The sequence below is a fragment of the Tenrec ecaudatus genome, chromosome 6, assembly GCF_050624435.1.
Source record: "Tenrec ecaudatus isolate mTenEca1 chromosome 6, mTenEca1.hap1, whole genome shotgun sequence".
Taxonomy (NCBI): Eukaryota; Metazoa; Chordata; class Mammalia; order Afrosoricida; family Tenrecidae; genus Tenrec; species Tenrec ecaudatus.
Genome location: NC_134535.1, coordinates 163,804,223 through 163,929,896, shown reverse-complemented (window position 1 = coordinate 163,929,896; position 125,674 = coordinate 163,804,223). Strand labels below are relative to the sequence as shown.

Here is a 125,674-nt window from a genome sequence, read left to right as displayed (position 1 = left end):
GGAAAATCAAAGTAAAGTCATCAAAGAAGGACTCTCTGAGGAGGTAAATTTAAATTGGACTCACGTGTTAGCTGACTCCCATCAGCAGCTATCTGTTTCTACAGCGATCTCTTCTGTAAAGCAAAACAATATTTCCTTTGAAAGCAGTTGTAAGAACTTGCATGAAGGAGCGAGCTGGAGAAGAGCGTTGGCATGAGACTAAGTGTGTGAGTCTGGGTGGCCTAGAGAGACAAAACCATGGACACACATGTGTAGAAGAAAGACATTTATAGACAAGAGCAACTGAACATGGAGAAAACAGTCCAGATTAAGTGCATAAGTCCCGTACTAGCCCACATGTCCTATAGCAATCTATAAAGTCCTCTTCAGCCTCATGAAACACATGCAATGACGCCGAATGTAGAAGATCACAGGCCAGTGGGTAGAAAGTTTTTGGATCCAGTGTCATTGGAAATATCTCAGCACTGCAGGGGTCTCTGTATCAGGGTGGGTCCATGTGTCTTGTCAGCTGCCACCCTGTTTCCCCGAAAAAAAGAGTGTCTTATATTAATGTTTGCTCCCAAAGATGCACTAGGTCTTATTTTCAGGGGATGTCATATTTTTCCATGAAGAAGAATGCGGTACACATTTATTGTTGGACAACATGTATACAGGTAATTCATTACCTGTATACGGTACGGCGGTAGTTGTCATCACAAACCAGCATAACCAGAAAAACTGTGAATCTTACAGTATCAAGAATTTCTTGTTACTCCTGCCCCGTGCGACTCACAGTCTGATTATGAGTCAGCCAGACTCCGTCAGGGCAGAGTGAGCAGAAGGCAGCAGCTTGTCCTGGCATCGGTGTAGGCTTTCTAATTAAAAGAGACCTCACACTTCCTGTCTGCTCCGGCTGCGCTGTGGCCAACAGTGATTTGCGCAGAGGCACCCTCCTCTATGGTTCAGAGTTCAGAGTTACGGTAGCTTCAGGGGGGGCTTATTATCAGGGAGGTCTTATTTTGGGGGGAATGCCTTATATTTTAGCAAGAGGCAAAATTGTAAGTAGGTCTTATTTTGGGGGGATGTCTTACTTTCAGGGAAACACGGTATCTCTCCCAGGGTGTGAGCAGAGAGAGAGAAGTGTTTCCTGCCTCCAAGAAGGAAGTACCAGATTTCCCTGAATTCTCAGAAGGCCACGCCCACACAGAGGCCTCATTGACTACGATCTGATTGACAAGCTAGACTCCACGCCTACACTCTTAATCCTCAAATTGAAAAACGATTATATATCTACCATAATATGTAAGGTGCTATGTGAATGGCATGATCCCATTTGTTTTCCACCATTACATTGTTGTTATTGGTGGATGATATTGAGTCCATTTTTTGACTCTTATCTACCATAGGCAAAAATGCACCACAGGGTATTCTCAGCTATATGAGGGTCAAGTTAAAAAAAATATTGCACCTGGGTTCCAGTTCACAGGTGGCCAGGATTATGCCAAACAAAACACATTTCAACATCTCTCTGTAATCAGGGGATGACTGCAGACACGTTCTTTCAGTAACGTGACTGTACCTGTCTTCGTCTCATTAAGATACCCTCCCCAAACCCAATCATACTTTTTGTGCCATAGAAACAGATCATTTTGAGGTCAGGGCTAAGGGTAAGTTTTTAACAAAAAGAAAGTGACCATCTTCCCTAATGACTGAAACTTTGCAACAAGGTTAGGTGAATGCCGGCCCACATAAAACAACAGCGTTTAAGTGGATCGAGCATCTTAAAGAAGGCCAGGAAGACCTCAAGTCAGAACCACAAGAGGAAAGACAATCAGCCTGGATGAATGGAGAAATAGAGGCAGAAGCCCAGAAACTGATGAGAGAAAACCACAGAATCCCCACTGATGGATTAGTTACTGCAGTTACGATCTCTCATGGTGCAGTGCTTTCCAATTTAAGTGACATCTTAGCCTGGGCAGCTGCTTGATAAGAGCCAAAAGCATTGCGTGAAAAAATAGCTAGATCAAAGAGCCGATCCCCTCTCTCTCCCTTTGAAACAAGACCACCGAAGCTAACAAAGATGATTGTATGGAAGAATTGTAACCAGGATCTACCAATAGCATCCAGAGAGCAAGATTCAATCAAAACCGTAGCTTCTGAAGAGATCTCCTGAGCCCTTTCATTCAAGGCAGAAAGGCCAGCTTGGGAGGTTATAATGACAGCTTTGGGGGATGTGCAGGTGGTCGTTTTTGACAGATTTTCTTGAAGGAAATGACCATATGTGCTAATTGGAAGGAAGTTTGAAGAAATTTAAGAATTTTACGGTGAGAAAAAGCCGAGGAAATTTTGGCAGAGGAACTTCTCCCCATCGTGGCAATGCACTTGCTTCTGCTACAAGGGCATGTCCTAGGACAGCAGTTCTCAACCTGTGGGTCATGACCCCTTTGGGGGGGTCAAATGACCCTTTCACAGGGGTCACCCGATTCATAACAGTAGCAAAAGGACAGTGATGAAATTGCAATGAGAATAATCTGATGGTTGAGGGGGTCACCGCAACATGAGGAACTGTGTTGAAGAGTAGCGCATGAGGAAGGTTGAGAACCACGGTCCTAGGAGAGCATCAATAGAAAGCCTTACCTCATCTACACTACAGCCCTGTTTCTTCCGGCTTGATGTGGCTCCCCAGACTCTAAGAACATCTAAAAAGAGCACATTTTGAGTCTGTCAAGGATGCTGTTTCACACAGAGATTAAACAGGTCAGAATTCTTTGAGTTAGAGAGATTGAAATTCTACCTTGATTGATGATCTTTGGAGAAAGAATGGCTTCATATCTTGGTGTTTTTGTTCAATAAAGGCTTTTATGATTTTGTAGCAATGCTTCCTGATTTACCTCATAATCTTTATGGGAGGCAATTACCAACTAGATCTTACACTTTGCTCTGGGTAGGTTTGAACCACCAACCTTTTGGCTGATAGCTTAGAATATTGTACTTGTAGGGATGTGAGTAAAACTTTAAATCCAGAAAGACACTCACCAAACTGATCACAGAGAGTTCCCTTGGGAAGAAGTGGGGTGATGTGGAGGCGATTTTCACTTTTCCTTTATCAATATTTACATCATGGAAATATTTCACAGGCATAAAAATTAGAAAATAATTTTAGAGTACTGAAAACAATGTTTTGAGGGTAATAAGAATTTAATAAGATAAGCTGTGCTCCGAGCTGTCGAAGGGATCAGGTATCAAGCATCAAGGAACATAAAATCATATCATTGAAAATGTGGGTGAGTGCAGAGTGGAGACTCAAAGCCCATTGGTAGCCAACCGGACACCCCTTGTTGAGGGGCTGTGGGGAGGAGATGAACCAGGCAGGGTGTAGGGTACCAACGATGAGACATATAACTTTCCTCTAGTTCTTAAATACTTCCTCCCCCCTGCCCCCCCATCATGATCCCAATACTACCTTGCAAATCTGGCTAGACCAGAGGATGTACATTGGTACAGATAGCAACTGGAAACACAGGGAAGCCAGGACAGATGACTCCTCCAGAACCAGTGATGAGAGCAGCGATGCCTGGAGGGTGGAGAGAATGTGGGCTAGAAAGGGGGAATTGATTACAGGAATCTACGTATAGCCTCCTCCCTTGGGGGGGGCAGCAGAGAAGAGGGCAAGGGGAGACGTGAGACAGTGTAATATATGACAAAATAATAATAATATATGAATGATGAAGGGTTCTTGAGGTAGGGGGAAGTGAGGAGGGAGGGGGGAAATGAGCAACAGATATTAAGGGATCAAGTAGAAGGCAAATGTTTTGAGAATGATGATGGCAACAAATGTACATATGTTTTTGACACAATGGATGTATGGATGGATTGTGATAAGAATTGTATGAGCCCTTTAAAAAAAGAAAAGAAAAGCTGTGCTCTATATTTTGAGTCTATTTCTGATCAATTTATTTATCCTCACTTCTAAGAAGCAGCCAACTAAACACATTTATCTTTAACTATCCATCTAGTTCCTGTACTGAACAACAAAACAAGCAGAAGACAGGAGAAGCCATGAAAAAACAGTTCCCTGGTTGGACATTTGGAGTTGAATTTGATTAGCTTTATATAATACACTCATGTATAAGCCGAGTTTTTTGGTACATTTTAAATACAGTTTTTGTGATAAAATTAGGTGCCTCGGCTAATATTTGGGTCAACTTACACTCGAGTATATAGGTACATATTTCAGAATTTATTCATGTCATTGTCCAAGAAAAGACTATGACTCTATGTAGACTTTCATAGAGACTTTACACCTTTCCCAATCTATGTGACATGAGAAATTTATATTCCATCCTGGATTTGAACTATTAACAAAAGAGGCTGGAGCACCTTGTTGGCGGTATTGGTCTGAAGAACAGCTTTGAGTTAATTCAATGTCCTCGGCCTTTAGCAATATCATTCCCCTAAATCTTATATCCAAGACTTGGCGGATGGACAGTTCCTTAGTGAAGACGCTACTAGCTAGCTGGGCTAAAGAAGAGGAAGGCCATTATCATACAGTCACCCTAAGCTACCAAGAGTTAATAATCCAGATCCCTGACTTGAGAAGATGGAGGAGATGCAAAAGGGTTTAAACTCACCTACCCTTCACACTGGGCCCAGCTTATTCCATTCTTGTTCCTGTCCCTTCTAAATCCCTTGGAGAGTCATGCCAGTAACTGGAAGGACAAGGAGAGAGGCATTTGTCAAAACCACCCAAATTCTTTCCTGGGCTTAGCCCCGAGCTGATTCTAAGAACCCCGCTCCTGTAGCTGGTCTTGAATGCTAGGTTTAACAACTTCCTGCTAGGAAGCAGATTTGGTTTTCTGAAGCGGAAAGACTGACTCTGGTGGTTAGAATTCACTTCCATGTAGGAGTGTTGATACAGGGCTTTTTATTTTAGCAAGCAGAAGATATCGCCCTCTCCAGGGTAACACCTGTTCGCCACGTGTCCAACTGTCATTTCCTTCCAGCACACAGGAAGTCAAAACATTTCAAGTCTCTTGGATTATTAGAGAAATCATTTTATCTCAAGGTTTGCTCATTGTTTTCCATCTGGGTTCTGGGACACAGAATGTACAGCGTTCCAGGAATGTTCTGGCAGATCCGGGGTTTGTTTCCTGTGACTGCATGTTGTTGATGTGCAAAAAAGGCAAGACCTAGTGGCAGTGTGACTGCTCTTGGGATCAAGCCGGATGGACAAAGAGCCCAGGAAGGAAGCTCAAGGTCGCCCACGGACCTAATCTACTGATTAGAGACAATGTCCACAGTTTCAGATCCCCATGAGCAGGGCTCACCAAATAAATCTCTCCATGTGAATTCAGCGAGATTACCATCCGATATATACGCCCCGCTCTTACCAAGGTAGTTGGGAGCACTGGTGGTGAACTGGGTTAAGCACCGGCTGCTGACTGCGGGCAGTTAGCCAGCAGTTGAAACTCACCAGCCACTATCTGGGAGAAAGATGAGGCAGTCGGTCCTCTTCTGTAAAGATGTACAGCTTCAGGAACACTATGGTGAAAAGTCTATCCTATGGGAGTTAAATAATCTGGTGTCAATTTGGAACTTGAGAGGATTAAGAGTGAAGGGGTGGAGTCTAACCTGTCAATCAGGATACGGCCAATGTGGCCTCGGTGAGGGCATGGCCTTCTCCTGAGGATTTGGGGAACTCCAGTATTCCTCCTTGGAGGCAAGAGACACATCTCTCTCGGTTGATTCTCTTGGAGACTGTCTACTGACAAGACTCACTCCCTTGGAGATGCTCTACTGACAAGACACATGGCGCGACGTCCTGGGAGCTGGAGAAGCCACATGGACCTACCCTGATGCAACCAGACTTCTGGAGCTGGAGAAGCCACATAGAGACGCCTGCCAGCGCTGAGATACTTACAACGGCACTGGATCCATATGACTCCCAACCCACTGACCTATGATCCTCCTGCACTGGGCATCATTGCATGTATTTTGTGAGTCTGAAGAGGACTTTATAGATTGGTATTGGACAAATGGGCTAATATCGGATTAATGACTTGATCTGGACTGGGCTGGGATGTTTTCTCAATGTTTCACTTTTGCTCTTGTATATATGGTAAACCTTTTCCTTATACCCATATGTGTATATGAATTTGATTCTCTAGTCAACCCAGACTACCACAGTCCTATAGGGCCGAAATGAGTTGAAATCAATTTGACAATGATAGGTTTCCTTTGTGCTTTTTTAGTGTTTCTGTTTTCATGTTTCTTTTAAACTAATAGTATGCTCTGATAGTTTAGTCTGTACTAAATTTCCCCTCCCTGACTACAAAATACATGCAGCTTTGTAGGGGCAAAAAGTATAGTAATTCACATCTATAGCCTTCTGTAATATAGTATTTATCTAATAGTATATAAAATATTTATCTAGCATATAGATTTCTGACTTTAAAAATAATTATATTCCCTTTAAGTAAGTTCTTCTATCATCATTGTCTAGTTCTAAAACCAAACATCCACACACAAATTATGTGAGTAATTGTGGACAAACAGGAGCTAAACATGAGGGAAAAGGTACTGAAGCAAAAGAAAGACACTATTCTTCACAATGATTTTCAAATCTTACTCTTCAGGGAAACACAAAATCTGAGTTAACCATTCAGTATTCCAAAGCAACAAATTGGAGACAAGTAGTATTTAAATGTGGATGCATCCCTAATCTCTTCGTGTAAATTCATCCCAAAGCTTCACACAAATCAGCTAGCCTAATTTCCCCAAATCTTTGCTTTTGAAAACTTGGTGATTCTGTTTACAACTCAATTTTTCCTTTAAAAACGAAACCCACCAGCTACCCTGCAGGAGAAATAAGAGGTTGTCAGCTCCAAGAAAAATGTACAGCTTCACAAACCCTATAACTACGAGTCAGAATTGACTCTGTGGCGTTGGTTTTTATTATGAAAGGAAGGAGAGACCTTAAACAGTCTCGGTTCCCTTGGGGCTGATAGGATAATGGTACCTCAGGGGTCATCAGTCACGGTTCATATTTGCCTCATAAGATGGAGATGCCCAAGAGTGTGCTACAGAATTCCTTGTAAATCTCCTACTTTTTCTCCCAGGAATAAAATTAACCACCACCACTACCTTTTTTTTTTATTATCTTGAAGCACATAATATCCATTGCTTTTATCTGTAATAGGAAATCGGGATGGGAAGGCCCCGAGAACAACACATTGGAACATTGGGTCTCTCACGCACCCCTACTTCAGATTCTACAAAGATACATTAGTTGCCGCTCCTGATATTGCTAGAAAAATGCAGACTAGTCCACATATTAAACAAATCACAACTCTAAAACGCAAGGTTTCACAGATTACATTAAAAAAAACCCTGTCGACAAGGGAAAAACATGGGACCCCAAAGGGTAGAGAAGGGGGAGTGGCAGGCCTGATGGGAAATGATCGAGGGTAAGGTTGCTTAGAGAAGAGGTATACTCTAGCCCAGGTGGCGATGAAGCATGGTAGTAGGGCAGGAGGAAGGTCAAGGGAGATGGAGGAAAGAGCTAGGAGTCAAAGGGCATTCATGGAGGTCTAGACAAAGACATGTACATGCAAATATATATAGGAGGTTGGGGAAATAGATCTTTGTGTCGATATTTATAGGTCAAGTATTAAGGTGGCGGAAGGACCTTGGGCCTCTACTCAAACACTCCCTCTATGCATGAATACCTTCTTTTATTAAATTGGAACTCTATGATGCTCACTCTCCCGACACAACGGCTGGAGCCAAAGTGGGTGAATAAGTAAATGTGGTGAAGAAAGCTGATGGTGCCCGGCTATCAAAAGAGATAGTGACTGGGGTCTTAAAGGCTTGAAGATAAACAAGCGGCCATCTAGCTCAGAAGCAACAAAGTCCACATGGAAGAACACACCAGCCTGTGTGATCGAGTGGTCCCAAAGGGATCAGTTACCAGGCATCAAAGAACAAAAAATCATATCAGTGACTGCACACCTCCATGATAGGATCGCTGAAGACAAATGGGTGCACAAGCAAATGTGGTGAAGAAAGCTGATGGTGCCCGGCTATCAAAAGAGATAGTGTCTGGGGTCTTAAAGGCTTGAAGGTGAACAAGCGGCCATCTCGCTCAGAAACAAATAAGCCCACATGGAAGAAGCACACCGGCCAGTGCGATCACGAGGTGCCCAAGGGACCAGATATAAGGCATCATGCAAAAAAAAAAAAAAATAAGTGTGTGAATGTATGTGTATATATGTGTATATGTATATATGTATGTGTATATATATATATTATATTAAATGAAGGGGGAAGTGCAGAGTGGAGACCCAAGGCCCAAGTGTCGACCAATGGAGATCCCCTCATAGAGGGGCCTAGGAGAGGAGATGGGTTAATTAGGGTGTGAGGTAGTATCGATGAAGAACACAGCTTTCCCCCAGATCCTGGATGCTTCCTCCCCCCAACTACCATGATCCGAATTCTACCTTGCAGGGCTGGATAGGACAGAGGCTGTACACTGGTACATATGAGGGTTGGAGGTACAGGGAATCCAGGGTGGATGATACCTTCAGGACCAAGGGCGTGAGGGACGATGCTGGGAGAGTGGAGGGTGAGTGGGTTGGAAAGGGGGAACTGATTACAAGGAGCCACATGTGACCTCTTCCCTGGGAGAGGGACAGCAGAGAAGGGGGGAAGGTAGACCCCGAATAGGGCAAGATATGACAAAATAACGAGGTATAAATTACCAAGGGCATATGAGGGAGGGGGGAAAGGGGAGGGAGGGGGGGGGAAAAAAAGAGGACCTGATGCAAGGGGCTTAAGTGGAGAGCAAATGCCTTGAGAATGATTGGGGCAGGGAATGTATGGATGTGCTTTATACAATTGATGTATGTATATGTATGGATTGTGGTAAGAGTTGTTGGAGTCCCTAATAAAATGTAAAAGAAGAAAAGAGAAAAAAAATGATTAGGGCAAAGACTGTACAGATGTGCTTTATACAATTGATGTATGTATATGTATGAACTGTGAAAAGAATTGTATCAGCCCCAATAGATTGTTAAAAAAAAAAAAAAAACCTGTCACATTATGGTTATTTTTTCCTCCAAATAACCTCTTTGAAGCGTCAGCAGCACCACCTACTGATAATTTAAATTCAGGACTTTATGTAAATGCTTAGCAATGGAAACCTCAAACATTCAACTGGAACTCACCTAATACGGGGCTTGCTTTCTATAAAGTAATGATTATATCATTGTTAGAAGATTGTAATATTCTTTCAGGTGGCAAATTAAATTGCATTATGTGGCACAGCATGCTTCAACTGTATTGGACAGGGTTCTCTAGAGAGACAAACCAGATTGCTAGTAATTATATATATAAATATATTTATAAAGATAGATATATAATTCAAGAAATAAACCATTAAATAATATACAGATAGATAATACAATAAATTAACAGTTAAATTATAAAGCAGTGAGACACTAGCAGTCCTTCAAGTTTTGAGAGCTGCCAGGTGCCAGTCCCCTTCTGTAGAGAGAGCTGGGCTATATATACTCAGGCAGCAAACAGCAAGGCAGGTCCCCATCTGTCATCAACTGTCAGTCCCCAGCTCCAAAGATGAACATTCCAATCGTGATCGTGTGGGCTTAAAGGGACCTCAACTTACAGCGACACAGTCCACAGGCTAGGCATCCCACAGGTAGTGTACCCCTTTAAACTGAGGCACAGAACAACCAAGGTGAGGCTCACTGAGCAATTTATCCCTCTGCCCTTCAGTTAATCCTACTTGTGTTTATCGGCCAGGCTGGCACAATAAACTATAGCAATCCACCCCTTGCCAGCCTGGCACCTGTACACAATTCTTTACCAATACATACTTATATAATTTCCAGATATTATTGAAATCACACTTATACTTATCATCAATCATCTATCATACATATAAATGAAAACACACTGAGTCAAATTATATCTGATATAACATACTTGAACAAAGGAAATATACACAATAATCACATACAAAGAAAATACACTGACAATTACAAGCCTCGCTTTTGCAATTGATCACATGGTCCTAATTGATAGGTAGAACTTCCTTCTACTGCTACCCATTCTGTATTACCTTTGCCCTCAGCAAGCACCTCAGCTGGCTGTGGTTTTTGGCCTGGCGGGGCGACCCAGACCTTCATTCCTGAGGGGTCTGGGTCATTATAAGTCCTGTCAGGATTGGGTTGCTGCAACTTACCATTTACTTTAATCACAGGGCATGGTAACACTAAGAGTCGGCCTATGGGATCTCCTGGATTCCAGACATATTCTGGGGGAGATAAAAAGAGGACCAAATGACAGGGGCACGTGCAAATGTAGAACAAAAAACCTTGAGCAGAGGGAGCCCAGACCTTTTCTACTCAAAAATCAGCTTGCCAGGCCCTTGCCCTGATAAATCTTCGAAGGCAGTAAACAAACTTGCTCTTTGTGCCAGAGGAAGACTGTTTTTTCAAGGGAGTAAAACAAAGCAATCCTTTCCTGTGGAGTGAGAAAATATATCTCCCAGAGCTTTTTGCTATAAAACACTTTTAAAGAGATAGTCCAGGGGGAAAAGATGCTATTAGTGCGTTTCTCTTCTCACAACATGTGAAGAAACACAAACAAATCATGGAGAATTGCCTCCCAATAATTTCCACTTCTTGTTTCTACACCACCGTGTTCTTAAATTTCTTTTCTCGTGAGTCTTCCCTTTTTACTGGTTATTGGGATTAATCTGTCTGACAGAGGTGTGGGCTAATCCTTTCCAGTCCCTCATACAGATTTTAACTAAAGAGACAAGCTGAACAACTCCAAGCAGGAGGAGGGCAACTTGTCCTACTAAGTTCAACTGTGTCCAGGTTCTGGACTCAGACAGTAGAGCAAATCCCACAAACCAACAGAGTTTACCTTCAAAAGAAAGATGAACTTGAACTTCTCCTGTTCGTAGAACAACCGACACAAGAAGCTAAGCCAGGGGAGTTAGGCTAATCAGCACCAAGGCCTTAGACACCACCACCTGGAAATCTAACTCAAGAGACCAAAATGGAAGAAGCACACCAGCCTGTGTGATCAACACAAGGTATCGAGAGTTCAAAAATAAGCAACCAAATCAATGTGAAGGGGCGTGGAGGTAGTGGAGACCCAAAACCCACCTGTAAGATAATTGAACTGTCCCTTTCAGAAGGGTACTGATGAACCATATTACTATCATCTAGTTATTTAATATCACCTCCCCTTACTGTTATGGCTGTGTTAGACTGAGGCCATTAGAGAAACAAATCCACAGAGGGAAAGTGCACATCAAGAAAACATCCCAACCCAGTGCTGCCCAGGCCCACAAGTCCGACATTAACCCATTAACCCATATGTTCAACACCAATCCACAAAGTCCTCCTCCATCTCACAAAACACACTCAATGATGCCGACTGCAGGAGGAAAGCCGAATCAGTGAACGTGTAAGCATCTCAGCGCTGGCAGGGGGTCTCTACACGGCTGCTCCAGCACCCGGGCTGCATTGGGGTAAGTCTATGTGGCTTCTCCTCAGGGATGTCTTGCAGGAAGTGAGCCTTACCAGCTGAAGCAGGCTAAGGCAGCTGCACCTTGGTCTGACCATCAGAAAGCAAGAGACTGAGAGGCTCACCGAGCTATTTATCTCTCTGCTCTTCAATGAACCCTACATGTATTTTCCAGCCAGGTTGGCACAATAAACGTTAACTATCTCAATGGTTTTATTTTCTTTACTTCATTAATCATGTTAGGTTTGCATATGTTCACTTGTATATTTAATATCATTCGGTACATGAAAGCCAAGATAGATAACCCTTCAGAAACAGTAACAGGAGTAATGGTTGCCTGAAGGTCTGGGAGGGGGAGGTGGATGGGGAGCGGATAGCAGTGGTGACTGTATAGCCCCACTCCATGGGATCGAACAACAGAATTGTATGTGAACGGATATATTGGATAGTGTAACATATGGCAAAAAAACACAAACTCCAAACAAAACGATTACAGGAAAAATAAAAATAAGGTTTCCTGGGAGGGCGGGCAGGGAGGGAGGGGATAAAGCTGACATCAAGGAGCTCAAGAAGGAAGAAAGTATTTTGAAACTGATGGTGATAGCAACTGCACAATACTGCTTGATGTGTTTGAACTATGGAATGCTATGATATTTTTAAGAGCTCCCAATAAAATGATTGAAAAAAGAAGAAGAAATTAGACCACATGTACTGGCCGAGATTCATTTACACAAGATTCTTCTCTTGATAAAATCCATAATTCCACACTGCTCCACCCCTCAGAATGGACTCAGTGTAGTATGTTTGGCTTTGGTTTGCATGACAAATTAATGGCATATATATATATATATATATATATATATATCCTAATCTTTTGTGGGGGTAAGGTATCTGAGAACAGCCTCTCCCCATGCCATCCAGTTGATTGTGACTTATAGGAGAGGGAAACTCCAGAAGGTAAGGTATTGCAAAGTGAAATGTGCAAAGACCTAGAGTTAGGAAACCTAAAAGGAAGCACACACTCAGAATATCATAATGTTAAAGAACTGAAGAAAAACTCAGGTCTTAAGTTTCGTTATGAAAAGAGTCTATGGGCAAAATACTGAACGATGCAAATACCAAAAGAAGATGAAAGAATGCAAAGAGTCAGAGTAAACAAACAAAACTTTCAAGTTGGGGACCCAATGCCCATGTGTAGACAACTGGACATCCCCTTACAGAAGGGTCACGGGGAGGAGATGAGCCAGTCAGGGTGCAGGGTAGCAACAATGAAACATACAACTTTCCTCTAGTTCTTAAATGCTTCCCCCCCACACTATCATGATCCCAATTCTATCTTACAAATCCAGATAGACCAGAGGACATACAGTGGTACAGATAGGACTGGAAACACAGGGAATCCAGGACAGATGATCCCTTCAGGACCAGTGGTAAGAGTGGTGATACCAGGAGGATGAAGGGAGGGTAGGTTGGAAAGGGGAAATGAATTACAAGGATCTACATATAACCCCCTCACTGGGGGATGGACAACAAAAAAATGGGTGAAGGGAGATGTCGGTCAGTGTAAGACATGATAAAATAATAATTTATAAATTATCAAGGGTTCATGAGGGATGGGGGAGCAGAGAGGGAGGGGAGAAAATGAGGAGCTGATACCAAGGAGTCAGGTAGAAAGCAAATGTTTTGAGAATGATGATGGCAACAAATGTACAAATGTGCATGACACAATGGATGAATGGATGGATGGTTTGTGATAGGAGTTGTATGAGCCCCCAGTAAAATGATTTATTTTAATTTAAAGAAATAGAATATGATCCAGAACCACTGATGCTGAAGGAAGAAGTCCAAGTGTGCTGAAGGCATTAGCAAAAAATAAGGCTCCAGATATTCACAGAATTCCAACTGAAATACTTCAACAGGCTGATGAAGCACAGTAAGCACTCACCTATGCCAAGAAATTTGGAAGTACAGCTACCTGGCCAACAGACTGTAAGAGATCCATATCTATACACCCATTCCACGAGCCAATAGAAAGCACAAATTATGGAATATCATTCATGTCACACATAAGTAAAATTTCACTAAAGACTGAACCACTGTTGTAGCAGTACATTGACAAGAAGATGCCAGAAATGCGGTACTATGACCCAGCCATGATATTTTCAATCACCGCTTATGGATTCACAAGAGGACATGGAACAAGGGATATCAGTTCAAACAACAGATGGATCTTCACTGAAAGCAGATAATACCAGAAATATGATCACTTGTATTTTATTGACTGTGTGAAGACATTCAACTATGTGGAACATAACAAACTATGTATAACATTGAGAAAATGGGAATTCCAGAACACTTAACGAATTCGTGTGGAACCTGTGCATGGACCAAAAGGCAGTGATGTAAACAAATCAAGGGAATACTGCATAGTTTAAAATCAGGAAAGGTGTGTGCAAGAGTTATATCCTCTCTCCATAGTTTTTCTATCTATGTGCAAATAATCCAACAGGAACAATATAAAGAAATGGGCATCAGAACTGGAGGAAGGCTTCATAACAATCTTTGATATGCAGATGACAAAACCTAACTTGCTGATGGTGAGGGGTGTTCTGGTAGACAAGAGGAACAAATCCGTAGACAATCATATGTGTATAAGAAAGAGCTGTATATACAAGAGCAATTGAATACTGAGAAAACATCTCAGCCCAGTTCAGATCAAGTCCCTAAGTCCAATATTAGCCCATATGTCTGACACCAATTTATAAATTCCTCTTCAGACTCACAAAATACATGCAATGATGCCGAATGCAGGAAGATCACAGGCCAGTGGGTGGAGAGTCTTGTGGATCTAGTGGTGGTAGAAGCATCTCAGAGCTGGCAGGGGTCTCCACATGGCTCCCTCAGCTACAGGACTCTAGTTCCATGTGTCTTGTCTGCAGGAATGTCTTTTAGGGAGTCTGTGTGTCCCACCTCCAGCGAGCTATATATTTCCTTAGTGCCTCCAAATGAGGTCATCAAACTGCAACCTGATTGGCAGGCTCCACCCCTTCATCATTAAGTCTCAAATTGACAATGGATTATGTAACTGCCCCAGTGGGGGACTTGAAACACTCGATGAAGATCAAAGAAGGCAGCTTTGGGTATGGATTACAACTGAATGTAAAGAAGACCAAAACTGGACCAAGTAAAGATGACGACAAAAATACTTTATGAGGTACAATAGTTGCGCTCAAATATCTAGCTCTACGAAAACAACAGTTATGCTTAATGGGGAAAATATGTCCCAATTGCTTCCGTCCTTAAATTGAAATTCAATACAATTTTAAAATGAGTTCTATGATCCCACTCGCCAATTTAAAACACGCAATCGCTCCCGTGGAGAGCACAGCTTGAGCTCCACCTCTCGTTAAAGCAGCAATCAGACTCCACTATCTATAAAGGTCAAAGCAAAACTGAGTCAAGTGGGGCATATGAAACGTTACAAATGAAAGGCTCAATGGCAAACTGGAGATGGCATGGACACTTGGCGTGAGTGTGTGTGAGGGGGTTGTTATGGCTCCCCTGTCAGATTATTGGATTTTTTTTACCCAAGTGAAGGCAAATTTTCCAAACTTTACATTTTTCATGAGTCACCTAGATATAAGATACTCTCTTTTAAAAATGTTATCTCCGTGCAAGCCAAATTAAATGTGTCAGACTAAATCTAACTGAGCCACTAAATTTTTAACCTGTTTTAAGGTACCTGTTTTTCTACGGTGTCATTTATTTCTCAGTTTATTATACTGTGGTGGCTTACATGTTGCTGTGATACTGGAAGCTATGTTACTGGCATTTCAACTACCAGCCAGGTCGCCCACAGTAGACAAATTTCAGTGGAGCTTCCAGATTAAAATGTACTGGAAAGAAGCACCTGGTGACCTGTTACTAAATGAGTGGCCAGTGAAACCCTGTGCATAGCAAAGGGCCATGGTGTGACATGGTACCAGAAGACGAGCCCTTCATGTTCTCAACGTACAGCTAAGGAAAAGCTGCCACTTCAAACACAGATGTTAATGATGTGAATGGTGCAAAGCTTTGGGGAGATTCATTTGCTGTTTCCAAATGAGCCACAAACATCCATTAGAAATTAGAATGTGGAATACAAAAAATATAATCAAAAGCAAAAGGAAATAGAACGAAGATCAATATCCTAGGCACGAGTCAGCTAAAAGGAACTCATACGAGTCATTGAAAATCAGACAATCACAGGGCTATTTCAAATGAACATTTTGAGGTTCTGAAGTACATGTCGATAACAAGATAATATCGATAGGCCTAGAAGGATAATCAGTTAATACAACTATTTTGCAAATTTACATACCAATCATGAAGGCTCAAACTCCAAAAACAAACCCACTGCTCCGCTATGGTGTCAATTCCAAACTATCGTGACTGGATAGGATAGAGTAGATCTGCTCCTGTGGGTTCCTGAGGCTGTAAATCTCTACCGGAGCAGAAAGCTTCCTCTTTCTCCTGGTGGGGTCAAACTGCTGACCTTGTAGTTATCACCCCTGCACAACCCTCTCTTCTACCAGGACTCCTACCACTCATATGAAAGATGAAAAATATGAAGATTTTTTTTGCCAATTACATTGGTCTGAATGGAATCAAACATGCATTCATGATGCATTGATAATTATTAACGATGGGAATGTAAAGGTCGAGAATAAAGAAAATATGTCCTCATGATAGAAACAACACCAGAGATCTCATGACAGAGTTTTTCAAGACCAATGATTCTTCGCTGCAAATATCATTTTCCCGGCAACTTAATGACAACCATACACGTGTCCCTCATCAGAGGGCACAAGCATGAATCAAATCAATTACATCTGTGGAAAGAGAGGATGGAGAAATTCAATATCATCAACGGAACCAAGACCAGGACCTGATTTTGGAACAGATCAATTGCTCAGAGGTATGTTCGGGTTGAAGCTACAGAAAATTAAAGCTAGTCCATGAGTGCTAACCTATGACCTTGAGCATATCCCTCAAGCATTTAGAGGTTACATCAGTAGTGGGTCTGACACTTCCAGCACTAATGACCAAAGACAGACATTGTGTGGGATGACATCAAGGGTATCATACATGATGAAAGCAACAGGTCACTAAAAATAAGAAAGAAATCAAAGATACAAAAGTAAAAATGAATGAAAAATAGTGAAAATTGATGGAAGGAATGGTAAAGTAAAAGAGCTAAACAGATTGTTGAGGCCTAAGGTGAAGCTGACTCACATCATACTATTTTTAGTCTCTTTCTATGCATTTTAATATGGAAGACCAAGGAGGCGCTAATGCCTTTGAATTATGGTATTGGTAACGAATTTGACTACACCATGAACTGAAGAAAAGGCTGATCTGTTTTGGAAGAAATACAGCCAATGTGGTTCTTTGAAGCAATGATCGTGAGACTTTTGCTCACATGCTCTGGACATGTTATTAAGATGTACTATGGTTTGTCGCTTAAACCAAATTCACTGCCATAAAGTCAGTGCCAACTCATAGCAACCCTACTGGACAGTCTAGAACAGCCCCTGGGGGTCTATGGTTCTGTAACTCTTTGCAGTGTTGAAAGCCCATCGTGTAAGCCACTACATCACCAGGGCTCCTTCATCCTTGATAAAGGCAGGGAAAGGGGGAAGGCCCTCAAGAAGATGCAGAAGCACAGTGGCTGCAACAATGGGTTCAAGTGAAAGGCCGTCCCAAGACTAGGCAGTGCTTCATTCTGTTTTACATAGGGTCACTAGGAGGTGGAACCAACTCAATGGCACCTATCAAAAACTGCATACTCTCTCTCAACAGTGACAAAAATCTTTTATTTAAATTCTAACATTTCAAACTTCAAAATTAGTTTGTACCCATTATCTCAGCTTGCTGATACCAAGGATGTCATTGTTTAATGCAACATTCCATTGGAGCCGCTTCCTCTGACATAGTCCATGTGGTCACTGGGTAGGATGGAGTCCTCTCCCACTGCTGTGCAGTGGCACTTGTGTGCATGCATCTTGTTGCAGATATGCTCATGTAATGATTATGTCTACTCCTTTAGGAAACAGCACATTAAACATGGCAGAAAACTCATGATTGTTTGCAGGTTTTCTTGATACTGACCAAAAAAGTTGCTTGAATCTATGCAGTTATATCCAAATTTTAACGAATCTTAGCACTTATTAACAATGCTACTAGGTGTTCATAGACATTCACTATATGTCCTCAAAGAAAATCGTGAGAGGATGCTGTTGCATTGCCAAAGTTAGGAGTTGTATAAGCACGGCATTCAGAGGTGTGTTGGTCTTTGTAAGCAGTTAGCATCCTGCGAACCACTTACTGGGGGTTGTAGATGCAGCAGCAGGCATATCACTAGGAGGTTGCTTTGATTCCAGTGGGGTAAATGGCATAGGGGTAGGAGTGTATGAGGCCAAGGAGGTGACATCAGTCAGTAGCTTATTCAACTTCTCATTCAAAGGTTTTAAGACAATTAAGACTGGTGATCATTGCTTCCAGGTTGGAAACGTCTTCTTTAAGATCATTTTAAGTTTTGTAATGACTTCGGAGACTTCAGAATACTTTGGTTCTGACTCCTCCTCATTTTCATGGGTCCTTCACTGGGCTCCTTTTGTGGCTCTGTTACTAGAGTTGGTGTCGCAGGCATGGCCTCTGGGCTCGCCAGTGATAGAGGTTTCTCCTCAGCCATATCAGATGCTGTGTATTCTGAGGCTTGAAATGAGGTTAAGTCTCATTGCTTACACAGGAGATGGAGACATCTCAGAAGCCACTGGTCAGGACCAGAATATATATGCTCCTGGCCCAACTCAAGTTTGGACTCCTTAATGTGTCTTCCTATTGCTTATTTGTATACAGATTCAACACACTGTTGACAAAACGGACACAGAGGTTCCACTGTGGATGAGGTTTAGATCTGGGCTTAGCATCCTAATGACCAGGCTCAGCACTGTTCTTTAAAGGGCTTCTCAGCAATAGGCTATGTATGAGCAGGGGAAGACAGGAGTAGAGGTGACTTAAAGTTTGACACTCAGGGCATTTCTTATGTCACTTTTATGGGGCTAGTAAATTTGTTGACCTCAGAGTGAACTTGTGAGTAACATGGTATTCTCCACTGCCTCATCTGCATGTGAAAGTTAAGACCCGGACTAAGAAAGAGTGAAGAAGAATCAACGCACGCGGATCGCGGTGTTGGAGAATACGAAAAGTACCAGGGACTGCTGAAAGTACAGACAAACCTGGACTGGAAGAAGTAAGGCCAGAGTGCTCCTCAGGGGCCAGAATGACAAGACTTCATCTGACATACTTTGGACCTACTGTCAGGAGAGACCAGTCTCCGAAGGACATCATCCTTGGTAAAGTGGAGCAACAGTGAAGAAGACGGCGGCTCTCGACAAGATGGAGCGACCCAGTGGCTGCGTCAACGGGCTCAGGCCTGGGCACAATTGTGAGGATGGTGCAGGCTGCGCAGGGTTTGGAGTTGTGCACAGGGTCACTGTGTCTACACGCACTAGATGGCTCTTAGGAAGTCTTAATGTGCCATCAATGATGTTTTTGACTACTGTGCCTCAATCTTATTTTCCTCATGAATCCTAAGGTGCTTAATTTTATTGCAAACTTGCACAGCACCTTCATTTTTAGGACAGAAACAGGCATTAAAACAGAATCCACTCTGAGTTCCAGGCCATAGATACTGTAACAAAGTCCAATATTCAAGTGTTCTCTGCTGAGATCACTGCCACTGTTCTGCTTTCACATAAGTTCATTTTAAGCAGTCTGTACAGCATTTAAAAAAAATCATTTTATTGGGGACTCATACAACTCATCACAATCCATACATACATCAATTGTGTAAAGCACATTTGTACATCCTTTGCCCTCATCATTCTCAAAATATTTGCTCTCTACTTAAACCCTTGGTATCAGTTCATTTTTCCCCTCCCTCCCCGTTCCCACCTCCCTCATGAAACCTTGATAATTTAGCAATTATTTTGTCATATCTTACACTCTCCCACATTTCCCTTCACCCACTTTTCTGTTGTCCATCCCCCAGGGAGGAGGTTATATATAGATCCTTGTCATTGGTTTCCCCTTTCCATGCACCCCCCCCTCCCTCCACCATCCCGGTATCGCCACTCTCAGCACTGGTCCTAAAGGGATCATCTGTCCTGGATTCCCTGTGTTTCCAGTTCCTATCTGTACCTGCTGTACAGAATTTTTTTATTTCTCAAACCAGAGCTCTTGGAATACCTAGGAACAAATAAATCATACACAACAAATGGTTTACAGTCATGAATTGATGAACAAAGAAAAGAAATGCCAATTAAAAATATTAAACTTAGTAATTTAGGTCACGCTAATCAATTTTAATTTGGTGATGCTTACCTCTTGACCAGAAATGGGAAACACTGCATCAAAGTTTTTCTTTATTTTTTTTTTACATCAAAGTTTTTCATGTCATTTCATTTACTTTTGACAAAAGTAATAAAACACTACCTAAACACAGCTCCTTTGGATATTAAATCCTTTCTTATTTAAATTATGGAAGATAATTCTATTTTGAATGTCAGTACACATAATGCTACATAAACTGGGTCTCCATTGAGTCTTACTACCTCTCATTGGGAGTATAAACAGATTGTTTCATGAATTATTCTCTAACAAATAAAAAAGATTTTCTTGCCTTTCATATACACAAAGAAGCACAGCTGAACATATAAATGCTGGATGAAACAAATGTACAAATGTGCTTGGCACAATGGATGGATGGAAGGATTGTGTTAAGCATTGTATGAGCCCCCAAAAAATGATTTAAAAAAAAAAGAAGTGAAAATAAAAACTTAATTAAGCTCTTGTCATACCAAAAACCTTAAAACTACATGCATTCATTCAAATACATGAAAGGCAGGATATGAAGTAAAAATACTCCTTAACGCAGTGAATAATCCCTAGTTGAAGCTCAATGTAACGTTACATAAGGAACAAGACTTCTCATTCCAAATGCTTACTTTAACTTAACTTAAAAAGAATCCTTTGGACTGCCTGCCTCCCCATGTATATTAAGATCAATGAAATGAGATGTACTGCTTGAACATTAAAACATTCCAGTAAGATCTGTGAAAATCAAATTTTCCTAAAAAAGGAACAAGCAATAATGATATAAACATAAACTTGCTCTTAATGTACATATTGCCTTTTTGGAAACATCCAACCAGCATTTATTGCTCCTAGAACTATTTTATTTAAAAATTAGCATGAAGCAGCAAAAATCACACACACACACACACACACACACACACACACACACACACACACGAGTTATTATCCTCACAGAAAAACAAAGCAAGCTTACCACGACCAAGTCAATTCTGACTCACAGCGACTCTATGGGCAGACGTGGCCCTATGAGGGTCAGCCTTTAGGAGACCAGGAAGGGGCCTCTTTCTCGAGAGGCTTGTGGCAGGTTTAAATTGCTGAGCTTACAGTGAGCAGCTCAACATAAGCCTCTCTAATGCACCAGTAATTAGAAAAATCAGTAATGAAACGGAGAAACCTGTCTTCTCTTCTAAAAAATAAAAACTATAATGAAAGCCTATCTATTCCAAATTTTAAAACAACATTTCTTTACATGATTCCATTAGATCATTTTAAATTTAGGGGAAATTTATTTTTAGGGGAGAAATTTAATGTCAGCAAAGTATCTAATAATTTAAAGTACAAGCAGCAAAACCTTAAGCAAATACTTTATCATTGGAATTGCTCTACATAACGAAATAAAATAATGGATACCCAGTTTCAAACATAAGAAAAGTTGATTAAAAAAATCAACCTTTTCTTGAACTTAATAGCTAAGGAACTATCTATATTAGTAACTTGTTACTTAACCACAAATAAAGGGCATTTCTCTAAACCAAAATTTTCTTATGTCAAAGGGAGGAAAACACTACTGCTGAGTAAAATGTCGTATTTGGAATCTTGGGGGCAGCGGGGGGAAGACTTCCTTAGTTGGCACCAAAAATAATAGAAACAGCATTTCCCTAGAGTGTTCTAATATCTCAGGCAAACTGCCTACCGAGTCAACGGAACGGCGAAGGAATGACCCGTGTAGTACGTTGCCTTGATCATTATTTCCGGGTCCGTAAGACCAAGGATACAACCTGGTCTGTATCAAAAACAATAAAACTTCATATAGTCCAGTGCTACCGACTTTTCTTTAGAATGTGCAAATATAAGCACCAGAAACTACAATTTACTATAACAGCCAAATATCCCTCCAGGCCCCAGCCCCCGCCCCAGTCAGCACCTATTATAGCAGTAGCGAGCGCACCTTGAGCACCGAGGTTCAAGTGCTTGGTGGGGCTGCTCAGACAGACACAAAAGCCTCAAGAGTTTGCCACTGGAAACAAAGCACTCCCAGATTACTCTCAGGTAGCAAGTAAACGGTTGTAAGTTATGCGAGAACTCATGCCCCCTTTCCAGTACTCAGTACTCAAGCCTTCTCCACCCTTGACCACCTTCTGTGCTCCAGAAGATAAGGTCAATGCTACAGAGGAAAGTCAGGTTGAATTTAAGGCAGGGATGTAGGCAGAGGTAGAAGATGTGAAGCAGAGTTTCTGAAAAGCATCAGATTACACCAATTCTCAAATTTATGTAGACCAGATATTTAAGGAACTGCCTAAGATCACATAGCTGGTAAGATCTTCTTCTGACCAGGCATATCTGTAGGAATATAGCAGTTGGTACAGATTGCAACTCCATGTAAAGAAAACCCAAATCCTCACAATTAGACCAATAAACATCATCAGGATAAACAGAGACAAGCTGGAAGTCGCCAAGGACTTTGCTTTACTTGGGTCTACAATCGCATGATCATGAGCTCAGTCCCGGGAAAAGGAGTCGAGGCCCGCGAGAGGGTCAGTGGAAAAGAGGGAGCGCTTCAGCAGGCTGGGGGACCCTGCGGCTGCCACCATGGGCTCAGCATTAATGGTGCTGCTGTGGGGACATGCGAGTCGGAATGGGCTCAACAGCACCGAAAAACGTCTGTATTCCAGAACCAGAGCCTTCCTGTGGCAAAAATAGCCAAAGCTTAATGGGCAGGGCCCAGACATCCAGAAACTTGTTTTCTTCGGCACTTTTCACCGCAGCCAGAGGAATGAGTCAACAAAACAGGAGGTGGACATGCAGTACAAAGAGAATGCTTGGCCCATGCCGTCACATGGATGAATGCTGAAAACAGGGAAATTGAAATGTGACATGCCAAAGGCTAAACGTGGTGTAGCCAATTTATATAAAACAGACAAATGGGCAGAGACCGAATTGGGGGGAGGGGGGTCTCTGCTGACTGCGGTGGAGAGATTTGGAAACAAAGAGTGAGGACAGTCGGCAACACGATGAGTGTCATCCAAGCACTGAATAGTTTACGTAAAACACGTTGAACTTAATGCCATTTCTGTATAGAGACGGCTACCGCAAAACAAACAGAAAGTTAACAATAAGAACCTTTAAATGATAAAGAGCTTTCCTCTTCATTGATTTCAGTACCTTAATAAAAAATGACTATAAGTAACAGTCTTTTAAAACAAATATCAAGAAATTTATGCATCTGAAAATAGAGAGCTTTAATTACTGATCAGATTTCTAAAACCACCTAAGAGCCATTCCGAGTGAATTGAGTGGACAAGCTGATCAAACCGGGCTTGGGTTTGAAGGGGCTATTGTTTTAAATGCACAGATTGTTTGCGGACGAAGTGCCATTGGAAATGAACACCACACTGTGCCGTACTAGCACTGATGACTTCAGTGTACGCCTCTCCTGAATCTCAGAACACCCACAATATCGGGTTCTCCTTGTATGTCGACATACAAGGGAGGGGCTAAAAGTTCATGGAAAACCCATGTTTCCCAAGCACTCCGATGCCTTGTTGGGTGTACAGCTTTGTACAAGCCTTAACCTTTTTGTCCCCTGTGGTTCCTTTAAACATAAATTATATGGTGCTGAGTGTAATTTCAAGTACCTTCAGTGACCATCAAGTTGAATGACACCATAAAGACACAATCAGATACATCCAGGAGGGGCATTCTGTCAACTAGCTTTTGAAAAACAATGCCAGGGTGGCCACAGACCAAGATGACTGGTCCAGGGCAATAAAGACATAAAATAGTAGGCACACACACACATGAACACAACTGTGTGTGTCTGTTGTGTTGTGCATAAGGACACAAAGAGTTTTAACTAATTTGATGGCGCCTAGCAGTAAGATTAAACTCACTGCCATTGAGGCAAAGCTGACTCATAGTGACCCAATGGGACAGGGTAAGAACTGCCCCTGTGAGTTCTGGGACTATAACTGTTCACAGGAGTAGAAAGCCCCATCTTTTTTCTAAGATTGCAATGGATAAGTTGAAACAAAATGTGTAGCAAATGTCAAATTAAAACTGTTCTGTGAACTCGCTCAGTTCACAATAATTTTTTTTAATCAGAAGCAAATCAGATCCATAAATTCAAATCATTTTTATAAAGGACGGGGATGTTTGGTTTCAAAATAAAATTTAGTAAGAAAAAAAAAGTTAGTGTGGTTACAATCTATAACAGAAATATAGCCAAAGACGACATGTATTTCCTTTTAAAAAATTATCTTAGAAAAGACCACTATTAATTGAGGAAAGAAAAATGCTCAGATAGTAATAATAGCAAAACACTGTACTAAAAAGAGCCAGTTCCAAAAGCATTTTTTTTCACAAGCTTTTAAAAATGAGTAAGTACATTTCTTCTTGATGTGATGGAAATATTGAATTATATATGTGAACTGTCAATTAAACTGTTAAAAATTAAAGATACACAAAATAAAAGAATATGTACTAAAAGTAACTAACAGCTGACTCCTCCGTCCCTGTTTAATGCTTAAACAAGTGGTTTCCAAATTGACTACAATCACTGTAGGCTTTTGACAAAATCATCTACGAATATACCAAAAGAAGCCCATTTTTTTCTCTTACCACTTTACAGTTTCTATTTCTAGTGTTAGTACAAGACTTTGTACAATCCATATACATTTTGAATCTATATGATTATAGATTTCCATTTCTACATGTCTAAGTTGAATTTGCAGATGAGCTGGACAATTTAGGTCAGCTCATATCTAATATCAGTTAATCAGATGTTTGTCTCATGAATACAAGGGGCTTGAAAAACTCATGAAATTTTAACACAAACGGTTTCAAGTCTCCTTAAACAAGTTTAACATAATACACTAAAAATAATTATGCTTTGGTGTATGTTGCAAAGTATGTACCATAGACTTTTTAATGTAAAAGGTTTTATGAAGTCTGTTTCTGAGCTGTACACAAACCAGACTTTCATAATGCAGGGATTGCCTAAATTAAAAAATGTGTCACTAATCAGGCATCTAACCAAAAAGTTTGTTACCACTGTTGTATGAAACAACTGTTTCTTAAAATATCAATAACCACCAAGACAGTTGACTTAAAACCTCTTTAGCTCTGATGTAGTCGCTTCCGGACTCTCTCCGTAGTTGAGCATGTAACGTCCAAGGAGTTCCCGTCGGTCCGCAAGCAGTAGGAAGCACAGTGACAGCAGTAGGAAGTATGATCAGAAGCCAGGGAGTTGGAAAACAAGCAAAGCGCAATGATTAATTTACCACCAATAAAATGGGAAACTTTGTTGAGTGAGAAATCAAAGATTTTAAAATGAGATTGAAAATGCTTTGTGAGGAAGAAGTATTTTGAAGCTAGCAAAACATCAGGAAAAAAACCCACACTAGTGTTAAAATTTCAAAAATAAGGCATACTGGAAAGAATGCACAAATATCAAACAACTTTGCTTACAGGTCAGAGGGACATTATTATTATAAACTCTACAGAAGCCCGAGACTTGACAAGAACACTTAACTATCATAATACTAAGAGAATCACAGTCTTAGAAATAGTTAGGTATGATCCATCTACATATATTATATTAAGGAAGTACCAAAAATATTAATCCACCAAAAACATAAAAATAAAAAAAATTCTAAATGAAACTAGAGTGAAAATTTTAACTATATTTTTGTTAGCATATATATTTTAAAAGTTATAATTATAAGTTATCATTATTAATCAAACTGGCAAGTACACAAAGAAAATAAATGAGGGCAAAAATATGATTTCAACATATTAAACGGAAAAAAACTGACCAGTTATGCTAATGGATCTCATTTTAGAGAAATGAACTACATAATTTTTATAGTTGCAAAGATACTCATGTACCTATAACCCCCTCCCAGGGGGATGAACAACAGGAAAGTAGGTGAAGGGAGACCATGTAAGATATAAAAATAACTTATCAAGGGTTCATGAGGAAGAGTGGGGGAGGGATGGAAAAAAATGAGGAGCTGATACCAAGGGCTCCAGTAGAAAGAAAACACTTTGAAAATGATGGTGGCAACATATGTACAAAAGTGCTTGACACAATAGATGAATGTATGAATTGTGATGAGCTGTAAGATCCCCCAATAAAAGTATTTAATTTAAAAAAGAAAAAGAATCCTTCAGGTTTAGAGATGAAAAAAAACCAAAAACAACCTGCCAATTGTTCACACAAGAATCTGTGCCCTCCTGTCCATTCTTGGTACAGGGACATGCTCAATGTTTTAATGTTTAATCTAGCTGTTTCTACTGTAATTAATTATACCTGGAGTTTTTAAGAGTAAGGAAACATTTATAATAAAACTGGATCTGATTGGGAAAAAAAGATAGTCATGTGGGGAAATTAATTTATCTTATGTAAACTTGAAGCTCTGGACTAAAGATATTTTCAAAGTGAATTATACATGCATGAAAGCTGCATCCATGACATTGATCTATTAAGCATGCAAACATAAAAATTAAGACATGTAAAATCAATGTTGCAAATATTTTAATATGGACACAGTTAAAAGGGGAGATGCTAACAGTGAAGAAGGATCACCGATTCAGAAAAGACAACAAAATGTTACTAAGTAGATACTACAGAGCACACGACACTCAACTGGCCATTGAGTCTGTATGTTAGAGAGAATTGGACCAAATTTTTTCCATTTCAATGTCACCGTGTTTATAGAAACAACCCCCAGCCTTTGTGAAGGAAATGACGTTGAAAGTAAAATGTGCTTTATAAAAATCTGCATTAGAGTCAATGTTATAAATATGAGGGGCTGTGGAAAAACTAGAAGACAATGGACATTTCCTACAACTCTTTTGAAACCCGCTCACGCGGCGCCCTGGCTTGCAGCTGCGATTCGGTTCCTGTGTACGAGTCAGCTGCAATGGGAAGGAGGAACGCGCGTAGCAGGCGCAGGCCTTGCTTTACTGCAAGGAAAGGCTCGACGCTTTTTCAGTAATTTAAAAACAACACAAGCAGCAAGTGAAGGAGACTGGGATGAAGAATTTGTTCCAAGTCAAGGTTGGACCAATCTCTAAAAAGTGAGGGCCAATTTACCTAATGTTAAAGGGCAAGTGTGAAAGTCCGTGAACAGAGAAAAAATTCACACACAAACAAATTTCAGAAGGACACTCCTCAATGATCCTTTCTTTTGTCCAACCTTGCAGTGTCATTTAGGGGACTTCATTAGACTTTCCCCCCTGCTATTTTTCCTCTCAGTAAATGAAAGGTAAAAGCTACCATAGCGTCAGTTCTAACTATACAATATCTAAACATTTATAGGCTGAATAATGTAATGAGTTAAAAATGCATATGCTTTGGACTCAGGGTAATTTTTTCCTCCATTTTATCATAGTGTAACTTTCCTAGGCCAAAAGAGATACTTAAAAATTTGTAAATGATTTTACAGCACAAACGGTATCAAAATTTAAATGGGGAACTGATACATTCTGTCATCAGTAACTTGGAAATGATATCAAAACAACTAGGAAGATATTCAAATTGTAAAGAAATAGATTACAATGCTTGCTAGAGTTTATCTAAAAACAAATTACTAAAAATATGAAGTTTGGTTCAAATTTTAAAACAACTATTCATGGCCGACACTTTACAAAATAAAGAATACACAACACTAGATTAAAATAATTAAATTGATGGCGCTTGGCATGTGAACCTATGAAATTAGTCCTCCCAGACGAGCCAGTCAGGGTACAGGGTAGCAACGATGAAACATGTAACTTTCCTCAGGTTCTTAAAATGCTTCCCCCCACCCACTATCCTGATCCCCATTCTACCTTATAAATCTGGCTAGACCAGAGGATGTACACTGGTACAGATAGGAACTGGAAACACAGGGACTCCAGGACAGATGACTCCTTCAGGACCAGTGGTGAGAGTGGAGATACCTGGAGGGTGGAGGGAAGGTGGGGTAGAAAGGGGGAACCAATTACAAGAATCTACGTATCGTCTTCTCCCTTCGGGGAAGGATAGCAGAGAAGGCGGGGGGAGACATCAGACACTGTAACATATGAAAAAATAATAACTTATGAACTATGAAGGGTTCATGAGGGAGGGGGTAGTAGGGAGGGAGAGAGAAAACAAGCAGCCCATATTAAGGGCTCAAGTAGAAGGCAAATGTTTTGAGAATGATGATGGCAACATATGTACATATGTTCTTGACACAATGGATGTATGTATGGATTGTGATAAGAGTTATACGAGCCCCCAATAAAAGGACTTAAAAACAAACAAACAAAAAGAAATGAGTCCTCCCTTAAAAGGATTTCTTGCTGAAGGCGAAGTTATTAAAAAGTAAAAAATATAAAAGGCCCAAAGACAACAGTCTTAAAGGAACCAATAAAATATTCATTTATGGCAGGAAATGTGTTAAATCAATTAACCAAGTCATTTACTATACTGCTCACCTCAATTTTTCATTTGGTTAAATAATAGTATGGCATAACCAGGACATTATAACTATTGAAGAGGAAAAGTTTAACATGTTGGTGGGATACATGTTTCATGTGAATTAAAAGAAGCACAATCAAGTTCAAAACCAACAACTTCTGAAGGGGAAGCAATAGAAATTCCATTAGGTCAACTTTAAATATAAAGAGCCACCCCGAAATCCAGTTTGAGAGACTGAGTACAGAAACCACTAAGTAAAGCCAGAAATATAGGTTACTTTGAAACATCTACTTATATCAATTTTAATGACAATTTAAAGGATACATTGGATTAAAGACACAAATTGAAAAGACTAGCATGGGGTAAGACAGAAGGATCAAATTTTGTTTATATCCTAAATAACAACACGAGACTTTTGAGAATGTAGTGTAAAATCTCCTATCCATTGCCTCTATCTTTGGTGTCACTGCCACCAATTAACAGTCTACAGCTTAACAACCTCATTACTATGGTCAACTAGGAAAAAGCAGATTTGACATAATTTCCCTTAGGAGACTAAAGAATGTAATCTACTTAATTTTTCATGTGGTCCCACAATATTTTGAAGTAACATACCAAGATGTGAAATTTTAATAGGGCAAGTTACCCTTTGCTATAGAACTGCACCAAAAATTCAGCTACTGTACGCTGGACTGATGACAGCTAGTAGTGTGCAGAGGCTACAGGAAGTCTTAGTATACATCTGTTTCGCTGACAGTTAGTGAAAGGAGGTTCAGTTTAATGTGAAACCACAGAATGCCTTCCTGTAAATACGGGACAGCTTTCTTCGTTTGCAGTTTAAAAGGATACTGTAAATCCACAACAGAACATTATGAAACATGGTAGTTGTTCATGATTAATAGAGTAATGCAAATTAATTTAACAGTGTTAAATATATTCACATGATCACGACTGTGATTCAAAATGGCCGCTAATGAAGTTACATATCAATATATGTACATAACATTTGTCACAACAGCGTTTTGTAAGTTTGACTTTTTTCAGACCAAGTAATTTTACAAGACAATCGCGTATCAATTCTTTCATATTATGAAAGGAATACAATGTTTTAAGTAGCTTCTTTCCGCTGGGTGGGAGGTTGGGAGGTAGGAGAACTCTTAAAAAGTCAGTGCAAATTGAAGAGAGTTCTACCTTCTTGAATGCTTAAATTTGCTGACCAGGATAGATTCCTGTAAGCTGGGAATAAACAAATCTTAAGACATGAAAGAATCTCCTAAGGTTGTCAGCCGCAGTCACAGGTGTCTGCCACAACGAGGAAGCCCGCGTCCTATAGCAGGGCCTTCTGAGAGTACGGCTGCTGGGGCTGAGGTGGCTGCTGAGGGCCCACGGGCTGAGGCAGAGGTGACGATGTCAAGTTGTAGTTTGGCACCTGGGACATGTTAGTTCCTGCATTCTGGTAGACGGCGACGTCAGGAGCAGCGGCAACAGCAGCAGCAGGAGGTGGACTATACACTGAAGCCTGGTTTGGATATGTACTTCCTTGGACAGAACTGACCATTGTGCTGTGGAGGGAGAGAAACACTAAATCACGTAAATATTGACTTACACAGACACTGAAAGACAAAAAAGGGACATTCATTCATTCAATCATTCATACATTTAGTAAATACTTATTAAAAACCTTTATGTCCTCAAAACCATTACTTTGGGACAAAGAGACCATTAAGTGTGTGGGAAAAACGTCTTTGGCACCATGGGGCTTCAAGAAAGCCAAGGCTCTCTCCCCACAGGGGCATCTGACCCGGCCCCACTGGGTCCCTGTGCATCGCGGGGCTCACGTTCTGTAACACTGCCTTGCAAGGCACCAACACAGTGGGCGCAGAGGGGCTCCAAAAAAGCACAGACCGCCATTTCATCCTGGATTATGCGCTGACGTACAAGGAGAGGATGGTGATGGACAAGTGAAGAAGGAAGTTCTGAAAAATGGCCAAAGAGGAAGATAGACCAGAGCATAACACAGGTACAGATGAGATGGGAGCTCACGACACACGGAACCCAAGAACTGGCGTGGGAATAGTGAGACCAGAAGGGTCGGGGGAAAGTGGGGAGAGGAGGGGAGGAAAGGGAAACCAATCGCAATGATCGACACATAACCACACACACACCGCCAGGGGGAAGAACAGCGGTCAGTGTGAAATAGGAAAATAATAATAATTTATAATCTATCAAAGGGTCATGAAGGGTGGGGCGGAGGGAAAAAGAGGAGCTGATACAAAGGGCTCAATGAAAAGTAACTGTCTACAAAAGCATGATGGCAACATATGTACAAATATGCCAGATGCAATCAAAGTATGGACTGTAAAAAGAGTTGTAAGAGCCCCCAATAAAATGACCTTCTAATAAAATGAAAAAAGAAAGAAATGACCAATGGGTCAGACAAATATGGAATTCACCGGTATCCCTGGTGAAAGCAATTGTGATGGGCTAGTTAAGAAGAAAGCCTGATAATGTCACTGCTCTTATTTCCCTAGAAATACAGAAGCAAATTAAGTGGTCTTCCACAGATGCCTAACACACGTCCCGGCTTCCTAGCCCTCCCCTTCCTGCGACAATGGCCTGTGAGAGCGCCCCCCGCAGGCCCCTCTCCTTGTGTGCGACTCCCCTTTGTAGAGAACGCTTCCAAGCAGCAGACTTCACCGGCTGCCGCTGATTCTCTCTTCTCATTCCCAATCTGGTTTTCTAATACGCGCACGAAACTAGCTTGGCTTTATGAAGAGAAATACTGGGATAATTTCATATTGAGATTATTTTCCCTATATTTCTAGCAAACAATAAGCAACGTAATGGACACTTGCCCCCACATCTCAAAATAATGTCCACTACCATTTATTTCTGGACTTCTTTTAGCCCCAAATGCTAGATCATTGGTATGCCAACTGCGGATAAACCCAATGCTTTTGTACTTTGTGATTCATTATCAAAACAGATGGTCATTTACTACCATATTCTATCAAATAATATGAAACTTCACATGCTGCTTCGAAGCATCATACACTCGCTATAATTCCATATGCACCGCCTTGTGAAATGTAAAGTTGAGTGACAAGATGTTGAAGTTCTTGTACAACAATAAACACCACAATATTGCTGTAAGGGTGTAGAAACTAAGCGCTCAACTCTACATGCAGAACGCCCAGATTTGAATCCTCGCTCAATAGGGCCTTCATCACTTTGTGACTCAGTTTCTCCAGCTAAAAGGTGGCTACATGAGTTTCTGGGTGATAGACATGCCTGTTTATACACTCAGCTTCTAACGGAGAGACTGAAGGGTGTTCTGGCTCACCCAGAGACACCTCAGAGGGAGCTGGCAACCTACTTCAGACACCTGGTGCTGGCATTTGGCAGGCTACCCATGTGGAATAAAGGAGTGCACGCGTGTAAGACCCACAGCACCGTGCCTGACAACACAGAGGCACAGTGCCTTACATTGTGGGCAGCGAACCACAAGGTTAGCAATTCTAAAACTCCTCAGTAAGACGATGGGGCTTTCTACTCCCACACTTTCCATCTGGAAAGCCCCCGGGAGCAGTTTACCCTGTCCTACAGGGTCGCCCAGGGTCGGACTCAACCCGATGGAAGCAAGTTTGGTATTTTGGTATTACGCCCTAGAGCCGCTAGGAGTCATAATCAACTCAAGGGCAACTGTAATTCCTACCTTGTTCTTCTTTAATTTATAACCCATATGTTAATCTCCTAAAGAACCTTTCCCCCATCACGGCGATCATTATGTACAAGGAGCCCTGGCGGCATTATGGGTTAAGGCTCAAGCCCGTCAGTCACTCTGCAGGAAAAAGTCGAGGCTGCCTTCTAGAACAGGAGTTCTCACCCTTCCTAATGCAGTGACCCTCTCACACAGTTCCTCGTGTGGTGGTGACCCCCCCACCCATAACATTATTTTCATAGCTACTTCATAACTGTCATTTTGCTACTGGTATGAAATGGGTAAGTCAACCCCCCCAAAGGGGTCACGACCCACAGGTTGAGAACCGCTGTCCGATAAAGACTTAGTCTTGATGCCAGAATCAACTAGACGGCAGTGGGTTTGGTTCTGATTTTCATTACACACAGAATTCGTTGGTGGTATGAACAGTTACGTGCTTGTCTGCAAACTGAAAGGCTGGTGGCTGAAGCCCACCCAGAGACACATCAGAAGAAATGCTTGGTAATTTGCTCCTGAGAGGTCACGGCCATGAAGACCCTGGGGGTCAGTTCTACTGTGCAACAAACAGGGTCACCATGAATTAGCACGAATTCAGCAGCAATTGGGACATTCCATCAGAATGTTAGAAACCCATCGTTACTCGCCAATATACTCATCTCCCTAATTCTCAGTTAGTGCTTATGTTCCCAGACATTCTACTGCTTTCGTGGGCTTTCTCACTATTCTTCAGCTGAAGAGCCAGCTCCGTGGTGGGATATATCGGGCCACTCGTTACTTGATCTTTGTCGACATTTCAAACTCCCCCTTCCCACTGTATATTTTAATACTGCGACACCAGAGCTTGCTCCGCCACACATGACGCTACTGCATACCTGTCTTCACTCACTCACACTGTCATGTCTTCACTTGTATGGAATACTTTTCATCACACTTTGAGCATATTTTATTGGAAACCCTCTCTGATCCCGGAGGCCTCCAAAGTACCTTGTATTTGTAATTAAAATACTTCATAAATTATATCTTCTTTCGGTGTTTTCCCCTCCCTGCCCAGTAAGCTCCTTGAGAGTAAGAAACTCTAAATCGTGCTGCTTTGTCAGACACCTAGCACAGTGTCTGGCACAGGCTAAATGTTCACTCACATTGACAGATGGGGTCGCTATGGGCCCAAAGTTAACTGGGCAGCTTCTCGCAGCCCTGGAGAGGTCTACGCCTTGGTGGCCTGCTAGCACTGTCATTACTAACACTAGCAGGTGGAAGAACTGCACCAGTAAGTAGTACACCCCCACGTATCAAAGACTGTCCTGGGGTGAGAGGAGTCTGAAAAAGGGTTAACTCTCAAACTCACTGCCAGTGAATTGATTCTGACTCAGAGGGACCATAAAGGACAGAGCAGAACTGCCCCTTTGGGTTTCTGAGAAACCAGTTTTACCAGGTATAAGACAACAAGCTACATAGTGTGACTATAAAAGTGAAAGAGACTATTAAGATAGGGCACTTTAGTGACAATACAGAGAAGTAAAAAGGCAATTTTATAACACAGTGTTCAGAAAGAAATATATCCTCAATTACTATCCTGTTATCCAACATTTCACATATACAACAGTGAAAACTCCATTATCTGACTCTTGCACAACAACAACAACCTGTGTCCTGGCAGTAAGGAATGCCAAGGTAGGAGAAGGTAGGAGTAGCAGTGACTGTGATGGTTAAGGCCGTGTGTCAATTTGACAGTTATATGCTAGGTAATGATGGAACCTGGCAGTTATGTAGGAAGAGTTCAGTCCGTCACCTCCCTCCTGCATTTTGTGTTCTGATATGGTCACCCTCCACTTCCACACAGTGCTGACGCTCACTTAATGACCGGGTCCTTGGCGCCTAACCATGTCAGTAAATGCAGAGCACAGGGTTCTATGACAGCACACAGGAGGAAACGTGTGAAGATGCGGGAAGCTAGTAAAGGCTGCTCATACAGACATCAGCTAACCTGAGAACTACAACACAGGAATTGGCAAAAGGGTTAAATCTTTTAAGGAAATGCTTTCCAAAAGCATCTATTGAAATGAACATGTATTTCTTGAGCAGTGAGACATTGTCAGGCCCCAGAATATAGTGCAGGCTCTGCACAACCGTTTGTACATACTGAGTACCGCAGAAGTGCAGACAACCCCCCGGCTAGAGTAACGGGGGAGAGGGGGGTACAGCTCTACAACACATCATGTTTACATTCCTACCAATATAGTAGCTCATTTATAAGGATAATGTCAGAAGAACCTGAATTTTAGGAATGAAACCCAAGTAACTTCTCTCCAGAAACAAGATAGTTGAGGCAGTATATGACACAAAAAAACTGTCTCCTTTTATCTAGTCAACAAGCAACCCTTCCCGCTTCCTTGTTGCCCATGAAAATGCATTTTCACGTGATCTCAACATGATGAAAAAATAGTAACAAAAACATCATAAAATATGATGAATAGATAGTGAAGTCAGTTTGGACTTTCTGGGCAACTCAACACCAATGAAAAGGTGCTAGAGAGTGTGCCTTTGCCCCTAGAAACCTGTGTTCCAAGTCAGAGTCCTCTAACTCCTAGACACATCTAGTGAACTCTTAAAGCCTACTCTTTCTTTGTTTCACGGGCAGAGTTCAGTTCAGACTTCCACGGGAGCAGAAAAGGTACATTCACATAATGAACAAGAATTGAACGACATGAAAAACCTAAACCAAACCTGTTACGGTGATTCCAACTCATAGCGACCCTATCAGATAAAAGCTGGACTGCCCCACGGGTTTTCTAATGTGGCAACCTCTGTGGGAGAACACTGTCCCCGCTTTCTCCCACGGAGCAGCTGGTGAGTCATAGCCCCAGTGACCACCAAGCCTCCATCACTGCTCTGACCGGGCTCCGTGAATGACGTGAGGGGAGCAGTCTCAGAGATGATGAGAAAGGGACACGATATTCACCTCCCACCAAGCTACTTGCCTCAGGAGCCACAGGGACAAAAACGGGCTTGTACTGTTCTTCTACTTCGGGACCTTCCTGCATATTAATTAAATTCCAACAAAGGGCAAAAGGGAGGAAATATCTGTCTTTAGAGATAGCCCCAAAGTGTAAATTCCAAAACAGTAAACAAAAACTTTCAATTTTCATGATCTATTTTGTGAGAAAATAGTTATCAAATTTAAGCTTCATTAATATCTTTATCAAACATCATCATAAATTCAAATAAGAGCACAACCACAGAAACTTGCGGTAAGAATATAAAAACTACCGTGCTCAAGACAAATGTGAGCTGCTTTGGTGAGTCAGCAGAACAGAGGGGTGGCTCACTGGCGAGTCGGAAATGCCTCAGGAGTTCCTGAAACCCCACTCAGCACATCACACCTCTGTGCGATAACCATCTGTCGTTTCTTAACCCATTCTTAGGGTGACAGCTGAGCAGGGAGCACAGAGTTTCAACAAAATAGCTCTAGTAATAGCCAACAGTCAATATTTACTTAGGATAGGAAGTCTGAGCCTGCTGACTCGGCAGGGCTCCTTGGCTGAGAGAGGACAGTGGCTCAGGGGGAAGGCTGTAGCTCTGGAGATGGCTCATCTGTGCGCTCCCTGCGACCAGATAAGCACCACTTGGAGGAGGACCTGGGTACACCTAAAACAGTTCAAAATAAAACACATTAGAGGAGAGACTATTTTCTTCCAAGCCAATGCTATTTAAATATTAATAGGCATATCAAACTTTCTTTAGAGAAATAACCCATTACAAAAAGAGCAATTACATCTCTGGAATTGTGGTTTAAAAATAATCTTCCTGCTACTACACTCACTCCAGTGGGCTTCTGACTTTTCCCTTAGGTCCGTTTAGCCAGATTCAAATTTCCACATAGAAGTAATAAAGGATCGTCTCACTTTTAGGCTAACAGCATTCCTATTTTGATGTTAAAATTTTACATGACTCCCAAAAAGAAATCCTATAATTACAGTTAGGAAGTATATTAAATTCATTTTAGATCAACTGGCTACATCTACCTGTAGATATTACTTACACTTAAAGTGACATTTTTAGAACATAAAAGCAAGCTCATTTTCTAAAGCTGAGTTTAGCAAACATCGGTTGGTAAGGGCCAGTAGTAACTATTTTAGGCTTTGGAGCTATATTGTCTCTGGCATAACTATTTAACTTTAGTAATACAGAAGGCAGGCACAGGCAGTGTGCTTAAAAAATTAATGTGGTTAAATTCCAATAAAATCTTATCTATACTTTATCACACTGGGGGATAGTTAGCCGAATCCTATGTCAAAAACAAGCAAACAAACACCCAAAGAATGTGGTGGGTGGGGGGGAGGGATAGGGGGTTGTTTTCGTTTTAATCTAAAGAGACTGTAGTCTTTAGTGCCCCAAATCTAAACAGACATTAACATTCAAACTTTCCATTAGAGCCTTTGATTCTACACGTTTAAAGGAGAAAACCCCAATGTCCCAGTAGGGAGCCCTTAGTGTGTGTGGAGAGAGTAACATCATCACCAGCAAGCAAAGGCCGCAATGACCCTAGCACTTGTGTTAAACCGTGTGACACACCAGGCATCAGATCCCAAAGGTCTTCACCCAAACATATCCAAATCAGTGCTCTCCACTCTTAACTGGACTTTTCTAATTAAACACAGTTATTCTTAATTTGTCTGATCTTTGCATGAACTGGTAAGACCATTGAGCAGGTGTCCCATACTGGTCCCAGGTGCTGCAAGCCTGGCTAGTCATCTCCAGAGTGCTGGAGGAGAGGAATCAACTAAAAATATATATGTGCTGAATACTGTCTACACCCATATTGTACATGGGTAAAACAGAAAGATAAATATTCCCTGTATTTTTGAGTTCATGGGAAAGTGTTTAGAATAGCTAGAGGCAAAAAGAGGAAAATGTCTCTCTGTTGTATTATATACAGTCTCATATACAAGGAAAAATGTCCAGATTAATAAAGCTCACTAAAAAACTACAGAGACTAAAAAAACTTTAGTAGGAATTAGAAATTCTACTGAGAGGTGACTCTTAAAATATATAGATATCAGGGATGCAGTCCTGAAGAACCAGTCAGTAGGTCTAGAGCGAAGCCAAAATTATCCAACCTTAAAAAAAAAAGGAGGGGGTGGAACCAATTATTGAGTTTGTCAGGGTAAATAATGTTTCACACTTTATTTACAATCTAAACATCACTTCTAGGAAGTCTCACATTTCACAAAAACAAAGTTATACTAAATAATTTAAAATATAAAGGATGCACTTGAGTTTTTAAAAGCTCACCTGAGAACCAGAAACACCAGATGACTGCATGTAATACTGCTGATTCTGTAGCTTTGCATACATGGAGTACATTGGATCGTCATTCATTAACTTGGTGTACAATGACAGTGCTTCCATGATTTTCACATTAAGTTCTGAGAGTTCCGAATGTTTTCTGAAACATTACACAGTAATGTGACGCATAGTATTTGTTTACATTATACAATATATTAGAGCAACAAGACACAATACTTTTTTCCCCCCACTGATAGTGTAAGAGGCAATATCAAACATTATTAAAACATGTGACAGAAAACACCTGTGTTTCAGACCTAAGACACCAAACATCTTTAAAGGGGTTTAGGTGCTGTGCTGGGAAAACTGAAGCTAATTACAATTCATTGTACTTTGAAATGTCAAGGTTTCTATAGTTATCAACAGATGGGAGCATCTGTGGGTATTAGAATGTCAACTCACTCAAAGTGATTACATTAGTTAAGCCTAAGTCAAGGCACAAACGGAAAACAAGTGAAGTAGCAGGCGTGCCCTAGGGCTACCATCAAGCGGTGGGGAAAGCAGCAGCTCAGAGCGAACGTCAGCGAAGGAAATAGACAGCGTGTGCAGCTCATGGTCCTTTACCTGTCGATGTCTTCCAGCTTTTCATCAATGAGAGGCCCCATCTGGTGACACATTGCTGAGTGGACAAGAGTTGGACATAGGAAAACACAGCAAAAGAAAGCAAGCCTTTGAGATTCAAGTATTTAAGAACTATAGGCTTTTGTTTAGAGTGATATGTTAAATCCCAATTCACAGGACCGATGATAGATTTTCTTAATATAACTGGCAACAACTAAATCTAAAATGTTTATCTCAACATCTACTCTAAGATGTTGAATGAAATATTTTATTTGGAAAAAATATATAGAAGCACTCAAATTCTATGTTTAAAGTACATATAAAAATGAAACGATCTAAGAAAATGTACTTATTCTTTACCTGTTTCTCTATTTTATGTAAATATAAAACCAGTCTATAACAGAACACTAGCTAGAATCCCTATTTTTTTGCAAGCTATAGGGAAAATAAGATCTACCTTCTAGATGAACTAGCTCTGGTAAATCTGGTTGATCGTCAGTGGGGTCTGTGCTTTGCAACATCTGTAACAATTGGTCCATTTTTTCCTATGGAAACAATAGCATCAATATACAAATCAACAAACCTTTAAGTAACAGTATGTTCACACTACCTTACTAAGGTAATGGGTAGAGAAATCCTGTAATTCTTAGTTGTACAGAGTAAATATTTGCTTTCATATAAATAATAAACATCCCATGTTCTCTTTTTAGTACCATTTGAGGTATAGGTTTGAAAGCTCTTTCTTATTTTTGAAAATTCTAATAAATCCTATAACATAATAAAAACACAGAGACACATTTTAACACATTTCAGACTTTTAACACGTGAATTCTTCAACCTCTTGTGTCGTGCTAGTGAATCCGGTGAAACTTAGGCTACAGCTGTCCCCTGGTCACACAGACATGGGTGATATCCCCCTTGAGGTGTCATACTTATTTATGACTAACAACTCAGTCATTCCTTCTTCACCACAGTGACGGGAACAGCTGTTTCAGAAGCCATAACTCAGCTACACTGCAGTTGTTCGCCTTCTAAGTAGGGCCATAAAGATCTTTTGCACACGTTTTCCCTACCAGTTTGTCAAAAGGAAAGGAGGAAAATGTGTGGTTTCTCTTTTCTCCTGTGTGAGAAAGGCTAAATGGCATTTCAAAACAATGATCCACATCTATTTCAGAAAATCGTTTATTGCAAAGATCAGTGGAACTAATGAAGCCATATTTATTTATATGTAGTTATAAAAATCAAAATACAAATCTAGTATGCCAAAACATCTTAGCAAATTAAATGCAAACGTAACCTCACCTGCTGCCTTGAGCAGGGCCTGTGCTCTAGTCTTGGAGCACGTTCCTTCCCTCCCCCCCCCCCCCCCCCCCCCCCCCCCCCGTCTCCCACAGACCTCCCCCAGCACAGCTGTGCCTTCCTACGGGTGCCCCCCACAAGCGCATTTCCTCTGTCACTGTCCTGCCCTGTCACGGTCAAACTGAGACACTGCGGATGAACAGAAGGCAGCCTGTGGCCAGCCGGTTTCTGTCCTGCTCATGACCGCTCATCAACAAGGCCTCTGGTACACTACTCAGGTGGCCCATGGAGGCTGCCCTCGGCTTGGCAGCAGCACCACAAGGGGCCCAGACCATCACAGTCATGGTCCAAGAATTTTTATTAAGTTGTTGTAAATGCAAAATTTCAGATCATCACAAGTGAGAAATTGGTGTGCTTGTAAAAAGTGAAGGTGCCTGTCAGTTACTGTACAGCTTGTCTGAAACCACAAGTGATAGATAGAATGAAAGTCATCCAGCGTGTGGATATTTTTATTTAATTTGTTTGTGAAATACTACACTCCAATTCAAATTATTACTGACAGAACTAGAGTTTCCAGATAGACCACTTGTGTGACTCTATGCATTCTTCTTATGCAATACAATAAGGCAAACACAGCTTTTCCTGACCCAGTGTAACTCGTGTGTTTGCAGTTCAAGCAGTCTTCACATTGTCTATTACTGTCTCCTCCTCAAGAATAATGATATAAACCTATGGATTCCTCTATTTTAAAAATTAACATCACATTTCTCATTAATAAGGTAGAAATCTTACTAAGGATATAATTTAAAAGCACATTTTAAAATAAAAGTCTTCAAACAAACTTTTAAATACATCCAAAGAAACTCAAACACCCTATCAATTTGTATCTATTATTTTAAAAACACAATGAGCAATCTGTCAGGAATTTCATATGGTTTCATATTTCTCCATGCCATATTTCTATCCAATTTCCCTTATAAAAGAGAATCTTAATGAAATATACTTGAAGGTCTTCTAGAAAGTACCTTATCAAATTTTTTCATAAAAAATTGTAGATAAAAATTGATGATGATGCTCTAAATGTTAGAAAATTTCGTCTAGATGAGTTAAGAATGACTAAGAAGTCAAAAAACCTGAGGCAGGATTCTGCATCAATTCTTTTTCTATTTGGTTTTATAGATGAACTTAATGAGAAATCATGTTTACAAACTTAAGAGCTGCTATAGGAAAATCCTTCAATATTTGAATAATTCAATTATTTTATGCCAGAAATCAATATCTTGTCATTAACCCTTACTCTGAGAGATCTATTAGCTGACAACTCATTTTAATCCTCTATCTTGTTGTTAACAAAAATACATAACTTGCCTGAGTTGAGCTACCCAGTGATAGAGCATTTATTTTCTTAAGACAAAACACCAACATTTGGAATTATCCATGGAAATTTACTCAATGGCAATATACCACAGTAAAATTCAGCATCGTAGAACTAAGGCTTTCTTCTGTAAAGTGAGAGAGGAAAAATGTAATGGGAAAGGTGAAAGAGAAAATGACAAGAGGTGTTAAGAAGTGCTCTCTAGGAGGTCAGTTTAGAAGAGTACTTATGCATTTGTGGGTTACACATGAGGATGCTAACTGCAAGATCAGCAGTTCAAATGCTCTTTGGAAGAAAGATGAGGCTGTCTGCTCCCATAAAGATGTATCGTCTCAAAAATCTAAAGGACAAATTCCAATCTGTCCTATAGAGTCGCTATGAACCAGAATCAATTTGATTGCAGTGGATTTGGTTTCTGTTACTTAAATCCTAAAAACATTTTCTTAAAACAATCTACACTCCAGGTCAGTAAAACTGTTCTGTAAGGGCAGATAGCAAATGCTCTAGACCTTGAGTTCTATAGTCTCTGTCACAACTACTCAGGGCTGGCTATGTACCACGAGCAATAGAACAAATACGCATGGTTGTGCTCCAATAACACAGGTGCACAGATGGACTGTATGTTCCCACTGAGCTGAACAAATCAGCCATTACCCACTAAAGCAGAGGAGACAGCGTCCCTTCTACTTCTCGGTGCGTTCCCAGATAGCTCCTGGGCAAAAACACAGAAAGCGCTGCTGCCAAGCACTCCACTCCATCACTTTCCACACGCGTGGAAAGTACTGGAAAAAACTTAATCATGTAGCACAAGAATAACTGAACATGATAAAACCATTTGTGAAGTATTAAGTAGGCCGTTACTGTAGTAACGAGACAGAATTAAACATTCTAGAAAGATTGGGGCTGGAGGGGAGCTTTCAAGAAGCACCTTGCTCAATCTGTAGTATTTAAACTTATGTAACAAAAAGGACGCACTCTTCAAGTAATCAATTTACTTTAACAAAACAAGACAAACAATTCCACGTCAATGTATGTACAAAACAAAAACAGCTATCACCAAGGGAGCACTTACTTCATCAATAAAGGCTGGTTCCGGCTCTGGTTCTATTGTCTCAACCTGAACTTCATCACTGAACTGCACCGTCTTCTTCTCCGTTTTAACTGTAAAACATGTAACATTTACCTTTTCCTTATAAAAAGTTTAGAACTCAATTTTAAAAACAAAAGTCCCAAGTGGGAAACTCGAATTTTCTTCTATCACTGCTAAGTTCACTCAATTTAGCTCTAGGTTCTGAACTTAGAGCATAATGACATGAAACTCCATCAAGATTTCTTGATTTTTTCTTCTGAAAACTTATTTTTCTCTTAATAGATAATTCACTAAAAATAAAAGTAAAATTCCTGAAAGCACGATTAATCATCTACCATAAATGTATGAAAATTTAGTGAATTAGAAGACAAAAAGAAAATTAGATTTATAATGAAAATATTAAACTGTACGATATAAATTAAACTGTTAAAAGTACCAGTTCTTTCTTTCAAAGAAAAATCTCATTTGATCAAGAAATCATGTACTTTAATGTAACAAGGTATAAAATTAGTTATACATTTCCTGACATATCACTCGAAGACATTTTACTACTGGATTGACATCCAATTCTGTGGAGAATTTTTCAAGTGGCTTTGGCAGATCTGAATTTTCCATTAAATCAACCTGTATTCTCTAGACAGTGTACCTTGCAATGAAAAGGTGTTTATTAAAGGATGAACTACTGACCTTCTCAATTACTCACCATATTATTTTTTATATATTATTTTATTCATTCAATTAGCTTTCTCCAAATAGTACTGAGGCATACAGAGTTTAAAGGAATAAGCTCACTTATTTGGTAAAAAAAAAACAAACTTTTTATCCTTGTATTAATGAAGTCATTATTCATAAAAATATTATTTAAAATTAAGATAGAAAGGAAATGGGGAAAAGGCACAATTCACGAAGGGAAATAATATTCACTGAACTGTTAAACATGCCTGATGGACTTCTGTATTTCCCCAGTGATTCACAAAGCAACCCATGAGGTATGTCCATAGTACAGGTGAGGCATTAACAATGCCTTAGGTAGATTAAAAATGCTTATACGAGAGAGAACTAATACACAGCCAAGCCTTGATTTGAATGCTTACCAATCTGGCACTGGTGGCCCACACTACTGGAATCTCGCCTACGATTCTACTCTGAGAATAAGAGGTCAAATTGGTTACGCAGTCTGTGTTGTATGCTTTCCTATTACATGACAACACTTTAATTTCTAATATAAGAAATATGGTTACCCAATTCATGTGCTGAGAAAACAATACAGGACCAAACAAGTTTCAGCTTTTTAGCTGATTTCATTTGCTCTGAAGAAAAAGAACCATCTGCAACAGATCTCTTGGCTCTGTCTTGAGCTATGAACAAGTATAAAGACAGCACACCACTGTGCTGGCTGCTACTCACAGAACACATGACCTATGTGTAATTCAGACCGCTGAGTGTGCACAAGCTTGCAATCCTTTTTATAGGACTAAAATTATCAGCATGAATCATTATACACGTAACATTTTTATGTTAATATAAAATACATTTATATTTTTATTTATCATCTATAGATTGGTTATGGAGCCCTTGTGGAGTAGCAGTTACAAATTAAATTGCAAGGTGAGCAGTTCAAAACCAGCAAATATGAGGGAGTATCCCCAAAATAACCCACAATTTTTTTAAGCTATGTATTCAAATTTCTTTATAAAACCACCACCATATCACCTTCAACGTACTCTCTATTACACTTAATACATTTGTCAAATCTATGATTGCACTCTTGGAAACATTTTTCAAACTCCTCTGTTTGGATGGCTGACAGCACCTCCCTCGTTTCTTCTTGATCTCTCCTACGTCACTGTGAAATCGCTGTCCTTCTATGCCCCTCTCCATTCGCAGAAACAAAAAGAAGTCACATGGAGCGAGGTCAGGTGAGTAAGAGAGGCCTGCAGCTATTTGCCCAAACCTGGCACATTGAGATGGCTGTGTGAGCAGGTGCATTGTCATGGTGGCAGATGGTCCCCATTGTCATCCAGTCTTTTCAGAACCTCTAAATAGAAAGCTTGATTTAACAGTCTGACCTAGTGGAACAAACTTCAAATGCACTATCCCCTCTCATCAAAAAAACAAATGAGCATTATCTTCTTCTTTAATTTCACTTGAGGTGACGAGGTGACGATGGCATCTTCCACTGGCTTCAATGGCGTTTGCTTGCAGGGTCATCGCCAGTAATGACCTTGAGGACAATAACTCTGGGTCACTTTGGAGCTGTTCTTCCAAAGCAGGGCACGTTTCCACTAGACCTCTTTGTCCTCGTCAGTCAGAACCCGAGGCACAAATTTCGCAGCAACCCTTCTCAGTCTAAAATATTCCATTAAAATCCACTGAACCTCACGAGCTCCAAGACAGCCCAGGTTACTTCCCCATCTTTTCAGTGGTCCACTGTCAGTCTTCGAGCACAAGTACACAAATGCTGTCGACATTTTTGTGCGTTCAGGAAATTGATGGACAGCCAGAAAGAGGTTTGTCATCAATCAACAGTTCACCTTTTTTGAAATGAGAGAACCACTCGTACTTGAGTTTTTCCCATAGTGCTGTCCTTATAAGCTGTGTTCTACACAACTGTTTCTGTGTCATTCCCACCCCACCCCCGCACCAAGCAGGAAACAAAATGTCATAGCCACACTCATAAATCTCTTAAATAGGCCATCATAAAAATGAGGTTGGAGTGAAATTGCCTTTATGAAAAAATTTAGTGACCAGAGAAAACCTTCCCGAGCGATTCCACTGGGTACACTAACTCCGAGCAAGTTGCTCGATGCTTGCTTAACAGGAAAAATGCTTACTATGACAGCTCCACTCAGCAGAGCTTTTGTCCAGTTTTTTGGGGGAGATATTCTCTCACATTCCTTGAGAGAAAGATGGAGCTTTCTCGGAAAGTTAGCCTTGGAAACTCACAGGGGCAGTTCTACTCTGTCCCATAGAGTTGCTGTGAACCACCATCATACTGAAGGCAGTGAGTTTATCTTAACTTAATTGTGTCTTGTGTTTCAGTTTTTCATCCATACACAAACGTAAAAATCAACCTAAGTTTCAACTTTGACAAACTCAGAAAAATAAGAAAAAAATCAACACAAACCTGAAGAAATACATGTGCATGTATGTACTGTATAATGCAAAGCCCTTTAATATCGTACCGCATCTACCGAACCAAACAATACTAAGGAGGGCAAATATTTCTATTTGGCAGGTTATATGAAGTGGACCTCCATTCTCATTAAAACAAAAATGTTATGGGGCTAATAGTAGCATTTTTCTAAATCATGAGAACTATAATCCCATCACATAAATCTGTGCTCATTTTTCTCCTTTAGATGACTGAGAATGAAATATCTGAAAGAGCTAGGACATTGAGATTGAGGCTGAACTGCAATATGATCTACATGTGGCCTCCTCCCTGGGGGACGGACAACAGAAAAGGGGGTGAAGGGAGACGCCGGATAGGGCAAGATATGACAAAATAATAATCTATAAATTATCAAGGGCTCATGAGGGAAGGGGGAGCAGGGAGGGAGGGGGAAAAAAGAAGACCTGATGCAAAGGGCTTAAGTGGAGAGCAAATGCTTTGAGAATGATTAGGGCAAAGAATGTACAGATGTGCTTTATACAATTGATGCATGTATATGTATGGATTGTGATAAGAGCTGTATGAGCCCCCTAACAAAATGTTTTAAAAAAATTATTAAAATGAGAGTGCAATGTGACCATTGCAACCTTTACAATTGTCGACTTAGGACTGAGAAAAAAGAAGGAAACGAAACAACACTACCATTTCAAAACAAGGTGACATGATGTGTACCACTACTGCTCATGCAGGGTGCTACCAGGTGGGTTGTGATTAGAATTTCATTAAGAGACACGGTGTCAGGAATACCTCTACGAAAGGGATGCACAAGCACAGTGACAATAACTAGGAGAGTTTGATGACAGATCTGGAACCTCTGGTCTGCTAGCCTTCTCTTACAAGGGAGGTGCCCTTACCCTTTTACAGAAACGTTACCTTTTGGCAATTATAGAGATATTTAGATGTTAGGCATTCAGGCTAACAAGAAGTAGTACTAGAGGCTAGATACAAACATGACTAAAACAAAGGCCGTTCCCTAAAACTTTTAAAAACTAAGGCCCAGAGATCTTCTGGTGTAAAACTTCTATCGAAAATGTCTATATGATATGATAGAAAGCTGAGCTATTTTCCCAGATTAGTTTATCAATTCACATGCAAATCTCTCAGAAATTCTAAATATTTCAACTGCTGATAAATATTTTTCTACATTTAAGCTGGTTTCTGTTTTACTCAACAGGAGAGTTTTAAAAATATGTCCTGATTACTCCTGATCATTACGAAGATTCTCTACAGCCATCGGGCGATCTGCCGGATCCTTACAGACGATGCACACAGCTGAAGCTCCTGTAACTGTGATGCCCGTCATCAATGCCACTTTCCCTCAAGGACCTCTGAGGTAGTGAGTTTATTTTGCCAACCTGGCTGATAAACACATGTGGGAATAATTGAGGAGCGGAGAGATAAATGGCTCGGTGAGCCTCGCTTTTCTAGTTCTTGGGTCTCTTGCTTTGTGATGGTTACACTAGGGTGTAGCTGCCATAGCAGTTCCCTGCTTTAGCTGGCAAGGCTCATTTCCTGTAAGATATCCCCAAGGAGAAGCAGCATGGACCTACCCCCATGCAGCTCTGGGTGTTGGAGCAGCCGCGTGGAGACCCCTGCCAGCTGAGATGCTTACATGCTCACTGACTCAGCTTTCCTCCTGCAGTCAGCATTGTTCTGTCTGTTTTGTGAGATGGAGGAGGACTGTGTGGATTGGTGTCAGACATATGGGTTAATGTTGGACTTGTGGGCTTGGGCAGCACTGGGTTGGGATGTTTTCTTGATTTGCACTTACCCTTTATATAAAACTCTCTATATACATGAGTTTCTGTGGATTTGTTTCTCTAAAGTACCCAGACTAACGCACCTCTCTTTGCAGTTCTTTTCTCCTAGCTGGCAAAAAATTAGATATGAAACCAAAACATAACTTACACATCATAAATTAAATATCAATTAGCATGGTTCCTTGACATAGAGGTTCTGAAAGCTACTTTGTTGTCTAGGGGCTGCTGCTTCCAAGTTTGGGGCCAGTTCTACAGAAATAGCCCCAATCTTTGAAGACGAAGTGTTCTCCTGGAGGTTTCACTCCATTTATCAGCTTATGATAAGGAAATTACAAATGTCTGAAGTCCATAACAGTTCTTAATAGATTTGTGATGCATCTATACCCACTTGATTTTTCAGTAATCCAGTCTCCCTAAACAGAATTCAGGTAGGCAGATAATGTAAGGCCCGGGGAGCCCCAGCTATAACAGAAACCTTGGAGGCACGAAAGGAGCCCTGGTGATGTCACAGGGTAAACGCTTACATAACCATAGGGTCAGTGGTTCAAACCCACCAGCTCCACAGAATAAGGGTGCTCTGATCTCATAATAATGGATATTCTTGGAAACCACAAACAAGGTTGCTATGAGTCAGACTAGACTTGATGGCAGTGGGTTTGGTGCGTTTTGGAGACCCTAATATGCATCGGTCAGTCCTTTAGAAAGTTGCTCTTTGGCAACTTTCAGTAAGAAGATGGTTATGGATTATTATCCACTGGCATATTAAAAACTACTTACTCATTTCTGGTTCAGCAGTGAGATCTGCAGTCACAAAATTGGAGGGAAACAACCCCATGCCTTGATGTGTTTCACCTTTCCACCAGTTGGGGTCGCTATAATGAATTTTAAAAGAATAATGATTTTAACTCTATAAATCCTTCTTTGGTCTACTGTTTAACTTACATCATTAACAGATTTAAACACCACAATAATACAATCAAGGGGGTCCTGAATGAGTCCTAACTACAAAGAAAAACAGACCTCAAGGAAGGTAAGGTACTACTAAACACACAGTGCTTTATCTTTATGAAGTGGGTGAACACTGAGATTAATAAAAAGCTATGGGCTCTCTCCCAGAAAAGGGGGCCCACACTTAGCAAGCCACCTCAATAGAGCACATGCGACAGATTAACACCAGAGACAGAAAAAGAAGTTCATGAGGAATAAATACACTTTTCAGGGGTGTGCCTGTACTCACGACTGGATGCCTAGCACCTGGTACATGGAGGGCTAGCGGCATGCAGTAATTCTTTCAGAATGAATGGGTTTCTGTAGCACTTTCAGCTAACATGCTCAAACTTTATCACATTTTTAATTCCTCAAGAAACCTTAAATCTGGCTTAATTTCTTTTTTGAAATCACTTGCAAATATTATTACTGTGTTCTTTGTAATGTTTTATTTTCAGTAGCTAACATCATAAATCTATAGTAAAAATAACAATGAGAATTATTCTCTTAAAAATATTTTATGTCTTACAAATTCCATAAATGAATACATATATTCCTTATACTTTCTAAAATTTTTAATTCTTTGACTAATATAACAACCACTATTATTTTTACTTGTATGGAAACAAAAATGAATGGACTAAAGTAGGGTCTTCGGAACAAAAACCACCATTTCATAGGAACAAAAAAAATTAAACTTGAAAGATAAGAATCTAGGCAATGAAGTACCGGCAAAGCCATCAACTCTCATAAACAAAATATTTGGGTCAATTTTCTTTTTTGCTACATCTGGTAACTACATTCATTAGGAATAATAGGAAAAGTATTAAAATTATAAAGGTTTCATATTTTCACATGAATATTCAATTTTCACACGAGTACCAATTTTAACCTTTACCTGTCATCAAGAACTGTAATAATTTCTCCAGCTTTAAAAGTAAGTTCATTATCTTCAGCAGCTTCAAAGTCATATATAGCACGTACTTTCCGACCTTCATGCTGATGGTTAGGTAAGAGATTGGATGTACTTGGATACAAACTGGAAAGTGTAGTTGGCTGCTGCCGTTGTTCTTTCAGGGACAACTCAATCGCTGAAAAGCATAGATTTTAAAAGACCCAAAGTATTAATATAGCAAACAATCCAAAGGCATAAAAAAGGATGTTGGAAGATAATGTGAAATAATTTAAAAGTATTTTTTCAATAACCTTGCTGGAAACTAAGGCATTTGTATTGATATAATGTACTGACTAAAAATTATGTTGCTAATTTTTACACACTCATAAATAAAAGTAAAAAATAAGTGAACAAAATTTTACAGTTTGATTAATTTTTAAGGAAAGGCTATATCTAAAAATTATTCTATCTTAGGTAATACAAAGATGCAAGGACTTAGATACTTTTGTATTGTTGTTAATTTTGCTGCTTCCACCCTTTTCATGTATCCCTAAATGATCATCAGTCACCAGGGGAGTCACTGTTCCAAGCCTCACAGGCAGTCCTTGGAAACCTGCATTTGATTTCTACCAAAGACTTCTGATGCAATTAATCTAAGAACTGAAATTTGAAAATTGTACTCAAGATTCACCTAAGGAATCACTCAGAATAAATCCTAAATATGTCTATTCTTTTGATCTTGACCACCCCCCCAAGACAGCCTATTACATGTGTCCCTCTGGCTGCTGAATTACAAACTTAACATACTTCCATTCCTCTGCGTCCTGCCAATCTCTAGCATTATCATATTATGGTCTATTTGTCTCTTCCATCCTTTAAGCTTAGAATGTATTTTCATGGTTTTTCACTGGGTGCACAGATGTTTATTACGGTTGTATCTTCCTATTCATTTGTGGCGTTCTTCTTATGTAATAGCCTTCTTTGTCTCATGATAGTTGTTTCTTTGATGTCCTTTATCAGAAATTAATATTGCTACTCCTGCTTTCTTCTGACTACCATTAGCTTGATATTTTTAGTCTATCTGTATATCTGAGACATTTCTTGCAAGCAGCATATTATTGGCCCATGTTTTCTTATCCATTGTTACTGTCACTTACCTGGTAAATTTCATCCAATGACATTCAATGTTGTCACTGATAGGTATGGTTTTATTGCTGTCATTTTATTATTTTTGTATTCTGTTTCATTGTTTATGTTAATTTTCGGTGCTGCTTCCTGTTTGTAGATTTTATCAATTTTTGTTTTACTAATTGACAGGATTCTATGGCTTCCTTTTTGTTTTGTTTAGGCTTTAACATTTTCTTTAAGATTTGTTCATTTTTATTTTTTTCTTTCCAAGTTTATGATACTTTCCTGTCTTTTGTGAAGGACTAAGTATCTTCCATTTGACTGTTTATTATCTACTCTGCTCCTTCTATTTTTTTTGTTGTCTTTACTATGGAAATGCTCCTTATTTTGATTTGTATGGTTTTGTTTCACTTTGTGTGTTATTTAAGTAGGATGAATTCTCAATAATAACGCCTTAGAAGATGATTTCAGTTTGCTGTCTGTTTTTAGTTCTCTATCCAAAAAATTCCCCATTAGTATTTTTTGTAAGACCAGTCTTGTTTTTACAAATGCCTTTAGTTTTAAGAGTTGTAAGATTTTTTTTGTTTTAAGTTTTTATTCATTTATGATAAAAAGAAAAATCAGTTAGCAAGGTTGAAGATATACTTAGCCTGTGATCTAACAAATCTACCTTTATTCACACATAATGTCATATATGTATATAAAGGAACATGTACAAGAAGACTCACTGTAGCATTATTTATTAATAATATGAAATTAGTAAATAAGTCTGTCCATCAGGAGAATAAAGTCTATTTCTTAACGTGCTGCAATATTATACAACTGTTAAAATAAATTATCTTGATTTACGTTTCATCATCTCGATCACATCAAGTGAAAACACCCTACAGAATGTAATACTGTTCATGAAAATAATGTGATAAATGAAAAGTAGAGCTCTGAACTGCTTATAAACATAAATGTGTAGTAAAATATATCAAAACAGACTGAAAGTATACATATGATGGTGGCTGTCTCTGAGGAAGAGAAGAAGAAAATGACTGAGAAGGAGAACAAAGTAGATTTTGGCTTTGGCTGTAGAGTTCCACTTTATTTCTGAATGTCAGAAGAAATAAAAATTAAACGACGGAGGCTAACTGATTCTCACCATTAGGAACTTAATATACAAACCTTTTGCTAAGTCTTCTTCTTCCTTTTTGTTAGCCACGGTGCCCGGGTCCTTGGCTACCAGAGCAGGGCTCGCTTTTGCTTGTTCCGCAGCCTGGCACAAAGAAAGGACGATAACCCTTGAACACTCATGCTCAGTTTTCCTGCACTCGACTGATACAAGAACTTGCAAGAGCCTTTGCATCAAGCTACCACACTTCTGAAGAGAGAATTCAAAGTGGAAGAATGGTGAGAAGTGGGAAAATTACAAAAAAGACCGGGGGCAGTGTGTGACTTAAAGATAGGACTTCTAGGCCATAGGTCCCCACATTTATTTGGTCTACTGCCCCTTTTCTGGGGGTGGGGGAATACTCATTGCCCTCTGGCAATTGAAATTTTTGTTTCCAGGATAAAGTTTTGGTATCTGCACTTGCAACCCCTCCTAACTTTCAGCCTCCTCAGGGGGTAGTATTGTCCATTTTGGGGAAACACTGGTCTAGGTTCGCCTTCCCAGTTCTCTACTAAGAGATTAAGCATGCAACGTGGAGATGGAAAATTAAACAGAGGCGACTTTTATATTTGTAAAAAATTCAAAGGAGTTGAAAGTTAAGGAAGTTGGAATCGGGAAAAGGAGGTGGAAGAGGGACAAAGATAACTATTATAAAAACAAATAGTTAAAGAAATATTTATATTTTATTTTATTGATTCAATATATCTTTAATTTAATGGTCCTTTTCAGATAAAAAACTAGTATGCTATCTTTAGAGGCTCAGTTGTTTTTAATAATACATAACAATATAAATGCTCAAAAAATGATCCTATTTGTAAACTAAAATATAAGTAGTTTGGCAATATGTGAATTTACTGGCCTATCTTAAACATATTTTAGAAATATGATAGTACACAAATAAACAACCAGACTCCGCCTAGCTTCTTAGCCTCATTTCTAACCATTCTACCAATTAGCAGAAAGTGATAGTAGACCATGAGCAGCAGGACTTCCACACCCCTGGCATGCCTTTGTTTCTGGTTAAAAACACCCCCACTGCTTGATCTTCATTTGTCCCTGATGAGTTTCAACATGCTAGTCAATAAACACAGAGGTAGCTATAACAACACTTTCTCTATAAAAATCCCCTGGTTGCCTTACTCAGACATTTCTTCCTCTTTGTTCCTCTGACAGCCTTTTAAACAAGGCGCTATCATATGATTTAAGAGTGCAAACTTGAAGTCTCATAGATATGGGTTCATATCCACTGCTACTGTTGTCGGGAATTCATGATCAATTAACCTACATCATTTTACACAAAACGACACCCCCTACTTACTGCACGTTTCAGAAACTATTCTGAGTAGTAAGAGTAACTATCAAATGTGAGTATTTCTCAAAATTAGGATTTATCATTCTATAAAACGATTCAAACGTCACACATTCCCAAGGGTAAAATAAAGTGATCCATCCCCTCCTTTCCGCCCGTATCTTGCCGAATAGTCCCATCTTTAAAGCGCTCAGATGGACTAGACATGCCTTGAGAACAAACTACACTAAGTTTGTCAAAACTTCTCAGTTGAGCTCGTCCACAGTGGAGAAGTTTCTGTTTATGGTTTCACACCACTCACTACATTTGGTCCCCACCCACAGTAAGGGGCATGTAGGTGAATTAGCGTATATTATAGGAACCTGGACTCCCTCAGCATTCTAACGGGGAGTTACCCAAAACAGCAAAGAAATAGGAGAAAGCTACCCCTGGCTTTTTTCCTATCATAAAAGCCGTACACTGATTCTAGTAGCTACACGGAAGGAAAAGCAAGATTTTCAGGCAATCACGACAGTTGGAAGAAAAGGCAGTCAGCTGCTTTTAAAGAGTTTTGTTTCTCTTCCCTTGAGTCTTGCTGGCATCTCCTTCTCTACAGGTTATTTGCAAATTTTCAAGAAAAGTGATCATCTGACTTATGCCTATCCGTTACAAATCTCCTTATTTTTGAGCTGCAATTCTTTGTATTTGAAATTATATCATTAAGAACATTTCATAAGGCTGTCATATACTAAAGTAATTACTACCTCTATTTTTTAATGGACATACAAAATTGTTAAGTGTAATGTCAAGGTAAATAAAGCAAAGGCTAGGCCAATTCATTTATAGAGGGAGAAGCAGTGGAAAAGTAGTTGTTTATAGTGCACGAATTATACTGGGAGAACTCAAATGAGCAGTTCTGACAAAACACATTCATATTTTTCTAGTCCTTTCCAATGCAAGACTACAGTTATTAACAAAATGTCCTCAGCAATAGTCAAAACTCCCTGGGTCTGAAGCAACAAGAGGAAAGACAACTAACTATCACTCTTTTGGAGAAAAGGAGACCTGGGGGAACAAATCAGGGGTTCAACCTCCCTTGCTGCTCCAAGAGAACAAGAGGGAACAGTCTGCTTCTGCGAGGAGGAGTCAGAATCACCTTGACAGCAACAAACGGCAACACACACATATTGTTCTTCCAAAATACCTGTGAGCCAACAGCTGGGAAGGTAACTCCTTGTTCCTTAAGGTTTTTAATCATCGCTGATATTAAACTAAGTTGTGGGTCATTCTTAAATTCATCTGTCCATTCAACCATCAGAGCTTTCAATTTTTCACATACTTTAGGATGACCCTAAGGAATTTTAAAAAGTTAATAAAAATAATAGCGTTATCTCTTTTTCGACCACAAATTACCCCTAGTGACAGACTAGACGCGTGAGAATAAGCAGGCCTGGTTGGCTACAACCAAGGCACTGCAATTATGTTTGTGCTGTAACAGCAGTTGCCGCACTTCAAAATCAATACGTTACATGACTTATTTTGATAAACATAACATAGAACCTTTCAGAATATTATGCACTTAACGCTTGAAAATCAGGAAGGGTCCCCCACCCAACCCCACAAAAAATGGTTTTTTGGACCAATTAAAAATATACATTCACTGGAAAGAGAAATTCAATGATATAGTTTTCCTTTACACTTAATCCCTATCTTTTAATATGTAATAAATTTAAAGAGTGTGTTTTCCCGTGCAGCTTATATATCTGAGGTCTAATGTTTCTAGGTAGCTGAGTTGGAATCGACCCAACAGTGGTGGGTTGTTGGTGTTAATCAACCTGGGACTTTCAATTCTTCAAAGTAACATTCCCACCCTCAAGTGTAAAGTCAAAAATATCATTGGGAAAGTATTATATATATAAACATACTCATATAATTTCTTGTTTTAAAAAACAACTGTGCAGACCACTATATAACCAAGTTTGCATATTATATCTTCTCAACTTATAGTAAAAAGGACATTAGAATCTCTTTATACATACTTGCACATTTTGCTGGACATTCTGGATGTTAAAAAATGTTTTAAATTAGTAGAAATTATGTTTAAGTGTAACTGAATATTCAGTTATTCTAGGAAAAGAGGAAAAGATTATTATGTAATCGTATTTGAAAAGAAGTAGACACATTGAAAAGAAGGACTGAATTTCTTAACAGTTATTTTCTACTGAAAATACTTCTTTTCCAGGAAAATAAGAGGCATTTTCTCTTTTTCTATTTTATAATATTTTCTTGACATGACACACAAAAGTCTGAAGTAATTACCTTTACAATGCATAAAATTTTTACTATGGAAGTGTACATACTATCTACTACTTTAAAGATCTACATTATTTTTCTACATGTAATTACCTGGATGGTACAAATACATGTACAAAAACTGTTTCTAAAGTATACTGGCATTATTTAACCTGGTAAGAGACATGCATGTTTCCTTTTTTCAGTGACAAAAAAGAGGTCAAATATATTCTTGAAATAACTCTCAAAGTTAAGTGAAGTCTTTCTGATATATTCAATAGCCAGTGTCCAGAAAGGGTAAAAAGAAGTACAAACCAGTCCTTCCTGAAGGAGCCCTCTTGGCACTGTAGTTAAGTACTCAAATAATAATCAAAAAGATCAACAGTTCAAACATACCAGCTGCAGAAGAAGAGTTGGTGACTTTCTCTAGTAAAGATTTCAGCTAAGAAAACCCTATGAGGCAATTCTACGATGACTCTATGGCACATAACTCAAGTCCTCTAGGATTTCGAATGTAGAGAATTTGACCAAAAATATATGTGAAGTAAGAAGGGTGCTTTAACTTGCTCTCTGGAAATAATGTTCCTTACCTTACATCCTTACCTTATTTAATACGTTGCTTACTTCACTAGCAAAATCTCTTGAACATACTTCTAAATGAAAAATTTTCCCACAGTTTGATACACATGCTCCCAGAAGCTAAAAGCATAAAATTAGAAGTGAAGAGTTCATGAAAAATGAATCTCAATTTGGCAATGTCGTGGTATACTTTAAAATGGAGCCACTTACAGTCAGAGCTTGCATAGCAACATGAGGATCTTTATGGTTTACCCTCCTCATAATAGATCGAAGGCAATCTTTAGGTCTAAAAAAAGAGAAATTTTAACTCTAGTTAGGTAACTGTAGTTAGGTAACATTCATAGTTTTTATGAATTACATATTTTTAAAACGTAAACACTATTCCTTTAAATTTTTCTATCAAAATGAATAGGTTTATTCAGCAAATCACATATTAGTATTTCCTGCTCATACTGGGTGGCAAAAACAAATCTGGAAACTGAAATGGCCAGTAACAGTCAGCAAAACTTCCACTGCCAGTCACAGCAGATAGATGGAACTACACTTACACTCCAGTTGCAAATACATGTTTCAAGGATGTTGGTGTGAGAACCTAGGCCCACAAGGAGTGCAGTAAGAGGGCCCCAAGGAAAGGAAACCAACAGTGGCTGCTGCCTCCACCCCTGCCCAGGCACTCCCAGAGTTCCACGCAAACTTTCTGTCTAGGAGCAGTTTCTGGATCTCAGTGAGGAAGGATGAACCCAAGAGAAATGAAGGGAAGAGACAGAAATTGATTTTGAGGACAGCTAAGAGAGGTGGAATTTACTGGGTGGAGTTGAGGGAATTATGCAAAAAGACAGTGTTTAAATAACTACATTAGGGTTACGTAGAGTCTGTCACACTGTGGTGGCCTGTGTGTTGCTGTGATGCCGGGTACTATGTCACTGGTATTTCAAATGCCAGCAGGGTCACCCAAAGTGAACAGGTTTTGGCAGAGGACCGAGAAACAGAGGGTAGTAAGTAATCAGCTGCCCACTTCACAGGAAGTAGCCACTGAAAATCTTATGTGTAGCATGGAAACACTGTCAGATACCAAAGACCTTTGCATGAAAGCAGAACATTTGTCAGCGCCAGCACCAGAAGATTGACCCCTTGGGTCAGAAGGAAGGTACTCAAAATTGGGACTGAGTTGAATGAACCCTGCTGACCAGAGTACAGTAGATCCTGTGGGAGCAGAGACCTCGGGATCTTCCTTTGATGGTAGGGCACAATCCAAGGTGAGAAAAAGCACCTGTACAAATCTGCTAATAGCTAGAATTTGGAAAATACAAAGTATGAATCTAAGAAAACTGGAAGTTCTTCAAAATGAAATGCAACAAGAAAGATCAATATCATAGGCATTGGTGGGGTGAAACTGACTGGTATTGGCCATTTTGAGTCAGAATGATGTAATGAAGAGGAATGGTGTTACAGTGGTTATCAAAAAGCGCATGTGTCAAGGTCTACCTTAAAGTACAATGCTATCTGTAATAGGATGATATCTATCCATCTTCAATCAGTACAATTATTCAAATTTATGCACCAATCACAAAAGCCAGTGATAAATAAATTGGGAGAATTCTACTAATGACTTCAGTAGGAAATTGATCAATCATGCAATCAAGATGCACTTATAATTATTGGTCATTAGAATGCAAAAGCAGGCAACAAAGAGGAAGGGATAATAGTTGGAAAAGATGGGCTGGGTAATAGAAATGAAGCTGGAGACTGCATGGTAAAATTTGCAAGACAAACAATTTGTTCACAGCTAAAAGCTTTTTCCACAGCACAAATGGCAATAATACACATGGCCTTCTCGAGATGGGATGTACAGAAACAAATTGACTACATCTGTGGGAAGAGATCATCGAGAGGCTCAATAGCAGCTAAAAGCAGGCTGGAAGCTCACTGTGGAATAAACCATCAATTGCTCGTCTGTAAGTTCAGGTTGAAGGTGAAGCATATTGAAAGAAGTTCACAGGAGCCAAAATGCGACCCTGAGTCTGTCCCACTTGAATTTTAAGAACATTTGAAGAAAAAGTTTGGCACACTGAACATAAATGACAGATCGGAAGAGCTCTGGGATGACAACAAAATACCATTCATGAAGAAAGCAAACCGGTCATTAAGAAGACAGAAAATAAGGACAAACGCAAAGTGGATGATAGAAGACTCCGACACTTGCTATAAATCACAGAGTAGCTAAGGCAATTGGGAGAAATGATAAAGTCAAAGAGTTGAACAGAAAATTTCAAAGGACACCTCAAGAAGACAAAGTAAAATATAATGACATGTTCAGGATTTAAGGGTTAGAAAACAAAAAAGAACATGCTCAGCATATCTTAAATGGAATGAACTCAAGAAAAAGTTAGAGCTTTGTGCTGCATTGTTGAAAGATTCTATGGGCAAAATAATGACTGATGCAGGAAGCATCAAAAGATGGAAGGAATATCAGGGGTACCCTGCCCCCCAAAAAGGAAAAAACTGCAGGGCGGGGCTTCCCTAGTACGCATTTGTCGTGTTAGAAGAGCAACGATGGAATCGCGGATTTGTCAAATGTATTAAGTGTAATGGAGAGTACTTTGAAGGTGATATAGTTGTTTTGTAAAAAAAAAATTAAAAACATAGCTTGGGGGGGGGGAAATTCTGAGGTCTTTTAGGTACTTCCTTGTATATAGTCATTGTACCAAAAAGAACTAGTTGATGCCCACTATTTCAGGAGGTAGCATATGATCAATAAACAATGGTGCTGAAGGAAGGAGTTAAAGCTGCAGTGAAAATATTAGCCAAAAGAATGGCTCCAGGAATTGATGGAATACCAACTGAAATATTCCAACAAGCTGATGAAGCACTTAGTCATCTACGTCAGTTAACTTGAAGAGAGCTACTTTGGCCAACTGTACCCATATTTGTACCTATTCCAAAGAAAGTTGACCAGCCCCCCCCAAAAAAACCACTCAAATTATAGACTATTATCATTGATATCAGATTCAAGTAAAATTTTGCTGACGGTCATCTAGCAATGGTTGCAGCAGTACACTGATAAGGAGCTGCCGGAGGTCAGGCCCGGTTCAGAAGAGGACAGGGAACAAGGGCTATCATTGCTGATGTCAGGTGGATCTGGACTGAAAGCAGAGAATAAGAGACACCATGTTTACTTGTTTATTTGATTGTGGACAATAATAAACTGTGAATAAACCTTGAGAAGAATGACAATTCCAGAACACTTCGTTGTGCTCATGACGAGGAATTTGTACATGGATCAAGAAGCAATGGAGTGAACAGTACAAGGGAATGAGCTAAGGTTGTATCCCTTCATAATACCTGTTTAATCTGTATACTGAGCAAATCATTAGAGAAGCTGGCTTCTATGAAGAAGAAGGTGGCATCAGGATTGGAGGAAATCTTAGCAACAACCTGAGATATGCAGACGAGACAAGGCTGCTTGCTGAATGTGAGTAAGACTTGAAGCCCTTGCTGATGAAGATCAAGGATTATAGCCTTCAGGATGGAATCTCGCCTTCAATGTAAAGACCAAACTCCTCACAACTGGACCAATAGATAACATCATGATAAATCGAGAAAAGGTTGTAGTTGTCAAGGATTTTATCTTGCTTGGTTTCACAAGCAATGCTCATGGAAGATGCAGTCAAGAGATGAAAAGATGCATCTTGAGGACTAAGGTGTGCCATGCATTTTCAATGATCTCACAGGCATATGAAAATTGGACACTGAATAAGGAAGACTGAAGAAGAATCAATGTATATGAATTGTGGTGCTGGAGAATACTGAACACATCATGGACCGCCAAAGGGACAAACAAGTCTATCTTGGAAGCAGGACAGTCAGAGTGGTCTTTAGAGGCAAAGATGGGGAGACTACATCTCATGGGCTTTGGACACATTGTCAGGAGAGACACCATTTACTAGAAGCAGGCGAGTTCCTGCCACTCAGTTTTCAGAGCTCAGGGCAACATGAGAAGCCTGCGTTGAGTCCAAAAGAGCTCAACTGCTATATCACAGGCAGTAGGCCTCAGCAATGGTGTGCTCAGTAAAGTGTACCTAGAAGAAGCTACTAAAATCTACCTACCCTTCCACAGCTCCAAAATAAGCCATGAAGAAATAAAGTTCATTCAAATTACCCAACCGAAGCAGGAAAGCATGTAGGACGTACCAAGGAGAAATGACAGTGGTGATGAAATTAGCAGCTGAGGATTTTACATAAACTGTTAGAAACAACATCAGAAATATGTCACATACCAATACAATGGAAATGAAATGCTAGATAAAACAGAACTAAGTGAATTTCTGGAAGTAAATGAGTCATTCATTGTACGGTATTAATAACAGAAATGACGGGAAGACAAAGCTGTAAGCATCGTGACAGAAAACAAACTGAAGGCACAGACACAATAAAACCCAGAGAACAACTGAAAATATTTTAGTAGATATATATATATATACAATAAAAATAAATATATCTCATAGAATCATAATATGACATAAATTCATGAAAAGAGAAAAAGAAATACACACAAAAAAAACAGCTAGCAAGGTGGCAATTTTTAATCTACCCATGTCAATAATTATATTAATTGCAAACTGCATCAATACATCAATTACAAACTCGAGAACTATTAGACTGGATTAAAGTAATTAAATTTTATAATGTTCTGCTACAGCGAAAGATAATTACAACGGTCTCTAGCAAAGTGTGCTATCAACTGTGAACTTTGAAGAATACCGAATTGTATTGTTTAGATACAATTACTTGGGTATCCTTCACAAAAAAGGAAAAAAATTACTACAAAATGTACTTCAACAAGTTCAAGTTTGTGAACTCGAGGGGGAAAAGTAATCAAGTTTATAAAATCCTTTCATCCACGGCATTTCACCTTCCTCAATAGCATTAGTTCTCTCGGGCCTCACACCCGTCCAGTTTGCTGTCTAGCACTCGAGTACACTGGGCAGCTTTCTGATATAATCACACTGCTCCTCAACTGCTCCCGACCCCAATCTGAGCCTAGAATGTTTGCTTATGCCAGCTGCAGACTGAAATGGACAGTTCAGTCTGTGAGATGATAATTATAAAAGTGAACGATCAGGGAGTACCATCATAGTAGATGCTGTGTTGAAAACTTTAAAAACAGCTTGGCCTCAGTATCTACGTTGTAACCACTACACAATAAGGCTTCAATGTTCATTACTGCTGTGTGTGTGTGTGTGTGTGTGTGTGTGTGTCTTTTAAACCTCGTTATCTCCCTCAATTTAAGGCTAAACTGCCCACTTTGGCTCCCTACTCCCTAGGCAAGAAGCCTGAAATTGAAAGAAAATAAGAATTATTAAGAAACCAACATTGTTCTCTGGTGTTGAATATTAAAATATGTTCATTCTGATTAATGCCTAGAATAGTGCCTTCACCATAGCAGCTGAGCATAACAAACACTATTCATCATTGTTGGGCAATAAGAAGTATCAGGAACAACTGAAATACTTATTATAAAATTTATTAGTAATTCCAACATCACTTCCAACATTTGTTTTCTAACTGGCAAATGTACGAGCTTTCATAGAATTTCTTTCTTACAAGTCTAAGACAGTTAAATGGGGAACTGCCCTGTGAGTAATCCTGGGAGGAACAACGGCTGTGAGGAAAGAGGGCCATGCAATAAACACCACTGGAAGGGTTTGTAAGGACACACTAAAATAAAATCTGCATATACATTTAGAAGAATCTACCAGTGATGGTTAGGTTTATCATGCCAACTAGGTCAATAGGGATGTGTGGGCAGAGTTTAATCAGGTCGCAGTTTGATTGGAGGGTGAGAAAAATGGCTCTGCAAGGTCTGCCCCATCTCTCTTGCTCTCTGGTGATCCAACTAGAGAGTACTGCTACTTAGTAGTTGTCTGCCTCAACTGTTTGTTGCACGACCTGCGGGCTAAGCCAACCTGTGGATCTAGATCGTGTCTCTTGAGCTTGAGATGCCTTGGACATCTGCTTCGCCACACTGCTGGTGTGTACAGCGCTTGAACTTGAGACTGGTGGATCCTATGGCTTTGGGCCTCGATGGAGTTCAAAATCCCATTGGTGCCTGCTTCCCTTTCTGTGCTGACTGTTGCTGACCCACCCTGCTGTCTGCTTCCTGCAGGCAGATACTGCTTATCTTGCCTAAGGGAAGACTCCCTGTCTGCTTCCTCGACCTTGAACTGAAGCCCTCATGAGATGAAGGACTTTCAGTATATTAACTGCTCCATGAAAGTGAGCTGAACTGAGCCCTCTGTACTAATTAGCTGTTATAACCCTTCTTGCTGTGTGTGTGTGTGTGTGTGTGTGTGTGTGTGTGTTCCTAAGTGTCCTGATTGCATTTCTCTAGAGAGCCCTGCCTAACATACTACCAATGTTTTCGTCACCTCACACTAAACATTCTTGGTGCTAGTTAACATGGCATCTACTCTGACTCATAGCCACCCCAGGGGTTACAGAATAGCTATCTGCTCCAGAGGGGTTTTCTTCGCTTCAGCCTTGATCAGATAGTACAATGGTTAAGTGCTTAGCCACCAATGAAATGGCTAGTTGCTCCAGCCCACCAAGCAGCTACTAAGTCAATCGGCTCTTATAAAAAAAATTAGAGCAAGAAAACCTATGGGGAAGTTCTCCTATGAGTGGAAAATCAACTTGACAGAACTTAACCAGAACAACAATTGCAATGAAAGCACACTCCCCCAAAACTGAACGCAGTCAAATACTCTTTCAAAAATTTTTTCAAGGCTCCATTTTGATATTTTCAAATTTTGTATAAAACATGCCCTCTGTTTTATTTCGAGATAGGAATAATAATAGGCTTAAGGAGATAACAAGGTAAGAATGATCTCTTACCTTCCCTGTTTTCAAGTCCCAAAATATCCATTTTTTAAAAACTTAGCATTTGATATATAACCATAGCAAAAAGTCATGAAATTAATTGCAGCATTTCCCAGAGTTAGTTTTCAAAATCAGGATACATAGGAAATACTGCTGTGAATCTATTTTCCTTGATTAAAGAGTTCTCTGTTGGAAAACATATTAAGCCATTTTTCAAATATGTTCAATATAGCTAGCTCATCTTCAATTAGTAATGTAAAATTGATATTTTGAGTACAGTTGAAAAAGTTGGTTTGCATTGGATGCTGTATAAAACATGCACACTCTAAGAAAAACACTCAGTGCTATTAAATACTCATAATATCAGAAAGTAACAACTGCAATTTTTTTACACAAAAATTGAAACACAGATGCTCATAGATTGTGTGATAGGTAGGTTTGCTGTGCCAACATGGCCAATGAACACATTTGAGATTAGCTGAAGGGCGGAGAGATAAAAGGCTGGCAAGCCTCACCTCTCCCCCTCTTGCTCTTTGATCGGACCAGTGTGTGGCTGCCTTGCTTGTTCTGTGCCTCCATTTACAGGCTACACTACCTGTGGGACCCCTAACCCATGAACTGTTTTGCTGTAACTTGAGGTTCCTTCAAGTCTTGCTTCGCCACGCTACTGGAAAGTACATTTCTTGAGCTGGGGACTGTTGGACCCTGTCATCTGACTGACTGTTAGTGACCTGCTTGCTGTTTGCTGCCTGTGGCCAGATAGCCTGAATTGTTCCACAGAGGACTACCCAGTAGCCTTCAAGACTTGAAGGGCTGCCAGTGTACTAGCTGTCTCATGGAAGTGGGTTGCACTGAGCCATTTGTACTGCTTTATAGATTAATTATTTATTTCTTAGGTTACCTATCTATATAAACATATATAAAATGCTTAGTGTTCTGATTTTGTTTCTCTAGAGAACCCTGTCTACAACAGATGGGCAGTCATTTACTTTTTTACTATTTTTTAGGGGAAAAAATCTTGAAGGAGACAGATGTATAAGGGAGTGTCAAAAAATTGGGTGGGGGGATGAAATTAAAAGGTGGACTTTTTCAATGAACTTTCTGAAGCCCCAATATATATATTTAAATTCAGTAAGTTAAACAACGCCAAAGAGTCCAGCTCAATTCTATGGTCAAAGGATCAAGGACTTCTAATCTCCTATTCCTGGAATCCTCCTTCCAAAAAATAATGAGATTTCAAATGTCTTTGAATGGTCCTGAGTAAATTTCGGGGCGGGGGTGGGGAGGGGGAGCACATCACAACATCATTTACAGATGTCTGTCTACTTATAAGAGGTCCATAGAAGGCACAGGTGGTTTGTGTTAAGCTGCTAGCTACGACTGATGGTTCAAACCTATCCACTAGAAAGGCCTGGAAATCTTCAATGAAGATTACTGGCAAGAAAACCCTCTGGCGGTGTTCTACTCACCCCCATGGAGTTAGAACAGACTCAATGACGGTAATGTCTACTGCTACATTTGCTTTTGTACAGTTATGATACAGACAGCTCAGTCGGAAGTCCTAGTCTGATAGATGCCCTACAAAGGTCTTTCCATTAAAGAGAGACTTTACAAGAATAGTTCATTACTAGATAATAAAGGAATCAATATTTATGACATATCATGCTTTGTAAAACTTTTTGAAAGGTTTTTATTTCAAATATGCTCAATCTCTACATTTCATTTGAAAAGTACATTAGTATAATAAAACTAGGGTGAATTCTGATTTTCAAAAGGATGTTAAGACATTTAAGCAAAGTATTACCATTGAAAAGGCAGTCCTAAGTCTAAATTCTATTACTAAATCAATCAACAGCATTTACATCCATATGTTTTTCAAAAATAAGAATACCAACTTTTTGTCACCCCTCTTCTGGGTCTGAACAAATAACAGCATATTTTCCTGGAAGTACTCCAAATAGAAAAAGAAAAATGATAAAAATAATAATAAAGCACAGTAAATAGAAATGCTTAACCCAGTTAACCTCTAATCACCTATGAAAACAAAAACTCAGAATCAAGTTGGTTCTGACTCAATAGTGACCCTACAGGATAGAACTGTTCCCAAGAGTTTCTACAACGTCATCTTTATGGGAGTAGACAGTCTTATCTTTTGCCTGCTGAATGACTGGTGGGTTTGAACCACTGAATTTATGGTTAGTAGCTCTATGCTTGATCCACTATGGTACCAGGGCCCTTTACTTATGAAATAGGACAGAAAAAATTCAGAGACACTAGCTGTATGTTCCAAAACAGGAGAACTAATGGGTATTCAGGAAAGAAAACTTTGAAGGGCAAGATTATTTCAGCATGTTGCATCTTTGCCCCTACCTACTGCTTAAAATCAATAGTATCTCTCAGTCATTGTGACCTCCCCAAAAAAGAAAAATCATGCCGAACATACTAGTATTGTGTGGGCTGAGAACAAAACAGGCGAAGTGGTACAGTAGAAAAAGTCTACTTAGGCTTGGCAAATCTCATCTGTAAAATGGGGATTATAATGTTTCTTCACATTGCTGCGGCTAGCTGCTGTTAAGTCAGTCCCTGTCCCATGGCCACCCAGTGCGTACAAAGCAAAACTGTCCCTTGGACTTTTCTTGCCTGTGATCTTTATGGAAGATTACCAAGCCTTTCTCCCCAGGGTCATTGGGTCGGTTCAAACCGTCAATCTTTAAATCAATCACAAACTGCTTGTGCCACCTCGCTCCTTTCCTTAAACAATCCTAAACACCAATCAGATTTCTCAGTTGCAACCTGGGAAATCTATGGTACCAGGAGTTGCAGTGATGATTAAGTACGATGATAAAGCACTCACACCAGACCTAGCACATAAGATACAATCAATAAAGACTGGCTATTATTCTTAAGACTGGGCAACATTGATTTCTACGATACATAGGTTCCCACAAGTTGGGGCAACGTCATAGCAACTAGTAACAACAATTCTCCAAGAATACTACCAATGAATTTAGAAAATAGTCATACAATTTTAACTTGCTATTGTAAATAATTCAATCTTACAAGCTATTTTCATAAATAAGCAAATCAATCAGAACTACGAGAGAAAAGCTCTTTACTATTTGAAGAAATGTTGAAGAAAAGTGCCCCAGTCATTGTGAAAGCCCTCTTGATTGCTAAACAAACAGGGACTGTCTGCCCATCATATGACTGAACTGGCTGCCCATTCTTTAGTATTTACTCATACACTGGAGCTAAACACGAAAAAATCATGTGGATATCTTTGGAGAAGTCAGAATTTTTTTCTAGACATATTTTTAAAATTAAGTACAACATATTTAAACAATTCAAGCTTAAAAAAATAAACTATAAATTATCCAGGGAAATAGGGATTAGATCTAGTTGGTTTACTGAGCTACACAGAAAAAATTTTAATTAAATAATTATTAACACAGGTAGGTATAGTTATGTGAGGAACCAATAAAACAAACAAACAAAACTAATAAAAGTGGCCACCTAAAGGATATGGATATGAGAAGCAGGAATACAATATAGACTTTTCAATGTTCACCTTTTGAAATTAATTTTTGAGCCATTTGAATATGTTGCCTATTTTATATATATATATAAATACACACCTAGATAAACGCAGGGTGGCTATTAGTCAAAATCAGTTAGATGGCAGTGAGTTTTTATTATGTACACACATTTGTTTATGTACAGAGATACACAAATAAATTCAAATACCTGTACTTGTGATTTAAAGAAATGTAAAGCAGGGTTTTGGTTTTTTAGGAGAAAGAATTAAGGAGTGGTTTTCAAAACATGATGGCTCCACATTTCTGGGTCATAATTCTGACTAAAGAGCATTTCAGTTCACAATGTCCTTTTTCCTCCTAAAGTGTGATTCTTTTTTAAACTACTATACTCTATTACTCTAAGACTGGTAAATCTTCTTTTTTTAATGGGGTCTTTGAAAAATAATTTTCTTAGGGAAAAAAAAGTTTAAGAAAATTATAACTTTTATTTTACACCAAATAATTGAGTAATAATAAGAGGGGACTTAAAATTTTCATGGAAAAACTCATTTACCATATATACTTGAGTGTAAGCCAACCTGAATATCAGCTGAGACACCTAATTTTACCACAAAAAATGCATTAAAAATACGCTGAAAAAAAGTGGCTTATACACGAGTATATAAAGTACCTTTTAATTCCATTTTCCAACTAACTTTTTGAAGCCCCCTTGTATTCTGGTAACAAATCATTTTTATTTAAATGCACACATCATTCTGAACAGATCTCTGCACTTTAAAAATGTCAATTGACAGCAATCAGCACAGTATTTTAGGGTAACCTAGACTGTTGGCTCGTATAGGAACCACGTCATAAATCAGTCTACCACTTTGTTTATACTTCAACCTACCCTACCTGGAATTTTCTGTTGAAAGCTTGTCTCCTTTCCTCTCTCACTCGGGTGTTTTTTAGTGTACACAAGGTGTCAGGAATACTTTCCTGACACCTACAACACTGCCCCAAATTCAACTAGGTACCCATACACTGGTACAGGTAAGACCTCGCAACACAGGGAATCCGGGACAGATAAACTCCTCTGGACCAACAATGAGAGTAGCCATACCAGGAGGGGAAAGGGAAAGTAGAGGGAGGAAGGGGGAACGGATCACAACGATCTACACATAACCCCCTCCCAGAGGGGCGGACAATAGAAAAATGGGTGAAGGGAGACCACTGTCGGTGTAAGACATGAAAAAAAATGATAAATGATCAAGGGTTCATGAGGGAGGGAAGTTGGGGGAGGAGCAGACATACTGAAATAGGGTTGATGCAGGGGAACACAAAACAGACCCTAATGAAATAAAACGATTAAAATGCAGCACTACAAGACTGTACTCCAGAAAATTCAATAATTCGGAGGATATGGACGAATACCTAGAAAAATCACTCCCCAAATTAATGCATATGGACATTAAGAACTTGAGCAGACACACAGCAAAAGGATAAATTGATAAGGTCATCAAGAAACTACCAATTACAGATGGCTTCACAGGAGAATTCTACCAAGTGTTCAGGTAAAGCTGACGCCAATCCAACACAAACCCTTCCAGAACACAGAAAGGGACAGCAAGCTCCCAAACTCACTCTATGAAACATAAGACAACAGTAAGAAATCAAGGGAACACAATTGGGTAAAGAAGTGAAACTTTCGCTATTTGCAGACAATATGATCTTATACAAGAAGAATCCTAAGGTGTCCACAAGAGGATTGCCGAAAACAACAGAGTTTAGTAGAGTAGCAGAATACAAGATTAACAAGCAGAAATCAATTGGATTCTGATATACCAGTGATGGGAATACAGAAAAATTTTATCAAGGAAACAATAGCATTCATAATAGCCACACAAAGCTAAAATACCTAGGAATAAACCTAACCAAAAATACAAAAGACCTGCACAAAGAATACTACAGAACATTACTACAAGAAACCAAAAAGGATCTATACAAATGGAAGAATATCCTGTGTTTATGGATTTGAAAACTCAATATTGTGAAAATATCAATTCTACTAAAATTAATCTATAAATTCAATGCTATCCTGATCCAAATTCCAGTATCATTCTTTTAAAAAATGGAAAAAATTATTACCAATCTTATATGGAGAGGGAAGAAGCCCAGGACAGGCCAAGAACCCTCAAAAAGAAAGTGGGTGGTCTACACTACCTGAACCCCAAACCTACTAGTCACAGTTGTCAAAGCAGCCTGGTCTTGGAATAATGAAAGCTACTCGGACCAATGGACCAGGACAGAAAATCCAGAAATAAAACATCTGCATACAGACAACTGATTGCTGACACAGACCTGAAGAGCATTAAGTGGGAAGCAGACACCCTCTTCAACGGTGCTGGGGAAACTGGATATCCACCCACAGAAGAATGAAACAAGGCCCAACCTCAGCCCACGCACGAAAACAAACTCAAGGTGGATCAAAGACCTTAATGCAGGATCCTCCATGAAGAAACTAGGACCAACCTACGTGCTTTATTGCAGGGCATACACCGGCTATCAGAGATAACAATGGGCGCACACTCTCTGTAAGACAAAATAGATGAGTGTGACCTATTACAAACAAACACTATGTACATCAAAAGACCTCACTAAAAGAGTAAAAAGAGAGCCCACAGTCTGGGAAAAGACATTTAGTACTGATATAACAGTCAATGGACTAATCACTAAAATCTACATTCTTTTACAAGCCTACAGCAAGGAAACAAAACAAGACAAACGAATAACCTTCTGAGCAGGTGGGCAAAGGACCTGAACAAACGATTAACAAAGGATGAAACGTGAGTGGCAATACACACGCGTGGAAATGCTCCCATCTGGGAATGCAAGTCAGAGTTAGATGAGATGTCATCTAACACCATAACTAAAGTCCAGCTTTTAAAACCGAGAACAAATGCTGGAGATGGCGTGGTGATACTGGAACTCTTATCTACTGTTGGTGGCCCTGCAAATACGTGCAGCCACTGTGGACAGCGGTACGGTGATACCTAAAACAGATGGCAATTGAACTACTGTATTACTGGGCATATAGTCAAAAGAAATAAACAGACATTTGTTCCCCCATGTTCATTGCAATACAATAGAAGAAAGAGGAAACAGCCTAAATTCCCATCAGTACAAGAATGGATTAAAAAAAACAAACTCTGGTATACACATACAATGGTATACTACACATCCCTAAAAAACAGCGATGAAACAGCTTAAGATGTGGAGGGAGCTGGACAAACACTGTATGAGCCCACTGCTGTAGGACCAAGCAGCAGAATACGCACAAGTTCAAGTTAGTACAGCATCCAGGCTGTTTGGCCGTGGGGGCACACAGCCTGGTAGAGCCTGATCGGTGCCAATGTACCGCTCTAGTTAAGTATTTTATAGGTCACTTGACCAGAGATTGCCTCACATAAGCTGGGATCAAATGGCCAAGCGAGGGGAAGGGGATGTTGTCTAGTGTAAATCTATGATGTGGTCCCCCTAGACAGGTAGAAAGCCCTCCTAGAGATGAGGGATACTGATGGAAAAACACGTAGCAGAGTGGAAAGGAAAGCAAATACATCTGGGGAAGCACAAATGCATGTCAGTTGGTAGGAAAAGATGACCAACCTGCAGTTGGAGGGAAGAATGATTGAAAACGCTTTTGGGGACACTAGCTGGGAGAGTGTTTGGGTGGTAGGCACCAAATGCGCCACTTTTGACACAAGCTTCTGGGTGGGGACCCAGGATGGATGCTGTGGGATGCTGGGACCTGAATCCTGGATCTTCAAGGCGCACAGCAAGGACTTAAGTTGGAAAATGCATGGTGTCTGAGGAAGCAGAAGACAGCTATGCCAAGATTGGTGAACTGTTGGTAGGCAGACAAACAGGTCTGGATCCACCAATGCCCTGTATGCTGTACTAACCTAAGTATTATCCGGCAAACCTGTGTCATTCTGCTTTATTTTATTTTTGTTAGTTCATTTTAAGGTGTATCTCAGAGATGATATATCACTGGTGGGTCACCCTCTTGAAATTACGTTATGTTTTTCTGGGTTTTGGTACATGAAAGCCAGAATTGATAAGCCTATAGTGATAGCAAGTAAACTAAAGGTTTGGTGGGGAGGGGGTCAACGCGGGGGTAAAAGGGAGACGTCGAGGAGTCCAGGAAGAAAAATTATGTTTGGACACTGATTGTGGAAGCACTTGTACAATTCTGCTTGGCGTGACTGAACTACAGAGTGATATGACTTACTTATGTATTATTAACTCCCCAGTAATAATAAATTGAAAGAAAAGAAAAATAAAAACATAGATCTAGGAATGGGTTTTGGGCTCACACTGAATCCTAGCTCCAACTTAAGAAAAATTAGTTCTTATACCATGGATCTCACCCTCAGAAAGGGAACACAGAAGACATGGGTGCTATAACAAAATGTGGAGAAGAAAAGCAGATGGTGCCCAGCTATCAAATAAAATAGCGCCTGGGGTCTTAAAGCTTGTCTCCAAACAAGCAGCCATTTAAGTGAGATGTCAACTAAGTCCACATGGAAGAAGCACACCACCATTAGTCACCAAAGGATTGTAAATCATACAATCCCGAATCAAAGGAGGGATTCGTATCAGAGCCTCAACTGTGAGAATGTGGTTTGCAGAAGGCTGTGGATGACAGTGGGCCCCCAAGAATCATTTGTGGGAACTCCACAGGAAACAAGCTTCCGGTGAACTCCTTCTATCCACAATTGAGGATGGGAGAAAAGGTGTTACTAAGAGGGGGCATTGGAGAAAGGCATATAGAAGACCAAAGGCATAATTCGACTTGAACAGTTAAAACTTTGTCAGTTGCTTTCCCATCTCATGCCTGCTATATCTGATCTGATTTTCAATATTCTGTATTTTTGTTTCGTTTTTGTTCATTCATATTAGGGTGTTTTTTAGAGGTGTTATTATCATAGGAGGTCACCCTCTTGAAGCTGTGTTACATGTTCTTCTGGGTGTTTTGGCATATGAAACTCAGGATTGATGAACCTATAGAGACAGCAAGTAGAATAAGGGTTTCAGGGGGCAGGGTGATAAAGCAGTGGTGGTTGGGGGATGGGACAGGGGTTGTGGCTAATGAGGGGGCGGCTACAAAAGGGAGAAGATGTCAAGGGTCCAGGAAGACAAAGAATGTTGGGAAACTGATTGTGGTCACAATTGTACAAATCTGCTTGAATGATCGAACTATGGGATGATGTATGTATTAACACCCAATTAATAATAATTTTTACCAAGATAATGGAATTTTCCTACAAATTTTTGACACCCCTTAAAGAAATCACTAATGACTAAAATGAGTACAGATTCTAGAAATTAAATATGGACAAGAATGATTAATTAAACAAAGAATCAGTATTTTATCAGCTGTGTTGCCTTAAGTGGTTCCAAGAACTAACCTATACAGCATGATTCTTCTACTGTTTTTACAGAAAGAATTTTTAAACTGAATTTCAATTATTATGTGCTTTATCTTCCAATTCTTGATTTTCTTTATGTATATGATATAAAAAGGAAGACGAAATAAGAATCCTTTTGACCTGCAGGCTTACCCAGTGCGAGATTGACCAACTTTATCACAGATGTCCAAAATCAGGCCCCAGTCCTCAGCAGTGTTCATCTCACTGGTTGCTTTCTCTATAAAGCATAAAAAGATATCACGAAAATGTTATAAAGCTTATCTTTAAAAGGTTTACAATCACACTCAAATGACCAAACTACAGTATAATCACACACAATAAATTCAAATGTTATTGTTGCTAGCTGCTATTCTTCAGCCTCCATGCACAACTTAAGGAGATGCTGCCTAGTCCTGCCCCATCCCAGGAGCAGCTGTGGATATGGGATTGTTACCATGCAGAGAGTTTTCACTGGCTGGGTTTCAGAAGTAGCTCGCTAGGCCTATCTTAATAGCCCCCCTGACAGAAGCTTTGCTGAAACTGGTGCAGGATTATTCCGCAGGTGGCTGCTATGCATATGGTAAACTAGTGGGAAAGTGGACTGGGCCTCCTGTATGGAAGGAGGGAGTTCTACTACAGGAATCGTTGCCAGCAATCTGATTATGCATGTTCGGATTTCAGGGGGCTGGGGAGTAGCTATCCACACTTCAGTTGGATTTTACTTACCATAAAAAATAATTCACTGATTTTTTCTGCAGTGTGTGTGTGTGTGTGTAGTTACAGTTATACCCTCGTGAGCAAACAGGAAGATTAAAATATAAAATTTTCTTTTCATTATGTATTAACTGTTGGCTATACTTGCCAGTAAAGGAACAAAGGCTAGGCACAGATCTCTGGAAAGTGTCATAGTCTATTTAAACTAATTATTTAGTTTAGTTTACAGATAATTTATTGAGAAACTTCCAAAAACTCATTGCCATCGAGTCAATTCCAACTCACAGCTTTGGAATACTAAGCATAAGGTCAGCCATTCAAAAGCACCAATTGCTCCGATATTCGTGTTACAGTCCTGGAAACCCACAGGGCTAATTCTACCCTGTCCCATTGAGTAGCTATGAGTTAAATGAAAATCAAACTTTTAATAGTTCCCCATAAATGAAAATTTAGCAAATTAAGAACATCAGTGAAAAAAAACTCTATAAAATGTAGTCCCTACCTTAATTACAATAGAGTTTTTTGTCTGTTTTTTTTTGCTTTGTTTTTCCTTTTTAAGCCAAAGTAGCTCTCTAGGCCTAAAACAAAAAGCCAAACTTACTGCTATCAAGTCAATCCTGACTCACAGGCTAGAACTGCCCCCTTTGAATTCCTGAGATTTTAAATCTTTACAGTAGTAGACAGCTTCATCTTTGTCCTGCAAGTCAAATACATAAGGACAGGGGGAACCTGAGGAAAGATAACAGCAACACTACCTGGAGAGATACGTATAGCAAGATATATATATATATATATATAGCAAGTAAAGCTGAGTACTTTGGACAGGAGCCTGGCTTGTGGACTGAGATGCTTTGGGGCACTTAACTGAGGGAGCTGTGTTTGCTAACAGAATGAGGGGAAGAGGAATGGCGAGTGGAGGCATATAAAGCTGTGTTTGCTAACAGAATGAGGGGAAGAGGAATGGCGAGTGGAGGCATATCTGGTCTTGCCTTGTGGCAACCAGTCTTGGGCGCTGTTGAGAGGTCAGATGTGACCTCACACCGTTTCTTCAATAGGTAGCAGTGCTGCCTCTGGGTGCTTGACTGGGGGAGCTCAAGCTACGTGGCTTGAAGTTGAATGATATAGTAGAATGGCATGCTCTTTCAGGATTTCTCAGAGCTTTGAAACATTGCCCAGGTAGGACACTGCTAGGCCAAGAGACTAGGGGCCAACAGAAGCTTGCCTGCAGGCACAGAAGAGACTATCCTGGCTGAATAACTGTACCCTGAGTATTTCTCTCTTGAATTGTAACCTGTTAACTTCCCTAATAACCCTCCTAATTGTGAACATTGTCTGTGAGCTTGCTGTGACCATTTCACTGCATTATCAAACCCATCCACAGAAGTAGAATGCTCTGCTATCAGAATAAAGGGGGGGAAATGGAGGGAAGGCAGATGTCCAACCCTAATGTCATAGGACTCGGTCTTGGGCAGCCAATGCAGATGTGGAGTTTTTGTGTTTGTTTTTTTCCTCTGTAGTTAAAGAGGGTCAGATGCCTCTGCCAAGTCATTTTGTTTTTAATTTGGTTTCAAGACTGCAGAAGTAATTGCAGGGATGCCAAACTCATGGAAACGTTGGGCTTTGTAAGAGAAAGAAGTGGTCCTGTAAAGTAAAACTTTCCTTACGTGGTTGCTGTTACCTGTGACAGCTGAAGGGAATCTATGAAGTTATATGCTGCAGCTGAGGGGAGAAACGATGCTTCTAGATGCTTCCAGATGCTTCTAGAATGCAGCTGAGGGGAGAAACTATGCTTCTAGAGCGGCCTGGGAAACAGCCAAGCCTGAGTGACAATGGGAGGGCAGCACCTACTGAATGTACTCTGCAGAGGCCCTAGGGCCTAGGCCGTATGCATATAAATAGAAACACAGTTGGTGTGGAAAAGAGATTAATTTTGAGTATTATTAAAAGGGTTAAGGGTTATATGTTTGAATCCACAATGAATATTGAGACATTTTCCTGCCTGGTCCTTTGTTGTTTTCTTTTTAATTATGAGCAAGCAGTTTGCTATTGGTACCACTGATGCAAGAAAAAGTTGGTGCCCCTCAGAGAAAGTCCCTTTCTAGGAATGAAAGTTAAAGGGAGCCAGTAAGCAGGCATGCTAGTATGCTTGTTATGGTATCCATCTGCGTCCAGTTGTGAAATTCAAGTGGGAGAATACTCAGCAGTGAAGCGATGGGCTGAGTTGAAACATATTCCACTTGTATTCACTGATCTAGTCCACAGAGGACAGAAACAAGGGAGAAGAGGAAGGGCTGACTGAAGTTTAAATAACTGTGCAGTACTAATAAGCCCTTAGCGTGACCTAGCCCAAGGGGGCTAAGGCAAAAGCGAGTGAGAAGGGGCAAGCTAGTCTGAAGTGCAGGGAAGTGTGTGTGGACTTCTAAGCTTGCAGCTGGTCTCCAAATGACCTACTATGGATAGCTAGGGCTGAGATGACCAGATATCAACCTAATGAAAAAAGGCAGATAATTAACACTGTCAGATGGTAAAAGCTGCTGGAATGAGTTTGCATGTGGATACGGATGGCCCAAGTTCCAAATGGAAATGAAGATTCTTCACATGGGAAACCCTCTTCTCTCCTCAAAGTACCAGGTTGTTGGAGACAGCCACTTTAGAACGTGGGTATCAGAACTATGATGACACAATCATGAAGGGGCTGGCTTAGGGGCTTTCGTGAATGCGCTCAGAATAAGAAATATTAACAGAAGTGAGTCTTTTATGTATGAAATAGACGAGAGCTAGAAAAACCAGGGGTGGCATGCAGTGCAGTGAATTATTTAGCGTGACTTTTCAAGTTATAATTTCTAAGTCCCACCAAAGTACTCTTTCTTGGTGGGTTTCTGCAAGCAAAGGTGGAGGAAAATGCTAATAGGACCGAGATACCCTGGCTTGCTCAATGTCCCTGATCTGGAAGCCATCTCTGTAGAGCAGCAGAGCTGCAGCAGCAGAACCAGGAGCCAGAGCATGAAACAAGAGCAGGGAATAGGCTTCCCAGGCCACAGAGCAAGTAAAGCTGAGTGTTCTGAGGCCGGAGGCTGGCTTGTGGAGCGGGGTACTTCTGGATACATAGTTAGGGGGAGCTATGTTTGCTGACTAGTGGAAGGAGAATTGAGCACCTTCAGCCTGAGACTGATAGCAGAGTGGCATGCACGTTAGGCATTTATTGGTAGACCTAAAAGAGCTTGGTAACTTTGCCTCAAAGGAGCAGAGGTCAAGCCAGAGAAAATCCTGTCTGCTGGCATAGCAGACAAAATCTGTCTTGCTGAGCAACTGTATCGTAAACATTTCCCACCTGAATTGTAACTTGTTGCCTTCCCTAATAAAAAAAACCTCGTAATCATTGAGTATCTTCTGAGCTCCATGTGGTCATTGCCATGGATTACTGAACCCAGGTGAAAAGTAGAGTGCCGTGGGAGCCAGAGTAATTTCACATAAATGAATTTTTTTAAAGCATATGTCTGCATTTAAAAGTAAAGACTGAAAATCATTGGGCCAGATACTTCTAAGAACTCTCCACTAGGTTTCTAAGGAGCCCTACTGGTGCAGTTGCTAAGCAGTTAGTTACAAACTGAGATTTAGTGGTTTAAACCCGCATCTGCTTTGCAGAGGAAAACAGTCTACTCTGCTCCGTAGGGTCTCTGTGAGTCAGAAATGGGTTCATGGCAATAAGCCTTTCTATGACTTTCTATAACTTTCAAGACTTCATATTAGATTTACCATTTAACCTTTTGATGGATTGAAACAGTGGCTGCGACACTAGGTTCAAGCATAAAAACAATTGTGAGGATGGCACAGGACCAGGCGGTGCTTTTGTTCTATGTAAAACAGCATACCTGCTTCTGACCAGAGCAGATTTCACTGCACCTAACACTACAAACAAATCGCACACCACAAACCCTGTTTGAAAGTCGAACCACCTTCTCACTGAACTGGAGGGGTTTTTTTTTTTTTGGGGGGGGGGGGTGTTTTGATGAGGAGCTATTTTTCGTTTTCTCAAGATTTATGCCTGTTAATCGGCGATGAGATATGCTGACAGGATGACTGCCCAACATGCTCAGGCCACAGGGAACGGGCTGAACACTCAGTCAGGTTGGAAATTAGCACATCTCAAAGCAATAATTCTCTTTATGATTACGGGAGCCAATTTTTCAAAAGAGTCTCATCAGTATCCCTCTCTCCTTGTTACTGGAAATTATATCGACAACAAACAAAAACCATCTGGAGTTCTGCTAACTGGAAAGGGAAGTAGGCACCAAAGGAACAGCATACAACACAAAACAGAAAAGGTAACCTGAAATCATGAGAAAGAACAACTCTCAGAATAAGATGTTAACACAGAGCTGATACCAAGGGCTCAGGTAGAAAGAAAATGTTCTGAGAATGATGGCAACAAATGTACAAATGTGCTTGACACGATAGATGTAGAATAAAATTATTTTTTAAATATAAAAAAATCTTAACACACTTAAATATTCAATTTCCAAATTCCTCTGCTGAGTATGTTTTGACATAATTTATTATACTTCCTAAAATCTTAGTAGTCTACATCTTTTTCTAACCTTATTTCAACAATGAAGACACAGCCAGTGCTTACTAGATACCAGGTGATACACTATGTGACTTATTCATGTCCATCGTCCCTAAAAAAAAGCAAACCAAAACGAGGACTAATGAATAGATGGATATATCAGACCAGAAGAACAATGTCAGTGGAGTAATCCAATGAGTAAAATATTCCTTTGGGAAAGTGAGAAGTGAGACTGGGGAGGTAAAAAGGAGCCAAACACTAAGAGGGCTGGCATAGTATGCTGAAAATTTCAAATGACGTGAAAGATCTGATTACATATGTACTTTAGAAATATTAGTCAGCAAGCAGTCTGTAAACGACTGGGACAGAGTTGAGGCAGGGAAAATGAAGGCTACTACACTAATCTGAGAGAACACTGACAGAAAACTGCACAAACAGCTGCAGTGAGAATACAAAACATGGAAGGTGAGATGTATTCAAGAGTTATTGGAAAAATAAAAGCAGGCTACTGCAAGACCAGAGTCCTTGATGATTTACTAGGCCCAGCACACAGTGGATTCTAGCTGGGGGAGTCCATGTGCATAGTTTTGTTTTGTTGAAAAAAAGGTATTTGCTATAAGCAAGTTGCTGGTTTTGCAAAAATTCTACCATGAAACACACAGAAATCAAACTGACTACATCTGTGCGAAAGATACAATGGAGAAGCTCAATACCAGCAGCTAAAACCATACAAGGGACTCACTGTGGAACAAACGGTCAATTGCTCATGTAAGTTCAGGATCCAGTTGAAGAAAATTAAAACAAATCCACAGGAGTCAAAATACGACCTTGAGTTTATCCCACCTAACTTTTGTGAACATCTCAAGAATAGATTTGATGCACTGAACTCTAATAACAGAAGACTTGATGAGCTGTGGAGGGTATCAAGACCATCCTTCGTGAAGAAAGCAAGAGGTAATTAAAAAGACAAGCAAGAAAGAAAAGATGGAAGTAGATGTCAGAAGAGACTCTGAAACTTGCTGTCAATTGTAAAGTAGCTAAAGCAGTGGAAGAAAGGATGTAGTCAAAGAGCTGAATAATTTCGAAGGGCAGCTTGAGAAGAGAAAGCCTTTACAATGAAATGTGTAAAGACCTAGAATGAGGAAACCAAAAGGGAAGAACACGCTCAGCATAGCTGAGGCTGAAAGAACAGAAGAAAAAGTTCAAACCGCAAGTTGTGATCTTGAAAGATTCTACAGGCAAACTATTGAACAATGCAGAGAGCATCAAGAGAAGATGGAAAGAACAGAGTCACTGTACCAGAAAGAATTCGTTGGCATTCCACCATTGCAGGAGGGAGCAAACGAGCACCAAAAAAAAAAAAAATTCAATGGTGCCAAAGAAAGTAATTCCAACATCACTGAATGCATTAGCCAGAAACAAGGCTCCAGGAAATGATGGCATACCAATTGAAATGTTTCAGCAAGCTAGGAAGCACTGGACGCACTCACTCGTCTGGACCACGAAATTTGGAAGAACACTACTTGGCCAACTAACTGGAAGATTATTATTTGTGCCCATTCCAAAGAAAGGTGACTTAACAGAATGCTCAAACTATAGAACAGTATCACTGATATCACATTCAAATAAAATTTTGCAGATCATCAACCAAGGGTTGCAGCAGCACATTGACAAGGAGCTGCCAGAGGTTCAGGCTGGATTCAGAAGAGGACACGGAACACGGGATAGCATTGTTGATATCAGATGGATCTTGGCTCAAAGCAGAAAATACCAGAAAGATGTTTGTGTTTCATTGAATGTCCAAAGGCATGACACTGTGTGGACCTTAATGAACTGTAGATAACCTTTAAAGAAGGGATGTTCCAGAGCACTTCATTGTGCTCAATCAAACTTGTACATGAATCAAGAGGCAGCAATGCAAACATAACAGGGGAATATTGCCTGGTTTAAAATCGAGAAAGCTGTGTGTCAGCGGTGTATCCTCTTACCATATGTGTTCAATCTGTATGCTGAGCTAATCAGAGAAACTGGATTATATGAGAAAGAATGTGGCATGTGCATTGGAGAAAGACTTACAAACAACCTGAGATATGCAGATGACACACCTTGCTTGATGAAGGTTGAGGAGGACTTGAAGCACTTGCTGATGAAGATCAAGAATTGTAGCCTTCAGTATGGATTACAACTCAATGTAAAATCCAAAATCCTCACAATTGTACCAATCATTTACATCATGATGATAAATGGAGAACAGTTTGACGTTGTCAAGGATTTTGTCTTGCTCATGGAAGCAGCAGTTGAGATCAAAAGAGGCACTGAACTGGATAAATCTATTGCACAAGACCTCTTTTAAAGTACTGAAGAGCAAAGATGTGCTTTGGGAATTAAGGTGTTCCTGACCCAAGACATGGTATTCTCCATGTATCATATGCATGTCAAAGTTGAATGTCGAATAAGGAAGACCATAAAAATAGATGTATTTGAATGGTGGTGCTGGAGAAGAATGCTATAAGTACCTTGGACTGCTAAGTGGAAAAACCATTCTGTGTTGGAAGAAGTAAGGCCAGAGTGCTCCTTAGAGGCAAGGGTGACAAGACTTTGTCTTGCAAGCTTTGGACATACCGTCTTAAGAGTCGAGTACCTGAAGACTGGAAAAAGACATCATGCTTGGTAAAGTGGAAGGGCAGCAAAAAAGAGGAAGGTGTTCAATGAGATGGATTGACACAGTGACTGCATTATGGCTCAGCACGGGAACAATTGTGAGGATGGTGCAGGAATGTGAAGTGTTTCATTCATTCAAGGGTCTCTATGGGTCATAGCAGACTTGATGGCACCTAATAGCAGCAGCAAACCCAAAGAACTCCAAACAAAAATAATCCACTGCCTTTCAAGTCACTTCTGACTCATAGGAGCCCTATAGGACATAGTACAAGCGCCCCACAGTGTTTACGAGGCTGGGACTCTTCACCAAGCCAGACAGTCGTGTCTTGCTTCCAGAGAGTGTCTGCTGGGTCCAAAATGCCAATATTTTGTTTATTAGGCAAATGTTTAACCAATATCCAGGATTTTTTTAAGAACATAAGAGATACTATGTATTTGTTGTTTAGAATATAAATATTCCAACTAGAGCAGAGAATTCTGATTCCAGGTTCTTGGCCTGGGAGAGTAAACAAACTAAGGTGCCAGTCACTAAAGCAGAAAACACAAGAAGAAAAACATGTATGAGTGGAAGCTTGAGCATTTTTTTGAACATGTGAATATGTTCAGTGAGGTATTTGAGGCACATTCAAAGCTATGTATGTTTACAAGTAATCTTCGTAACAACCCCATGAACATAATGACATGCATAGAAGGAGCAGACATTGTTCTGCCACAGAAATAAATTTGCAGAATGCTGCTTGTTGTCATACAGGATATGAGGGAAACAATACAGAAAAAGGATGAAATGATAGGGGAGATAAAGTCCATACACCAAAGGGAAATACAAGAGTTCAGAGAAGAGATAACAAAAACCAGAAGCAGACAAATGGACCTCGAGAATTGACTGGAAGAAGCAGAGAACTGCACCAGTGACTAGGAGGAAAGCCAAGCAGAGTTTAACAAACTCAAACAAAAATCTAATAAGATCATCAGAGAAGCTTAAGAAAACCTAAGAGCTATGTCTGATCTATAAAGAGGAACATTAGAATTATTGGATTACCTGAGAAGACACAACAAAGAAATCATCTGCAACAATAGTGAGAGAATTCTTGGAGGAAAACTTCCCCTGCTTAATGAATGAAAACCAGGCAACCATTCAGTAGGCTGAAAGAACACCAGCTAGCCTAAATACCAAGAAGAAGTCACCAAGGCATATAATAGTTAAACTATTCAACTTTGAGGAAAAGAAGAAAATCATGAGAGTAGCTAGGGAAAAACAAGCAATCACATATAAATGCTCCCACATAACAATATGCTCAGACCTATCAGCAGACACTATGGAGAAGAGGAGTGGAGTAACATATTCCAAAAATTGAAGGAAAACATCTCAAACCCAAGAATACTCTCCCCAGCCAAATTATCTATCAAGATAGATGGAGAAGTAAGTGTCTTCCCAGACAAGGAAAAACTCAAATAATACATTAGAAGAAATCCAGCTAGACAAAAGATCCTTGCCGATGCAGTTTGGGCAGAAGAACAACACTCATCAAGCATAAATAAGAGACCACCACATAGAACAAACTCACCCAAGGGCAACAAAGAGAAAACAGACCCCAAGATACCATTGGCTTAAGGATGGAAAGAACTCAAGAATGATGCACACACATGCACACACACACACAGCACACTAATAAGAAAGGAAGCTGGGAAAACACCCAACACAAAAGGTTTAAGATGACATCACAGAGGCTGCAAATAGAGGTAATGACCCTGAATATTAATTGCCTGAATTCAGGCATTAAAAGACTGAGGCTAGCAGACTGGCTTAGAAAACATAACCCATCAATCTGCTGCCTACAGGAAACATATCTCAATGCTATAAACAAAAACAGGGTGAGAATCAAAGGCTGCAGAAAGGCATGCCAATCAAACAACTATTCAAAAAAAGCAGGAGTTCCAATTCGAATCTTGGATAAAATGGACCTCAAAGTGCAAACCATAAAAAGAGATAAGAAGAGACACTATATGATGTTCAAGGGAATGAGAGACAAGAGCCACTAAGTATTGTAAACATATATTCCCCGAATGAGAGACCTGCTGCATACGCGTCAACCAAAAGATGAAAAAGAAATCACCACCTCAAAAATTATGGTGGGTGACTTCAATACACTGCTCTCAGAAAGATAGACCACAGGGAAAGAAAATAAACAAGGAGGCTAAAGATTTAATACTATAATTAGACAATTTGACCTGATAGATATTTACAGAGCTTTTCATCCAAATACAAACAAAAATTAACATTCAAGTCCACATGGCACATCTTTGATGATAAACCACATAAGGCGAATCTACATAAATTTAAGCACATTGATATCATACAAAGGCAGTTATCAGAGGAAGTTTCACAGCAATACGTGCACACATAAAAAAGGAAGAGACTCATGATTGATATGCTGGCACAAAATTTACAACTAGAGCAGGGTCAGCAGGACAATCCCACTAATAGGAAAAGAAATAACAAAAATCAGGGCTGAGATTCAAAGAGGGAAAATAAGAAAACTATAGAAAAAATTAATGCTGCTAAAAGATGGTTCTTTGGAAGGATAAACAGAATCAACAGACCGCTGGCAAACTTAACCAAAGAAAGAAGAGAACAAATTTCAATAGCAAGAATGAGGGATTTAAGAGGGGACATTACAACAGACCCTAATGAAACCAAAAGGATAATTACACAGTATTATGAATGATTGTACTCCAATGAATTCAAGAACTTGGAAGACATGGAAAAACAATCCCTATCTAGACTATCCCCAAAGAATATCATGAATCTCAACAGACCCATAGAAATAGAAGAAATAAACAAGGTCATCAAGGGATTACTCTGCCCCCCCCCAAAACATAGAAAAAGACAGCAATCTCCCGAACTCCTTCTATGAAGCTAGTATAACTGATACCAAAACCGGCAAGGATCCCACAGACCAATATCCCTAATGATAACAAAGGCAAAAAATCCTCCACAAAATACTGGCCAATATAATACAAAAGTATATGAAACAAATAATTCACCATGACCAAGTGGGATTCATACCAGGGATGCAGGGATGGTTCAACATATGAAAGACCATTAGTATCATTCACCATATTCACATGGGAAACGATAAGACCCACATGATAATACCGATAGATGCAGAAAAAGCATTCGACAACATCCAGCACCAATTCCTGTTTAACACACTTGAGAAGATAGGAATGGAAGACAGTACAAGCTATATATGAAAAACCAGCAACCAATATGGTAGTCAATGGAGAAAAGACTAACACAATCCCACTGAAAAAGGGGACCAGACAAGGATGTCCCTTGTCCCCACTCTTATTTAATATCGTGCTGGAGGTTTTAACTAACAGCCTAAGGCAAAGAAAAGACATCAAAGGTATTCGTCTGGGGAAGGAAGAGGTGAAACTATCATTATTTGCAGATGATATGATTTTATATATGGAAAATCCCAAAAGCTCCACAAGGGGAGTACTGAGTACTGATAGCAATAAAGGAGTTTGGCAGAGTGGCAGGACACAAGATCAACAGACAGAAGTCCATCGGACTGCTATACACATCAGATAAGTCCACAGAAGAGGAGATCAAAATGATGGAACCCTTCACAATAGCCAAGCACAAATTGAAATATCTAGGGATATACATGACTAAAAACCAAAAGATTGTTAAGAAAACTACAGAACACTATTACAAGAAACCAAGATGGGCCTCAACAAATGGAAGAATATCCCATGCCCGTGGATCGGAAGACTCAATATAGTAAAGATGTTAGTTCTGTCTAAGGCACCATATAAGTTTAATGCAATCCCGATACAATTTACCCTCATCTTTCTTCAAAGAAGTGGAAAAACTGATTTCCAACTTCATATGGAGAGGGAAGAAGCCTAGAATTAGCAGTGAACTCAAGAAGGACACAGTGGGAGGGCTTGCTTTATCTGACTTTAGCACAAACTATATAGCCACAGTTGTCAAAACCGCATGGTTTTGGTACACTGACAGATACTCAGACCAATGGAAAAGAATTGAAAACCCAGATATAAAATCAGCAGCATACAAACAACTGATCGTTGAAAAGGGCTCAAAAACTTCCAACGGGAAGTGGATGCCCTCTTCAACAAGCGGTGCTGGAAAAAAAAATGGCTATCTACCTGCAGAAAATGACGCAAGACCCTTATCTCATTCCACGCACAAGAATAAACTCAAGGTGGATCACAGACCTTGAAGTTAAACCCCAAACTATTAGGGCCATCAATGAGGGAATTGGGACCAACTTGAGAACTTTGGCACAGGGAATACATACGCTATCAGAACTAGGGAAGGACACAAACACAGAGGAGGCACAAATTGACAAATGGGATATACTGAAGATAAAACACATGTGTACATCGAAAGAATTCACCAAGAGAGTAATAAGAGAGTCCACAGACTGGGAAAACATCTTTAGCAATAACACATCAGACAAGGCCTTGTTACTAAAATCTACAATACTCTGCTAGCTTCCAAAAAGAAAAAACTAATTGCCCACTGACGAGTTGGCAAAGAACCTGAACAGAAGTTTCGCAGGGGCAGAAATCCAAATGGCCAATAAACAAGAGGAAATGTTCCCCATCTTTAGCCATAAGAGAAATGCAAATTAAAACAACAATAAGGTACCACCTGACACCCTCAAAGGTAGCCCAATTCAAAAAATCAAAAAGCAACACGTGTTGGAGGGGCTGTGGGGAGACAGGAACTCTCATCCACTGCTGGTGGACCTGTAAGTATGTACAGCCACTTTGAAAATCGATCTGGTGATACCTAAAACAGATGGAAATCAAGTTACCATATGACCCAGCAGTCGCCCCTCTGGGCATATACCCAGAAGAGGCAAGAAACAAACCAGGGCCAGACACCGGGCCAGACACCTCTGCTCCAATGTTCATTGCAGCAAGTTCACAATTGCAAGGAGTTGCAAAACCCAAAGTTCCATCACTGACGATTGGATTAAAAAACTGTGGTACATACATACAATGGAGTACTATGCATTGCTAAATAGTAGTGATGAACGTATGAAGCACATCACTGGCATGGGAAGAACTGGAGGAATTCATGCTAAGCCAAGCCAAGCCCAAAAGGACAAGTACAACATGAGTCCGCTGAAGTAAGCTTTAAAAAAAATGCAAAAGGGGCACAGGGAAAAAGCTACTGTATACAAATATTCCTGGGGTGAGGACCAGGTAATATGGCAGGAGCCAGATCAAATCCAGGGATACATATGATAGCCAACTGAAAAGTAGGGTGAGGGGGTGGGGGGGTGGGGGAGAAAAAAAATTAAAACGAAATGGGTAGTGGGGGCACAGGGCACTAACCCACCCAAGGGGAAGGTATCGTTTATATCTCCAAAGGGAAAGAGGGATCGGTCCCTCTTGTGACCCGGTGCTCAAGATGCAAATGACCATGCGGCATGCCTGGAGTAGGGAACCAGTGGAGAGGTCTGAGGGGCTGGCCCCAATCCCAACTATGTGGACATCTGTCCTTACCCCAAGAATCTATCTCAGAGGACAGCACTGAATTGGCAGCTTCAGGAGAGGGTCGTGTCTGATCAGAGCACACGGGAGCAAATGAAGGAGGAGGTAGAAAGAGTGGAGCACACCCTGATACACCAACCCTGGAGGACGATATTCCTGCTCAGAGCAGCCAATCCACAGAGAGGACCATATGGATGGCCCCACCTGAGATATGACATCCCTCACTGACCCATAGCCCTACAGGGGACAACACTGGAGACACAGTGTGGGCACTATGCCCATTCTGATCCCATCACACGGAGGAAAAACACTAAGGGCATGGAACAGAACAGCAAGGGGAACAGAGCAAAGAAGTCCCAGGGAATACCAAAAATAGACTTTGGGGTCAGGGCTTGGCGCCCCAACAGACTCGACTGGAAAACATGCCCAAAGGCCAACAAACAGTCTTGAACAAACTACAAGCTTTTCTTTTTTGTTGTTGTGTTTTGTTTTGTTTGTCATTGGCTTGTTGTTTTATTTTATTTTGTTGCTTGGTTTTGCTCTGTCTTGTTTTTGTGCATTTTATTACTCTGCAGGTCTGTCTAAATAAAATAGGCTGGATGAACAATCTGAAAGAGAAAACAATGGGACCGACAGTTCCGGGGGGACATGGGAGAGGGGGAGGTGGGGGAAAGATAGTGATGGTAACAAACCCAGGGACAATGGAACAACAAGTGATCCAAATCAGTGGTTAAGAGGGTGTAGGAGGCCTGGTGGGGCGTGACCAAGGGTAATATAACCAAGAGGAATTACTGTAACCCAAATGAAGGCTGAGCATGATAGTGGGACAAGAGGAAAGTAAAAGGAAATAGAGAAAAGAGCTAGGAGGTAAAGGGCATTTATAGAGGTCTAAATACAGGCATACACATACATAAGTAAATGTATTTATATATAAGGATATGGAAATAGATTTATGGTAGCAGATGGACATTGGGCCTCCACTGAAGTACTCCCTCAATGCAAGAATACTTTCTTTTATTAAACTGACATTCCATGATGCTCCCTTCCCAACACAATCGCTAAAGACAACGTGGGTGCGTAAGCAAATGTGGTGAAGAAAGCTAATGGTGCCCAGCTATCAAAAGATATCGTGTCTGGGGTCTTAAAGGCTTGAAGGTAAACAAGAGGCCATCTAGGTGAGAAGCAACAATGCCCACATGGAAGAAGCACAACAGCCTGTGCAATCACGAGGTGTTGAAGGGAATCAGGCATCAGGCATCATCAGAACAAAAAATTATATCATTGTGAATGAGGGGGAGTGCGGAGTGGAGACCCAAAGCCCATCTGTAGACAACTGTACATCCCCTTATGGAAGGGTTGCGGGGAGGATATCAGTCAGGTTGCAGCGTAGCAATGATGAAACATACACCTTTCCTCTAGTTCCTAAATGCTTCCTTCCCACACTCTATCATGATACTAATTGTACCTTACAAATCTGGCTAGACCAGAGGATGTGCACTGATACAGATAGGAACTGGAAACACGGAATCCAGTGCAGATGATCCCTTCAGGACCAGAAGTCAGAGTGGCAATACTGATAGCATGGAGAGAGGGTGGGGTGGAAAGGGGGAACCGATTACAAGGATCTACATACAACCTCCTCCCTGAGGGGCGGACAACAGAAAATTGGGTGAAGGGAGATGTCGGACAGTGCAAGATATGACACAATAATATTATATAAATCATCCAGGGTTCATGAGGCAGGGGGGAGTGGAGAAGGAGGGGAAAAATGAGCTGATGTCAGGGGCTTAAGTAGAGAGAAAATGTTTTGAGAATGATGAGGGCAATAAATTAGAAAAAAATTTGGAGCTAGCATTTAATGTAAACCACAAATCCCTTCCTGGATCTGTTTTTTTTAACCCTGTAAATGTTAAAAACCTATGTAATTTAACCTCCTAGTTAATTTATAATAAAGAATCTTATTCATCATCTCCTTGGAGCATAAGGACACTCTATTAATATTATCATTGATAAGCCCCTGGTACTAATTTGATTTTTTAAATCCTGTTGAGAGAGGGCTATTGGACTAGTGTAGGCTAACAACATATCGCAACATCTGAATAATTCACTTGTACAGATTAAATTCTGACATAGCTGGATGGTATTTATACAAACAATGGGAGTTGGTTGTCAGGCAAAATTTACAGTAATATTCATTGACTGTCAATGACAGGCATCTCAGAATAACATAGATCTTTTTTATTTTTTTTATTTTTATTTATTTATTTATTTTTAATTTTTTTTTTAACATAGATCTTAATAGAGTGTACTAAGTCAATGTTTATCTGCCTACAGACAATCCAAAACTCCTAGTATAGCTGTCTTCTGCTTCTTCAAACACCATGAATGTTCAGTCTTTAGTCCTCTGGTTGCAGGTGAAGAACAGTTCACCCAGTGGAGTTTCCACATCAGATCCCTCTGGTTTGGCTTTTGGAGGTGGTGCATGTCTTGACTATGGAGAATGCAATGTCCCAATGTTGTATGGTATTTGACCTGAGTCCACAGGGAGTGTGTAGAACCTCAGGCCAGGATGGCTTGTTAAGTGTGCATTACCGGACCTACTCCCACTTAGGGTTCTTAAAAATATTGCTAGTCATTGTCTCCTCTCCTCCCCACCCTTTCTACCTACAGACATGCACCTGTCTTCTCCCAGACCTAACTGCTCCCTTTCCCTTCTCCTGACTTGACTTTCCCTTCAGTATCCCTCATCTCTGATAGGAGTGTATGTTTGTCCAGGGGGACTTTGTTATAAGCTTGCACGGCAGCCACTAAACAGCCAACAGCCCCTCCCCATTCCTTGACAATTTGATCCCAGCTGGTGTGAAGAGCCTTCCAGCAACTTGGCCATCAAAAAATACACCCCTAGAGAGGATGGTACATGGTTCCTTGGCAGTGGTCAGGCTCTCTACCAGGCTGTCTACCTACCCTGACCAGCAAGCCTGAACTTGCACCTGCCCTGTTGCTTGTCTCTACAGCAGTGGGGACAGTATTTGTCCTTTTGTGATTGACCAACTTCACTCAGCACAATGTCTTCCAGGTCCCTCCATAGCAGGAGAGGTTTTTCATGGTTTCGTTGATGTTTTTGAGAAATGAGTAGTATCTACATACCAAAGGGTTTTTTACACCTTCTTCTAGTGATAGGGATTTAGGCTGTTTCCAACTTCTTGCTATTGCAAACTGTGCTGCAGTGAACAGGGAAGAACATAAGTCTGTGCATGAACTGTCCACTTCTTTGGGCAGATACCCAGTAATTTTACTGCCAGATCATATGTTATTTCTATTGCCAGCTGTTTTAGGAATTTCCCTATCACTTTTCCACAGTGGCTGTATGTATTTACAAGCCCACCAGCGGTGTATAAGCGTTCCAGTCTCCAGCACTTGTTGTTTCTTCAAACTGGGATACAGTTATCTGTGTTAGATGGTATCTCATAGTTGTTGTGACTTGCATTTCCCGAATGGCTAGTGAACATGAGCATTTTCTCATGTCTGTTAGTCATTCGGGTGTTGTCCTTCATGAATTGTCTATTCAGGTCCTTTGCCCACTTTCTCAGAGGGCTATTTGTTTTGGAAAAAATTAATCGTGTTTGTGCCCTACTTGAAGAAGACCAACGATTAACAGCAAAAACAGCAGCCAACACCTCTGGTTGCACAATTATGAGTGAAAAATTGAAAAGGATCAAACTTTCCACTTGACTGGTGCCAAAATTATTGACCCAAAGCATCTGCAGACAAGAGTAGTGATTTTGATGAAAATTTCAAATAAGTGGGATAAAGACTTGGAAGCTTTTCTTTGAGGACCCAGAAAAGGGGTTGAAATGTGGCTTTACAATAGGATCCTGCAGACACAGAACCATCAAAGCAGTGGCTACCAACATGTGGAATTGCTCCACTCAAAGCAAAAGCATAACATTCAAGAGCCAAGTTCGTGGCAGTATTTTTTGAGGTGCACATGGTTATTTGGTTGCTTACTTTTTCGAGGGCCACAAAAATAGTAACAACTGCTTTTATGAAAGCGTTTTGAGAAAGTCATTGCTTTAGCCGAAAAATGCCTCGGACAGCTTCATCAGAGCCCTTCCCCACCAAGCCAGCGTTCTGGTCATTCCTCTTCTCAAATAAGGGCGGCTTCCTATGTCTGAGTAGAAGATCTCTGGGGATGAATTTACAGTCCTGATCTGGCTCTTTCTCACCTATGAGTCAGAAGCAACTCAGTGGCTGTGGGAGTTGAGACTTTGGCGTCCTGACTGCCAAAAAAGCACTAAGGCCATATCTGACCTCCTCTGGATACACAAGGGAGAAGTAGATTCCAATGCCAAACCAACCCAAGGCCAACTGCCACAAGGCAGAGGTCAGACAGGCTTCGACCTTCTATCCTCTTACCCTATTCTGACACCAAGTATTCCTTCCAAAGCACTCTACTTTTCTGCTGGGTTTGATACCGTATATACTCGTGTATAAGCTGAGTTTTTCAGCACATTTTTATGCAGGTTTTGTGGTGAAATTAGATGCCTCAGCTGACATTCGGGTCGGCTTATAGTCGAGTTTATACAGTAATCCATTGCAATGGCCACAGAAAACTCAGTCCAAATTCACAATTATGGGGTTTAATAGGAGACCTGATGATGTAGGGGTTATATATTAGGCTACAATCTAGATGGCAATTTGAAACCACCAGCAGCTCCAGAGGAGAAAGACTGGGCTGTCTACTCCTGTACAGTTAAACGTTTGGAAAACCACAGAGCGGGGTCACTATGAGTCAGCATGACTCAATGGCAGTGAGTTTGGTTTGGGGTTTTATTAGAGAAGTTGGCAAGTTACCACAATATCAGAAAGTAGTAGGCACACAATCATGGGTCTCCAGCAGCCAAATCTCTCTCTGGCCTGACCTCTCAGTCATGTGATCTCTCAGCCTTTAGTCTCCATGGACCAAGAAGCCCACCCACTGCTCTGCCTCACAGCCTCACAGCCTCACAGTCTTGGCTCTGCTCCTCTACTCTGTCTCATGGTATCCTAACTTCAGCCTATGGTCTCAGTGCCTCAACCAGTTCAAGCAGGCAGGATTCTCAAACATACTCAACTAGTAGCTTTCTTCCTTAATGATCCTGGGATTTTTCTCTCTGCTTCTGAGGCTAACTCTCTTAAATGGAGGTGTGGTCTTTCTCTTTCAGCAGACTGTAATCCCAAAGCAAAAAGAGTGGTGTATACCAGCTCGTAAGGTAGAGACTCAAATACAGCCCACCTTAATCCTGTCCACTAGCCTATCGAAAAATTCCCTCCAAAATGGGATTATAATTGCAAGAATAGAGGCTAGGATTTGTGATACATAACAAAAGGATTATGATAAATAACAAAAAGGGGTCATATTAATTGACTACATCTCACTGATCTTAAATAAACCTTGGAAGCACACCCATATTTCTTCAGTAAATAAAAAGACTGTTGACATGGTTAAAGTCCCAGTACCCTTACTTTTTTAGGAATTGATTAAACTTCTGAGATCATTGCTTACAAAAGTGTCTTCACCTTGGTGGAACTTAGATTGATAAAGTTTATATTTTAATTCTTATCCTTCAATTCCAATTCTCACAAGCTTCTTGAAACCCCTCAAATTAAAAAAAATAAAATCCAAAGCTTTAGAGAATAAGTACATATGAGAGAAAAAGAAGAATCATGATGATGCCTAAACATTAGATTTGAAATATCAAGAAATACTAATAAGAAAAAATATCATTCTTAACATGTCTTTTTAGACTCCTATCAAACATATATGTGGGGATGCTGAATAGATCTCTAAATCTGGAGCTCAGGTAGTAAGCTGAGGCAAGAATATAATATTTATAGTATTTAATATATTTTAAATACTTTCTTATAAATAAAAAGCATAGAAAGTCTAAGTGTGTTACAAAAGTTAATGCACATTAACTCTCCTAAGAACTTTATAGGAACTAGTACCCCGTATTCCCAAACTATTAGTATCCCTATGTTCCATGGAAGAGGCCCTGGTAGCCCAGTGGTTAAGCACTCTGCTGCTTTGTGGGAGAAAGGTATGGCAGTATGCTTCTGTAAATATTACAGCCTTGGGAATCCTGTGGGACATTCTACCCTTTCCTACAGGCTCCGTACGAGTCCAAACCAACTCAATAGCAATAGGTTTGGTTTGGTTTTGAGAGTATTAAGCCACTAGCCCGAAGTCATAATGTTGGTAAGCAGCAAACCCAGAATTTGAATCCATGCAGTATGCTCCAGAGTCTTAAATTCTTTAAACTAAACTACGTTGCCTCCTAAGATGCCAAAGGGAAATCACATTAAAAGTGAATACATTCTAGAACTGATCTCCAGAGCAAGAAAATTAAAAGGGAATGAAGCAGAAAACCTAAAGAAGTTTGGTGTCCTGGAAGTAAAAAAAACATCCACTAAACCCAGGGGCCAATGAATGAGTCCATTCCAAATCATAGGATTCCTACAGCAGAGAGCTGAACTCTGCTCCAGAGAAAACTGTCTTAACTGTAGCCTGAGGAATGGCTAGTGGGTTTGCACTGCCAAACCTTCAACTAGCAGTCCAATGCCTAACCTGTTGAATCACCAGGGTCCCTTGATTGATGTACATAACTATACCAAAAAGGAGGGCTAAGCACTCAAGAAGGAAATCACCAGAAATTTTCAATAAAAGCTTGCTGTAATGAAATATGCTTAGAAATCAAGAGTTGAGTAATAGCAAGAAATGATCTTCAAAAAAGAGATTCATATATCCAGTATATACTAACAAATGTTTGCTAATGTCAGGCACTATCTGGACGCTGGGCGTATGTCAGTGAACAATTCAACAAAGATCCTGGTCCTCATGGGGCTGTCATTCTAGTCACAGGGCTAGGAATTTCTTTCATGAAAAAGCAATCACCATATTTCTTCTCTGCCTAAGTCAGTCAGTGGATTTCTGATTCTGTTTCAGTGCATGGAATAAAGCAGAAGGTAATTCATTTGGAAAAAGTGCAACTGTATACAAACGTTAAGTGACTCATAATTCCATCACATTGAGTTAGTTGCTTTTACATGGCATAGTGGTGAAGTGTGAAGAAACATTAAACAGGGCTTTCTGCTTATTGTACTAGCAGGAAGGTTAACATATTTTTCTGTCGGTAAGTTGCTTGCTTAGTCTCTGAAGGGTCTTCTTAGACTACCCTTCTATATTTCAGTATACGGATCACGCAAGAATCCAAGTACTAAACCTAACTCTATAAAGCAACTTCCACTAGAACAAAACACAGACCCTATTATGTATACTCAGGACACTTATTACCTAGGAGGTATCGCTGAAATATTTTCAGTACAACAAACATTTATTAGACACACTATGTGGCAATTCTAAAATGACTAAGATAGCACAGATCCCAAGTCAAACCCACTGAGGTGACTCCGTGCTGACTCATAGCAACACAGTTCAGGGTTTCTAAGACTGTCAATCATTATGGGAGAGCAGACTGCCTCCTCTTTCTCCCAGAGAGTTGCGGGTGGGTGTGAAAGGGTTGATCTTGAGGTCTGCGGTCAAATGCTTAACCAGCAGCACCACCAGGGTTCCTTAAGATATACTGTAACTGCCATTAATGCTAAATAATAAAGACAAAAAGTACTGCAGGAACTTGGAAACGAGTGGAAATTATAGTGGGATGAACAATGGCTCTCAATTAGGAATTACTCTGTCCCTTCCCATACCCCCATTCCCCTTAACACATGTAGCTACGTCAGATCTTTACTTCCCCCATGATTACAGGTAAGGCAGGTGCCACTAGTACCTAGTGGTAGTATCAGGAATGCTATTAAACATACTTAAAAGGTTGGGCAACTGATCCAAAATGTCTATAGTGCTGCTGTTGAGAAACCCTAGGTTAGCGTAATCAGGAAATGATTCAAGTATAACAAGTTGGATTCTGCGTTGGCCTTAAAACACGAGGATATGTTCAAAAGGTTATAGAGACAAATACATAAAGACAGGAAGACTGTATTTAAACTGGGTAATATGGGTAGAGAAAAGTTTTAATATTAAGTATCCAAATCCAATGGAAATGTACATTCAAACCAAGAACCCACTGCTATCGAGTTGATTCTAACTCATCTTTCCCTATATTGTTTCTCAGGCTACAAATCTTTTCTTTTTTTTGGGGGGGGGGGTGGCAGGCAGAAGAGCCTCAACTTTATCCCATGAGTGTGAACTGCTGACCGTGTGGTTATAAGTCTAAAGCATATCAGTAACCCATATAAACACATACTTATTGGATTCTTCAGAGGATCCTGTATCGAATGCCTGGAATCTTTACATCTTGACCCATAATTATCCTACTGCTAAACAAAACAACCCAACAAAAACAGCCACCAAGTGGACTCCAGCTCATAGCTGCCCCGCTTCCACAGCTGGAAATCTCTGTGGGAGCAGATAGCTCTACCTTTCCGTAAGGAATACTTGCTTTGAGAATTGTCCTCTTAATCAATATGAGTTCAAACCAAACAATCTAAAACAGAGATTAGAACTGCAAGGAGCAGAGAATCTAAACCAATGGTGACATCACAATATCGGCAGAGAGTGAGAATGGTGACACATAATGCCACTGACTGCACATGTAGAAACTGAATAGTTGTGTGTTTGGTTTTGTAATATTGTCACCAAAAATTGTCTTCTAAAAAGTAGGGACCAAAAAAGTAGGACAAAAAGGTTCATAACTCAACAATTCTATTCAACTCACGGCCATCTAGTTGGATTCCTACTCGGGTGACCCCACAGACTGCGTAGAACTGATTCCTAGGGATTTTGAGGCTACAGATCTTCATCTTTTTCCCTCAGGGTGACTCGAGTGTCCAAACTGCTCACCTGTGTAGTTAGCAGCCCTCTGCAAAGTTAACTCTGCTACAAAGGTTCATACCAGGTTATGAAAACTGGATAGAAATGCTAGAGCCAGATAACAGGTATTAAGAAGTTACTATGCTTTAGGTATTTGCCCTAGAGATTAAGGCAGTAGATGGTAAGAGTGCTCAGAGCAATAACTGTCCTGTTCATCATTGTATCTCTTATCTCTGAGTACCATGTCCCATAAAGAACCCAAATCCAGATCAAAGAATCAAATCCACTGCCATCAGTATAGTGTTGTTGAGCTGCTAACTGTAAGATCAGTAGTCTAAACTCACCAGCCACTCTCAGGAGAAAGATGAGCTTTGGTAAAGATTCACAGCTTCAGAAATCCTACAGAGGTTGCTATGAGTCGGAATGGGCCATGGCAGTGGGTTGAGGTGGGGTAACAATTAGCAATTGCAATAATAGTAAAGCACTGTAGTAGGCCCACTAGCCATGATGTCATTCAATCACAAAACAGAATGCTGTGTGTTTGCCCCAGTACAAAGATGAAAGACATCAGGGCTCAAAAAGCGTAAGTAACTTTGGTAAAGTGAAGAGTCAACTCCTTTCCAGTCAAAATCCAAACTCGAAAGCTTGAGAGATGGCTGTAACTAAGTGTTTAGAGAACACCTGTCTTTCATAGATAGATATATAGCTAATTCCATGAAGTTTTATTTCTGTCCTGGTGTGATTATCAAAGTCTGCCTATGTCATATCATTTGGCACAAGTCCACACTTCTTTGCCAATGTAGGCCCTAAGTACATTCAAATCATCCCAAGACTCCCTGCCAGGATACTCAGACATCCTGAATTATTTCCCTCGAGCTAAAAACTAAAAGGAAAAAGCTAGCCCATTGAATTGGTATGATCCAACCTAAGACCAATCATTTGCAAAACAACAAAAACTCAGCATCTCAAACTCCTTTCCAGATCCAAGGTCTTATTCCAACCTTATAGTCCAGGGCTTTAAAGGGCACCGAAATGGGTCAGGTACTTGACACAGGTTTGTTGACTGCCAAAAATGTCATCTTCGTCTCCCACAACATTATCTTCTTAAGCAGAAGCTCCCTCTTCTAGACACTGAAAACATGGGATTTTTAACCGTCTAAGGAAGCTTATGTAAAGCATTTCTTCTAGACCCTGGAGTGTATTACCTGTCCAGGTAGACACTACATTACAGGGTTATAATACTACTCCAGTCAGTTCTTCAAGAAGCTCTGTCCAACATCAGACAACACACCAGCTGTTCCGCCCAGGCTCTTAGCACAAGCTCCTGAAGCAGTTCTTTCGATACCCATTCCTCGTCCAAGGCCTGTTTCGCTGAGTCCCCAGAAGGATGCGCCGAACGCCCAAACCCCAAGGACCAGGGATCTTGAGGAAGAGGAACCCGGGGTCCACCGTCTAAGTAGAGAGCGGGCAGAGTGGAACTCGGTCTAAGGGTGGACGGGCAGGGAGCGGCAAAAGCACTTACCAACATCCTGATCGAAGGGATTGGTGGCAAAGAGAGGCATCTCCACTGCTGGCCGAGGTGCCACGGGGACTCCCCCTAGACACTGCGGGAGTCAGAGTGCGAAGGAGGAAGGAAGACGCTTCAGGCAAAAACCGTAGTAAAGGCAGACTCTGCAGGGTCCGCCACAGTGCCAAACCTCAGGCTCCCCCAGCAACCGCGGCAGCGGCGGCAACAGCGAAAGAGATGAAAAGCCCGGCGCGCGGAGCATGCCGGGAACCAGGGTGTCCGCAGCGCTGCCTGCCCGGAACCTGCCGCGCCGAAACAAGCCGCGCCAAAGCGGCCCCTCCACCCGAGTCCCTTTTTCACGAGTCACGCTTGCAAATGAGAGATTTCTTTTTCAAATGAGAGCTTTAAATGCCTGTGTGTTTTGCTTCTTCAGCAAGGAGTCCCTGGAAGGTGGGGTCCTTCAGGCGTGCGGGAGCCAGCTAAAGCCCCCAGAAGTGATTCAGAGGCTGCAGAGAAAGGAGGAATGGTCTAGCACGCCCTTTTCTTGCTTCGCTGTCCGTTTTTCCAACCTTGTAGTCCCTATGGAGAGGAATGGGAAACCCCTTCAGTTCTAGGTGTAAAGGCTGGGGGTTCAGTTCGCTACCTAGGGCGACGTGCAGCTGGTGTGGATGAAGTCACGTGAGTTGAATGGATTGCTCGGAATCCTCGAAGACGGGAGTGCCGAGCGTGGGATCGTTCGCACCTACCCGCGCATCCTTCGGTGCCTTCATTCAGGAGGTGGGAATTTTAGAAAAAGGAGATGCTACTCAACGATTTGTACATTGCCCCTGCCCCCAAAGCTGAGCAAAAAGGAAACCGAAAAATAAAAACTAGATTTTCCTAGCCATTGGAATAATTAACAGTTTTACTTATAGGTTGACTTCATGAAAATGCTTTTTATGTGGAAAATTTTAAAGCGTATTTCGTAGATGGTTTGCGCTCCAGTTAGAACAAGATGTACAAAGAGCATCTTGCATATGAATTGAGATGACATAAACTATGCCCCAATTATACTTCCAAATATTACATGTGAAATAAGTATTTTTTAACACGTCCACAACAGAATTGGTATCGTGGCATTAAAAGTAGCTAGTTAGTTAGCTCTCTCGACTGGGAACCCAAAGGTTGGAGGCTTGAGTCCACCCTGCGGTGCCTAGGAAGAAAGACGTGGTAACCTACTCCCCAAAAGTTAGCTTTATGAAACCTCGATGGAGCACAGCTTCTACTCTGACAGGTTTGGAGTTGTAAGGAGTAATCAACTCCACAGCCACTGGTTATGAAAGTTAATTACAAAAATCAATTAAAATGAATTTGTACTCCTAACTACGGAATGTGTGAATAAAGCAGATGGTTTTACAGTAGTTAATTCTTGCATTTTTTTCCTTTTTGCTCATCAAAATGTAATAAATCATATAGGGACCTATTGTTGATTGAGGTATGAATATAAAACTCCCATAGGAAGTGTTTGGGAATTTTAAAATGTAATTTTGAACCCTGCAATCCCACTTGGTGGAATTTTTCCCAAAGATAATTTTAAATTATGAACCTATTTATGACGATATTATTTATGCATATATCAACTCATGTTATTTAACATTTCAAATGATAGTTAGCATTAGCAATAGCTGTCTGACAGTGGCCAGCAATGAGTAATGCCGATTGTGATGCTGCAGGCTAGGTGTCAGCTTGTCTGGGCCATGATTCTCAGTTACTGTAATGGTGTGGTCATCTTCCCTTTTCACATAATCGACCTATTCTTTGGAATCTAACCAAGTCAATTAGTGAAGAGTGGGTCAATATCACAGCACTGTAATCTAATTAAATGTCCAACACTAATCAACATTAATCAAATTACTTCACATCTTGGTGCTTAAAAAACAGTGATAACAATGGAATTATGATTCAAATGGATTAAAAACTTCCAAAGCCCTTGTTGATTTATAATTTATCAATGGGTCACTGTGAGGTGGGACAGGTGGGGGGGGAAGAAGGAAGGAAGGAAAAAAGGGGAACTGATACCAAAGACTCAATAGAAAGTAAATGTTTAGAAACTAATGATGGCAACATATGTAAAATATGCTTGATACAATTGATGTATGGATTGTTATGAGAGCTGTAAGATCCCCCAATAAAGTGATCTTTTAATTATAAATAAAGAATTCAGACTAGGAAACCTTGTAGGACATTTTTTCTCTAACAGGGTTGCTATGAGTCAGAATATGAAAACACACAACATAAATTCTAGTATATACGATATATAAAAAAAACTATAGTCATTAAAGGTGATAATATAGATCTATATAGAGATATTTAGGATACCTTAAACAAGTAACGAGTCTCATTTTTTTAATCTGAAAGAATACATACTGAAATGGTTACCACTGAGTATTAATATTCTGGGTGACTTTTAAATTTTTATTTTTTGTTTATTTTCCAAAAATATATAATAATGGCTTCTATTCAAAGCAGGAAAAATTAAAACATCATGTGCAAAATACTGTACAATTAGTACCACCTTGTTGAATTTTTGAGAGAACAGTGCTGTACCAAAGCATTATTAATAGTACAAAGGGGCTTCTAAAGATCATGGAAAATGGAATTGAGAGTTAATGGAATTTTTCCATGACCTTTTGAAGTGCTCTCCTATTTCATTAAGACAAGTATACAGATTTTAATTTGTGTGCTACTAAGTATTTTAAGCCGGGTCCTCTCTCCAAAACCTGCTTGTGATTGCTAAGTTGGCTGAAAAATTGAGATGACTTTTTATGTCAAGTTTCTGTGCAGTGTCTGGGACACACCATCATAATTGTCCTGTATCATAGACAGATATTTATGAAAATGCATTTTAGTCTTGCATTAGACTCCAGTAACCAGACAGTTTATTCTGTCACTGGCAACAATCTAGTGATCAAACTGTTTTAAGACTTCATAATCCACATGTGAGCCTTGGAAATAGTCAAGAAATAAAGCACATTAGCCTTGACATAATTAGCCATTTTCCTTTTTTTAGGTTTTTATTAGGTAAAATATAAAAGCCAAATGTAAAAATTAGATGAGTATTACTGAGGTGAAATTTTTATTATTCCTTCAGAGGACTGTCTGCAGGAGTTTCACTTTACAAAGTGCAGTCATTTTGAAAACAAAGAATATATCAAATTCACATTAAGATACTTTGATATATGTATTCTAAAATTTTTTAATGTTTAGGGATTTAAATCCCATTAATTTTAGTTTAATTTTGAAAATGCCTTAATATGAAAACTAATGAAGGTATCAATATAGAAATAAACTTCAGGAAAAACCTTTTTAAGAATTCCAAAAGCATATAGAATTTCCTTTTTTAAAAAAAATTAGTTTTGGCATATAATTCACGTCATACAATTTAATCATTCAATCATATTCAGAGTGGTGTGATCACAATCAATTTCAAAACATTTTCTTCTCTTGCTCATTGTGAGCTTCCATTGTCATGGATGTTGGACCTCCACTGTCATCCACAGCCTTCTGCAAATCATGTCTTCAGAATTAATGTCTGATACTATTCCCTCCTTCCGATTTTGATTTTAGTGTTTACAATCCTTGGATCACACAACCTGGTGTGCTCCTTCAGTATGGACTTAGATGATACCTCGCTTAGATGGCTGCTTGTTTGAAGACAAGCCTTTAAGACCCCAGATACTATTCTTGCTGGTAGCCAGGCACCATCTGGTTTCTTCACCAAACTTTGCTATAGTAACCGTAATTTCAGTGATCTCTTCATGAGGGTATCAAGTAGGTATCAATTCTTAGATTGGGGTTGGAATGAAGGGCAAGTCCTTCATTCGTATGTAAGGCTCTGGTTCACAGTAGAGGCATCATCACTTTAAGATAGAGAACTTAAAGCATCCCCTTGTAGCACAAGGGGATTCTATTGGTAGTGTCATCAATTTAGCCAGTGGTATAGAATTTAAAGTTCTGTTAGTGAATGAAGGTGGAAATGCAGAGTGGAGACCCAAAGCCCATTTGTCAGCCACTGGAGATCCCCTTGCAGAGGGGTCTAGGGGAGGAGATGAGTCAGTCAGGGTGTGATGTATCACTGATGAAGAATACAGCTTTCCTCCAGTTCCTAAATGCTTCCTCCCCTCCAACTATCATGATCCGAGTTCTACCTTGCAAGTCTGGATAGAGCAGAGGTTATACACTGGTACAGATAGGAGCTGGAGGCACAGGGAATCCAGGGCGGATGATACCTTCAGGATCAGTGGTGTGTGTGGCGATGCTGGGAGGGTAGAGGGTGAGTGGGTTGGAAAGAGGGAACCGATTACAAGGATCTGCATGTGACCCCCTCCCTGGGGGACGGACAACAGAAAAGGGTGTGAAGGGAGATGTCGGACAGGGAAAGATATGACAAAATAATAATTTATAAATTATCAAGGGCTCATAAGGGAGGAGGGAAAAAAAGAGGACCTGATGTAGAGGGCTTAAGTAGAGAGCAAATGCTTTGAGAAAGATGAGGGCAAAGAATGTACAGATGTGCTTTACACAATTGATGTATGTATTGATTGTGATAAGAGTTGTATGAGTCCCTAATAAAATGTTTTTAAAAAAAGAATTTAAAGTACTGTTGAGAAAAGGAAATTATGCACATATAAACCTACTTTGACTTGTGCAGATTAAACACTTATAGTGACTGGACACCATACCAATAATGGGGCTTAGTGGTAGGGTAAAACTTCAAATAGCCCTCTTTCACAGAAACAGAACCATGCCTATCAAACTAATCAAGCATGTAGAATTTCAAGAAAAAATTCTTTCTCTGTCTCCCCAGTCTAGCGACACTTCTGTGGTAGTTGATTAGATCCATCAATCAATCAGAATTAATTTCTGTAATGAGATTGTGTAGCTACATCCTTGGTGTAAATTATCAGACAACAGCAGAGATACCACTAGAGTTGGTGTCACCTAGTGGGGGTAACTCATGGTGTCAGTCTAAGGAAACAGTGGGGGGTGGGGCTTATCTCCATCTCACTTCAGGCTTCCAAGTGTGGTTACCACAGGCAAAAATCAGATGTGCCTCCCACTCTGTCCTTCTTAACTCTAGTCTACCAAACATTCCCCTAGAGCTCCATACTTGCTCCATCCTCTTACTTTCTTTCATTGTAATAACTACATAGAATTCGCAGATGTTGCTCACAATTGTAGGGTTTGTTAGAATGTTAACAGATTACAATTCAAATGGGAAACACCCAGGATACAATTATTTAGGCAGGACAGCCTCTTTTCAGCTCTGTCCACAGGCAGGTCTTTGGGGGTTGTCTCAATTAGGCACACAGCCCTTTGACCTCTGTTATACTTGTGCAATATTACAGAGCTCTTTTAAGGTTGCCAATAAATGCCCAAAGGGCATGCCACTCTGCTATAAGCTTCAACAGAAGGGCACTCAGCTGCAGCTCAATGGGTTAGCAAACAAACAGCTTCTGTGATGGTTCGTTGTATTCCCAGAAGAATGGCAAACATAATTAACCCTGTTTATAATCAGAACTGAAGCATATAGTCCTAATCAATATTTTCATTGGTCTCCTTACTCAAACCCATTAGAAAAAATGAAGGTTGTCTGGCTAGACCAGGGGCTGTACACTGGTACAGATAAGAACTGGAAACATAGGGACTCCAGGGCGGATGATCCCTTCAGGACCACTGATGTGAGTGGTGATACTGGGAGCATAGAGGGAGGGTGGGTTGGAAAGGGGGAACCGATTACAAGGATCTACATTGTGACCTCCTCCCTGGGGGACGGACAACAGAAAAGAGGTTGAAGGGAGACGTCAGACAGGGCAAGATATGACAAAATAATAATTTATAAATTATCAAGGGTTCATGAGGGGGAAGGGGGCGAAAAATGAGGACCTGATGCCAGGGGCTTAAGTGGAGAGCAAATGTTTTGAGAATGATGAGGGCAATGAATGTACAAATGTGCTTTACACAATTGATGGATGTATGGATTGTTATAAGAGTTGTATATGCCCCTAATAAGATGATTTATAAAAAAGGAAAATGAAGGTCATTTGTAGGAGTACCAAAGAGTGCTCCCAAACCAAATTCACCGCCATTGAGTTAATGCTGTCTCATAGTGACCCTATTGGTCAGGGTAGAACTTTTCCTTGTGAGTTTCTGAGACTAAATCTTTACAGAGTAGAAAGCCCTGTCTTTTTCCCACAAGCAGCTGGTGGTTTTGAACTGCTGACCCTGCAGATTACAGCCAAGTGCATAACCACTACACCACCAAGGCGCCTTAAGGCTGTGCTAGAAGAGCAAAATTAAACAGTTCACTGTGTTGCAGACCCCTTCAAGTGGGCAGGGGGACTGCTTCTCCCTTACCCCTGCACAAGACTAAGCACTGCCCTGTGGGGCCCCACTTGTCGTCCAATTCCATGGCTCCTTTCATATCAGCCAAGGCTGAGGCTCCCCACTTTACCCCAATGGTGGACAACCACAGAAAACCCCCCGCAAGCATCCTAACTGATAGGGGGAGCAGGGCCAGTTGATGGGTTGGCACTCGGTGCCACGGGCCACCATCCCTACTGGTACCACTGCCTTCGTCACTCCCCCTGTGATAGCCCATCTGCCACCACAAGCCCTTGTGTCATTTTGGTGTCAGCTCCTCTGAGTGTCAGGAGGTGCAGTCCAGAACCCCCTGGACGTATCCCCTGTGTGATACCACTGGACGCATCTCCTTAATTTATAGAACTGCATTTTCCAGAACTTGAAGTCATCTTTTCATTTGGCAGCTCATTCTTAAGCCCATCTCTTTCCTCTAACACTTTAAGTGGCCAAATGAAACCAAGGTGGCCCTTTTTTAAGATCTTGCTTAGAAAAACCTTTAGCCAAATACTTCATTTTATCACTTCCAAGTTGTATCTTCCACCTGACATTTGAATAAAATTCAAACAGGTGTTGTGTCGCTGCATCACAAAAGTATCACCTTTCCTCCATTGTCGAATCACATGTTCATTTTCTTAAAGGCTCCCCAGAAGCACATTTAAGATCCACACGTCTCGCAATATTCTGTTGCTGGTGCTATCTGTCGTCGCTAAGGTGACAGAGGCGTTTTAGCTCTTCTCACCGCCTCCTGAGACAACACCAGCATTTTGCATTTGAAATGCATAATCCTGCTAATATTCTCTTCAAGGCCGTGTGTCAAAAACTCACTGTCATCAAGTTGGTTTCTGTTCACAGAGACCCTCTAAGTCACCATAGAATTGTCCCAAGGGGTTCCGACATGGTAATTCTTTACTGGAGCAGAAAGCCTCATCTTTCTCCCAAGATGTGAATGGCTGGTGGTTTTGAACGCCGATCTTATGATTAGCAGTTCAACATAAATCCTTTCCCCAAAGAAATGGCTTTAATTAGCAGTTTTTTCTTCTTCACAATTTAGGACGCTCAAACATAAGGACAGTGTGGTGAGGATGGTCCAGGAGTGGTGGTGTTTCATTCTGTTGTACATCGAGTCACTATGAGTTGGAACAGACTAGACCTAACAACAGAAGTCTGAATTCAAGGTTCTGGCTCCAGAGGAAGGCTTTCTATCAGCTCTGAAGGAGAGCCCTCGTCTCTTCTGACGTTCGGTTCCTGGGCAGTACGTCTTTTTTTCCTGAGTCTTCCTTGCTAGGCTGTTTAATGTCTGCTAGATCTCAGAAGATAGTGAATACGGTACAGTGTCTCTGCCTCATTAACAAAAAAGACAACTCACTTCCTGCAATTGTAACCACAGCCCTAGAGGTTAAGGTTCACAGCACACATTATCGGAGAGACATAATCCAATCTAACATTCCAAAAACATATTGCATATGATTCATCAGTCACTCGGTTATGCAATAAATATTAATTCCTAAGTGTGCCGGGTATCATTTATAGGGCTGAAAGTACTCTGTGAGACCTTTTTGCAGTAAAGGTGATGAAAAAGAGAGTCTTTGAACAAAATCAATTACATGATTGGAAATGTGCAGAGCTGCCTGCCTTCAAACCCGAATTCTTGAACTGTCCTCTCTGTAACTCTCAAAGCTCATCCCATGTTGTCTCATGGTTTCAAATATGCAACTCTTTCTACCCTGCCTGCTCTTCCTCCAGTTCCCTTGTTAGTCTTCTCAAAATCTCCACTGAATATCACAGCCTGACAGCCTTTCTCATTCAGTTCCTGGCCAGGAATAAGCCATAAATATTGTAGCCATATCTGCGACAGCAGATAATGATATACTTGTTCCAATTCTATTACTGTATAAAAACCACCCTTAAGTATAAAGATATCTCTTTTCCTGACAAATCAGAAATATCGTCAGGGCTCGGCAGGGACAGCTTGTCTCTCTTCCGTGCAGTGTCATCAGAGGTGGCTCGCAGTTTGGTCTGCCTCAACAGCTGGGGGTTGCTCACACACGGCTGGCAATTGCTGTTGGCATTTGGCTGAGTCATTGGGGCAGTGAGCCAGAACAGCTACATGCGGCCTCCCCAATGCCAGCTTGGTTTCACTCGGCTAGTGAATGAGTGATAAGATTGAGAATTCCAAGGAACGGGTTTCTTAAAGTCTGACAGGGGTCACGGCCACATCATTTCAGCCATGCAAAAGTGGTCACACAATCTTCACAAGTAGAAGAAACCGAGCCCACCTCGGGAGAAGAAACATGTCACAGCACTTGAGGCATCTGTTAAAACAACCACAATATTGTAACTTTTTACTCATCGTTGTTCCAAGCTTTCTCTAAATTGTTGATCTGTGTATTTCTAGTCTTTTTACAGGAGCTGTTCCTGTAAACATCTTGTATCCAAATTTAACGTGAACAAATAGAACACTAGACAAAATACGTGAAACAATGGACTTCAGACACGAGCTCATAGACAAAATCAGACTGTCATCCCAAGTTGCTCAGGGAGCCATATCGTTGTCCTGGATTTCTTCCTGCAGTTAGTTTCTGGTCTCACCCAAGAAGGGAACCCAAGATTAACTGAAGATCTGACTGTATTGAAGGGTTTTTTGGTGTGTGTTTTATTTAGTCTAGGGGAGGCCACCGAGCTAGAATCTAGAGGACAGCACTAGGAAGAAGCTCGGCAAACGCTAAAGAGCACCAGACATCTCCCCAGGCACTCCCTGAAAACCAAAAAGCTTATCTCAGGTAGGGTTCTCAGGTAGGGTAAACTACTAGACTAGGGGACGGGCTTTCAGGGAGAGAGCTGTATTTTTACATAAATAACCTTCCTTCTGCAGTTGTTTACTGAGTGCTCCCTTTCCCCAGGATGAATTTTTTTTAAACACAATTTTTAACAGCAAATTGTTTTCATCTTAGGGAAATTTGGGGTGGTGGAGAGAAGTTTACAGACACAGGTGTGTATTTGCAGAAAAATAGGATATTGCCAAGGAATGATCATCTGAAACATTCCAAGAGGTTAAAAATCTGGGAAAGACTAAAGTTTCCAAAAGCAGAGGGGAGAGACCTTGAACACATTGAGGGTTTATTAGCGGCCCTAAAGGGGTGATGTCTTGGTAGCAGAAGAAAACTATCTCAAGCAAGCAAGCTACTGAAGGGCAAAACAAAGTCTGGAATTCTTAGAAGTGTATTTATTAAGTTAAATGCTGAGCACTCAGCTGTGGGAGGCCTCGGTTTACAGTGGGAGCCCAAATACACAGATTCAGCCATTGCGTTTCTTCACATTGGCCTGCAATGTGAAAACGTTTTCCCTCAGCCAGAGTGCACTTTGTATGACCTCCCAGGCTAGTCCTGGGTGGTTCCGTGGCAATCTTGCCCTCAGTGACTTCCTTGAGGTGCCTTTGATGGAAATTGGGATACTAGGGTCACATGGTGATAAGTCAAACCCCAGCCAAAATGGTCAGGTTGCCTCAGAACCAATCCTGTAAACGTGTCTTAGTTATGTACTAGAATCATGGCTCCTTTCCCACTTCAGGTACCACCTTCAACTATAATCTGCCAAACAAATGATTTGTGATGATTTCCTTTATTTACATATCCTAATTATGTAACCAAGGAGCCCTGATGGCATAGTTGTTACCAGATGGGCTGCTAACCACAAGGTCAGCGGTTGAAAACTACCGATTGTTACTCAAGAGAAGGATGAGGTTTTCTACCCCCATAAAGAGTTACAGTCTCAGAAACCCACCGGGGCAGTTCTGCCCTCCCCTCTAAGGTTACTGTGAGTTGGAATCAACCATATGTCAGTGAAAATGATGTAGCCATGTGACTAAATCATGTGTCATTGTCTTTTTCTCGTTTAAGACTTATTTAAAGGTTCTCTCTAAAATCTATTTGAATCTTCTCTCTCATTATCCCCTACAACAAAAGGAATACTAAAAAAGTACACACACTCACTGCCATCAAGTCAGTGCTAACTCATGGCAACCCCCTGTGGGTTTCCGAGACTGAAACTCTTTACAGGCGTAGAAATCCCGGCCTTTCTCCTCTGGAGAGACCGCTAGTTTTAAACTGCCGACCCTGCAGATTGCAGTCCAACCCATAACCACTGAATATTACACTTACCAGACACACTCAAGAGTAAATGAAATAAGAAGACATTTGGTCCACAGATCAAGACATTCAATATGATTAAGACAAAAAATGTACACTCTGTTATAAAAATGGTAAATATATTCAAGGATTTACAGGCACATGACCATAAAGCAGAGAGAGGAAGTGTGCCAGTAAAAGGACCAAACAGCTCAGGTACTATCACTGAGTGTTTTGATCCAAGGTTTGATAAAGATTATAAGAAATTCCTGATCCTGGGGTAAACTATGGGACAGATTTCAAATATGCATAGGCTACAGACTTCCTGGCCACACTGAGGCTGCATAGCAGTCTGAAACTATTGTCCTGATAAAAATCTTTAAACTTTACACTGGAACTATCCTCTGAAGTAATTTTTAAACCAAGCAATAGTTTACTTTCATTAGAAAAGAATGTCTCCTGTGGGTATAGAGCTCTTTCGAAATTGCATGTGATCAAATTCACAACAGCAACTCGAAGGGTCGAAGTACAGCATCCGGGTCAGTGAGTTGATGTTAATAGTGGTCAGTCGTGAAAATAGGGTTGTACAACTTGAAGATTGTAATCAGTGTCACTGATACATCTGGGGTGGGGGTACCCAAAAAGCCCCGGAATTATGCTGGGCTGGGAGGAGCTTTTGTAGTACACTTTTTTCCCAGTAGGCGAGCTTCCAGCAACTGACTCAGAGTTTGTGCTCCCAGCAGCATGGCCTCGGAAGGCGCTCTGGTCACAGTGAATTGTTCGTAAAAGCAATTTTGCTCAAACCTCTTTTTTCGTGATGGCTGATTTAAAAGAACAGCATGCAGCTGTGAACTTTTGTTTCTTGCTCAGAGAAAAATGCCTCAGAAACTGTTGTGATGTTGAACGCAGCTCACAAGGACAGCGCTATGGGGAAAACTCAAGTGTACAAGTGATTTTCTCATTTCAAAAAAGGTGAAATGTCTATCAATGACAAACCTCATTCCGGCCATCTCATGGATGAAAAATGTTGACGCGTGGTGCATTTGGAGTTCATTCCACCAGGTCAGACTGTTGATCAAGCTTTCTGTTTAGAGGTTCTGAAAAGATTGCATTACAGTGCAAGACCAAAAAGGAGCAAATGGGGGACTGGTTTTGCCACCACGACAATGCACCTACTCACGTAGCTATCTCAGTGTGCCAGTTTTTAGCAAAAAACCTGCATGCCTCTCTTGCCCCATGCACCTTACTCACCTGACCTCACTTCACGCGACTTCTTTTTGCTTCTGCAAGTGAAGAGAGAGGAACATGAAAGGACAGTGATGTGATGACATAGGAGAGGTGAAGGAAAAAATTAAGGAAGTTCTGTCAGCCATCCAAACAGATGAGTTTGAAAAATGTTTCCAAGAATGAAATCACAAGTTTGACAAATGTATTATGTGTAATGGAGAGTAATTTTCAGGTGATAAGGTTACTTTGTAAAAAAAAAATTTTTTTAATTAAAATACAATGGGAGTACTGATTCCCTGAAGGTACGAGAAGAGAGGTGGGAGCGGAGGGAGAATGGACAGCAGAGATGACTGTATAACTCCACTCGAGGGGAACGAATAACAGAATTGTACGTGAATGGATACATGGGATGGTGTAAGGTATGCCAATAATAATAATATAATATAAGAGAGGCTCCTGGTGGGGGAGGGAGGGGATCAAGGGGAACTGATATCAAAGAGTTCAAGAAGAAAAAATGTTTTGAAAATCATGTGGCAGCAATTGTACAATTATACTTTATCTAATTGAATTATGGATTATTATAATATCTGTAAATGCTCCCAATAAAATGCAGTATCTGAAGTGAAAATTTCACTAGAAAGGATTAATAAAAGATTAAACATGAAAGAAGAGAAGCAGAAACTACATAAATTGAAGCACATTAAAGACAAAGACTTACCTCCTCCGTGGGGGACGGACTACAGAAAAGAAGGCGAAGGGAGACATTGGCAGTGTAAGATATGACAACATAATAATAATTTATAAATCATTAAGGGTTCATGAGGGAGGGGGGATGGAGAAGGAGGGGGAAAATGAGCTGATACCAAGGGCTTGAGTAAAAAGCAAATGTTTTCAGAATGATGAGGGCAACAGATTTACAAATGTGCTTGACATACAATGGATGTATGTGTGGATTGTGATAAGAATTGTACGAGCCCCCAATAAAATGATTTAAAGAGAAATAAAGAAAAAGACTTAAGGAAGCAATAGAGAACCTTAGGAACCCGAGGAAAATATATAGCTGTAATGTACAATTAGATTTGCATAATAAAGTCAAAATTATATATGAAGAAATGTAAAATTTAATAAAGTCTGTATTTCAACTATTTAAAAAATCTCAGCACCAACTATGGTCAACTCACAATGACCAAACTAAAACAACAAACCACCAAGTGAATTCTGATTCTGTGGGACAGAACAGAGCAGCCCCTGTGGCTTTCCAACAGTGAATCTTTGCAGGAGTAGAAAACCTCATCTTTCTCCTGCAGGGGCACTAGTAGACTTGAACTGCTGACCTTGCACTAGTACAACTGTTAACCCACTACTCCACCCAAGAGTTCTTATCAAAAATGAAGGTATATTGCCTGCAAACAAAACAGCTGAGAGAGATCATAACTAGCAGACCTGTACAACATTAAAACATTTGAAAAAATTTCAATTCAGGAAAAATCAGGGTTTTTTTAATTAAATACTTTTATTGGGGGCTCTTCCATCTCTTATCACAATCCATACATTCATCCAGGGTATCAAGCACATTTGCACATATGGTGCCATCATTTTCAAAGCATTCTCTTCCCACTTGAGCCCCTGATATCAGCTCCCCATTCTCCCTCCTTCCCCCTTCCACCCTGCCTCATGAACCCTTGTTAAGTTATACATTATTATTTTCATATCTTACATCATCCTCTGTCACCCCTCACCCACTTTTCCGTTGTTCATCCTCCTGGGAGGGGTGTTATGGGTTGATCCTGTGATCAGATGATTTTTAATCTATAAAAACAAATAGTCAATGTGCAGGTTAATATATAAGCATTTCTTCCCTTTATGAAATGCTTTTGAAAATAAAATAACTATTATGGTGTGGTTAGCAGGTGGGACTGGAACATGAGAAAGCAGGAACACAAAGAGTTGTTAGGTGCTGTCTGATGGTGGTGTTGGCTAACCATTGGCCTCTTAGCTATAAGTTCAGCACTTCATACCCACCAGCCATTCCTTGGGAGGGAGATGAGGCTGGCCACTCCTATAAAAATGTACACCCTCATAAACCCTATATAGAGTGTCTATGAGTCAGAACTGATTCAATGACAGCGAGCGGGGCTCTCAAGTTTCTTCCAATTCACAGCATCCTTACATAAAGAATAAAATGTTGCCCACTCTCACACTATCCTCAAAACTGTTGCTATGTTTGAACCCACCGTTGAAGCCACTGTGTCGATCCTTCTTCTCATTGAAGGTCTCCCTCTTTTCTACTGACACTTACCAAGCATGGTCTCTTTCTCCAGGGACTCGCTCCTCCCGATGACATGTTCAAAGTATGTGAAATGAAGCGTCACTGTCCTCACTTCTAAGGAGCCCCGAGGGAGACCTCAACTAAGATTGGTTTATTCTGGCAGTCCGTGGTGCAATGTTCTCCATCAACACCATAACTCAACTACATCGCATTTGCTTCAGTCTTCCTTATTCCTTGTCCAATTTTTCCATGAATATGAGGTGATTGAAAATACCATGGCTTGGGTCAGATAACCTTGCCTCTCAACGTGACATTTAAGACCTTAGAAAGGTATTTTGAAGATTTACCCAATACAGTATGCCATTTGAATTCTTGGCTCCTGCTTCATGGGCATTGATTGGTGATCTAAGAAGAATAAAGTCCTTGGAAGTTTCCATTTCTTCATCCTTTGTCACGATACTGTCTACTGGTCCAGTTAATAAAGATTTTCATATTCTCTGTCTTCAAGTATAATTCACACTGAAAACAAAATGGGTGCACAAACAAATGTGATAAAGAGAGCAGATGGTGCCTGGCTACCAAAAGAGAAAGCATCTGGGGTGTTAGAGGCTTGAAGTTAAACAGGCATTCATCCAGCAGGGAAGCAAATAAGCCCACATGGAAGAAGCACACATCCTGTATGATCATGAGGTGTTGACGGGATCAGGTATTAGATATCAAAAGATCCAAAACAAACAACTATATTGATGCAAACGAGAGAGTTTGGATTGGAGACCCAAAGCCCATCTGTAGACAAGCAGATATCCCCCCACAGAAGGGTTATAAGGAACAGATGATTCAACCAAGGTGCAGTATAGCACCAATGAAACGTATCATTCCTCTAGTTCTTGAATGTCTCCTCCCCCCAACACTATGACCAAGTTCAACCTGACTAATCTGGCTAGACCGGAGAACACACATTGGTACAGATAAGAGCTCTTGACACATAAACCCCTCTGGAGCAATAGTGGGAGTAGCAATATCATGAGGGGCAGGGAGTGCTGATACCAAGAGCTCAAGTAGAAAACGTTTTGGAAATGATGATAGCAATATATGTACAAATATGATTGGTACAATTGAAGAGCTGTAAAGAGCCCCCAGTAAGATGATTTTTTAATGAGCAAAAGTATTAAGACACTCCTCGATAAACAAAAGGAGTTTGTGATGACTGGAACTGTGCTAGAAACAAAATGCAAAGGCTGTTCCCCAGATGACATTGTAAAGACCCAACCAAGATGCACTGCCATGGAGCCGATTATCACTCACACACAGTGGTCCTATGGAACAGGGTAGAACTGCCCTGTGGGCTTCCGAGAGTGTATCTTGGAGTAGACACCCTCTATTTCCTGCTGAGCAACTGGTGTTTGCTCTGCTGACCTTGCATAATCGGTGCATAACCACTTTGCCATACAAAATTAAAATCTCAGACAAAGATATAGGCAAATAGAAAGGCCATTTGTGATATTTTTGATTTGCAATGTTAGTCGTGTGTCCTACCCAATAGCAAAGAGACAAATACAGAAACTACAATGATAAATGTATGCTGTTGAACAAATAATGGAAAAATATGTGTTATGCTAACTATCAAAAGTTCTGGTGGCATAGTGGTTACATGTTGGGCTGTGATCCCAAAAGTCAGCAGTTTGAAACCACCAGCCGCTCAGCGGGAGAAAATGGGGGCCATCTACTCTGGTAAACAGTTACAGTCTTGGAAACTCACAGAGGAGTTTAAAGATTAAAAGCATACAAAGAACCTTCTACCGAACGAATGAAACTAAAATAAATAACATAAGGTAAACTGAAAAATACCCCAGATGTGGACATTAAACAAGACACTAATAAACAAACAAACATATTAAGAGAGGAAAAAATCTTAGAGTTGAATGAAAATTAAAGTGCAGAAGACAGAGCATGAGAGTGGGACAAGAGGAAAGTCAAAAGAAATAGAAGAAAGAGCTAGGAGGGTAAGGGCATTTATAGAGATCTAAATAAAGGTATGTACATATGTAAATATATATGAGGATCTGGAAATAGATCTATGTGCATATATTTATAGGTTTAGTATTAAGGTAGCAGATGGCCATTGGTCCTCCACTCAAGTACTCCCTCAATGCCAGAATACTTTATTCTACTAAATTGGCATTCTATGATGCTCACCTTCCCAACACAATTGCTGAAGACAAAGTGGGTGAATAAATAAATGTGGTGAAGAAAGTTGATGGTGCCTGCTATCAAAAGATATAGCATCTCGGGCCTTAAAAGCTTGAAGGTAAACAAGAGGCCGTCTAGCTCAGAAGCAACAAAGCCCACATGGAAGAAGCACACTAGCTTGTGTGATCACAAGGTGCCGAAGGGATCAGGTATCAGGTATCAAAGAACAAAATATCATATCATTGTGTGCTCACCTCCCTGATACAATTGCTGAAGACAAATGGGTGCATAGGCAAATGTGGCAAAGAAAGCTGATGGTGCCCAGCTATCAAAAGATATAGTGTGTGGGGTTTAAAGGCTTGAAGGTAAACAAGCAACCACCTAGCTCAGAAGCAACAAAGCCCACATGGAAGAAGCACAACAGCCTGTGTGATCACAAGGTGTTGAAGGGATCAGGTATCAGGCATCATCAGAACAAAAAATCATATCATAGTGAATGTGGCGGGGAGTGCGGAGTGGAGATCCAAAGCCCTTTTGTAGGCAACTGGACATCTCTTACAGAAGGGTCTCGGGGAGGAGACCAGCCAGTCAGGGTGCAATGTAGCACCGATGAACAATACAACTTTCCTCTAGTTCCTAAATGCTTCCTCCCACTTCCCCGCACTATCATGATCCCAATTCTACTTTGCAAGTCTGACTAGACCAGAGGATGTACACTGGTACAGATAGGAACTGGAAACACAGGGAATCCAGGGTGGATGATCTCTTCAGGACCAGTGGTGTGAGTGGCGATACCGGGAGGGTGGAGGAAGGGTAGGTTGGAAAGGGGGACCCGATTACAAGGATCTACATGTGACCTCCTCCCTGGGGGATGGACAACAGAAGAGTGGATGAGGGTAGATATCAGACAGGGCAAGATATGACAAAATAATAATTTACAAATTATTAAGAGCTCATGAGGGAGTGGGGAATGGGGAGGGTGGATGAAAAAATGAGGAGCTGATGCCAGGGACTTAGGTGGAGAACAAATGTTTTGAGAATGATGTGGGCAATGAATGTATAAATGTGTTTACACAATTGATGTATGGATGGATTGTGATAAGAGTTATATGAGCCCCTAATAAAATGATTTTTTAAAAAAAGAAAAAGTGCAACATAACCAAACTGGTGGTACTAAGAGGAAAATACATAAATATAATGAAAAAGGAGAAAGCTCTCAATTCAATAACCAAGCCTGGCATTCTAAGGAATGTGAAGAAAGAAGAGCAATTTAAGCCCAAAACTACAGGAAGGAAGAAAAGAACAGAAATCAATGGAAGCAGAAATTGGATTATATTTTAAAGCTCGATAAAAATAAAACTTTAGCTAAACTACAAAAAAGAGAAAGAAGTATGCAACTATCTAAAGCAGAAATGAAAGTTGAATCCTTAAAGAACCATACAAAAATAAAATAACCATAACACTATTATGGATAATCACATTCCAACCAATTAGATTAATTTCTGGAAGCACATAAACAGAATTTCTAAAAATGGACAGATTTCTAAATGCAGATAAACTACCTAAAGTTAAAAAGAAAAACAAAAACTACCTAAAGTGATTCAAGGAGATATGAAAATCTCCTGTGACAAGTGATAGAAGTAATAGTCATTAAAGACCTCTCAACAATTACCCAAACATTTATAGCAGTGACATTAATTCATCTTAAACCCATTGAGCGCATTAGATGAGGCTAGCATTAACCTGGCTCCAATAACCTATGGCTTAAAAGAGCAACTGAAATAGAATTTAGAAAATATGTGAAATGGCTTGAAACTGAAAACACCGTAACAAAATTTGGGGAAGCAGGTAAGACAGTGTTAAAAAAAAGATAATTACAATATACTATTGCTCTTTTTATAGAAAAGAAGAAAAGTCTTAAATCTGTGAACTCAGTTGTTACCCTAGAAAAAGAATAACAAATGAAACCCTAAGTAAGCAAACAGGGAATAAAGATCAGCCTGGGGAGCAATGAAAGAGAAGCAGAAAAACAATACGGGAAAGAAACGAAAAGTTAGATTTTTTTATAGGAGTTTCAATGAAATCAATAAAACTGTAGCCAGACACCAAGAGAAAAGCCACAAATCACCAATTTGAAGAATGAGAAAGGTTCCATTAGGATAATGTTTACAGATAATCAAAGATCCATCAGTTGGCTGCACTGGTGGCTTATCCTCTGCTGCGGTGCCAGATGCTGTGTCATTGTTATAATATCAGCAGGATCACGTGTGGTGGACAGATAAAGCTTCCAGAATAAGATCCGACTAGGAAGAAGAAAGAGGCATTCCACTTTGGAAAACGAAGGAATCTTATGAATAGTCACTGCACATTGAAATAGTAGGTGAACATGGTCAGATGATTTCAGGATGGAAGGCTCTAAAAGTAGATCTTAGAACGAACAGCCTTCTCAAAGTTTTTTCTCTCTCTCTCCCTCCCTCCCTCCCTCCCTCTTACTGCCATCAAGTTGATTCTGACTCTCTGTGACCCTTCTATACAGAGCAGAACTGCCCCTCTGGGTTTCCGAGCCTAACTTTGTACAAGAGTAAAGAGCCTCAGAGGTCTCCCAGGGAGTGACTGGTGGGTTCAGACGGCTGAAGTTGCGGTTTGCAGTCCAACATGGAATCCACTATACAGGACAGATCAGTTTGGGAGGCTTACATTTGCTGATGTGGCATGGCTCAACGTGAGGAATCAACTGCAAATATCCATTCATAATCAGAATGTACGATGCACAAAGTATGAATGTAGGAACATTGAAATTTGTGAAAACTGAAAGTAATATGTATAAATCAACATCCTATTCACTCATGAATGAGCTAACATACATTGGTCTTGGCCATTTTGAGGCAAACAATCCTATGATGTACTATGGCAAGAATGGCTACTTAAAAAAAATGAATGACAAATTGATGAAGAATGGTATCAAATTCATAGGTTTTTTAAAGAGTATTTCAGGATTCATCTTGTCAGTGGTCAGATAATACCCATACACCTACAAGGAAGACCATGCATATGATTCTTATTCAAATTTATGCACCAAGTACTAATGCTAAAAATAAGACAGTGAGCATTTTCACCAACTTTGGCAATCTGAAGTTGATTAAACTGCAATCAAGATACATTTATAATTACTGGTGATTGGAATGTGAAAGTTGGGGAAAGAACTGAAGAATTAGTAATTGGAAAATATGTCCCTGGAGATAAAAAGCACTCCAGAGATCATAGTGTCCCTAATAAGGTTTTGGAGACTTAAGAAATCTTTATAGGAATAGTCTACCTCATCGTTCTCCTGCAAGCAGCTGGTGGACAGCTAAGCAAAAGTTTCCAGGAAAGGGAAGTCACTGGCTGACAAGTAGACACGTGTTATGTTGGGCAAGGGGAGGCAGTATACAATAAGAAGGAGGTTGGCATAAAATGATGTAGGTGGGAAAGACACTAAGAAGTGGCAGGAGTTAAAGGCAACAGAGGCAAATAAGGTATATACCCAATCCTGCAATTGTGATCTTTGAGCTGATGCTTATGTAAGCAGTGAGGCTAAACAGGAGGGGACGGGGAGTACACACTGAAATAGATATAGGTCTGACAGGATATTTGTACGAGGTGGTACCAACGGAAAACAGAATTGTGCTATGGGGAGGAGAGCGTTCTTAGTACAAATGTTTCCTAATAGGGGAGCATTGAGGAACTTGCTCTGAGTTACTGCACTCAGTGGCATCACCTGTGTAGGTCTGGTCACAGTGAATTTTTTTCATAATAGCCGTTTTAGTGGAACCTCGTTTTTTGGTGGTGGCTGATTTAAGAGAACAGCACTTGGCTGTGAAGTTTTGTGTCCTGCTCGGGGGGAAAAGTGCTGCAGAAACTGTTGTGATGTTGAACACAGCTCACAAGGACGGCGCTATGAGACAAACTCGAGTGTACAGTGGTTTTCTCATCTCAAAAAAGGTGAAATGTCGATTGATGACAAACCTCGTGATGGATGCCTGTCAACTTCCTGAATGGACAAAAACGTCAACTGTTAATCAAGCTTTCTACTTAGAAGTTCTGAAAATATTGCGTCAACAACATGGGACAAAAAAGGCCTGATTTGTGGCAGACAGGGGACTGGTTTTGCCACCATGACAATGCACCTGCTCATGCAGCCATCTCAGCACACCAGTTTTGGTCAAAAAACAGCATGCCTCTCTTGTCCCATGCACCTTACTCACCTGACCTTGCTTGTGTGACTTGTTTTTGTTTCCATGAATGAAGAGGGACAAAAAAGGACAGCGATTTGATGACATGGAAGAAGTGAAGGAAAAAATGAGAGGGGCTGTCAGCCATCCAAACAGATGAGTTTGAAAAATGTTTCCAAGAATGGATCGCAGATTTGACAAAAGTATTAAGTATAATGGAGAGTACTTTGAAGGTGATAAGATTGTTGTTGTTCTTTTTAATTGAATACATAGCTTTGAGGGAAAAAAAGTTGGTTTTTGTTTATTTTGTTAGTATCCCCTTGTATATTGCTGCAAATACTTCCATGAATGTGGTAGAGCACAGAGGGGTCAAAACTATGAAAAATTCTTAGATATAACCAAACGGCTTGAGGGAACGCATTTCTGGGTTTGGGGGAACCAGTACCATTGTCTTGGGAAATGCCAGGGTCATTTGACCCAATAGTTCACAAAGACAGTTGGTCTACATACTACTTGGGTGAACAGTGACCAAGCTCTTAAAGACTTGTGAAAGGTCATATAAGGTGCAACGGTTGGTCTCTCCCATCTGGAGCAAAGAAGAGTGATAGAAATAACAATAAAAATAATAAATGGAAGCAATTATTCCAGATGATAAATGGACTATACAAACATCAGTCTCCACAACCCCCGAGACCTGTAGAACGAGATGTTGTCCAGCTACTACTATTCACTACTATGAAAAGGTTCGAAACAGTAAGTCTTGGGAAACGTGAAACAAAAATATGGAAACACACTCAAAATCATTAAAGAAAGACTAACTGGTCAAATATAGACTTGGGGGTTGGGGAGTGGAAAGGAGACTCCAGACTGTTCCTTCAGGTCGGGACTAAATTAGGCACGATTTTCAGCCAAACAGTAGGCAGGCTTATGAGGGAACAATAATACTGCTGAGGTACATACACCTTAGAATAATCAAGCATTTAAAATCCAAAGGGCAGTATTTGCCCAAGGACAGCGTTCAGAAGGGTTGGGAAAGGAGGCATGAAAACAGGGAGCACAGGGAGAAAGGAGGGTCAGTGCAGGTACATTGAGGGGATTGCGTTGAATGAGGTGAAACACTGTGTATTGAATTGTGGAATGTAACATGAATGAGCTGCTGTGTAAGTCTTCACTCAATTCACAATAAAACGTCTGTAGAGACATTAAAATGAGCAGTGTATTATTGGTGCTTAGGTGCTATCCAGTTGGTTCAAATTCATAGCACCTCTATGTCCAGCAGAATGACCTATTGCCTGTTCTTGTGTCATGCTCACAATTGTGATGTTTGAGCCCATTGTGGTCCATCCATTTTGTTGACAGTCTTTCTCTTTGTGCCGACCCACTACTTTACCAAACCTGATGTCTTTCTCCGGAGACTGAGCTCTGCTGATAACATCTTCTAAGTATGTGAGACAAAATCTTGCCATCCTCAGTTCTAGAGAGCATTCTGGCTGTACTTTGTTTGCTTCCAAGGCAGGCGTATGCAAACTGGCTGTTCACAAAATTTAAGCTCTGATACCATACCCTCCTTCAGATTTAGATTTTACATGCAACCCGTGACTTACACAGGCTGATGTACTTCCGCCATGTGAACTTAGATGACCCCTCATTTAGGCGGTTGCTTATTGGAGACAAACGTTGAAGACCCCAGACACTATTCTTTCTGATAGTCACCTAGACACCATCTGGTGTCTTCACCACAATTTGCTACAGCACCCTTATCTTCAGTGAACTTTTCATGACGTTGAATATCAAATAGGGCCATGTCATAAGAACTAGTTGTTCTTAGATTGGGGCTAAAATTAAGTGCAAACTCAGCATCCATTCATATTATTTATTGTTATATATGTCTCTGGTTCACTAGAAAGACATCATTATCATTTAATGACAGAGAATATTATCAAGCATCCCTCTGGGACATAAGGGTCATTAATTTGGCCCATAGTATAGAATTTAAAACACAGGCACAACTCACCTTTCCTCAGTTACATCTCTCTTTACTCTGTTGCCATGTTCTCCATGAGCCCTTAGCTTAAAGCCTTTCTCAAGCTGTTGGGACTATGTTCATTCCTTAAGTGTTCAGACACAATTAATTTCTTTCTGATCAGCCCAATAGGTTACATTTTCTGATAGAGCATTACACTGCTCACATTTTGCAATTCTCTTTTCAAATTTATTTACTCTGCAGCTAACAACAAAATATGGACTTTGGACTTTCCCCAACCACACTTACTAACTTGTGACCTTGGGCATGCTATTTCACCTCTCCAAACTGCAATTATTTTGCATATAAAATGTGGTTAAGGCCTTCCTGAAAAGATTGTTGTAGTGATTAAACCAGCTGAATTTCCATCACCTGGAATGGGAAAGATGGTTGATCATATCTTTAACATCTTGGAATACAGTTATCTGGATGATTTTCTTAATGTCCAGAGTAACTTGTCTCATCTATTTTGTTACACCTTGTGTGTGTGTTGTTCTGTGCCATCAAGTTGATTCATTGACGGAGCAGGATGCCCCCGGGGCTTTTCTAGGAGGAGCATCTTGCAGATGTACAAGTTTTTATCCCCTCAGAGCAGCTGGTATGTGAGAAACTCCAAGCTTTCAGTTAGCAGCTGAGTGCTTAATAGATGCATCACCAGCTCGCCTTTTATACATAGATGCCGTAAGTTATTTACTTTTTACAAGGACACTGTTTAAGAAGTCTGTTGTCATGTTTCCTTCTCCCAAGGCACTTTAAAAAATTTCCCCCCAAAATGGTATTGCACTCAACCTTGTATAAACATAGCCAGGTCTTTCAAAGGAATAATAATAAAAGAAACTATGAACTGCAAAATGCAAACTCCTTGTGCCCCTATATGTGAATTTATGTCAACCATATAAATAATATTATAAAATTTACACCTTAAAATATTTTTCTCTAGCATTTTAAAAGCAGCTCTATTGAGTGCTAAATTATACTCCAAGTGCATCCATTTATGCGCTCAGTGTGATGAGTTTCAACAAGTGTATATATTTGCACAACCACTTCAATAAACAAACAGGACATTTACATTACCCAAACAGGACATTTACATTACCCTGTGCCTTTTCTCCCTACATATATCCCTCGCCACAGAAAATCACTTTTCTGTTTCCTGCCACTGTCCACTAGGCCCTTGAGTGGTATAAGTGGCATGTACTTTTCCAATAGCCTAAGTGTTAGCAGTTTAAACCCATCCAGAGATATTTTAAGAGGAAATCTCTGATGATCTACTGTGCTAAAGATCGCAGCCGGGAAAACCCAATGGGGCAGTTCTGCTTTGTAACCTAGGGGGTTACTGGAGCTCTGATCTAGGAGATGGCACCATGTTTGCTTTTTAATTTCTTCCCCCCCCCCCCACTTAAATTGGATTTTCCTTTTCTAGACTTTGTGTTGATACAGTCACACACTAGGTAGTCTTTTGTGTCTGGCTCCTTTTCCCTCATTATAAAGTTAGTAAACTTCCATCGTGTTGCAAGTGCAGTACCTTGTTCTTTTTTATTGCTGAATAGAATCCGCCTACACGGATACAGAGCTCCTGATTGGAACTTTGTGAACATTTTTGACTGTCAACCCAAGTTCAAGTCCACCAAGTGTTTGGGGAAAAGAAGGCAAAAAGATCTGGAAACTAGCCAAGGGCGAGTGGCTACCATTTGCTTATTCACCCATGCATTTGTGAACATAAATTATTTTCACTTTTTGATTAGAGTGAACAAAGTTGCTGTACATATTTATATTCAATCTTTGTGTAGATATAGGGTATACATTTTTCTTGGTTAAACACCTAGGCCTGAGATTGGGTCATATAAGATTAAGTCACAAAGTATCGATAGAGTTCCAGTTCATACATGTTGATTCCCAAAAATCACAGACAAAATATGTTTAACCAAGTCTCTGCATTCAGTGTATGGTTGTTGTGTTAGTTGGGGTTGACTAGAGAAAGAAATTCATAGGCACTCGTGAATAAGAGAGAGTTTTATATAAAGGGTAATTGAATATTGAGAAAGCATCCCAACCCAGTCCAGTCCACGCCTATAACTCCAATATTAGGCTGTATGTCCCATACCTATGTATAAAGTCCTCTTCAGACTCATAAAACACATGCAGTGATGCCGAATGCAGGAGGATCACAACCCAGTGGGCAGAAAGTCTTTGGATCCAGTGGTGGTGTAAGCCTCTCAGCGCTGCATCTGGGTAAATCCATGTGGCTTCTCCTCAGGGATGTCTTGCATGGAGTCAGCCTTATCAGTAGAGAGTCTCCAAGGGAGTGAGGAGAGAGGAGGAAATACAGGAGTTCCCAGAATTCTCAGGTGAAGGCCACGCCCACACAGAGGCCTCATTGACTATGACCCAATTGACAGACTAGACTCCACCCCTTCACTCTTAATCCTCACAAATCCCAAACTGACACCAGATTATGTAACTACCACAGTTGTAGACAAGTTCTCTCAGTACTTAAATACACTTACCTAAATCTCAATGGGGTGCCTTCAAAAAAGAAAGTCCCATAAAAACTGATTTCCAAGGGACTCTGCTGGGCTGCTTACATTCAAGGCAGAGAAGTCAGCTAGCTCATAAGGTTATGGTGACTATTTCATTGTGTGAACACGAGGTGTCGAAGGGATGAGGTATCAGGCATCAAAGAACAAAAAATGATATCATGGTGAATGAGCGGGAGTGTGGACCCAAAGCCCATCTGTAGGCAATTGGACATCCCCTTATGGAAGGGTCATGGGGAAGACACGTGCCAGTCAGGGTGTAGCGTAGCAGCAATGAAACATACAACTTTCCTTGACTTCCTAAATGCTTCCTCCCCACCCATTATCATGATCCCAGTTATATCTTACAAATCTGGCTGGACTGGAGGATGTACACTGGTCCAGCTAGAAACTGGAAACACAGAGAATCCAGGACAGATGATCCCTTCAGGCCCAGTGGTGAGAGTGGTGATACTGGGAAGGTGGAGTGAGGGTGGGGTAGAGAGGGAGAGCTGTTTACAGAGATCTACATATAGCCTCCTCCCTGGGGGATGGACAACAGAAAAGTGGGTGAAGGGAGACGTCAGACAGTGTAAGATATGACAAAATAATAATTTATAAAATATCAAGGGTTCATGAGAAAGGGGGGAGCAGGGAGGGTGGTGGAAAATGAGGATCTGATGCCAGGGGCTTCCGTGGAGAGAGGGTATTTTGAGAATGGGGGTAATTAATGTACAAATGTGCTTTATACAATTGATGTATGTATGGATTGTGATAAGAATTGTATGAGCCCCCAATAAAATGATTTAAAAAAGAGAGAGAGAGAGCTGAAGAAAATTGCTACACTGGCTATAGTTAGCAGTGGAGAGCATGACTGCAGGGAGGTGTGTCTTCAGGGTGCTGAAAGGAGGTGTGGGAGCATGGGCATGACAGAAAGAAAGACTTACTTACTTTTATGCAGAGTCCTGCACAACCGAGAGGGGCTATGCATGACAGAGAGAAGGGTCAGCTTGCTGCATGGTCAAGAGGAGCTGAGAGAGCTGTCCTGCACTGAAGGGGTGGAAGGCTGTGCTCTCCACTTTGGGGGAGCCGTGTGCTTCCTGCTATGGTCCTGTTGCTCTTGTGAGCTCTGCATAGCCATTGCAAAGGATTACCCAACCAAGAACACATAGACAGTGCTATGGAGTGGAGGTACCTTGGACTTGCCTCTTGGGATCTGCTTTGGGCTGACCTTGATTTGCATTACAACTCCTGAACCCACAGGAGCATTTCTACCCTGTCCCATGAGTCTCTGCGAGTCAGCATCCGCTGGATGGCAGTGCAGAGGTGTTAGTGAAGTTAGACAGGTTCTGCCACTATTCCCACCCTTGTACAATACTGAGGAGCAGAATTGCTGGGTTACATGGTGGTTCCATTTGTAGGTTTTTGAGGTATTGCCCCACTCTTCCACAGTTGTACCAGTTTGTATTCCCCCCAGCAGTGAGTGGATAAAGGTTCCAGTTTTCTCACCTTCTCAGAAGCACTTGTCATGAATCTTAGCCACCCTCTCCAACTACTGATGGCAAGCAGATTGTCATCTCGACCCTCTAGGACTGCCCCATAGGTTTTCCAAAGCTGTGGATCTTTATGGGCGCAGCCTGCCTTTTTATGGAGGCAGCTGATTAGTGGATTTGCACCACAGATCTTTGGTTAGCAGTCAAAGGCTCGAACAATTGCACCAGTAGGGCTCCTTTAGCCATCCTCCCTCCCTCCCTGCTGTGGCGTCAATGTCGTCTCATAGCAACCCCACAGGACTGGGGAGAATGGCAAGTTCCCCATACTGTAAGTGTACAGGGGGATAGAAAGCCCTTTCTCCCATTAGCCATCCCAGTGGAAAGGAACTGGTATCTTATTGTGGTTTTGATATGCGTATCTCATGATTAATGTATTAGAGCCTCTGATCTTAAGTTTGGTGGCCATTTACATGTCCTTTTTGGTGAAACAGCTATTCAAATCTCTGCCCACTTTATAATTGGGTTATTTGTGTTTTTGTTCTTAGTTAGAATTTTATAAATATTTTGATTATTAGATTCTTATCATCTATATGGTTTCCAAGGATTTCCCCCTGTAGGTAACCTGTCTCTTCTTTTTTGCAGAATCTTTGGATGAATATTTTTTTTTCTTTTATATTTTAAAAATGAGGCTCCATTTAATTATTTTATCTTTTGTACTTTGTGATTGTTATCATTAAATAAAATAATCCATTGTTAAAAAACCAGGAAACCAGGTCTAAATTAATATCTATGAGGAAGTACCCCCCCAAAAAAACAAATCAAAACAAAACTGGAATTGCACTGGGCAAAGCAGAACTTTCATAATACACATTTTTTCCCCACTAGACAAGCATGGGGCAACTTGCTCTGAGTTAGTGAACCAGTGCCATCACCTGGGAAGGTTCTCTCTGTTCACAGTGAAATTTTTTGTAAAAGCAGTGTCACTCGAACTTCATTGTTTGTGATGGCTGCTCTAACAGAACAGCGTGCAGCTACGAAATTTTGTTTACAGCTTGGGGGAGAACAATGCTCCAGAAACTGTGATGTTGAATACAGCTTACAAGGACAGCGCTATGGGAAAAACTCAAGTGTAAAAGTTGTTTTCTCACTTCAAAAAAGGTGAAATATCGATTGATGACAATCCTCATTCTGGACCTTCGTTAACTTCCTGAATCAAAGAAAATGTCCACTCATAGTACATTTGGAGTTCGTTCCACCAGGTCAGACTGTTAATCAAGCTTTCTATTTAGAGGTTCTGAAAAGATTACATAACAGTGTGAGACCAAAAAGGCCCGATTTGTCGCAAATGGGGGAATGGTTTTGCCGCCAAGACAATGCAGCCATCTCACGCAGCCATCTCTGGGTGCCAGTTTTTCTCAAAAAACAGCATGCCTCTCTTGCCCCATGCACCTTTACTCACCTGTCCTTGTTCCGTGCTACTTCTTTGTTTCCACAAATGCAGAGGGACATGAAAGGACAGCGATTTGATGATGTAGAAGAAGTGAAGAAAAAAGAGGGAGGTGCTATCAGTCATCCAAACAGATGAGTTTGGAAAATATTTCCAAGAACGGAGTGGCATCTTTGATAAATGTATTAAGTGCAATAGAGAGAATTTTGAAGGTGATAAGCTTGTTTTGTAAAACAATTAAATACATAGCTTTGAAAAATAATTCCATTTGGGGGGGCACCCCCTTGTATGTATACTGTGAGGTAAGGCTCAATGCTCATATAGCCCCTGCCCCATGGATATTTCATATAGAGAGAGTTGTTCCAGAACCTCTTCTGGAAAAGATTATATATTTTTCCATTGAAATACTTTGGAAAAAATAATTTTTCCAAATCTTTTGGAAAATCATTGGACCCATATGATGTATATCTGGATTCAAATCTATTTTTTAATCTACATGTCTATCCCTTCAATGTGCCTTGATATTGTTATACTGAGTGTTACATTCAGGTTTGAATGTGCCCCAACTTTGTCCTTGTGTACTTTGTATAAATTTTAGAGTTAGGTTCTCTAACAATAATGACAAAAGAAAATCTGCTAGGATTTTGAATGCAAATTCACTAAACCAATTTGGGTAGAACTGACATTTTAAAAGTATTTTGTCCCCTAATACATGAACCTGGAATCACTATTTATTTAGGACCTCTTTAGTTTCCCTCAGCATAGATTTACAGTTTTTACTCTATAGATTCTATAGATGTTCATCCATATGTAACTCATGTGGAGGATGCTACTGAGCACTGAATGACTTTCCTTTAAATTTTGATTTTATTTAACATCCTTAGACTATGAATTACACTCATAATTCAATACCTATTTAGTGAATTACTTAGAATTTTCTAGTTACATGTTGTCACCTGCAAAGAAATACAATTTTGCTTCTTTCTTTTCCTTCTAGATTCCTTTTTACAGGGACTGAGGGCTTTCACAGAGGAACATTGGTGACTTAGTGGTTGAGGTGTCTGCTAGGACCTGAAAGATTGGTACCACCAGCCCTCTGTGGGAGAGTCTCAGTCAGAGATGATAGCTTTCTTGGAAACGCTTCGAGGCACTTCTACTCAATGGCCGTGTGTGTGTGTGTGTGTGTGTGTGTGTGTGTTCTTTTAACTAGTTTTCACTGGTGTTCCTGGAGAATCCAACAATCATTGCTGCTCTGTTGTTAAAAAGTTGGCTGTTCAACTCTACGCAAAAGTGCCTCAGAGGAAAGGCTGGTGATGCACTTCTGAAAAATCAGTCCTTGTAAACAGGGGCCTCACTAGAGGGTTATGGAGGCTGCACCCCTTGATGCTGTCAGAGGGGGTGATACCAAAAAACCTTAAGCAACAGTAAAGGTGCCGGTGGCTCTGGTGCAGGGCCCACCTGTGGGTGAAGGTGGGAGAGGGGAGCAGGGAGGACCTGGGCTGTGTCACTGACCAAGAAGTTGGTTTGCTGACCAGCTCCACCTGCCTTGGGTGGGAGGTGGGGTGTGACCCCAACTCCGAGGAGTATATTTCAACTCTGACACACCTGGGATTGCCATGAGTGGGAGTCCACTCTACAGTAACAGGTTCTGGTTTACATCGCGGGAGGCAGTGGCAGGTAGTGGTAGACGTCCCTCTTCCTGGTGGAACACTGGTCGGATTCTAGATCAGTACATTTCATGCCCAGCCACCACTGGTCTGTCCGTGGAGGCTTGTGAGCTGCTAAGATCCTGAAGGGGTTTCAGCAGAACGTCCACACTAAGGTGAGACAGTCCGCTTTTGGTGGGACAGTCTTGCTTTTTAACAATTTGTCCCGCGGTGTTTTTAAAAAGTCCCAATTTTTGGAAAGAATACACGACAAGGTAAGGTGTATCGTTTTCAGCTGCCGTGTGGCTATTTCGCCAGGATATGAGTTTTATCAATAGTGTCCCGCTTTACCCATGTTAAAATCTGGTCACCTTACACTAAGATAAACTAGGAAGAACAAGGCCTAGCCACCACGTTGGGAAAATCAGTCACTCCTCTGAATCACACTGATTAGATCCACAATCAACCGTAGAGATGGAACAAGACTCCACAGAGTTTCTTTCTGTTCTTCGAAGCACTCAAACTGCTTCAGGCCTTTATGAGTTGGACATAAATGGGTCCACATTGACCTCACATTAATCCTATCATTCCCATGTATAATACGGGAACAGGCACAGGGAAAGGCTAATAAGGGTAACAGCGGAATTCAGAGTTTCAGCTTCTTAACTAACCCCAGAGCCTACCTTCCCAACTGGGGTCCCATTAGGGGAAGGAGGAAGAAGACATTAGAAAAAAACATTAGTATTAGGAGTAAAAGTGAGAACAGCAAACGAGATAACCCCACTCCTCAATTACTGACCTGGTGAGGTTCCAAAGACCTGGACGTCATGTGAAAATCAATCGTTATGCCCAAATCCCCAGGTGATAATGTGGATTCTGGCTCTAAATCTGGGGTAGAAATGTCAATTCTTAACAGGAGGTCAAACCTGAACTGACCTTTGGTGGTCACCCTTTGGTGTCTCCTCCCGCCCTCTTCAGCTTTCCTGTGACACCCAACACCGAATCGTATGGAGGTCAATGTCCTTACAACACTTGCAGGAATCCTGGTGGTTGAAGGCTAATTACTGGACTGCTCATGACAAGAGTAGAGGATTGGAACCTGCCAGCAATTGTGCAGGAGAAAAGACCTGGAGGGAGACCTGCTGCCCCGAGATTTCAGTTCTGTAAAGTGTCTGGGGGAGACTCTACCCTGTGCTATGGGAGAGACGCAGGAATCGTCCTCTGGGAACAACAGCATCCACCAAAACGCACACGCTCTCGTGGGATCCTGCAAAGTGCAACAGTCTTACTTCATTACACGACGTGCCCAAATGGCCGAGGGAAAAGGAAGCAGAAAGAAGAGCGCATTAGA

General features: G+C 40.5%; 1 protein-coding gene across 1 annotated transcript; it reads right to left on the bottom strand.

Moving 5' to 3' along the window:
* Window positions 1-28,691: 28,691 nt before the first annotated feature.
* STAM (signal transducing adaptor molecule) lies at window positions 28,692-95,021 on the bottom strand. The gene is made up of 14 exons (XM_075552456.1): window positions 94,791-95,021; window positions 71,076-71,160; window positions 55,268-55,343; window positions 55,082-55,177; window positions 53,391-53,537; window positions 50,913-51,003; window positions 48,618-48,810; window positions 47,510-47,604; window positions 41,780-41,868; window positions 38,491-38,578; window positions 38,037-38,091; window positions 37,419-37,572; window positions 35,620-35,771; window positions 28,692-29,967 (listed from the first exon to the last, which is right to left on the bottom strand). Exons 1-14 carry the CDS (start codon window positions 94,828-94,830, stop codon window positions 29,733-29,735), a joined length of 1,596 nt encoding a protein of 531 aa, XP_075408571.1. The 5' UTR covers window positions 94,831-95,021; the 3' UTR covers window positions 28,692-29,732.
* Window positions 95,022-125,674: the final 30,653 nt, after the last annotated feature.

Coding starts and splice junctions, on each gene's coding strand:
- STAM (XM_075552456.1), bottom strand. CDS start 94,830: ATGCCTCTCTTTGCCACCAATCCCTTCGATCAGGATGTTG. Junction 71,161..94,790: donor TCCCTTCGATCAGGATGTTG/GTAAGTGCTTTT, acceptor TATGCTTTATAG/AGAAAGCAACCAGTGAGATG. Junction 48,811..50,912: donor AGAAGAAGACTTAGCAAAAG/GTTTGTATATTA, acceptor TATGCTTTTCAG/CGATTGAGTTGTCCCTGAAA.